This window comes from Budorcas taxicolor, chromosome 16 (genome assembly GCF_023091745.1).
Source record: "Budorcas taxicolor isolate Tak-1 chromosome 16, Takin1.1, whole genome shotgun sequence".
NCBI classification, from domain to species: Eukaryota; Metazoa; Chordata; class Mammalia; order Artiodactyla; family Bovidae; genus Budorcas; species Budorcas taxicolor.
This window is the reverse complement of record NC_068925.1, coordinates 30606083-30748739: the sequence shown is the minus strand read 5'-3', so window position 1 is coordinate 30748739 and position 142657 is coordinate 30606083. Positions and strand designations below refer to the sequence as shown.

Genomic DNA, 142657 nt, shown 5'->3' with positions numbered 1-142657 from the left:
GTGGCAGAACAACACTTTCTGGAAATTGTGATCTTCTAGAATAATCTTGGGCAAATAACTAACACAAAGGGTTGTGTACCAACCTTTTGGTACTAAAGGCAAATTTTATTTAAAAAAAAATATGCTGGAGGGTCTTCCCTGGTAGTCCAGGGGTTAAGAATCCACCTTGCAATGCAAGGGATGCAGGTTCGATCCCTGGTCAGGGAACTAATATCCTACAGGCTGTGGAACAATGAAGCCTATGAGCCACAACAAAAGACTCCGAATGACGCAACAAAGATCTCATGTGCTGCAGCTAAGACCTGGCACAGCCAAATACATAAATAAATAAATCTTAAAAAAAAAAATGCTAGAGTTTTAAATACATTGACTGAGTGACTGAAGAGAACTCTGTTTTCCCTTCCCCAAAAGAATAAAGAAAATTCCTCTTATGAAAGCAAACAAGGATGACAATTTAACATAAATACATTATTCTGGAGCAATTCACATACAACATTCCACTATCCTGTTTCTACTTTATTGACTATGTCAAAGCCTTTGACTGTGTGGATCACAACAAACTGTGGAAAATTCTTCAAGAGATGGGAATACCAGACCACCTCACCTGCCTCCTGAGATGTCTGCATGTTAGCCAAGAAGCAATAGTTAGAACTGGACATGGAACAACAGCCTGGTTCCAAATCAGGAAAGGAGTATGTGAAGGCTATATATTGTCACCCTGCTTATTTAACTTACGTGAAGAATACATCATGAGAAATGCTGGGCTGGATGAAGCACAAGCTGGAATCAAGATTGCTGGGAGAAATATCAATAACCTCAGATATGCAGATGACATCACCCTTATGGCAGAAATCGAAGGAGAACTAAAGAGCCTCTTGATCAAAGTGAAAGAGGAGAGCGAAAAAGTTGGCTTAAAACTCAACATTCAGAAACGAAGATCATGGCATTTGATCCCATCACTTCATGGCAAACAGATGGGGAAACAATGGAAACAGTGAGAGACTTTGTTATTTTGGGCTCCAAAATCACTGCAGATGGTGACTGCAGCCATGAAATTAAAAGATGATTGCTCCTTGGAAGAAAAACTATCACCAACCTAGACAGCATATTAAAAAGCAGAGAGATTACTTTTCTGACAAAGGTACGTCTAGTCAAAGCTATGGTTTTTCCAGTAGTCATGTATGGATATGAGAGTTGGACTATAAAGAAAACTGAGTACCAAAGAATTGATGCTTTTGAACTGTGATATTAGAGAAGACTCTTGAGAGTCCCTTGGACTGCAAGGACATCCAACCAGTTTATCCTGAAGGAAATCAGTCCTGACTATTCATTGAAGGGACTGATGCTGAAGCTGAAACTACAATACTTTGGCCACTTGATGGAAGAACTAACTCATTTGAAAAGACCCTGATGCTGGGAATGACTGAAGGTGGAAGGAGAAGGGGACAACAGAGGATGAGATGGTTGTATGCCATCACTGACTCTTTGGACATGAGTTTGAGTAAGCTGCAGGAGCTGGTGATGGACAGGGAAGCCTGGCGTGCTGCAGTCCATGAGGTCACAAAGAGTCGGACACAACTTAGAGACTGAACTGAACTGATCCTACTAGAACTTTGGTGCTTATAGAGTTGGATTGTGATTTTAAAAAAGAAAAAAGAAGAAGTGGCTGAAGAGCTACATCCTTGCTGTGTTTGGTTTGGATGTCTCCAAGGCAAAACTCAGGTTGCCTCTGTAATCCTTCCACAAGTGCTTTGTCCTGCCCCGGGTCTGGGCTTTCAACACTCTGAATATCACACAGGAGCACCAAAAATAAACGTGTCAAATCACATACACATGGCTTTGTCACTGGGATCTGGTGCTCAATGTGAGTACAGCGAGGTTAGTAACCCTAAACTCCCACTCTATGTACTAACACCATCAGGCCTTAGAAAAACGCTTTTCTACATCTCTTGCCCCATATTTTCAAAACAGAAAGTGACTACTTCTGAATGCAATGAGGTCCGTGGGTTGTATCACTGCCAATATTGGAGATAGACACTGTCTTTGGAGTGTGGAATGGTTGGAGCAGTGGAAGAATTTAGATAAAAGGCAAATTAATCTACGAGTTTAAGTCCTCAGCACTAACGCAATGGATTCTTGTGCAATGAATCACCATTTCTCAGTGGGGTCAAACCCATATTGTCTTACCTATCATTGGATTCTCACTTGTGGTCCTGGAGGCCTTTGATAGTGCCGTGCCTGTCACAGTAGATGGGCCATCCTTGGAATGCCTTGCAATATTAAACATCACTCTTAGCTTTGGATATATACAGTCAATTCTTATTTGAAGTAATGTTCTATAAAATTATCACAAACACTGATTTAATGAATACTGAACCACTGTTCCTATGAGAAATATAGGATCAGGCTCCTATGAATCTCTGGTCACAACGTTTTTGTCAATTGGTTTACACATAACCTTGCTTTATGTGTGTTTCTGTTTAAAGACACCTTACTTAAAAATACTGCTGATTCATTCACATTGAACTTATAATCACCAGTGCTATAACTCATGCCCAAATGAAACTTACATAACATACATCTCTCTTTCATAGGCCCAGCACAGTTTCTCGGATTTAGGACACCAGACAGCACCGCAGCAATATGCAGGGGGCCATTCTGAAAATCAAAGTCACCCTAGAGACCTCTAAAAATTCAAAAGGTGTGGCTCCAAATAGACTGCAAAAACGGACACTTATTTACAGTATGAAACAAGAAGACAGGGTGCAGCTTGTTCCACCTCGGCTGGAAACATGTGTCACATGGCTCAAATTTTTCAACGTAGTACTCAAATGATCTTAGAAGTCTTGGAAAGATTGATTTGAGGGTTATAAGTAAATTTTAGCAAGTAGGTGAATTCTTTAATACAGAATCCATGCATAAAGAGAGACAACTCTTATGTGATCTAGCTGTCCTCCACTAGCTGTCTGTGTTCACAAACATCAACCTAGGTCCATGGAAAAGTCCACTGTTTGTAAGTATATGTAAAGACAATGTCTTTGGCTGTGAAATAGGCCTTTAACAGAATATTTTAAGTAGCGTGAACATCACTGGAGTAACTGGAATCATACAACCTATATGAATTAAGATACTGATTTTTTGTATTATATTAGCTGGTTAGGCATAGAATGCCAAAATACAGGCACTGTTATTTTTATAAAAGGATATAAAAAGATTTAGTAAAACTGTCAATAAAGTAAATTTAAAATTTCATCTTTATTTAAATAATTTTGATCAAAATATTCATATTCATTCAGTATAATTTACAATTTGACTTTTACTTATAATAGATAAGCTAAAATATTTTTAAAGAAAACCTCTAAGAGAGCATGATTTTAATTTATTGCATTTTCTTTATATTTTTGTGAAAACATTTTGAAACATACTTTGAATATGATTGCTTTTATTAGTTAATTCTTTAGATGATTACTGTTAAAGGAAAGCAAATTATCCAAATATCTTTCTAACAGTAACATAATTAACAGTGTTTCTAAAACAAAGATAAGACAAAATAATGTAGGAGTAAATAATATGATAATATGTGAATTATGTGCGTCTTTTATTTTATTACTCATCAAGATACTACCAGTCTGTCAACTGGAGACCACACATATCCTATCAATAAATTTACAATTATATATAATAATCAGTTCAGTCACTAAGTCATGTCCGACTCTTTGCAGCCTCTTGGACTGCAGCATGCCAGACTTCCCTGTCCTTTACCATTTCCGGAAGTTTGCTCAAACTCATGTCCATCCAGTCAGTGATGACATACAACCATCTTATACTTTGTCGTCCCCTTCTCCTTCCACCTTCAGTCATTCCCAGCATCAGGGTCTTTTCAAATGAGTCAGTTTTTCACATCAGGTGGCCAAAGTATTGGAGTTTCAGCTTCAGCATCAGTCCTTCCAATGAACACCCAGGACTGATTTCCTTTAGGATTGACTGGTTGGATCTCCTTGCAGTCCAAGGGACTCTCAAGAGTCTTCTCCAGCACCACAGTTCAAAAGCACCAATTCTTCGGCGCTCAGCTTTCTTTATAGCCCAACTCTCACATCCATATATGACCACAGGAAAAACCATAGCTTTGACTAGATGGACTTTTGTTGGTAAAGTAATGTCACTGCTTTTTAATATCCTGTCTAGGTTGGTCATAGCTTTTCTTCAAAGGAGCAAGCATCTTTTGATTTCATGGCTGCAGTCACCATCTGCAGTGATTTTGGAGCCCAAAATAACAAAGTCTCTCACTGTTTCCATTATTTCCCCATCTATTTGTCATGAAATGATGGGCCTGGATGCCATGATCTTCATTTTCTGAATGTTGAGTTTTAAGCCAACTTTTTCACTCTCCTCTTTCACTTTCATCAAGAGGGTCTTTAGTTCTTCAATTTTTGCCATAAGGGTGGTACCATCTACATATCTGAAGTTATTGATATTTCTCCCAGCAATCTTGATTCCAGCTTGTGCTTCATCCAGCCCGGCATTTCACATGATGTACTCTGCATATAAGTTAAACAAGTAGGGTGACAATATACAGCCTTGACACACTCCTTACACGATTTGGAACCAGGCTGTTGTTCCATGTCCAGTTCTAACTGTTGCTTCTTGACTTACATACAGATTTCTCAGGAGGCAGGTGAGGTGGTCTGGTATTCCCATCTCTTGAAGAATTTTCCACAGTTTGTTGTGATCCACACAGTCAAAGGCTTTGGCATAGTCAATAAAGCAGAAGTAGATGTTTTTCTAGAACTCTTGTGCTTTTTCAATATCAGTTCAGTTCAGTCTCTCAGTCGTGTCCGACTCTTTGCAACCCCATGAATCGCAGCATGCCAGGCCTCCCTGTCCACCACCAACTCCCGGAGTTCACTCAGACTCACGTCCATCCAGTCAGTGATGCCATCCAGCCATCTCATCCTCTGTTGTCCCCTTCTCCTCCTGCCCCCAATCCCTCCCAGCATCAGAGTCTTTTCCAATGAGTCAACTCTTCCCATGAGGTGGCCAAAGTACTGGAGTTTCAGCTTTAGCATCATTCCTTCCAAAGAAATCCCAGGGCTGATCTCCTTCAGAATGGACTGGTTGGATCTCCTTGCAGTCCAAGGGACTCTCAAGAGTCTTCTCCAACACCACAGTTCAAAAGCATCAGTTCTTCAGTGCTCAGCTTTCTTCACAGTCCAATTCTCACATCCATACATGACCACAGGAAAAACCATAGCCTTGACTAGACGGACCTTAGTCGGCAAAGTAATGTCTCTGCTTTTGAATATGCTATCTAGTTTGGTCATAACTTTTCTTCCAAGGAGTAAACGTCTTTTAATTTCATGGCTGCAATCACCATCTGCAGTGATTTTGGAGCCCCCCAAAATAAAGTCTGACACTGTTTCCACTATTTCCCCATCTATTTCCCATGAAGTGATGGGACCAGATGCCATGATCTTTGTTTTCTGAATGTTGAGCTTTAAGTCAACTTTTTCGCTCTCCTCTTTCACTTTCATCAAGAGGCTTTTTAGTTCCTCTTCACTTTCTGCCATAAGGATGGTGTCATCTGCATATCTGAGGTTATTGATATTTCTCCCGGCAATCTTGATTCCAGCTTGTGTTTCTTCCAGTATAAACATATTTATATAATAAAATTTAGATTTCTTTGATATTTTGTTGACTTGCAATCATATAAAAGTCATAACTTTACACATATTTTTAAATTTTGTTGTTAGAAAAATAGGTTTATCAAGGTAGGTTGATGGAACATGTTTTAACAGTTTAGGGGTTTGCTTTATCGCTTCTTACTATGTAGACAGTGTATGTGGAGCTCCATACTCTTGCCCTGTAGCCTGCTCACACTAAGGTGGGCCTGTTTCAGTGGAGGTTGATGGGGTTAGGGGTGTTTAGGAATCTGCATTCAAGAGGAGCAGCAGCTCCACCTAGCAGATATTCTGATGTTCTGATCAGGCTTCACCTGGAATATCAGAACAAAAGACAGCAACAGCATCAAATCAAGCTAGAAACTCCCTAATAATAGCGCTAAACATTGTCCCAGGGTTGAAAAAGTCCACCCTGGAAGCCTCGAAGCTGGAAGTAGAGGGGGTCAGAAAATGCAGTCAAAATAGCCACAGCAGGACCCTCAGAGGGTGGTTAGTTCTGCTGAGTGGAACAAGCAATCAATGATGTCACTGTCTGGCCCTGGAGGACTTCTCCAATGGGACCAAGACCTGGTCCAGCCAGAGCATGGAAGGTTCCAGACAACAGAATTGTGTGCTGGGGTTCCCACCTCAGATTAGCCCCAAACCAAGACTCCTTCAGAGCACGTTTATAAGATTTTAAAGACAAAATGCCACCTGCCCAGGTTAAAGATATCACCTTTAAGTGTTACAGTTGGGGCTATAAATCGTCTGAGGGAAGGTTCAGCATATGCGAAACTTTAGGGGGGACACAGAAAGTGACCTGGGCTCTACTTCCAGTTTCTAGTTTCGATACTAAGTATCTGTGCGACCTTGGGCAATTTCTTTAACCTCGGCAGGACTGTTTCCTCATCTTGAAAACAAAAGCACAATCTTAGCTGACTTTTAAGGTTCCTCTTGCTTTGCCACGCCAGGATTTCTCTGCCAGAGGGAGTCCTTCTGTGTGTCTTGGATGACGTCCAGTATCAGGATTACTTATTCCAAAAGGCAGTTGTTCTTTTGTTTGCTGTCCTCAGGGGGAACCCAGATATTTTATGACGTTGTGGGGGAGCGGGGGTGGCAGTGAGTGGCTGGCGTGTTTCCCTCTGCCGCAGGGCCCCGGCCATTGGCTTAGGCCCAGCCTCTCTGGTGGAGGTCATCCCACCCTGTTATGCAGTCAGACTGGCTACCTTCAGGGAAGTACCCTGGCAGTAGATCCATTTGGCAGCTCCATGTCCTTTCAGTTGTGAGAGACAGCCCTTAAGCTCTCTAACGGGGTTTAATGTATAACTTCTTTAAACCATAACTTATCTTTATTATCTTATTCAATGAATATTTATTTGGGGAGTAATAATATCTACCTCATACTGTTACTGCAAAGAGTAAACAAATTCATATAGAATGTTGGACAGTGCTTAACACGTAACACACTTCAGTAAACATTAGCTATTGAGTAACTACTACGTGCCTGGCATGAGCTAGGTGTTGGAATGCCAAGAGGAATGACACCAGCTCCCGGAGGTGGGCATAGCGGAAATGGACATACGCAGAACAAGAGCACATGGTGAGAAGTAACGCAAGAGGAAGAAATAAAAGTTATGGGAGCATAGACAGGGAGGACTCATTCTTTCTGGGGCAGCAAAGAAGAAAGGGAGGATGGCTTCTGTATAACCGCATCACATCCCTCCCTTCCTCAGATAGGAGAAACCTATCTTACTCATGGGGAATGCATTCCATGTAGTCAGGTAGGACGACGAGGGCAGGTGACCCAAGATGGGCCAATCAGAATATCAGTCTCGCTGATGGCAGTCCTTGCTCAAGGATGAGCGTGTGGCACACACGGAGACAATCAACTACTGAGGACTTTCACCAAACCTATTAGAAAACATTCATTCTCTCTTTGTCTGGGATCCTATGCTTTAGGGATGATGTGTGCCTGCCTGGAGTTCTCAGTGACCATCTTTAACTTCAGATGGAGAGAAACTGAGGGGCTTCCCCAGGTGGCTCAGTGGTAGAGAATTCGCCTGCAATGCAGGAGAGGTGGGTTCCATCCCTCGGTGGGGAAGATCCCGTGGAAAAAGGCATGGCAACCCACTCCAGTATTCTTGCCTGGAGAATCCCATGGACAGAGGAGCCTGATGGGATACAGTCCATGGGGTCTCAAAGAGTTGGACACGACTGAAGCAATGTAGCTCGCACATGTGGAGAGAAACTGAACCTAAGTCAGAGGAAAAGCTCAGAGAGAGGGAGAGAGAGACAGGGTAAGAGAGCAATCATGGCATTTTGAACCTCGAGATCCAGTTGAGCCTGAAGCTACTCCATGAGCTAGTAAAGTGCCCTTTTCCCTAAGTGTATTGGATTTCTGATATTTAAAATCATCAGCCTGAGCTAATACAGAAAGATGTCTTTTCCTCCAGACAGAGAAAGTTTAAAGAAGAAGGGATGTATGAGCTGAATTTGAAGAACATGTAGGAGTTCATCAGGCAAAAAAAGTGATATGAGTTTTGGGGATTTGGTAACAAATCATAATTCCCAGGAATTCTTGAGATTTTTATCCCCCAAAAGATAAATTATTCTGTATTTTTATAATATTTTATGTAGTTCTTTTTAAATAATAATGGGTGACCACAGTAATAAACTGTGAATCATGTTTCTGCAGTAGGGTTATAATAAGCATTTCAGAGGTTTTGCATTTTTAAAAACGTATAATAATAAATGCATAATTTACTATTTTATGAGCAATATATAGTGCTTGTACATTGTATATTTCAGTAACACAAATAATCTCTACCTGATATAGACATTTGAGAGAGTAAAACATGAAAAATTATACCAAAATAAATAGCAAAGTCATTGAAGTTGAAATATATTATCACAAATACTGAAAGTTATTGTTCTTAAAATGAAATGTTTAAACACAAAGAGCATCAGTTGCCTTGAACAAAGGTCTTGATCTTTGTTTCATGATAAATATTCCAGATAGAAAAAGACCTTTCATTTTGTGTTGACACAGGTTGAATTGTTGAGAATGCATCCAAAACCATCTTCAAGTTAGGCTGGAGAGTCCATGCTGCTTCATGTAAACTCATTTCCTATGTAATGAGGAAAACATTTTGTCTCCCCATCCTGATTATGATTTTGTCTTTAGAATAAGCATCTCTTTTGCTAGTGCAGACTTTAGGCTGTGCCTGACTTCGTGTCGGAGGGGGGCTGCATAACCCCATCATCTTCTCATGGCGTTTCTTCTTTTCTAGCTGGGTACCCCCAGCTACTCAGCAGGGTTCGTCCATTCTGGCTCTGGGGAAGGCCAGCTGCTGGTGGTACTGCTTGGCTTCTGGGTCTCCAGGTAGCTTCAGCCCTTTGTCCAGTCCTTGGCCAAGGACCACCATACTCAGAGCCCTGGGTAGAAACTCCCTTCTCTCTGTTTAACCTCCCCACAAATTCCAGGGGCTTCAGCAAGACTACCTCTCTCTGCATCACCTTGCTGTTTTTCAGAGAATGCCCCCCAGAGCAGGAAGCTGGCATGGATGTGGGGCCATCCGTGTATATCTCAGCTCTGAAGGGTCACAGCCCTGAGTTACTCACAGTCCAGTTCCTGGAAACAGTTGCCTCATCTATTTTGCTCATTTTTATAATCATTTTAGCAGGTGAGTATATCCAGTATCAGTTACTCCAACGCGGTCAGAAATGAAAGCTCACCCCTGATTTTCAATAGAATATTGTGACTATGCTTATGATTATTATTATATCATCCAAGTTTATAGCATGTCTGTTCTGGTTTTGTGGCCATAATTCCACTCCTTTCTTTTCTTTTTAGCAATAATACTATATTTAAATAGATCCAATATTCTAATTCCCTAGTGTAAGTTTTATAATTATCTTTCAATTCTTGAGTGTTTTATTTGATTCATTCCCCTAAAGTTTTGATTTTAAAACAAAATAGGAAAAAAAAATAAAACAAAATAGGTGTTTTGTGGTTTTTTTACTCCAAAAAAGACTTACAGGTGCTACATTCCTGAGCTCTTTCAGGTTTGGGAATGTCTGCTTTTTGTCTTTATAATGAAACAGCATCTTATCTGGAGAAGGCGATGGCACCCCACTCCAGTACTCTTGCCTGGAAAATCCCATGGACAGAGGAGCCTGGTAGGCTGCAGTTGATGGGGTCGCTAAGAGTCAGACATGACTGAGTGACTTCACTTTCACTTTTCACTTTCATGCATTGGAGAAGGAAATGGCAACTCACTCCAGTGTTCTTGCCTGGAGAATCCCAGGGACGGGGGAGTCTGGTGGAGTCTATGGGATCTCACAGAGTCGGACACGACTGAAGCGACTTAGCAGCAGCAGCAGCATCTTATCTGGGCATCATTTTCCCAGCCATGCTTTCTCTATAGTGCTACATATTTGTCTTTATAGTGGTCTATTTTCTTCCTTAATTATTTTCCTAGTGACTAAAAAGGCCTTTAAAAACGTCAAACAACAATGAGATATCATCCCACAACTGTGAGAGTGGCTATCATCAAGAAGCCTACAGATAACAAATGTTGGTGAGGATGTGGAAAAAAGAGAGCCCTCGCACATTGTTGATGGGAAAGTAAATTGGTGTAGCTACTATGGAAATCAGTATGAAGCGCTCTCAGAAAAGCTAAAAATAGAGCTACCATATGATCCAGCAATCCTACTCCTGGGTATATAGCTGGAAAAAAATTGAAAACACTGATTCAAAAAAGGTACATGCAGCCCAGGGTTCAAAACAGCACTGTTTATTAATATAATAGCTAAAAGTGTGAAAGCAACCCATGTGCCCATCAACAAAAGAACGGATAAAGATGTTGTATTTCTATCTATCTATCTACCTATATGTATGTATGTGCAAAATAGAAACAGATTCACAGACATAGAAAATAAGCCAGTGGTTAACAAAGGGAAGACGGAAAGGGGGAGAGACAGATTAGGGGTAGAGAGTTAAGAGATCCAAACTGCTATGTACAAAATACATAAGCCAACAAGGATATATCAGACAGTAGAAGGAATTATCCATTATCTTGTTATAACCTTTAATGAAGTAGAATATAAATTAATTACATTAATTAATTTTTAATGTCTAGAATTTTGTTTCCTTTTTACTTATGAAATACTGATACCTATCGTGGTGGTGGTTTAGTCTGTAAGTCATGTCAGACTCTTGTGACCCAATGGACTGTAGCCCGCCAGGCTCCTCTGTCCATGAACTTCTCCAGGCAAGAATACTGGAGTGGGCTGCCGTTTTCTTCTCCAGGGGATTTTCCCGATCTAGGGATTGAACCCAGGTCCCCTGCACTGCAGGCAGATTCTTTACCGGCTGAGTTACCAGAGAAGCTCAATACCTACCGTTTATAAACTATATATATCAGAAACCATCATCATAAAATGAATATGTATGAATTCATCAGCTAACCTCCTAATGGGTACATTATTACTACTAGAAAAGCTTCCTTTTAGGCACCTCCCCACACTGAGCTCCTCCCACAACCCCTCAGTTCAGTTCAGTTGCTCAGTCTTGTCCGACTCTTTGTGACCCCATGGAGTGCAGTACGCCAGCCTTCCCTGCCCACCACCAACTCCCAGAGCTTACTCAAACTCATGTCCATAGAGTCGATGATGCCATCCAACCATCTCATCCTCTGTCGTCCCCTTCTCCTCCCACCTTCAGTTATTCCCAGCATCAGGGTCTTTTCAGATGAGTCAGTTCTTCACATCACGTGGCCAAAGTATTGGAGTTTCAGCTTCAGCATCAGTCCTTCCAATGAATAGTCAGGACTGATCTCCTTTAGGATGGACTAGTTGGATCTCCTTGCTGTCCAAGGAACTTTCAAGAGTCTTCTCCAACACCACAGTTCAAAAACATCAATTCTTCTGCACTCAGCTTTCTTTATAGTCCAACTCTCACATTCATATATGACTACTGTAAAAACCATAGCTTTGACTAGACGGACCTTTGTCAGAAATGTCTCTGCTTTTTAATATGCTGTCTAGGTTGGTCATAACTTTTTTTCCAAGGAGTAAGCGCCTTTTAATTTCATGGCTGCAGTCACCATCTGCAGTGATTTTGGAGCCCAAAATAATAAAGTCTCTCACTGTTTCTATTGTTTCCCCATCTATTTGCCTTGAAGTGATGGGACCAGATGTCATGATCTTCGTTTTCTGAATGTTGAGTTTTAAGCCAACTTTTTCACTCTCTTCTTTCACTTTCATCAAGAGGGTCTTTAGTTCTTCTTTGCTTTCTGCCATTAGGGTGGTGTCATCTGCATATCTGAGGTTATTGATATTTCTCCCGGCAACCTTGATTCCAGCTTGTGCTTCATCTAGCCCAGCGTTTCTCATGATGTACTCTGCATATAAGTTAAATAAGCAGGGTGACAATATACAGCCTTGACATACTCCTTTCCCGATTTGGAACCAGTCTGTTGTTCCATGTCCAGTTCTAACTGTTGCTTCTTGACTTACATACAGATTCTCAGGAGGCAGGTTAGGTGGTCTGGTATTCCCATCTCTTGAAGAATTTTCCACAGTTTATTGTGATCCACACAGTCAAAGGCTTTGGCATAGTCAAAAAATCAGAAGTAGATGTTTTTCTCAACTCTCTCGCTTTTTCGATGATCCAACAGATGTTGGCAATTTGATCTCTGGTTCCTCTGCCTTTTCTAAATCCAACTTGAACATCTGGTTGGACAACAACCCTTAGAGGAAGTCATGATACTAAATTTTCTATAAAACTTATCAGGAAAATTTCCTTAAGTAATATAGTTTTTTTTACGTGAAATATGCAGTCTTTTTCTTTTTTTATTGGGGCAGTAGTTCATGGGGTTGCAAAAGAGTTGGATGCAACTTAGTGACCAAACCACAGAGAAGTTGCTTTACAGTCTGTTAGTTTCTGCTCTACAACAAAGCCAGTCGCTAGTTGTATACATATGTCCCCTCTCTCTGGAGTTTCCCTCCTACCCCTACCCACAATCTCACCTCTCCAGACCATCACAGAGGGCTGAGCTGAGCTCCCTGTGCTATGCAACAGCTTCCCACTAGCAATCTGCTTACACATGGTAATGTTTATAAGTTAAAGCTACTCTCACAAATTCATCCCACCTTCCCTTTCTCTCCTCTGTGTCCATACGCTTGTGCTCTACATCTGTGTCTTTATTTCTGCTTTGGAATAGGTTCGTCTGTACCATTTTTCTAAATTCCACATATATGTTAATGTATTTCTTTTTCTCTTTCAAACTTATTTCACTCTGGACAACAGACTCTAGGTCCATCCACATCTCTGCAAGTGACCCATTCTCATTCCTTTTTATGACAGGAGATCAAACCAGTCAATCCTAAAGGAAATCAACCCTGAATAGTCATTGGAAGGACGGATGCTGAAGCCCTTCCAAACTCCAATACACCTGATGCAAAGAACTGACTCATTGGAAAAGACCCTGATGCTGGGAAAGATTGAAGGCAGGAGGAGAAGGGGATGACAAAGGATGAGATGGTTGGATGTCATCACTAACTTGATGGACATGAGCTTGAGCAAGCTCTGGGAGTTGGTAGTGGACAGGGAAGCCTGGTGTGCTTCAGTCCTTGGGGTTGCTAAGAGTCGGACACGACTGTGTGACTGAAGTGAACTGAATATTCTGTTGTATGTATACATCACATCTTCTTTATCCATTCGTTTGCGGATGGACACAGGTTATTTCCAAGTCTTGGCTGTTGTAAATAGTGTGCAGTATGTTTCTTAAGATTTGGTCACATTAACATGTGTAGCTTAAGTTTGTTTATTATCACTGTAGGAAAGTATTCAATTTTATGAATATGCTACAAGGAAACAGTGGAAACAGTGTCAGACTTTATTTTTTGGGGCTCCAAAATCACTGCAGATGGTGATTGCAGACTCTTACTCCTTGGAAGGAAAGCTATGACCAACCTAGACAGCATATTAAAAAGCAGAGACATTACTTTGCCAACAAAGGTCCGTCTAGTCAAACCTATGGTTTTTCCAGTGGTCATGTATGGATGTGAGAGTTGGACTGTGAAGAAAGCTGAGCACCAAAGAATTGATGCTTTTGAACTGTGGTGTTGGAGAAGACTCTTGAGAGTCCCTTGGACTACAAGGAGGTCCAACCAGTCCATCCTAAAGGAGATTAGTCCTCACTACTCATTGGAAGGACTGATGCTTAAGCTGAAACTCCAATACTTTGGCCACGTGATGTGAAGAACTGACTCATCTGAAAAGACCCTGATACTGGGAGAGATTGGGGAGGAGAAGGGGACGACAGAGGATGAGATGGCTGGATGGCATCACCAACTCGATGGACATGAGTTTGGGTAAACTCCAGGAGTTGGTGATGGACAGGGAGGCCTGGCGTGATGCAATTCATGGGGTTGCAAAGAGTCAGACACGACTGAGCTACTGAACTGACTGACTGACTGACAAGGTATCTATTCTCTTGTCAATTGACTGATTGCTTCTAGCTTTTTTTTTGCTATTATGAGCAATACTGTTATGAACATTCTTGTGCTTGTCTCCTAGAATATTTACAGTAATTTTTGTAGGATATATATTCAAGGGTGGAATGGGTGTGATTATAGATATGCCTTTTCAGCTTTACAATCTAATGCCAAATGGAACAGTTAAACAAATACCCATGCCCACTGTAAGGGGCTGGTCTTGTCTTTGCTTGGTGGTTTGTCTCTACTCTCTCCTGGCCTTGAATGTTGCTTGTGAAGAGGACTGAATCTTGCGGGTTTTTGCTCCTCTAGAATGATTTGCTTTTTCTGTCAAGATGCCTGAAGAATTTTTATCATCAAAGTTCACTAGTTTAATTAGACTATATGTTGGTATGTAACATTCCACATCATGTTTTCTTGGAACATAGTGTATTCTTCTTATTTATATGCTTCAGTCATGTTTGACTCTTTGTGACGCTATGGACTGTAGCCGGCCAAGCTCTTCTGTCCATGGGATTCTCCAGGCAAGAATACTGGAGTGGGTTGCCATGCCCTCCTCCAGGGAATCTTCTCCACCCAGGGACTGAACCTGTATCTCCTGCATCAGCAAGCGGATTCTTTATCACCGAGCCACTGGGGAAGATAGTTGGGCCCTCTACCTAAGGGCTTTGAGTAATCTTTATATTCAATCATTACTTTTCTCTATTTCTCAATCTCTCTCTTCCATACCTATTTCTTTCTCATTTACATTCACATGACTATCTCAAGTTTTTCTCCTGCATCATAATTCAAATTTCAACAGTATCTATTGAGTTTCTTCTTATTTTGTTCTTATTTCTAATCTATATTTTCATTCTATAATAATATTGCCCTCTGTTTCCTTAAATCTGAAATCTTCCTTTTCTTCTCATTTCTCTTGTTTTCCCATCTTGTCTTTGCGTTCTTTCACTAGATTCCTGCTCTAATTAAGCCATATAACATGAAATTGGGAGGAATGTCCTTCTGTTGCCTAAGATTTCTTCTTGTTCACAAGTTGCTTCTCCCTGACCCTCACTCTGCAGGATGGTTTTATAGTTCTCATGCTTATGCTTTCATTTTGCTCACGCATAGGGAGCTACGTCTATTCGGGTTATTTGCTCTGATAGAGCGTGGGGGACTTGTGGACCCTCCCTGCTGTCTCTGAGATCAGTTGATCTGAGATCACTGTTTCATTGTGAGGATGGAGACATCTGTGGGGTGGTGGCGCCAGCAAGGAAGCTCAGTGGGCAGAGTGTTGGTGGTTGGAATTCCTGAGCGCTGCTCTCTTTGCTGTGATTTTGCAACAGTACCAAGATTTAATCCTCAGGGTTGGCGTTGGATAGTACATACCATTTCTTGAGGGGGCAGAACCTCAGGATTTCACTGTTGCCGAAATTCAGTTTGCTGCCCTGAAGCCTTTACTGAGGTCAGAATCAATCCCATTTTTCACTCCCCCTATTTTACCCATCTCTCCCCAATGGCGGTTTCTACTACTTTTCAGTCAGTGGAGGAAATGGAAGCAGACACCTACATGCTTGACTTCTCTCGGCTTTGGGGATATTAGTGAGAATTCCCAGGACTTGGCAGATTCTCCACTGAAGCTCCCAGGGCCGCAGGGACCAGGTTAGGAGTCAAGCCCTGCTGGCCTTCTCTACTCTACCCCCGCATCTTGTTTTCTTAGTTAATGGTTTTTGAAGTTTATTGTGTTGGGCGTGCCTCTTTCCTTATTTGTTTTTGGTGAATTTCTTCTGCTTATTTTTGTATGGACCATTTTTAAAGTCTTTATTGAACTGCTAAAATATTACTTCTGTTTTATGGTGTTTTTTTCCTTTGGCCACAAAACGTATGGGATCTTAGCTCCCCACCAGGGATCAAACCCACACCCCCTTTATTGAAAGGTGAAGTCTTGATCACTGGACCACCAGGAAAGTCCCTATTCTGTTTCTATTTCTTTTATTCTTTTGGCTATTTTTGAGGTACTGGCAGAACAAAACTTTGAGAAAGTTTCAATCTGCCATCTTAGTCCAGAAGTCCTTTATTTGTTGTGTGTTATCCGGTGACCCCAGTGGAATGTAAATTCCATAAAGACAGGGATCTTGTTAGGTTTATCCTTGTGTTCCAAGGTCCAAAACAGTGCTTGGCTTATAGTAGGGGATCAGTAAAAATTTATGTGCAGAATGGACAGATTAATGGACGGATGGAGGGATGGAGAAACAAATCAACCAGAAGGTTATGACCTTAGTTTCATGCAGGGGTGATGCGTGCCTGAGCAGTGGAGGCAGACATGGAGTGGAAGCGGTGGATTTGGGTCACAAGTTGGAGTAGAATTGAGTTTGATAACTCAGGTGTGATGAGGGACAGTGAGTAAGAAGCCCTGTTACTCCCTTAAGGTAAACTGAAGACTCTAGAGTTTCTAGCTTGGATGGTGATATCATTAGGTCCTGAACTGAGAGAGGAAGAACCAAAGGAGCGGAAGATACCAGCTCACTGTGAGTTTGGTTCCATCTGGCTGCTTTAGATACGAGGCTGATTTGGGGAGAACACACGGCTGCGCAGTCAGAGGTGTAATCAGCAGAGGTGGAGTTAGAGAAGAGAAGGGCAGAGGAGGGAACAACTTATCTGTATTTAAGGTGGAGGAGGGATGAGTGGCAAAGAAATCCAATTCATTAAGCTCCAGATCCCAGACAATGTTTCTAGAAATAGAAAAAACGATTATGCAGATGCGTATCACATTTGTGCCCAATCTGACTTCCTCCAGGGTCTGCCTTCTCCCCCATTCTACCATCCTTCCGCCTCCATCAAGTGTTTCCAGGGTACAAAAAGAAGATGCAGATTTATATAATCTCAACAAGAGTGAAATCACTACGTTTGGAATAGGAATGGTTTGCTTCTTTTTGCATTCACTTAAGTGCACGGTATGATGCATTTGAGATTCTGAAAATTCAGCAGAAACTGGGTATTTTAATAGTTTAATCAGTGGGGTGAAGGGGAATGGGGGTAGACAAGCATCAGACAGGAGGTGTTGAAGGTCCGAGCAGGGAAGATCCCAAGAAGGTTTACCTTTGGTGATGCCTCTGGGTCTGGAAACAATGACATCAGCACAAATAGCCGTGCTTGATGGTGCCAGCTTGCCTCTGGCTTGGGTCGAGGACCCAGGGCTGGGGACACTTCCCATCATCTCCTAGCCTACCTCGTCTCCCCTGTCCTCACCCCCTTTATCCTATAGTGTATTGTGGGCTGGGGTGATGAGCCCAATCTCTGGGAGCTACGCCCAAGGCCATCCTGAGCAGTGTCATTCCTGACGCTCACAAAAATTGGACGCTGGGGATGTGGGTTGAAGTGGAGGCTCCCTGGCCTCCCAGGGCTTTAGTTACTGTATTGCCATTTGCGGATCTGAGCCAGAAGGCATTGCTCTGTCAGGTAGACAGGAGTTCCTGTTTTGCAAGTTTTCATCTTTTTTCCATCAAGTAGCTGAGACTTCAGAGTAGGGTCTAATGCCAACTGTTACAAAAATAAAATTATAATCATTAGTAATATAATTGGCTAGTTATTGCTAAATTAATATCATTTATTGTAGCTGATAATTATTCTCATTTATTATGGACTAAAAATGATAGACTAATTAACTTATACACATAAGCTCATCTACACTTTCTAACGACTCCTGAAATACACATTACCAATTCTGTTTTATTACCAAGGAAACACATTCACTCATTTATTCGTTCAGCCAATGGTTAGGGATGCAATGTGAGTGTAACAAATGCTGTTGATAGGTCTCCCATATCCCTTCACTGGGCAGGTGGGCCAGTCCCCAGTAGCTGTGTCCACTGGCTGCTAATGCCTCTCGGAATTGCCGTTGACCGAAAGGGAGACGCTTCACCTGGGAAGGTCTGCTCTCTCCTCTGCAGCCCATAGCCAATGACTCACCGGCACCAGAGGAACAAGAAGTCGGTTGCCTTCTTGGCTCAAGTTGGACAAATTACTCTGTGGTGTCATTCATTCCCTAGAGCTCCTGATGCAAGCAGGCTAAGAAACTACCTGTGTATGTCAGCCACTCAGTCGTGTCCAACTCTTGGTGACTCCAAGGACTGTAGCCTACCAGGCTCCTTTGTCCGTGGAATTCTCCAGGCAAGAATACTGGAGTGGGTTGCCGTTCCCTTCCCCAGGGGATCTTCCCGACCCAGGGATCAAACCCAGGTCTCCTGCATTGCAGGCAGATTCTTTACCATCTAAGCCACCAGGGGAAAAACTACCTAGCCTCAGCTAAGACTACATCCTTCCTTTTACATCCTTCCCCGTCCTGACCCCCCCTTCCTTCATGAGCACTTCAAAATAAAAGTGACAGAGCCTCGTTTCTCAGGCTCTGTCTGGTGACCCCACCAATAAATGAACACAGGCTTTTGTTTCAGACAAGCTGAGTTCAAATCCATCTGTGTGGCTGTGATCTTGGGCGAGTCAATTAACCTTTCTGAGTCCTACTGTCCTCATCAGTGTTTAAAAAGGGAAGTAATACTACGAATTTAATCTTCATTTCTTCCTCCTTTCAATAAAGTTTAACATTAAACTCTATGCTGGGAAAATAGAGACCCAAAAGGTGAGTTTTGACAGAGAGCAGGTTCTGCGGCTCGTCTATCCTTTCCTCTTGATTTTATTCCTTCCTCTTGCTCCCAGCCCCACCCTGTTCTGGAATTCTACCAGGCTTTCTCTGTGGTGGGAGCTTGCCTGAAGGGGCCTTTCACTGCACTCTTGATGATGAATAGTGGAGGAAGTTTGGGAGCCCTTTAGGAGCGTATGGGGACGTTGGGCCCTGGAGTTCAGAAAATCTGAAGGACTGAAGTGCTGTCCAGGAGAGAGGACCCCAAGGGACATAATTTATTGCGTTTACTCCAAGCCAAGCATGGATTCCATGGGCTCTACATACGCAACATCAAATATTTACAATAACACGAGAAGGTAGATATTATTATCACTACTGCACAGATGAGGAATTTGAAGCTTGGAGAAGTTTTTATTGCTTTGCCCAAATTACACTGTAATTGCTGAGCCAGTTTTTGAAACCAGACACACCTGATTCCAAAATGCATACTCTTTTACACCCTCCAACACTGAATATGTTGCAATATCTTAACTTACAATGAACAATTCAGCATATAATAGGAGCTCAATACATACTTTTCATATGAATGAACAGATGGACAGGTGGATGGGATGGTTTGGGGTGCCACAAGTTGCTGTCAATTGAACTCTAGCCCTTGGCTGACTTTCATCTGTGTAGGAAAATATTTGGCTCTGCATATTTGGCAATTTATTTACAATTTTTCTAAATAAAGACATATTATTCATCGAACTAATCATTATCAGTGACAATTTTTAAGCAATAACAAATACTTGAAATCAAGGTACTCTTTGAATGTTCATTGCAGACACTGAGAAAACATGAATTACTTTTTTAATGTTTATAATGCAAAGCAGGCAAATGGGACAATGTTTTCTTTGTTAGCAATGAATTCATGGACGTTCACAGCTAAGGATTTAGCCTTTATTCCTCCCAATACCCTCGTTTTACAGTATTTTTTTTACATTTTACAAGTACCTGAGCCGCAATGAGGAATGTATATGCTTACCTGTTCACTTAATAATTATTCCATGTTTCACTACAGGGAAAACTTCATTTCTCTATAACTGGTCCTTGTGTAAATTATTTAATCTTTCTGTTATTCAATTTCAGTGCTTTTAAAGAGGGAATAATTATCCTATTTACCTTATGCCATAGCTGTGAGAATGAGATGACTAATACATGTAAATGTCGTATGCAAGGGCCTTAGAACAGTGCCTGGAACACAGTAAACACTCAAACAATTTAAATATCATTGTGATTATTATCTCCTGGTGGCAAGGAATTGGATTGTTTAGTCATTAAATCATGTCCAACTCTTGGGACTGTAGATGGACTGTAGCCTGCCTGGCTCCTCTGGATTTCCCAGCCAAGAACTCTGGAATGTGTTGCTATCTCCTTCTCTAAGGGATCTTTCCAATCCAGGGATCAAAACTGTGTCTCCAGCATTGCAGGTGAATCCTTTACCACTGAGCCACCAGGGAAGTCCAAGGAATTGGGAGAATGTGCTAACTAATTCTTAGCTGTTGTTCCTTGAACGTTCATATGTGCTCCTGCGTCAAGCCCTTTGCTCAATCTGTCTTCTGCGTCGATGATCCTCCCCAACAGGGAGCCTCCTGATTCTCCCCTTCACTCCCTGCAGCTCTTTGTCACCTTAGCAGGGCAGATCTTCCCTGATCTGGAGTCAGAAATGGCAACCCACTCCAATATTCTTGCCTGGAAAATCCCATGGACAGATGAACCTGGTGGGTTACAGCCCATGGGGTCATAGAGTCAGACATGACTGAGTGACTGAGTACAAACACGTGCTTTTCTGATCAGTTCAGAAAGCAATACCTCTGACACTCTATGGCCCTCTTACCACTCTTGTTCTCCGAAGTACTCTGCAATACCACAAACACAGTCACACACTCAATACGTGCTTGCTACACTTGTTTCTGACCGAAGTGTCATCTTTCCAAGCTCAGGGATTGCATCTGTTCTAGCCTCACAGTCTAGCATCTGCCTGCTCAACAACATGGTTAGGAATAAATTTGTCTTCTCCCTTTTTTACAGGTAACTGCTTTTTAATTATTTAAAGACAGAAGGTTTTAAGAGACCTGAAATAAACCCCAGTGGACACGGACCATTTTTAGCTGCCCAGCCTCTGAACCCCACATTCCAGCCTCCCTGCAGAGGGCACAGATCTTGACCAGGCTCCGCTTATCAGACACACCCACCAGATTTGGATGCAGAGAAGCAGGGGCCTGGCAGGGCCACGATGGTGGTGATGGGGCAGCCGTGGTGGCTGCACCCAGGAGGAACCCACTGCACCACGAGCTGTGTTGACACGGCCGTGCCTGGTGCTGGACTAGTTCTTGGGCTCAGCACCACCCCCTTTCCTCCCCCACTTTCTAAGCCTGATTTTCTGGCATTCTTAGTGATTTTATGAGCTCCCCAATATCCTTTACTATAAATTTACCTTCTGCTTATAAAGATTAAACTCAAATTTCTGTTGCTTGCCATTAAGAACTCTGACTACTACGGGGCTCTGCCCCATGATACTCGATACAAAATAAGCACCTGTACCAACAGAGGGTGGGGACATTCAGTGACCCCTGAGACTGGAGGGACCACTGGAAAAGCAGTGGCCTTGTACAAGCTTTCCTAACCTCTCACAGTCTACCTTCCCAAAATGTAGGCAATTTAGTATTCTTTGCATCTCACAGTCCACCTCTATCCTTTTTCAGAGTGTCTGTGGTCTTTGGAACAGATGTCTATATTTGAGGTTCTTATGCATCTGGGCATTCTGGAGTCTTCATATGGATTTCCTGCATATGATATGCAGAGAAGGCAATGGCACTCCATTCCAGTACTCTTGCCTGCAAAATTCCACGGACAGAGGAGCCTGGTAGGCTGCAGTCCATGGGGTCGCTAAGAGTCGGACACAATTGAGCAACTTCACTTTCACTTTTCACTTTGATGCATTGGAGAAGGAAATGGCAACCCACTCCAGTGTTCTTGCCTGGAGAATCCCAGGGGTGGGGGAACCTGGTGGGCTGCTGTCTATGGGGTCGCACAGAGCCGGACACGACTAAAGTGTCTTAGCAGCAGCAGCAGCACATGATGTGAGCTATCCAACTTGGTGGCAATTGCACCACATGGAGACAGAATTTGGGTGGGAAGTTTTCAACCCAAACATTCATGCTCCAGGACTCCTCTGGGGGATATTCTTCTAGAGCCCCATTTCCAGGATATTTTCCCCTGAATATTCTGAAATAGCTTAAGGTCTATCTCCCTCCCTAGAGATAGACTCTAAAATGACCCCAAAGTATTGCTGCCTATCGGTGTTCATGCCCTTGTGTAATCCCCTCCCCCTGAGTGTGAGTGGGATCTGGAACTTGCTTCTAAGCAACAGAACATGGAGAAGATGATGAGCTGTGACTTCTGTGATTATTTTAAGATTACCACTTCTGTCTTGCTAGCAGACTCTCTCTATTGCCTTCTCAGATCATGTGTTTTGATGAAGCTGGTGGCCACACTGAGGGGGTCCACATGGCAAAGAACTGAGGGCTGCCTCTGACCAAAGCGAGAAAGCAGCTGAATCCCACCATCGGCAACGTAAGCTTGGAAGCAGGTCCTTCCTCAGTTGAGCCTCAGATGAAACCTCAGCCCTGACCAACACCTTAACCATGGTCTGAAGCAGAGGACCCAGGTAAGCCACATTGCATCTCACACACTCTGGGATAATAAATATGTGTTACAATAACTGTAAAGCAATTATCCTTCAATTAAAAATAAATAAATTTCAAAAAATTAAAATAAATAAAATGAAAAATATGTGTTGTTTTAAGGCGCTATGTTTCTGGTAATATTTTTTTAAATGTTTATTTAAAAACTGTGTCATGTCTTAACTGTGGCACACAGGATCTTCCTTGCATCATGAAGGATCTTTTGTTGTGGTACAAGGACTTTCTAGCTGTGGTAAGAGGCTTAGTTGATCCTTGGAATGTAGGATCTTCGTTCCCCAACTAGGGATCGAACCCATGTCCCCTGCATTGAAATGCTGATTCTTTACCACTGAACCACCAGGGAAGTCCCCATTTCTGGTAATATTTATGGTGACAGATAATCGGTATAGGCCCTCACTTGCAAGCTCCTGAAAGTCAGGGATGTCATTCTATTCATCTTTGAAGTCCTAGCACCCAGGATAGGTGCTCTAAGAACATGGCCCCACTGCACTGGCCTCCGCCTCCCCTCTAATATATCCCTCCACATTGCCTCAAGGAGATGGTTCTAAAATACTAATGTAATTGTGTCACTTTCTGCTTCAGACTCCTCAGAGCCCCTTCTTATTTTTAATAAAATTCCAAACTACTAGCATAGCAAACAGGGAACTTCACTGCATGTCCCCAAAGTGCTGTTCCAGGCTCTTCTCCCCCACTGTTGACCCTCTCCCACACTATGCTCCAGCCACACCCACTTACCACTCTTTCACCTGCTCCTCGACGGCCCAGAGCCCTTATATATGCTGGGCCTCTGCCTACAACACTCTTTCTTCTTTGGCCAGTGAGTTTCTGTGCTGTGCTTAGTCGCTCAGTCGTGTCTGACTCTTTGCTACCCCATGGACTATAGCCCACCAGGGTCTTCTGTCCATGGGATTCTCCAGGCAAGAGTACTGGAGTGTGTTGCCATGCCCTTCTCCAGGGAATCTTCACAACCCAGGGATCGAACCCAGGTCTCCCTCATTGCAGGAGGATTCTTTACTGTCTGAGCCACCAGGGAAGCCCAAGGATACTGAAGTGGGTAGCCTATCTCTTCTCCAGGGGACCTTCCTGACCCAGGAATCGAACCCCGGTCTCCTGCATTGCAGGTGGTTTCTTTACCAGCTGAGCTACCGGGGAAGCCCACCATACTTAGTCTTTATGATCCAGTTCAAACAGTGCCCTTTTCTAGAGCCTTCCCACGTCCTCCCCTAGCCCAAGGGCAGCCTGCCACTGTGCTCTCCAGGTACTTTGATTGCTGGGATTTTTGTTTTTGCTTTTGGCTGCACCATGCAACACATGAAATCTCACTTCCCTGACCATGGGATCGAACCTGAGCCTGCATTGAAAGAGCAGAGTCTTAACCGGCGGACACCCAGGGAAGTCCCTGAATGCTGTTATAACACATATGGCAAGGAGTCATCATTGTTTTCAAGCTCGAATCCCCTTCTAGTCTGTGAGTTCTCTGAGGAACTTCCTAGACTTCTAGTCTTCTTCAAGTACCTCCTCCTGTCCTTCTCTTCCCCTGCCCTGCCCCCCAACTCTGGCCTGGAAAACTCGAGAATGGTTTGATGAGTGAATGAATGGCTTTAACATGAATAATAATACCCAAGGCTGGAACAAGGTGCCCCTGAGTCAAACAAGAGCAAAACAGGCTGTGTTCATGGGTCTACAGGGGAAGCTCTAGACACCTGCAGTGTTGATGGATGGTGGTTTGCAAGCACTAGAGATATGATCTCATGTTGCTAATACTGTTCCTTTATTGTGAGGGACAGGAGAAATGGGAGGCCTAAGAAACTTCCTCTTTTTGCTGGAGATAGTTGTCTATTTTGTATTAGAACCTTATACAGTGACCTTTTCTGAAACTCTGTCCTTAAAGACTCTGCGTGTAAACTTTACACTTCCTTCCTCTTCGTAAAATATTAGTTAAGGGGACAGGTTTGACTCAAAGGCCCTCTCTGGCCCTCTTGGGTTTGCCCGTTGAGACCACTCAAGCCCAAGGTAGCCTATATCGTGACTTCAAAGAAAATGTCTTATAAATGTCATGTAACTTACATGTCCTCCATGCTCTTTCTCATCACTTCTTTTTGTCCTGGGGGTTCCACAGATACCACACAAATCCAGTTATCTAGAGAAGCTGTCATGTAGATGCTGAGGCTGCTCCTCATTCCTTCACTTTTTAAACTTTATATTAAGAGCAGCCTCTTCAGTGACAAACAGGCCCAGTGATGGCAGGGGATGCCTGGAGAGGGGGTGTTTGTGGTGCAAAACCATAGAGCCAGTATCTTAAACTGATAACAAATGACTTGGTTGAAATTTGAGTGAAGTCTTGGCACTACATTTCAACTTGAATATTTAAGTTGGCTAAGTTCAACATTCATTAAGTTGGCTAATTAGGTATGGAAAGCAGGAGCCCATCTTTTCAATCCATCTCTTATCAGGTCACGGTTGCTCGCAGACAATAAAGAAAATGCATTTGTATATATAAACCACTGGCCTAGATCATGGCAGATCCATGGCTTTGGCATGTCTGTGCCTGAATCAGATGTGCAACACAGCCAATGCAACTGTGCAGAAATCTGCTTTTCAGGCGGGCAAAAAGTCTATTTGAAATGAGATAAGTGTTCCCCATGTAAATAGGGTCTACCTATGGATGCTTTGCTGCAGGAATAGGTCCAACCAGCTTTGTTTTTCCCTTTCCAGTACCACCTCAAAACAGAAGGTCGAAAAATTCTTCTGTTTCTTGCCCATGCCTGGGGTGGAGATACTGCTGCTGCTGTGCTGCTGCTGCTGCTGCTGCTGCTAAGTCACTTCAGTCGTGTCCGACTCTGTGCGATCCCATAGACGGCTCCCCTGTCCCTGGGATTCTCCAACAAGAACACTGGAGTGGGTTGCCATTTCCTTCTCCAATGCATGAAAGTGAAAAGGGAAAGTGAAGTTGCTCAGTCATCTCCGACTCTTAGCGACCCGATGGACTGCAGCCCACCAGGCTCCTCCGCCCATGGGATTTTCCGGGCAAGGGTTCTGGAGTGGGGCGCCGCCGCCTTCTCTGGTGGAGATACTGATCATGCAGCAAACATTGATCAAGAAACTTTTCTCCATCAGGTCCCGCAGGTGTTGATGGAATGAAGCATTACAATTTCTTGCCTCAAAGAGGAGACAACGGGAGCCGATTACAACGGGGGTGTAGTGAGGGGGTGTTTAGTAAATGCTTGACGAATGACTGGAAGAAATGAAGAGTAAGCTCTCATAACACAAGGAAGAACTGATGCTGAGGTCTGGACCCAGGAAGACAAGGGACCTGGGGGGAGGGTGAAGAGGAAATTTTTCTTCTTTGTCTCAACCTAGAATCACAACATGCACAATTTGCATTTTTCTCCTCCAGATTCTATCACCTACTACTAGTAGCAGAGGGCAGCGAGACTGTGTGTGTGTTATTTTTTTAAATAGCTTTTGTCTTTTTAGGCTGAGGAATTAATCATGAATAAATATTTATGTGTAAGGTAAGGTATTAGGTGTCTGGGGGAGGGAGGGGTCATTCACAGAAATGCCACAGCTGTTCACAAATCGAAGGGCAGACAGAATGTGCCAGCCTCTTGCTGTGCTGCCAGCTGGTAAGCCAACTCCCTGCCTTTCTCTCTCCCTGTCTTTCATCAGATGCTGTGGTTTCTCTTGTCTCTGTACCTGTTCTGCACTCCCCACCCACCCAGGAACCCTTCCCTCATTCCTGGTTTCTTGCCTACAGCTCTTGTACGTGCTACACCAGCCCCAAGTTTACTGCATGGTCCTTCTGCTCGTTCCTGTAATAAGGATTCCAAAGTCCTGTGAGAGCAATCCGACTGGCTGCTGCATATTTTCATGCCAGGTCATTAAGCAGCCTGTGGATTAGCGATCTTTGGGAGCTTTGTCCACCTCAGTCTAATTAGCTGTGGGTCCAGTGTGGCCCAGCATTTCTAAGCAGGATCAGACAGCCAGATTCACTTAGGAGGGGATGTGGGCTGGGAACAGGCATCTCTCATGTAGTTTTATGTGCCTGAATGTGAGCATAGGCAGCTAGATGTCATTAGACCTCAGAATTTCACAAAAGAGAGCGAAGAGAAACTGCCCCAACCTCTCCACCCTTAGTGCTGTTGCCAGGAGTATGATTAGAGTAGTGGACCATAGGAAGGAAGGGTCTCTGGGTCCTGAAGAATCTTATACTGGAAACAACTATTTATTATCGAGTACCTGCCTTGTATAAGGCAGATTCTTAGACCCACTAAGTCTTGGATCTTTCTGGTGTGATGGGCTAAAGGATTGAGAGGTACTTTTTAAGAAGGCATATCTTTTGGAGTGTTTCTCTGTGCATTATCTAGTAGATCTTTATAAGAACACCATGGAGGAGGGTATTATAATGCTTTCTGTTTTACAGAGCTCAAAACTGAGGTTCAGAGAGTTTCAATTACTTGCCTAAGGACACATAGCCATGGTAAATGAAAGCGCCTATAAGAACCTCAAATCTAACTAAGTTGTGTCTCCCTCCTACCCTCCTTGGCAGCGGCTGAAAGAAGCGCAGAGCCTGTTCTGGATGCCTTGCTGGTCTCTCCCTAGACTCAGTGGCAGGGCTTATCTTCATCATCTTGTGTCTAGTAGCTGCTGCAGGCTTGATGCACAAGCTCCCACTCAGTTGTTCAATACCTGAAGGAAGGAGTGAGTTATCTACTGCCTTATCCAGATCAGGGAAGGTGAAGGAAACCAGTGAAGAAAGGGCCAGAGAGTCTGGGGTAGAGGTGAAAGGCAGTAGGAAGCTGCTTCTTTGTGGCCTTGCTCTGTGCTGCACAGGAGAGGAGCCTCAGCCATGCCTTGGGCTAATGGTGTTTTGGAAACTTTATAACCAAGATTTCAAGGAAGGAGTGTAGGAGGAGGGAAAAACTGATGGAGACCTCCATCATCACCCCCTCTATTGCCTGCTCATAGCAGCCAAGTATAGCAGTGGGAAGCACTTCCTTCTGTCTGGGAAATAAAAGCAGGCAGCTTTCCCGATGTGCCGATTCCTTGGCCCTTTTGCATAGTGATTTGATTGCTTAATTCCTCTATTTTTTTTTTTTGTTTGTTTTGTTTAAAAACATATAAAACTGGCACAACATTGCAAGTCAACTATACATCAATTAAAAAAAAAAGTTAAAAATAAATAAATAAAAACGTAAAGATCCATTCTGTGTAAGGCTAAAACCTAAGGCTAGGAAAATAAATAAATCAGGGTCTTTTCCTTGAAGAGGCTTCCCTGGTGGCTCAGCTGGTAAAGAACCCGCCTGCAAAGTGGGAAATGTTCGATCCCTGGGTTGGGAAGATCCCCTGGAGAAGGGAACAGCTACCCACTCCAGTATTCTGGTCGGAAGAAGTCCATGGACTGTATAGTCCATGAGGTCACAAAGAGTCGGACACGACTGAGTGACTTTCACCTCCTTGAAGAGCTCACTATCTGGTAGGGAACAAAGAAGGGAAGGCTGAAGATTTTTACAGTGTAGCCAATAACTTAACAGGTATATATGATGGGGGAAGGGGGCACAGAATTGTTCCATGAAGTTCCTGAGTGAATTACCTAATGAATAATTTCAGATTTTACCCAGAGATGATGTTATGTGTTAGGCATTGTGCCTGGTACTAGGATGGGAGCTCACAACAGCCTTGTCAAAAGCTATATCTATCCATAGCTATTTTTTAAAAAGTATTTATTAAGTTATAATTGATATACAGTCCACTAAAGTTCTAGTGGTCATGTATGGATGTGAGAGTTGGACTGTGAGGAAAGCTGAGCACCAAAGAATTGATGCTTTTGAACTGTGGTGTTGGAGAAGACTCTTGAGAGTCCCTTGGACTGCAAGGAGATCCAACCAGTCCATTCTAAAGGAGACCAGTCCTGGGTGTTCTTTGGAAGGAGTGATGCTAAAGCTGAAACTCCAGTACTTTGGCCACCTCATGAGAAGAGTTGACTCATTGGAAAAGACTCTGATGCTGGGAGGGATTGGGGGAAGGAGGAGAAGGGGACGACAGAGGATGAGATGGCTGGATGGCACCACCAACTCGATGGACGTGAGTTTGAGTGAACTCCGGGAGTAGGTGATGGACAGGGAGGCCTGGTGTGCTGCGATTCATGGGGTCACAAAGAGTCGGACACGACTGAGCGACTGAACTGAACTGAACTGAAAGTGCACATATGTAACATTTTATAATGTGATAAATTTTCATTGATGTAAACATTTCCTTACAATCAAGACAGTGAAAGTATACATTACCTTCAAAAATTACCTCATGACCCTTTGTCTTCTCTGTCTCCCATACCTCCCCACAGCTCCCCATTTTTAGGCAGCAACCAATCTGCTTTTTGGTATTATAGATGAAGTTGTGTTTCCTAGAATTTTATGGAAAAGGAATTGCACAGTAAATATTTTTTTTAGTCTGGTTTCTTTCACTCAGCACGATTATGCTGAGACTCCTCCATGTTGTATGTATATCAAGAGTTCATTTTTTTTGTTGATAAATAGTGTTCAATTGTATAGACATATCACAATTTGTTTATTCATTCATATGTTGATGAACATTTCGGTTGTTTGCTGTTTATGGCTAATTCAAATAACGCTGCTGTGAACACTAGTGTATGTATATCGTATAGACATATGCTTTCATTTCTCTAGGGTAAATACCTAGGAATGGACTGCTTGGGTCATACGATTTGTATGTTTAACTTTTTAAGAAACTGTCAAACTGTTTTCCAAAGTGGTTATATCATTTTACATTTCTACTAGCAGTGTATGAGAGCTTGGTTCCCCAACAATTTTATCAAGTAAGTTTTTATATTTGTAACCATTCTAATAGGTGTTTAATGGTATTTAATTTGGTTTAGTTTGCACTTCCCTACTGATGAATGATGTTGAACATCTTTTCATATGCATATTTGTCACTCATACCTCTTTCAATGCCATTTTTTATTAAGTTGTTCTCTTATTATTGAAATTTCAGAGCTCTTTATCTCTTCTAGATACAAGCCCTTAATAAAATTTACACTTTGCATGCATTTTCTTCTAGTCTGTAACTTGTCTTTTTATGCTTTTCAGAAGGGCAGAAGTTTTAAATTTTAATACAGGTTAATTTGTCAAAATGTTTGTGGATCATGCTTTCAGTATTGTGTTTAAGAAATAGAAACAATACTTTGCTACTTAACCAAAGGCCCCAAAGATTTTCTCTTCTGTTTTCGTATAAAAGTTTTACGATTTTAGCTTCTACAATTAGATCTATGAGCCAGAATGAGTTAGTTTTTTATATATGGTGTACGATATGGATTGAAATTCTTTTTTTTATATGGATATCCAATTGTTACAGGACTATTTGTCAAAAACATTCCTTTCTCCACTTTTCTGCACCTGTATCAAAAATCAAATATCCACATGTATATAATGGACCTATTCGTCTAACTTTATGCTAATACCACACATTCTTGATCATGATAGCTTTATGATAAAGATTTATCTTGAAATCAGATAGTGTCAGTCCTTTTGGTTCGTTCTTTTTCAAAGCTGTTTTAGCTTTTCTAGATCCTTTGTAGTTTCGAGCGAATTTAGAATCAGCTTGTCAACTTCTATAAAAAATGATAACTTGCTTCGACATTGATTTTGATTGCATTGGCTCTAAATCTGGGGAGAATTGACATCTTAACAACATTCAGTCCTCCAATTCATGAACATGGTATCTCTCTCCATTTATTTAGATCTTTAATTTTTCTTCTTCAATTTTTCTTGTTTTGTAGTTTTTATTCTATGATTGTATACATCTTTTGTCATGTTTATCCATATGTATTTCATAGTTTCTGATGCTATGAAAATGTTCAGTATGACTCAGGGAACTCAAACCAGGGCTCTGTAACCACCTAGCGGGGTGGGATGGGGAGGGTGGTGGGAGGGATGCTCAAGAAGGAGGGGGCATAGGTATACCTACAGCTGATTCACGTTGATGCCTGGCAGAAACAAACACAATACTGTAAAGCAATTATCTTTCAATTAAAAGTAAATAAAATTTTGAAATGTTATTTTTTCAGTTTTGATTTCTGACCATTCATTGCTAATATGTAGAAACTCAATTGATTATGGTATACTGGTATCCAGCAATCTTGTTGTTATGCCTTAATTATGTACCTCCAAATTTACATGTTGAAGTCTTAATTCCTAGTACCTCAGAATGACCATATTTTGAGATCGGGTCCTTAAAGAGATAATTTAGTTAAAACTAGGTGGGTCCTAATCCAATATGACTGACGTTTTTACAAGAGGAGGAAATTAGAACACAGACACACAGAGAGAAGACCACATGAAGGCATATGGGAAAATAGCCACCTAACAGCCAAGGAGAGAGGCCTTGTAAGAAACCAAGCCTACTAACACTTTGATCTCAGACTTCTTGCCTCTTGAACTAGGAGAAAATAAATTTCTATTGTCTAAGCCACTCAATCTATGGCACTCTGTTACAACAGTCCGAGCAACGAACACACTAAAAAGTTAAGCTCACTTATTAGTTCTAGTAGCTTCTTTGTTGCCTCCATAGGCTGGTCTGCATGCTGCTGCTGCTGCTGCTAAGTCGCTTCAGTCGTGTCCGACTCTGTGCGACCCCATAGACGGCATCCCGCCAGGCTGGAACCAGGCTGAGATTCACCAGGCAAGAGCACTGGAGTGGGTTGCCATTTCCTTCTCCAATGCATGAAAGTGAAAAGTGAAAGTGAAGAAGTCGCTAAGTCGTGTCCGACTCTTAGCGACCCCATGGACTGCAGCCTACCAGGCTCCCCCGTCCATGGGATTTTCCAGGCATGAGTACTGGAGTGGGGTGCCATTGCCTTCCCCATAGTCTACATAGGCAATCATATTGTCAGTCAATACAGTTTTACTCCTTTCTTTCAAATCTGGATGCCTTTTACTTCTTTTTCTCATATAATTGCACTGACTAGCGCCTCCAGTACAATATTGAAGAGATGTGGCAAATTGCTTACCACTTTGTGCTTCAATTTCTTCATACATAAAATGAGGGTAATAATAGTATGTATCTCATAGGATTTTTATAGGGATTGAAATGTATAAATATATATAATGTGCTTAAAACAGTGCCTGGATAATAGTAAGTACTAAGTGCTATATAACTTTTTTTTCTTTATTCATGCAAAATCAAGGGAGGCTACTAGATTCTCCTTCAAGATGCAAGCCAACCATGCTGGCTTCCAGATACGGGTTTTGCTCCATCTTTCCCCTAATCTCTGTCGTTCTTAGTAGCAGTTAGAATTTTAGACTGGTAGCACTATCATTTAGTTCTACTGCCAGTCCAAGGCAGGAATTTCTTCAGTGTGCCACACCTAACCAGTTGCTGGCTGCATTTTAAGCAAGAACTCTTCAGGCTCATTGAACACTCAGGAAGCTCGGATTTCTCAGTTCTAGGGAAGGTCAGTGATATCTGGTGTGTGAGGTGACAGTGAGAGTTCCCAGAGGCTGGAAAGCTAAGGTTCTGTGTTCACTGTATGCATTGTTAGGTCCTCCAGCTGTTTCCACCATAACATCTGACTGACAGGGGTGTTTGCATCTCCTATGATAGGAATAAACTCCATGGAGTGGGTCTTCTGAGAACTGGCAGCTCCTGTTTCTTGCCACTGGGGAAGTGAATTAGGGACAAGGGTAGGGCTGACTTCTATGCCTTAGCAACTGCCCAAGTCCTGAGTCAACACCTGAATAAACTCTAGGATCTTTTTATTTAGCCCCACAGGGGATGTGGGCACCCCTGGTGGCTCAGATGGTAAAGCATCTGCCTGCAAAGTGGGAGACCCGGGTTCAATCCCTGGGTTGGGAAGATCCCCTGGAGAAGGAAATGGCAACCCACTCCAGTACTCTTGCCTGGAAAATTCCATGGACTGAGGAGCCTGGTAGGTCACAGTCCATGGGGTCGCAAAGAGTTGGACATGACTGAGTGACTTTACTTCTTACTTCTATAGAGGATGGGACCTGGAGAAGGAAAAGGCTACCCACTCCAGTATTCTGGCCTGGAGAATTCCATGGACTGTATAGTTCCTGGGGTTGCAAAGAGTAAGACAGGACTGAGCGACTTTCGCTTCATTTCACTTCACATAGGGAATGAGAGAGGACTCAGGCTCAGTCTTCTCAACATGGCACATTAAAAAACAAGTGGACTCAGACATCCCTGGTGGTCTAGTGGTTAAGAATCTGCCTTCCAATGCAGGTGACACAAGTTCATTCCCTGGTCTGGGAAGATTTTACATGCCCCTGGACAACTAAGCCCCTTTGCCACAATTATTGAAGCTCACTCGCCCTAGAGACCATACTCTGCAACAAGAGAAGTCACTGCAATAAGAAGCCTGCACACTACAACTGGAGAAAGCCTGCTCATAGCCACTAAGACCCAGCACAGCACAAAATAAATAAATCAATAAATTTAATCAAAAACAAGCAGGACTCAACATTGTCTCATTCCTGGGAATTCTTAGCTAGAAGATCTCTTGGTTTCAGATTTAAGATGAGTCTTTTCCTGATGGAGCAGCAGGCTGCTTTTGTCACTTAAACAGTATTGTTACGTAAACAATCAAGAGACAGTTTTGCCACAAGTAAAGTTAAAATTTCTGTCTAAATTATAACTAATAGGAATATTAGGACTGATTCAGGCTTTAGTATTTTACATTTCCTGAACTTGGCAGCTGGGTTTTTCCTCTTTCCACTAAATGCTACAGTTTAGGATTTAGGGAATTATGCAAAACACACTTGCAGCACCAGAGCTTAAATGGGTAATATCCCTGCTGGGTAGTATTTACTGATGGTGGGGGAAAATGTCTCTGGAAAGTGATCCAGTTGCAAGAGACTGAGCAAGGGGTCCCAGGCCTTCTTAGTTCCAGGACTATCCTTCTTAAAATAAGTTTGAGAATGAAGTGCAAAAAATATGCCAATGTCACATTTGCTGACTGCATTTAATAACAGAAAAATGTGCACTGCATAGGCGTGTTTATACAACTAGCAATTGCACTGCAAAACCATTAACAGCTCACAGCCCAACCAGTCTTCCAAAATACAACTGTGATGCATTTAAAATCTGCAGTTCTGCAAGGAGGTGCCCACAAAGTACCTTCTTCGAATTTGCATATTTGTGTACAAGAACACAAACCGTTTACGTGAGGCTTTAGCCCGTTTAAAATGCTTAAAAAGGTCCCCATGATTTGCTCTGCTTAAAATGCACACTCAAACTTCATTAAACACATTTTTCAAAAAGAAAGTTTCATGAAGCTAGCCATCAGCGAGGCTCGATATAGGGAGTGGAAAATGGATCGTATATCTTTAACCCGCAGAAGTTAAAAGGTTTTTTTTTTTGTTGTTAGCTAACAATGGAAACTTTTTTTTTTTTAAGTGTTTCCCTCCCTCGGTCTTGCCAAGCAATAGAAAAAAAAAAAAAAAAAGAAGAAAAGAAAAACTTGTTCCGCTGAGTTCAACCCCAGACAGGCTCACAACTTCCTTCCTGCTTTCCTCCCCCAAGCCCCCGCCTTACTCCCTCCTCCCTCCTCCACCCCCAATCCCCCACTCCCCCGCCCCAACTTTTTTTTTAATCGCACATTGAACAAACACTGAAGTAGCCGGGAGCAGACACTGACAGGGTAGTATCTCCACGGCCCAGAAGGGCGTGCAGGGCCGGCCGGCGTCGCCACTGCCCGGATCTCCCGCCCCTGCCGACCGGTTTCTCTTCTTTCCCACTCCCCCTTTTTTTTGTCTTCCAAACGAAGTGAGGAAATCGTTTCTGAGCTTTTTGAAAAAAACTTTTAAAGTCATCTTTCACCTACGAGGTCTGCGTCCCTGGGTCATGTAGTCTGCACGGGACCCGGGAATCTGAGAAACTGCAGGTAAGCTTGGCGACTTTTTAATGGCTTTCGCCTCCAAACCCTCTTTCCCCTCACTGTCTGTTCTGGAGCGAATCTGAGGAATCTGGGATCCGAAAAAGCGCGGAGAGGTGGGCCGGGGAGACGGGCAAGGGGAGGGCGGCATGCCGAGGAGGCACAGGCGAGTTTTCGCCGTCTCTTCTGCTCTTCCGGACCGCTGGCTCTCCGCCGCCTACCCCGGCGCGCTGCAGGCATTCGCGGGCTCGGGCCGCCGGGCGGCCGGCTTGGCGCCGGGCGAGGGTGCCCTGGATGCGGAGAAGCCCTGCCCTCGGCCGCGCGGCCTCGGGGCTTAGAGCGGGACCCCGGGAGGTTTGCAGAGCCGGGGCTCCAGCGCTGCTGCAGCAACGCACATCCATCGGTGTGGGCGCGAGTCCCGAAGCCCGCAGAGGCAGCCGCGTCCTCGGACACGGGGGGTGTGGAGCGCGGACTCGTTGTCCCCACGCGTGCGCGCGCGCGTACACACACACAAAACACACATACACGCTCCTCCACTGGGGCGACGGCGGGGTGGGGGTGGGGGGCGGCAAGTATTGGTTCCGGTACAGGGGACGCGCAGCGCCTCGACACCGGGCGCGCGCAGACGCGCCCACACTCACAAAACACACTTGTTTGGGGGACTGGCGACAAAGCCAGTGCTTAAAATGCCTAGGCTGCCGCCCTGCCGCGCGCCCAGGCCGTCGTAGGCCGAGGGACACAGCATCAAGGCCAGGGTCAGGAAGGTAAACGGCAGGCAAGCAGGGGTCGCCCCAGACCCGGGCGCAGGCAGCGGCCGGGAAAAGCAGGTTCACATCAGCTTTCCTCCGAGTCGGTCCCTGATGGCCAAGAGAAGGTGGAGCGAGGACATCCTGAAGCCCAAGATTGGGTGGGGGGGAAAGGGAGGAGGCGAAAAGCTGTCCCGTTATACCCGGTATAGCCAGTGTTTGCAAAGCCGAGGCGACCCCGAGACGGTGGAGAGGGTGTCCTCACTCTCAGAAAGCTCAGAATCTGCCGCGCCCCGCACATAAGTAGTTGTATATCGTTCCCCGCCCGTCCCGCGTGGCTCTGGAGACAACTCTTAGCGTTTGAAATGGGAAGGGACCTTCAAGCGTATCACACACAGCTCATCACATCACCACCGCGCTGGCGACCGAGGGGGGGTGCCCAGGTTTGTGTCCTCGCCGTGCCGCACTGCTCCTGTAAATAAGATGTCCAGTGGCACCAGATCCCTGACAGATTGAGGTTCCGTGGCCGGGGGCCCGTCCTAATCCCCTAGCCGCCCCCCACACCCTCCCTCTGGGGTCCTGACTTGTTTCCTTGTTTCTTCACAGCGGCGCTGTTGTTTATGGACCTCTGGGCGGGGGCTGAGCCCTCTGTCTTGCCCCCTGCCCGCCGCCCAGGCCATGCTGCCCCATCCGCGCGCGTAGCCGCTGCCGCCGGGCCTCCGCGGCTGAGCCGGGAGCCGAGAGCCGCGGGAGGAGGAGACGCCGGCGGCAGAGCCGGAACGGGAGCGGCGGCGGCGGACAGCGCGCAGGACCCAGTACTATGGCCATGTACTGCTATGCCCTCAACAGCCTGGTGATCATGAATAGCGCCAACCAGGTGAAGAGCGGCGGCGGCCCTCGGTCCAGCAGCAACGAGACGCCCCCGCCGCCAGGGAGGGCCGTGTTGAGCCCCGGCAGCGTTTTCAGCCCCGGGAGTGGCTCCTCTTTCCTCTTCCCCCCAGCTGAGTCTTTGTCACCGGAGGACCCCGGGAGCCCCCTGGGCTGGCGGAGTGGCCGGCGCAGGCTGAATAGCAGCAGCGGCAGCGGCAGCAGCGTGGGTAGCCCGAGCTGGGCCGGTCGTCTGAGAGGGGAAGGGCAGCAGGTGGTGACCGCCGGTACCCTCTCCCCTCCTGGGCCGGAGGAGGCCAAGAGGAAGCTTCGAATCCTGCAGCGTGAGCTGCAGAACGTGCAGGTGAACCAGAAAGTGGGCATGTTCGAGGCGCACATCCAGGCGCAAAGCTCCGCCACGCAGTCTCCCCGCAGCCCGCGTCTGGGCAGGGCTCGTTCGCCTTCCCCGTGCCCCTTGCGCAGCGTCAGTCAGCCCCCAGGAAGGGTCCCGGTTCAGAGCGAGGAGCGGAGGACCAAGTCCTGGGGGGAACAATGTCCGGAGACTTCCGAGGTCGAATCAGGGAGAAGAGGAGGCTCGCCCAGCGTCCGCCTCTCCAAGGACAAGGAGGGAGTAGTGGCACCTTTTCTCCATCCTGCGGCCCCGTCAGGATCAGGGGCTCAGGGTCCCAGCGCTTCGGAGAGAATGGAGAAGGCGCTCCCTGCCAGACCCCACTGTGGCTCACCCACCGCTATGGAAGTTGACAAGAGGGGCTCTCCTCCGTTGGGAACTCAGAACTCCCCAGCTCCCTCGTTGGGACTGGTCAGAGTGAACTTAACCGTGGACACAGCAGTGGCAGCCCGAGCCACATCCACCGTTCCGCACCATCCACACGACCCTGCCTTCATTGAGCCGTCTGAGAGGGCCCATGAACTTGGGGGTATGCACCCCCTGCAGGCCCTGGCCAAGAGTCAGGGGCAGTCTCTTGGCAGTGAGACAAGCCCGGCCCCAGAGAGGGGCGGACCACGCAGCGGAGAGCCCCCTGAGAAGGTGGGGAGAGGAACTCTGTCGGGTGGCATGCCAGGCTCCCGGGCGCTTGGGGCTGACGGAAGGCCAGAGGAGAGGACTGGGAGCGCACAGAGTCCGGCGGAGCTCCCTGAGGCTCCGACCTGGTTCAGGCAGGGTTCCAGAGGCTCTGCGGGGGCACAGTGTGCGGCCCTAGGCGTCAGGGAGGCACCACTGGCCTGTGACAGAGTGGATGAAGGGTCCACGACGCTGGGCTTGCTTGGGGGCAGCAGCTCAGCGCAACCAGGGACCCCGGAGGTGGAGGCGGGAGTTCCCTCTGGCGGAATGCTGGAGCCTTTGCCCTGCTGGGAAGCAGCAAAAGAACTGAAAGAACCCCAGTACTTTCCTGGGGACAGGGTGGGCGTGCAGCCTGGGACCTCCAGGGTTTGGCTGGGCCCCATGGAAGAAGCCTGTCTGGCCTGGACGTGTGGCACAGCAGTGCAATCCAAGGGGACTTGGGGAGGCCAGCCACAGGGCAGAGACGCCCACCTCAGCCCAGACCGGCTATCCCCAGCACAGAAGGACAAACCTTCCCTGGGAGAGGCCTGTGGCCGAAACAGCATCCCCGCTGTCATCATCACAGACATGGGTACAGATGAGGATGCCCAGGAGGACAGGGCCTTGGAGGAGGCGCAGGGAAGCCCCCGGGGCAGCCTGCCACTGAGGAAACTGTCGTCTTCCTCTGCCTCCTCCACTGGCTTCTCCTCCTCCTATGAGGACTCGGAGGAGGACATCTCCAGTGACCCTGAGCGCTGTCTGGACCCCAACTCTGCCTTCCTGCATACCCTGGACCAGCAGAAGCCCAGAGTGGTATGTCTTGCCTTGAGATTTTTCTAGAACTTGTGCTGCTTTCATGCCCGTGTGTCCCTTTTTCTTACTTTCTACTGAGTCAGGAAGACCCTGGCCAGGGCCCTGGGGCAGTCACAACCTGTAATTCTCTCCAGAGAATTTCCTGGGGAGGCACCTAGGCCCTGGCCCTGTGCTTTGTAGCTTGGACAGCAAATTGGAGTCACTTCTGTTACTATTTCCATGTACATTTTAAAAGACATTTTTAAAAGTACCTCTGGTAGGTCACCACTCACTTCTGGGGAAGATCATATTCATGAGTGCTACCAAAGGCTTCCTGATTAATCTCCAGAGATAGAGAACACAGCTGTAGCTTTTGTCTGATCAGGTGAAACACTTTAATTCTGTGATTCATTTAGGCAGAGGGGAAACTGACAAGGATGTCAGCAAATTAACTCAGCCTGTACTAATAGGCCAGGAAAATGAGTGATGTGATTCTGTGACAGGTCCCTGAAACCTGTAGATAATGGCTGTGTCTGCTGGGTGAAGAACCACCTCACCTCAGTAAATTGTCAGGATGTTGCAATATTTGTAGGGCCAACAGAAGTAAGATACAGTTTGCTGTATGATTTAAAATGAAAACCATGCTTTGAGGTAAGGAGACAGTTTCTTTAATGACAGAATATTACAGTAGGTTGAATTGCCTGAGATAAGCACCTGGGTGATACCCTTAGGGTATATACCTCTTCATGGACATGCTTATTGTCTGGTACAGGTACATTTCAAGTACGTTTCCAAGTGCATCTGTTGTGATTCAGCACACTGACATGTTGTTCTGGCTATGGCAGTAGACAGGGGTTTATTTCTGTACACGGTTTATCTCAGTGCTAGGCTGTTTTAACTCTTAGGAGGATCAGAGCATCGGACGGAAGACATAAGAGTTGAAGCTAGCGCTTCTGAAAAGGTCTGGACTTTCTCTAAGCTTTTCCAGAGTCTGGGGAATTTCCTAGTTCAGTATGTGAGGGGGTTCTTGTGCTACCTTGGGGGAAAGTCTGCATTTTTATTGTAGTAGGTAGTCTTCCGATTTAATCTTGAATATCACGTACTATTCACTCAATGTGTTAAGCCACAGCAGCTGAGAACTTTGTATTTCTACGCTACATTCTTCACTAAGGTATTTTGGACTCCAAAGCATATTTCTATCACACTTCCACTTCAGAAATCACAGTCTGAATCTTAGAAGACCAAGCGTTTCTTTTCATGAGACTCTGCTTTCTGCTGATGGTGGGGAGGCAAATGTACATGCAAAATGTGGTCCCCATCACCCTGGCATTTTGTGCCCAGCACAAGGCATCTGACATGGACTCATCTGGTCCACCTGGAAGGGGATGGTGGTAAAGGGAAGGTGGAATATGCTTCTCACTGAAGGTATGGCCCAGATTTCTCTGCCCTCTTGTCCGCAATTAAAAGCCCATGAGTGGTCCTCTGTTCCTCTCCTCCCTTTGGCTTTTTAAACCCTGGAGCATAGCCGGCACAGCCAAGTTTTTTTTCACTTGTTCTCCAACTTTCCATTTGCCCTTTCTAGTGGTGGATTAGCAGCTCCTATTGGCTGGCTCTCAAAGTATTTTGTGTGTCCTGATGTTTGAAAAGGGCTCTTGTCTGGAAGTGAGTTAAAGGGGAGATAAATAATGACAGGTGATAATTCTTTTTTTCATTTGCCAGAGGGATGCCAGCTGAGAAACCAGAGGGTTGAGTGATATCAAGTTAGCAAACAGGTCCAGAGGTGGAAATGAGGCCTGACCGCTGTCCAGCTTACCTCCCTCCTTTAAATAAGATTTCAGACACCCACAGAATAGGGCCAGGGAAAAAAATCCCCCGCCAGCCTTGTTTTCTGAATCACATGAGGCCGAGGGCGAGTTGAAGGGGGGTGGAGGGAGGGAAGGGTGGGTAGCCAACTGGAAATTATGGGATCCTAGGGACTTTTGAGTTTTTGGTTGAGTGATAAACTCAGTTTTCTTTTTTTGTACAGATTGTTATGGTGGAGCCTTATCAGTGACACCGCAACATCTGTTCCTTGGGTCAAAAATCACTTGATTACCTGAGATGGATATTTTGTCTACAGAAGGCCAGACAACTGTATTGACTGGGCCTTTCGGCTGGGCTGTTCAGTGTTTGGCGGATAAAACCCGAGCTGGCGCTGTGCGAGGTTCAGTCAACACTCAGTCCCCTTCTCTGGGCTGTGCTGCTGCTGTCTACACTGCAGCCCTGCACTCAGGGGCACACACATGCCCACACACACTCCCAGCACCCCACTGGGACGCACAGGTTGGAAACCTGAGTGTTCAGCCTGGCAGTCACACAGCCAACCCCTGACCCTCAGACCCATTCAGAGAACAGTGTTTTTGTGTGCCACCCTGTCTTTCCACAGAGTTAAACCTTCTCGTGCTCTTGCGGAGGGGTGTCTGTGTGTGACGTTGTGTGTGAGGGGTGACCGTGTGTGAAATGTCTGCCGGTGGATGTGACGTCCCCGCAAAGCCTGAAGCCGGGCTGCCAGGTTAGCTCTCCTGCTATTTGGCTTCTCTGCCTGTGAGAAGCCCCAGCTTTCGGTGCAGGAGGATTCGAAGACGTCCTTGTACTTAAAAACAAAGTGAAAAGTCGTTTGGCAACACACTCTGAAACTTCTTTAGCCATTTAGATGATGCAAATGAGCAGAGGCCTTTTTACTGAACGGGTGTGTGGTGAGAACCTTCTCTGCTCATTTGCTTCCCTGGGTAGGAGCTGTAAAGACACCCTCAGAAACATGCAAAGTGCTTGAGGCCTTTCCTGGGCTTCAGGCTTCAGAGGAGTCTGACAGATATGCTTGTCTCGGAAATAGAATGTTCCAAATTTTTGCACCTGTGTGTCTGTTTATAAAGGATCAGACGCTTGAAATTTGCTCAGAAGTAGTTGTCGTATGTGCCTTGGGTTCAATGGCTTAAATTCAGGCATATTCGCATTTACTCTTTTCTGAGATCTGAACAGAAGTGAGTTGCCCTGAGGAAGAATGGTGTTCTCGCTTGTTCTTTAAGGCAACTAGAAATTAATCAACAGTTCTTGACTTCCTTCTGTTAATCCATTTAAAAGTAAGTGGGCCATAGAAATGCCAGGTTTAAAGCACTAAATTAAGAAAAGCATGCTTTTTACTTTAAAAAATAGGTTTTTATTGATTTATTCCCAAATTGTACTATCAATCATGTGTACAATAACGAAAACAAAATGTTGGTCTGAATATCTGGGGGGCATATAAAGAAGTATAATACAAAATCTTTGCCTTCTTGGTGCTTACTACTTTTTCAGGGCCTTTAAAATTTTGTTTCCTTTGCTTTTTTGGTGTTAATTAGTTTCGTTGTCTTTTTTTTTCAGTTTCAAAAAGCAAACTAATACACATGGTAAAAAATTTGAACATTTTAAAGTGGTTTTATGTGGTTTTTAAAAGTGTGAAATTTTTCCAATTAAAATTTAGAAGTCTTAGAGGGATCTTTGAAGGGAAAATGAATCTAGTGGTAAGTTCTTTTAAGTGGAAAATTCTGGAAGAGAATATTGAAGGCCCAGATTTATGGGGTAAAGAGTTCAGGTTGCATATGTTGTTTTCCTAAGGTGGGGCACCCTTCCACCTCAGGTGTGTGGCGAGGGTCTTTCTGGAAAGGGCTTAGGACCTTTCAGATCTGAGAGAACCCCAAGTCATTTATGTGAGGTTCTGAATGTTACCCTGATGTGTTTAGGGAGGAAACCAAGACTCAGAGAGGCAAAGGGACCTAAAGACTGCAGCTCTGGCTAAGATTCCTCCTTTTAAAATATGCACTCTGCTTGAGAATGATCTCACGGGGACCTATAGAGTTGTAACTCCGCGTGACTATGTAATTCTAGAGATTGGATTCAAAACCTGCTGTATATGAAATGGGTATCAGAGTGTCTGGAAAAGTGACAAGATTTCTGTGGTGTGGATCCCGGCAGTTGAGTCTGAAAGAGGGCACATTTAATGGTGTGCTTTTCTCTCAGACCCATTCATTGATCTGTTTCTCTTGCTTCTCTTACCTGAAAGAATGGTTCTTTATAATTCCACATCGAAAAAGCATCATCAAAATAAATCAGTACTATACCCAAGATTCTCGTTAATGATTAGACTGATATTAGAGGCTGTGCTTGGTAGGATGCCAGCATGCTAACCTGAAAAGTGAAAAATACATTCTGTTATCTGAGGGCTTTGACCTCCTCAGATATTTAAGTTTGGAAATTGAGGCTTTGCCTGTGCAGAGCCAAAACATCACTTCAAAGAATTCATTTTATCAAAGATGAAAGTATAATTCATCCAGCTTAAAATCCTTCAAGTAAAGGTGAGACAGAGAAAAACAGAGATGGGTATTTAGGCATCACAAAAACACATCTCAAGATTTACCAGGCTTTTAGGTTTAACAACAACAACAAAACCAACATTAAACTGGACAGTTTCTGCTTTTAGAGAAATGTATCAGGTGTTACATAAAGCATTTTCAGAACTTTTGTTTTTAGCGCTGAGTTGCTACCGAGTCTCTCTTCTGATTTTTGTTGGCATATACCAGGTAAATGTAGTTACAGATTAGATTAGTCCTCTGTAGTTTATTTATATTCCTAGGAGCATTGATAATACTGTTTAGGCTTGTTTTATTTTGTGAAGTTTCAATTTAGTTATCTAAAGGTAGAATTTAAAGTAGTTAATGGGAATAATTTTATGTCCTGGTTGAACAAACTTTGCAGACTTCAGGTAATCAGAGATTTGGGATTAACTCATAAACTCTTCTATATTGTGTTGTGGGCATGCCCTCCTTATGGAAGCGTCTATAGATTTTTTTTTTTAAATCTTTATTGAATTTGTTACAATATTGCTTCTGATTTATGTTTTGTTTTTTTGGCTGGAGGCCTTGTGGGATCTTAGCTCTTGGACTAGGGATCGAACCCGCATCCCCTGCACTGGAAGGCAAAGTCTTAACCACGGGACTGTCAGGGAACTCCCGTCTATGGGTTTTGTTAAGAGACAAAATACTGGCATTGTAGGTTATGTATGTCGTGCCCTCCAGTCCGTGACAAATGTGTCTTGCAATTATTTTTTTCCTGACTAGGTGGAATTGACATTGTGAATGATTTATTTTTCATGTATCGGGGAGCTCATTGTTTACAAAATCACAGGAAACCCAACTGTGAACTTGTTGGTAACATGCAAAGCCATTTAGAGTGCCAGTGGCCGTTGTCTCGTTGGAATATTTGGGGTTTTGTAAGTCCAGGTCTCCTGAGACTGTGCCATTCCGTGGTTGCATACTGTTAACTTAGTTAACTACGGATTGTGGCACTGTAGGTGACCTAACAACATAGAAACACTCAGCTTTATAGCATTCCCTCAGACCAGTGGGTCCAGTCTGCTTGACTGTGGAGGCCACCGGGGGGCCTGGAAGAATCTGCCAACCTGGCCCTGTGACCCTGTAGTCAAACTCAGCTTGCTGTAGCTGTGCCCTCAACTCTCTCATTGTGGTCCCACCAGATACCTGGGCCTTCATTTCTCCAGAGGTGAATTCTTATTTTAAAGACACTTCAGGTCTCCTGGGCTAAAAGACAATATAGATATAAATATGATCTTATTAGGAAGGTAGGCCTCTGTTCTTAGAATTTAAAAAAGCAAAATTTTTTCTATGACCTGCATAATTATCATAATATAAATCTGAGTCTGGGAGAGGCTTTAGAGCTCCTTTCCTCTAATATCCATGTTTTACAGACAAGGAAAGTCAGGCCAGAGCGTATTCAATATAGTCATGTTTTACATTTTTCTTTTCACTTATAAAACTTCATTAGTGGATAAACTCCTTACTCACCTGGGAAGATCCACCTTGGCTTTCAGCATAGGACGTGTTGTTGAAATGTTGGTTAACGGAGCGGATGAATGCATGAGTAACAGGCACTGGCTCTGCTGCATTGTCTTCCTGTAGAAGAACTGTGGAGTCATCTGTAAGAGGAGGGACAAAGAAAGGAGGGAAAGAACAATGAAGGCAAGCTCGTTGTTTATTCCCGAGACCTTGCTGCCACAGGAGTAGGGGTGCCTGACTGAGATTTCCGAGAACTGGGTGAAATCCAAGACCACACGTGCCTGCAAACCCTCTGAAAAATGAGGAGCGGAGGCATGACCTTGCAGAGTAGGGCATGAGAGTTCAGGGGTGCCGTGTTTTAAAAGTGCCTTAGATGGTTCCCGGAATGTAGTAGAAGCTCAGTTAATGTTAGTGGAGGTGAGTTAGGAGACATCTTGGGTAATAATGTCTGGAAAATCCACTGGGCCTCTTGGAAGAAGTGCTTGGTAGCAGCTTAAGATTTCGGAGAAGGCAACAGCACCCCACTCCAGTACTCTTGCCTGGAAAATCCCATGGACGGAGGAGCCTGGTAGGCTGCAGTCCATGGGGTCGCTAGGAGTCGGAGATGACTGAGCGACTTCACTTTTACTTTTCACTTTCATGCATTGGAGAAGGAAATGGCAACCCACTCCAGTGTTCTTGCCTGGAGAATCCCAGGGACGGGGGAGCCTGGTGGGCTGCCGTCTCTGGGGTCACACAGAGTCGGTCACGACTGAGGTGACTTAGCAGTAGCAGCAGCTTAAGATTTGGTTTAGGTACTACATTCACCCAGTACAATCCTAGAAAATGATTCTGCCTCACCCAGTAAGGCTAGAATGAAATTGATTTCTCAAAACCCAGCGTTTACAGTCTACTTGTAAATTCACCAGGCTTCCCTGGCGGCTCAGACTGCAAAGTGTCTGCCTGCAATACAGGAGACCTGGGTTCGATCCCTGGGTTGGGAAGATCCCCTGGAAAAGGAAATGGCAACCCACTCCAGTACTCTTGCCTGGACGATTCCATGGACGGAGGAGCCTGGTAGGCTCCAGTCCATGGGATGGCAGAGTCGACACGACTGGGCGACTTCACTCTCTCTGTGTGAATTCACATGCTACCGTAGGAGTACAGCAGCTTCTTGGAGTGCAGTTCATAGAACAGTGAGGAGGCTGCTCTCACCTTCTGTCTCTGTCTCCTAGGGTAGTTTCCTTTGATTCAGTGATGGGGTTGGGGATCAAAGACCAGCACAGGCCTCAGGGAACAAGATCTCCTGGAGTGTCTGAGCAGGGAAGACCACTCTGATGATTCTCACGGGAAGGCGGGGCCCTCCAGGCTTTCTCTGACATGTGATCATCATTTCACTGGTAAGCCAACACGCAGGCTTTTGACTGACTTGTCTGGAGTGTTTCTAAAACAGTTTCAGTAAGAATTCACTCTTAAGAGATCTGATCTTTCCCCTCTGTTAAGTTTTACTTGGGCATTTTACTGACTTGATATTACTTAATGGAAACCCATTCAACAAAAGATATCTCTTCAGGCCACTGGTCAGTACTACATGTTTAATTTGCTGATAATTTTACTTCTGTTTTGCTCCAAACCAGCTGTTGAGTTTTATAAGTAACCAAAAAGAAGGAGGTGCTGACAGTAAGCAAGCAGAATGAGCCTTTGCAGTTCATATTTATGTAGGATTTAAAGAGGCGGGGGTGGAACATGGAGGGGGAGGATACATGTTTATTTTCCCATCGTAGAATAAGTAGAAAAAAACTCCTCATTTGATCTGGTGGTGACAAATATTGGACTGAAGAGATCCCACCCTCTTGAAAGTCACTATTATTCTGTTAGTCTTGCTTTTTACCTTTGTGGTAAGATTCTGGGTGGAAAGGGAAAATAAAATGATACAGCATCTCAAACAAAGGCATTGAGATCATTTCCATTGACCTGGTGACTAAGATTAGGGTTTGCCTAACCCAGAGATGGGGCTTCCCTGGTGGCTCAGTGGTAAAGAATCTGCCTGCCAATGCAGGAGACACGGGTTCCACCCCTGGATCAGGAAGATTCCCCTGGAGAAGGAAATGGCAACTCACCCTAGTATTCTTGACTGGGAGATCCCATGGGCACAGGTGCCTGGTGGCTACAGTCCATGGTGTCACAAAAGAGGCAGACACGACTTAGCAACTAAACAACAACAACCCAGAGATGATATAAGTCTTATGATGCAGGGTAAGCCCTTTCCTTGGTCAAGCAGAACCTGGTCTATTTGCTCACGTTTATAAAACTGATCTTAATGCGTCCAGAGAGCAGGAACGAGGTACCTTTGCTTTGGGCTTTTGGAACTGTGACAGCAGTTTTCTTTCTTTACCCGTCTCAGTGGGTCTTCTGCTTCCTACTCCCCCCACCATCCATTTAATCAGGATGAATAAACTGATTGTCCTGTTTCCCAAGAAGAAGCTGTAATACATTTTATATTAACAGCGCTTAATATTTTCATTCACTATGGGGAGTCTTCAGAGTGCCTCAGAATGGAGGGATTTGGTTCCCCGGTGACCAGCCATCCACCAGCTCACCCCGCAATCTCTCTTGGTATGCTGTGAGTTTGTGGGACCCCGGCAGTTACTGGGGAGTTCCCTGCACCCCCAGGCGGTTCCCAGCGAGTGTTTTTCCAATTTCGCTGACATTCTTTCCAGGCTCAGCTCAATTTGTTTTCTTCTTCTCTATGGCAATTGATGACTGAGTCGTAAAATGTATAATTCAGCAGGATCTCGTGTTAAGTGCTTCTTCCACAGTTGTGTAGGAGCTGATGTTTGGCTAGTCCTCTGCTATGCATGGGTGTGTAAGGTTTTCTTTTTGCAAGTTAGCTATCTGAAGAGTAGGTTTAAGAAAATACACCTCATAACTATGGGGAAAGGATACCGGCTGGGGTACAGAGAGGAACTCAGGGAGTATCACTTCTGTAATCCTTATCTAACCTGAATCTATTAGCAGGAAACTGAAAAGGCCTGTGTATGACAATGAGATAAACAGTTTAATCTGTTAACAATGTCAAGTGGAAAATCCAACCGCAGCCAGTAGCTTAAGAAATGGCTCTTAAGAAATGGCTAGGAGGTTTTGTTGGGACAGCAGATCCTGAGACCCAGGTTGCTGAGCCAAGCATAGGAAAATGGGTCGCTGTGTGTTCAAGCTGGGAGGTTGGGACGACACTGGTTTGAGAAACTTCTGGAAAATCCTTACAGATAGAAAAATGTGCTGACGTACAGGACATTTTGAATGCGTTATAACTGGATATTTTAGTCTGCATGAGACCATCGAAACCTTTTCCTCCTCTTCACCATTGTCATCATCTTTGTCACAGCATTAAGTACTCATTAGTATTCAGCATTTAGCTAATTCCAGTAATTTAGGACACACAAGACGTTCTCTGAGAAGGTCTTGCTCCAGGAGTGCAGTGTGCTGGAAAGACTAGGACTCACAGATTCGACCCTTAGCTTCTTTGGGTTTTGGTGACGTCATTTGTAAAAGGGGTGTATCGATCATCTTCCGATCTCGTGTGGTCTTTGTGAGTCTCAAATGACATTGTGTTTGTAGAGTCATTTTGAGAGTATATGCTTTCCCGCCTAAGTGTTTTTTTATTATGAATTCTATGATGTTGCTTTTTTCCCCCAAGTTTTCTCTTTATTTCTCCAGTACTCATTTATTTCTGTCATGCATACTCTTACGTATACTTGTTTTTTCAATAAACAATCATCTATATTATTTTTTAAATTTGACATACAGTTACCTTACAGTATCATATTACTTTCAGGTATACAAATATGATGTTGTTTTTTAAATCTTTCCAAAAGTGGATAGATGAGGGCAAGCACCATACCAACGTAAGATACGCCCACGTCTGTATGGCCGGAGAAGAAATTGCTAAGCAGTATGTCAGAGACAACCTTTATGTCCATAGCAGAGCCAGTTCTGACGTGGGCATGACGGTGGGGCTGGGGAGCAGGGATGAGCAGACACTCGGAATTGCATCCTAGTTCCGCTCCAGCTGCTCAGTAGCGCCTCTTCCTGCCTGAGTGACCATCGCAGCCAGTGCACTTTATGCTTCTGTGGTTTGCTAACCCTGCGAATGCGACGGACACGAGGAACGGCTGGTGGGAGCGAGGAGCCGGCGCGGAGCAGGGGTCTGATGTACCTGGAGCAGGGCTGTCGGCTTCTGAATAATTGAGACCAGACCACAACTCCATCTGGAGTCCAGGGATGCTTAATGGGGGCATTGATTTTTCCAGTACCGTGTGGTGGTTTTCTCTTGTGTCCTAGGAAGTGAACGAGAAGAATTCAGCAAAATCTTGAGTCTTTAAAGCAGACATTTCATTTGGCAGTTAGATGCTGGGCTCTTCTGAAGTATGGCTGGGCCCTGGCTAGATCCCGAAACCTGTGCCCAGAGCTGGACCTCCTTTTTGATGACTGCCCACATTGAGAGGTGGAGGTGGCACCCCCGTGGCTGCCCAAACAACAGGCATTGGTCTACCATCTCTGTCTGCAGTTACCTCTGCTGAGGAGAATGGCTTAATTGATGCAATCCCTGTCCCTGGGGATGTGCCCTCTAGGGCAAAGTGGATGCCATCAGACATACTTGAGATTTGCAAAATGCAAGAACAAGTTGTCTAACCATTAAACAAGCACAGTCATTAAATATGAGTTAATAAATAATGAATTAGTGTTGGCATGGAAAATGCAGGAAGCCTCAGTGCGTGTTGTGGAATAAGGAATAGAGGAATTGAATCTGGGCAGCAGCCACGGAAGACAGTCAAGGCCTTGAAGGGTTTGCTATCTCTGTTAGAAGTGGTCAAGCAAAGACACTATTCTGGATCCAAAGGCTCTTGGAGGTTGGAGAGGATGGGGGCACCCACCTTAATTCAATGCTTAAATGACTGTGCTGTAAATATGCTCTTGTGAGGCTAAAATGGGGTCTTGGGGGACCCCTCCATCCTCACCCCAGTCGACCAGAGGCACATGGTCAGGAAAACTTGGGAGGGGCTTCTACTTAGTTATAACTAAGTTGTGCTTAGTTGCTCAGTCATGTCTGACTTTTTGCGATCCCATGCACTGTAGCCCACCAGGCTTCTCTGTCCATGGGGATTCTCCAGGCAAGAGTACTGGAGTGAGTTGCCATGCCCTTCTCCGGGGATCTTCCCAATCCAGGGATCTAACCCATATCTGCTGCATTACAGGCAGGTTCTTTACTGTTTGAGCTACCAGAGAAGCTTGAGGCTGAATCTTTGGAAGAGTTCTAGGGAGGCTGGCTGGGCTAGGGGCTGTGTAGACCCTTCCGGGGAGAGAGCCCTGGTGTGGAGTCAGGACAGTCCTGGGTTTGAGTCTAAGCTCTGCCACCTCCTGACTGTGTGACCCTAGAGAAATGTCTTACTTTTCCGTTCTTCCGTTTCAGCATCTGTGCGGTGGGGCTGATGATACCGGCCTTAAGATGGTGAGCCTTAAATGAGGCCGTGTGTGAAGTGCCTGGCACTGTGTCTGGATGTATGAAATGCTCAACAGACAGCAAGGTGGGAGGACTTAGAGGTAGCCCCGCTCTCGTTCCTGAGCATATTAAGCTGAACTTGCAGTGTCCACCATTCTCTTTGTTTAGGTGAAAGTGCTGAGGGTACCCAAGGGAATATTGCCTGCTGGTGCCCTTCTTCCCCTAGAAGAAAAAGTAGGGCCTGAGGTCTCTTGGATGCTGAGTTTCGTCGGAGGTGTAGGGAAGAAGTTAAGGGGGTCTGCTGGAGAAGAGGGCTCCAGCCAGCCACAGGTGAAGTCACACCCTCACTCTGTCCCAGAGTTCGGCAAGAACTTCACCTCTCTGAGCCTTTGTTTCCTCATCTGCCGAATGAGGATGACCACCCTTCCTCGTGGGCTCTGGTGCTGATGAGCTGAGATTGTGTGTCTCAAGGTCCTGACACAGAACAGGCAGGGATAGAGGCAGCCCGTCTCTGGCCCCTCGTCCCCAACCAGGGCCCTAATTTGCCTTCACGGAGTGGCCCCAGCCACCTCACCCCAAAGTGCCGTTAGTTGTGAAGGATGGTGACAAAATGGGTGGCAGGATTTATTTTTCCAAGAAGATTTCTCTGTTGTAGGAGAGGCCTCACTTTGTCACCAGGGCTCAGAGCTTCAAGTGTAGAAAACAATCCTTTAGATCCAGCTGCTGGGCAAGAGGTGTCGGGTTACTCACTTGGGATCTGCCTCTTGTCCTTCTGTTTGGGAGGTGGAAACTGACAGGTCACCTAAGCAGGGAGGCCCAGCCTTCTGGGGGTGAGGAACCCTACATCTCTTCTCTCCCCTCCCCTCACTCCTGTGCTTTCTCACTGCATTTTTTAGAGTCACCGTCATGCATAAGAGAGAGGATGGAGTGTGTGTGTGTAAGAAACACCACCACTTTGTCTAGCTGTGGCTCTTCCCACCAGGGAGGTCTTTGAACTTGTATGTGGTTTGATTGGCCTTCATTGCTTCCCTGTACCGTGTCTGCTGGTGGGCTGGGCACACGCTTATTAAGACAGGATCTTTCTTAGGGTTTCCCTGCCAGTCCAGTAGTGAAGACTTCACCTTTCAATGCAGGGGGTGAAGGTTCGACCCCTGGGGGAGCTAAGATGCCTCACAGCCAAAAAACCCAAACATAAAATAGAAACAGTATTGTAACACATTCAATAAAGACTTAAAAAAAAAGAAGACAGGATCTTTCTTAGGTGGCTCAGAGGGTAAAGAATCTGCAATGCAGGGGACCCAGGTTCCATCCTGGGGTTGGGAAGATCCCCTGGAGGAGGAAATGGCAACCTACTCCAGTATTCTTACCTGGAGAATCCCATGGACAGAGGCCACAGTCTGTGGTGTCACAAAGAGTTAGACACAACTGAGAGAATAACACTTGCACTTTTTCCACTTTTTCTTAGATTTAAGAGATGCTTTCTTCCACTGCAGACCCAACGGAGGCCTTGGGGCCCAGGCTGGGTCTCTGCAGCCTGCTTTGCACACCCCAAAGGACAGTGATCACAGGAGAGCTTGCCCAACATTTCCCAGCCCCACAGCTGCTTTTTGCCATTGTCCTGGCTCAGCAGACCCTGGGCCTCCTGAGCTGCTCTTGGGGCCGGGAGGGCGGAGGGTGGTGTGGTGGGAGAGCACAGTCAGGTGGCCGGGCTGAGCTGGACCACCCAAGGCACACCAGCACACTTCGGCGTTGCAGGAGGGCCTATAGGAGCCTGTGTAGACTTTCCCAGGAGCTGGGGCTGTGTGGCCACAGGTGGGTCCTCTCCCCCAACTCACCGAGCAGCACAGACTGTTCTGGGCCACACATCACCACCATCTTGGGCACCTGCCAAACACGGGCCTCTCCTCTGCTGTACTGCCAATGTGAAAATCCCCCTTTCCTTCTTGACTATAATGTGGGGCGACAGTCTATGGTATGATTCCTTGGGGTTCACATCTTTCCTGCCTGCCTCTGGTCCACACTCACCTTCCCACCCCCAAGTTGGCCACTCGATGTCTGGGCAGAGTTTCTAGGCCCTGAACTGTTGAGTCCTTCCCATGACGTTAGTGGATCACATACCCTTCCGAAGAGATGGGTCTCAGGGTGGGCCTACGATAACATGCCCCTGAGCCCCAGTCTCCTCCTGCTCTTCGCATGACGGAGGGGCTGACGTCTGGGAGGAATGAAACCACGAAAAGAACTTGTTAGCATGTGGCAGCCTTGACCTCAGAGGCGGTCTGGATGGTGAATGTGCTGGACAGTAGCTCCCTTATTGCTCCAACCTGGAAATATACACAGGATGGTAATTAGTTTCCATCCCAGGCTAAGGCCATATGGAGCAGTGTCTGGGACGCTGTTTACCTTGCGGTATCACACTGTACATTAAGCATCAGCCCGCTCCCTCCAGGGAACCGCCTCCCGCCTCACTGCTGGCTGCTGGTTCACGCCGAGAAACTGAACCAACTCTTGCAGGTCAGAGGTTCTCCCTGGCACTCTTTCTTTGGCATTCTGGACTGGCCTAGATTTTCTGGTCTGTCACCATTGGCCTCAAATACCACATCCCCAGAGGAAGGCAGTGAGTCTCACCAGGAGATGCAGAGGAAGGGAGCTGGCCCTAAAGGTCAGTGTGGGTTAGCCTGGCGGGAAGTGCCCTGAATGTCCCAGGTGGCACATTGCTGGGGATTATTAGTCTGGGGCTTCTGACTGTGGCTTGCAGACATATGACATGTGACCTTGGAAAGAAGATTTCAAGAACTTCAGAAAATAGTTCAGTATGACTCATGACCAGGTATTGTAAAAGGGAATGTAAGGTCTTTGGTAGCTCAGTGGTAAAGAAAATATGCCTGCCAGTGGAGGAGACACTGGTTCGATCCTGGTCCGAGAAGATCCCACATGCTGCAGCGCAGTTAAGCCTGTGCACCACAACTATTGAGTCTGTGCCTGTGAGCCTGGGAACCACAACAGCTGAAACCCCCATGCCCTAGAGCCAGTGCTCTGCAACAAGAGAAGCCACTGCAAGGAGAAACCCACGTACCGCAACTCGAGCGTAGCCCCTGCTCTCCAAACTACAGAAGAGCCCACACACCGATGAAGACCCAGCACAGTCAGAAATAATGAATGACTAAATAAAATTCTAAAAACCAAAGAATGTAGGTCCTGAACAGAAGTTTTACAAAATCAACTGCACGAAGGATAGGATGGCAGAGGCCTGGCTCAGAAATTTTTCTTTTGGTATTCACGGGGAGTTATAATGTTATATGGCACCTCTGTTACAAATGCAGTCTTAGGCTACAGAGTACTGATAAAGTAACAGCAGCTGTGATTTCTGAAGTATATGTTATGTACCAGGCATGTTCCATAAGTTACTTCATTTAATTTCTCCCAGGCGTCTGTTAGTTTCCTCCTTTTACAGTGAGCAGACTGGGGATCAGGCAGATGAGGTTGCCAGTTCCAAGGGCACAGCTGGTCAGTGGCAGGGCTGGGATTTGAACCTATCAGTGTCTCCCAGGTCCCTGCTCCTTCCGTTGTATGTTACCTGGAGAAGAGACGAAGTGGGTGGAGCTCCATGCAGCGGGGTGCTGAGCTTAGTTCCAGGCCTTGTGCTTTTGGAAGATGAGGACTAACTGTACTGAACGCAGAGGAAGATTGTTTTCCCCTATGGCTTAGTGGTAAAGAATCAGCCTGCAATACAGGAGATGCAAGTTCGATCCCTGGGTTGGGAAGATCCCCTGGAGAAGGAAATGGCTACCCACTCCAGTATTCTTGCCTGGGAAATCCCATGGACAGAGCAGCCTCGTGGGCTATTGTCATGGGGTTGCAAAGAGTTGGACCTAGTTACCAAACATCAAAGCAGAGCAGATGCTGGGTTGATGAGAGGTTTGAACCACAGGTTTGAACCACATGTGGAGGGAACTAGAGTTGCTTGCTGCTGCTGCTACTGCCGTTAAGTTGCTTCAGTCATGTCCGACTCTGTGGGATCCCATAGATGGAAGCCAACCAGGCTCCCCCATCCCTGGGATTCTCCAGGCAAGAGTACTGGAGTGGGTTGCCATTTCCTTCTCCAATGCAGGAAAGTGAAAAGTGAAAGTGAAGTCGCTCAGCCGTGTCCAACTCTTAGCGACCCCATGGACTGCAGCCTACCAGGCTCCTCCGCCCATGGGATTTTCCAGGCAAGAGTACTGGAGTGGGGTGCCATTGCCTTCTCCGAGAGTTGCTTGCTGCCTTGTACTTATTCCACCTGGGGGGCAAGAGAGTTGTCTTCACACAGGTGCCTTGGAGTAGCACTTTAGTCTGTTCGAGATAAGTTTTCTGTTCACAGAGGTGGAACTAAGAGAGTATTCTTTTCCTTCTAATGAATAGGCTTTTGTGCAGAAACAGATGGGTCGATGGAACTATAACAGAAGTGAGCTTCTGGAGCCATCTCTGCCCCTGGCCTGAGGGAGGGGTAAAGTGAAGAACTCCTAACCCAAAAGGACAATAAAAAGTGAAAAAGCTGCTCACTGCTCAGCTGGTGAACCTCTGACCATGGCAGGAGGGGAGGGCTTCAGGCCTTGGTTCTTGCAGCCTGGGATCTCTCCTGCCTCCTCCCGTAGGAGAGAGAGGGCACTGCTGCCGGAGGGCAGGGGTCCTGCAGGTACAGAGCTCTGATCTCCAGTGTCCCAGTTCCCCAGGCCACCCAGCGTTGGTGTCACGGGCCTCTCCATTTCACAGGTTCCTGGATTGATTACACTGCGCAGCCCCAGGCTTTCTGGCCCCATTCAAACAGCACAGGTAAAAGCCTGTCTGGGGTTTATATTTCAAACATAACATAAGCACCTAAACTGGAAGTGGGTAGCATCAGGTTGCATCACCTGCCTACAGACTTCAGTTAAATTAGGAGACACCGGATGAGCAGAGGGAGGAAGTTTATTCCAAAGGGGCAAGTGGCCAGGAGGCCCCAGCTTCCCACAGATGCTTGTCTCGGGGTTACTGACCTGCAGGAAGGGACCTCTTTGTTGGTAGCCTCAGTGGGCAGAGCCAAGACCACAGGGCGTGAGCTCGGAGCGCCTTCTTAAAGAGGAGCAGAGCATTGTCACCAGTGAAGGTGGCTTCTGATGAGCACTGTGTAGGGGCCACGTGGGGCGGTGAGCGGCCGCCACGGGGCAAAGGCATGGGGTGGAGTGAGTGCCACACTCTCAGGGGTCCCTTAGCTTGTCAGTTGGAATTCTCACCATCAGCGTGGCTTCTGAAGAAACTCTCACTTTTAGGAGGGGACATCTGGGTGGTTTCCATTATTTGGCAATTTAGACAGAGCTGACGTGAACCTTCATGTACAGGTTATTTTTGTGGCCATAAGCTTTCATTTCTCTGCATTGAATGTCCAGGAATGCAGTCGCTGGGGCATAGACTGTTGCCTATTTATTAAGTTCTTTAAGAAACTGCCGAACTGTTTCCAGCATGCCCTCACCCTTGTGTGTTCCTACCAGCAGTGGTCCAGTCTCTCTGCATCCTCACCAGCAAGTGGTGGTGTTGCTGTCTTATTTTTCTAGCCACTCTGATAGCCAGGCAGGGCTGTCTCATGGTGGTTTTGTTTTTACCTAATGGTGGGCTGCCCAGGTGGCGCAGTGGTAAAGAATTTAGCTGCCAGTGCAGGGGACAGGGGTTCGATTCTTGGGTCGGGAAGATCCCCTGGAGAAGGAAATAGCAACCCACTCCAGTATTGTTTGCCTGGGAAATCCAGTGGACCGAGGAACCTGGCGAGCTACAGTCCATGGGGTTGCAAAAGAGTCAGACACGACTTAGCGACCAAACGACAAATGGTGTTGAACATCTTTCCATGTGCTTAGTTGCCATCTGTATATCCTCTTCGCTGAAACGATCTGGCTTTGAAAGAAAATTCCACAGAGAGGCTGTCAAACGAGTCAAAAACCCTGGGCACTGGTCCCCCACCCTGGCATAAGCTTCCTCTCTCAGGACTTTGGTGGGGGTTGGGGGTGGGTGCTTGGTCATCTCTGAGGTCCCTTCCTGGCCCAACCATCTCTTGATTCCAGAAAAAGCCTGGTGACCCAGAGCGGCCGCCCCCACGGCGGGACAGCGGTGTGCAGGGGACCCAGGGCGCCCCCACCCACACGCTGCCACCCCCCAGCTCTGTCTACTCAGGATCCCACCCAAGCTGACTCAGCGGGTGCTGTATTTAGGGAAAGGTGTTGTTGGGCCTGGAAATACCAAGAACAACCAAGGAAGAACTACTGAGTGTCTCCATGCCGCCTCCCCGGCCTCCTGGAAGGCTGCGGCCTGGCAGGCCCCCCTTCCCGAGACGCTCCTTCCCTCTTCGTCTCTGCAGTGGCGCCTGTACTGTGCGGTTGAGTTCTGCACCACGGTCATCCTGAAGGTCCCAGATATGCTTCCCTTTTTACATTAATTAAACAAACAGAGAAAAGTGTGTGTATCATTTAAAACCGTTGAAGACAGTGGTGACCGCAGTCATTTTTCAGGGTGCCCTGAATGGCATCCTCTCACCCTTAGTTGCTTGGAAGTGTTGTTGATGTTTTGTTTTTTGCCTCCTAGGGGGGTGGGGGTGGTGGCAGGAAGTGGTCCTGGGTGTTGATGGGATTGCTGCCAGTTTGAGGACCCGCAGGGGTGTTTGGGCTCCCCTGGGAGGCAGGGTAGATGACTGAAGAATGCATTTATTTTTGTGTTTCTGCCTAATGATGTATACGGGACTTCACAGCACGTGAAATAAGCATCCTTAATCTTCACGTCAGTGAGTCATAAGAAATGAAAGGACATGGTTGTTTCTCCCTCGGTCTAATGAAGTATAATATTTGCAAAATCTCCTTTGGTGAATGTGCACAAACAATCCATCACAAAGAAGGAATTGTTTTCTACGTGGCCTTAGAGGAGTTTTGGAAAACGAACAGAGGATTTTTACACGTGTCCCTTGAGCCCAACCCAGGCAGTGAAGATAGTGGACGGTCACAGGCTTTCCACACAGTCACCTTGGCCCATTAGAATATTTCAGCACATTTCAGCGGGTCATTTGATTGGGCCTGAGATCAAAGATGGAGCTGAATCACATGGTGGTTTGGTCCAAAATGTTTTTCTGATATGGTACTTTTTGAAAACCTAGGTTTATGTCTGGTTTGAACTTGTTCAGTTGAGTTAAGAAAGGGAAAAACCCCTCTTCTTACATTCCTGGTTCAAAATTAAAATTTTATATTTGCCCTTGGTTTGAGTTTGAATAAATAAAAAGTATTATGGCTATTGGTGAGAAGTTCATTTTGATTCAAGTCACTTCTCCAGATAGCATCACTGTTACAAAACTCATTTCCCATGAACTTGCATTCTTCCAGGATGGTGTGTGTGTTGATCTCATTTCTTAAATATTCTGGTTAATGAGAGTTACTATACTTGCAATAGTACTCTGCAGTGAACTAGAAGTAATAAAATACTTGGCACAAAAACCAGCAGAGGTTTTGCTAAATGCACAGACTTTGTCTTCTTGGGACCAGGTGAAGGGTTTTATCTACTATTTGCGACTTGCTAACTTTCAGGGAAGGGTGAACTCTTAATAACTCTTTATTCATACAGCCACAATATTTCTTGTGTGCTGTCTGCATCCAGGTTGTCCTGGCAGATATGGATCTGTGTATTAGTGAATCTTAGTTCCTACCCTCTCGGAATTTTCAGTTCAATCAAGGATGCAAATGACAATACCCAATACCTATTATGCAATAATTTATTTCAGTCCTTTTTTTTTCCCCTCACACTCATGACTTGTGTGAGCTTAGTTCTCTGACCAGGATCAAACCCACAGTCCCTATAGTGGAGAAACAGAGTCTTAACCACTGGACCGCCAGGGAATTCTTAACTACGCTTTTATTATGTAGTCAGCATTGAATGAGGAGTTAATCTGCCTAAGATCACAGTAATAGAAGAGTCAGAATATGAATATGAATTCAGACATTCTTACTCTAGAATTGATTTTCTCAGCTTTGACACTATTGACATTTGGGGCCATAATATATATATATTTGTTTGGGGGGCTGTTCTGTGCACTGTAGGGGGCTTAACAACATCCCTGACCAGTTGCACCTTCTCCAGGTTATGACAACCAAAAATATGTTCAGGTGTTGCCAAATGTCCCCTGAGGGGCAGATCACCTCTGGTTGAGTCACCGCTCTAGAGCCTAGTAACCATGGCGCCATACTGCCTACCCTGGTAATAGTGTTCAGCCCAGTATCTGTGTGTTTAGAATGATAAGTCCATTTGGAGTCCTGCTGGAAGCAGAGGACAGATGCCACTCCATCTGGGATTGTTGGGAAGAGAAATCTCCAAGATGGTGCTGTTAGAGTTAAATTTTGGAGGCATTCACTTAGGCAGAAAAAGGGGAAGGATATTTGGAGTAGAAGGACCCCCTTGCACAAAAGCATGAAATGTGAGAAAGCAAACCTGGCTTAAGGGAGACAGATAATTCCCTCTGGACCCTTCACTTCCCTCTCTGTTGCTGTTTTCTTGTCTTAGCAGCAAGCTTGGTTCACAGCAGCCATATAATTTTTACTTTCAATCAAAGGTGTTGTATTAGTCAGGATGAGCTAGGTTTTATTGCATAACAAATAGACCCTAAACCAACAAAGGTGTGTTTCTTGCTCATGCTGCCCACCTGACCTGGGTCAGCTGTGGGCTCTGCTGCTTGTTACGCTCGCCCCGTGACCCAGGCTGGTGGTGCTGCCACTGTCTGGAGCTCCGCTGGGTACCAGGACAGAGCGAACGAGAATGTGGCAAATCCTGTCCTGGCTTGTAAAGCTTCAGCCCAGAAGGAGTACCTGCCACTTGCGTTTATACGCAATTGGTCAAGAAAGTCTCACACCCTCACCTAACTTTAAGGGGACAGAGGACTCAAGACCTACCACGTGCCCGGAAGAAGAACTGGAAATGTGCTGGAGATAGCATCCACGTCTCCCATAGATGTCAAAGGCCCACACCTGGGATATGTGAGCATGGACACCTCATCCTCTCCCCGAGGCCCTCCTGCTTGGCTTTCAACGATGGTCTATTGCCAAAGCCACTGTGGAATAGCCGAGCCAAAAGAGAAGATTAGACAATCAAGACTCCAAAAAATTTTAATTCTCTGAATAAGTCAGAGAGGTCTCTGTGGGTTAGGACCAAGTCACAGGCCCCCATTTTAGAGTTAGGACGTCGAGGGGTGAGAGTGGGAGAAAGGATTCCAGTAAATACGGCCTGGATGCGGTAGTTTGTTTTATGGAAGTGGGTGTAGGTGTTCAGGACACACACAGGTAGTCGTCTTTAACATTCAGGATGCTGGCTGTCCCTATTGTAAGTAAGTAGAAGAGCTTTCAAGCCTGAGCTAAGTAGAAAGATGGTCTCCTTCGTGGGCTGTTCTGAGATACAAGGAAACACTGAATGAGAGCAGGAGCCACCAGGAGCATTTGGGATGATTTTAGAAAGTCTCCACCGGTGCCTTATAAATAACCCAGGAGAAATTTTCCTTGTTGGAAACTCACTCAGACCGCGCCTCTGTCCTGGGCCCTGGGGCGAGGAGATAGACACACAGACGGGCTGCTGTGGATCTAAAATGGGAAAAGACCGGAAATCTGCGGGGAGGATGCAGTGCTTGTCACCCCTAGGCAGAGGGGGCACAGAGGTCTTAGAAAAATAGAAATAAATATAGCAGTTGTTGGCCACTTCCCTCCCCAGTGAAGCGCTCTTTCCAAACCTGGTTTCCCCTGTTTCCGAGCTATTTCTCACCATGGTGTGTGTAGGGAGCCAGGGCAAGAGAGGTGGAGAGAGATGAGGGGGGTGGGGGGGGGGGGCGGGGGGACTCACAGGCATCGACTCACGGTGAGACAGGATTAGTCACAGTCTGGGAACTCGGTGGAGGGGGCCTCCGGAGACCAGAGGAGTGGAGAATAGCCAGCTAGGTCCAGAGTCTCTTCATCTCTGGGGTCTTGGTGGAGCATCTCGCTGCATGGCTGTAGGCGTGCACGTGGGGGCCTGTGCCCGAGGGAGGGGTGCCACAGCAGGTGTGCAGTGGGGGAGCACTCCAGACCAGCCTGTGGTTTGCTGACAGCTGCCTAACCTGGGCTGTATTAACTTCCTCCCTCTGCTGTAGTCAGGTACCCCAGGGTGCTCCACGATGCACCAGGGCTCCCTAACATTTTTCACAGCCCCAGCCTCTTCCTCTCTCAGGGAGCATCAAGGTCTGTGGTGCCCTTAAGCAGATTATGCAGGACCAGACAGGAACAGACAGGTGGGCCTGCTGAGCGCAGGGCCAGGGCCCAGCCAGCCCTCTCTCCTCCCAGGCCATGCTCCCCCAACCAGGACCACTGTCCTTTCAACACCTTTTTCTCAGCTGTAAAGTGGGCACGTGGCAGACAGCTGAGCAGGAACTGTGTGCAAGTGCATGGGCTCTAGGGATCTGTTCAGGCAGAGGAGGCGGATAGCCCAGCTGCCCCTCGCCATCTTTCTCAGTTGCCCATGTAGTGTGGGGAGTCTTGCTCACCCATCACTCATCCTCAGACTGGCCCTGCGCCCACAGTGGCCAGGAGAGCAGGGGATCCAGGCTCTGTGCCCCTCCCAAGGGCCCGACCCTTCCCAGCAGGGCTCCGAGAAGGTAGGTCCCAGTGAGCCCTGCCCACCCCTGGGGAGGCGCGAGGTAGTTAAACCTGCCCTTCCTCGCTCTGAGGTCTCCGGAAGACACAGGTGCTATATATAAAACTGGGCGATTATCTCACGCTTGCTAAGTTTCCACCCTGGTGGCTCACAGCAGCCACCGCAAGGAGATTTCCTGAAGCCCTCCTCCCAGCCCTGGGCATCCGTGGGACCCTCCCCCATCCCTCCCCGGGCGGCCCTAGTAGGGCTTGCTTTGGAGGAGGAGGAGAGAGGAGGGCAATGAAGGGCAGTTAGAAAAATCACCAACCTCACACTCCAGCTCCTGCATGGTTCCAACCTACAGTGAAACTCCTCTTTCTTCTCTTTCTTGCCTTTTAAGGTAGGGCCTTGGGGCCAGGGATGGGCGCGGTGGGTGAGGGGTGCTCAGTATCGGCAGACACCCCAGCAGATTCAGCTCAGAACTCGAGGGGACAACGGGCAGGACTCCAGAGGGATTCTGTTGTTGCCTCCACGACAAAGGAGAGGAGGCGGCCCTGACGGGCCGGTTTCCACTGAAGCTTCGGTGACTTGAAATTCCCCTGTGTGGTTTTTCTAAGTGGGTGTCACTGCTGTGCTGGGGGGACCTGTCTCATGGTTTGGGACTGCCCAGCATGCTACCGGTCAACTAATACCTTCCGCCCCTTTGCCTATAGTGATCCCCTTGTCCACTGTGCACCCCCCTTCCAGACATCCACTGGGCCCAGCCAGGTACTGCTGCTGGTTAGGAACCACTGAAAGGAATTATTTACTTGGGCAGCATCTCAGGAGGATATCAAATGGAGCCAGAGAATTTTAGGGGCAGTGGGGGAGGAGACAGGGGTCGGGTGTTTGGCTGAGAAATGCCTTGTTACCTTGGGCCAGGTATGGGCCCGATTTTTTTTTGAAGTGATCAAGTTTAATTTTTCATCCTGTTTGTGAGCACCGGGCACCCTCTGTTAGCTGGAGGATCTTTTGTGTCTGTTTTCTTTTGTTTCATTGCATCCTCTCTTGATCTGCACTGTGACTTCAGGGCCAGCTTCCTGAGTTCACGTCCAGTGCACTCACACAGGGGCCCCTGCTCTCTCTCCCACCCTTGGGCTTAATGCTCTGCAGTCACCATCTTGAAATTCTTAATAATTCTGTCTTTGAGTTGTGTTTTGTAAATGAAGTGTGGGGAGACTGGGTCCCCTGGACTGGGGCTCCATCTGCCTCCTCTCCCCACCCCACACCGCAGCAACTGATGATGTCCCAGCGGGGGTCTGGGGGAGGGCCCAGGGAGGGCCAGGGTCTGTGCCACTGGTGGGGCATGGCAGCCATCCCACCCAAGGCTGGCAGCGCCACAAAGCGATGACTCAGTGGGGTTGAGTCTCCCACTCATTCCCCGTCCAGGTACCAAGTGTGTCCCACGGGGAGGTTCTGATCCTGTGGATGCTCCTATCCTGGGGCAGGCCTGTGGGGAGAGGAGACCTCCCTGACCTGGTGGCTGACGGGAGGGGACCCAGCAGCTCCCTTGAGTGGCCACAGTCACAGGGCGAGGCCGCTGGGTCCCCTGAGGGTCTGCCCGGGCCTAGAGATGTTTAGATAGCAGAGATCGACACTGTATCAGGTAGAGAAAGAGAGACTGTGGAAGAGAGGAAAAAAGTTTTCTATTTTAACTGCCATTCCTGGCCCGATTCCCCACTTTTTGAATACAAGGTGCACCTGTTTTCACTTTGCACTGGGTCTTGCAAATAATACAGCATTTTACCTGTCATTTCTGTTTAGTTCTCCTTCCTGTTTCTGGGAAGAAAAAAGGGGTCACTGTGAATGCAAGAGATTCCATTTGTTTCCTCCCTTCTGTCCTTCTGAAGTTTGTGGTCACCAGCTCCAAACTTTTCCGAAGATACCTTGTTGGCACAGCCCCTTCTATAAGAGGCAGCAGACTGGGACGAGGAGAGAGGGGCTGGGAAAGGGAAACCTGTCATGTCGCTAAAACATGGCTGGAGTTTTTGGTCAGATCTTCCTTAGTCTGTGAGATGTTTTTTCACAGGCACTTACTGTGCGCCAGTGCTGGCCTGGGCAGGACACTGGAGGGATACCAGACAGGAACCATAAAGCCAGGTTCCAGGAAATGAGGCTCTGCTCTCATGGGCCAGCTATATTAAGGGATCGCTTGTGAGCAGGTGTAGACAGTGTCACACCAAGCAAATTCCACACACCTTGTCCTTGGCCTGGGGATGGTGCCATAAGACATGATCTGCTGGACGAGATCATGCTGCCACCGTGACCACGATGAGGTGAGTCTAGAGACGGGGGACCAGAGTCAGGGGACTCACATTCAGACAGAGCAGGCTGGCGGAAACATCTCTTCTGCTTCATCAATGAAGTTCTTATGGGGGAAGTTGGAAGTCAGGAGCCACTGTGCGCCCCCAAGTCCTCCACCACCTGCTGCCTAGCTGCCCACCTCCCGAGACCAGAGTGATGCCTGCCCCACCCCTGCCTTTTAAGCATCAGCCACTTCTTGTCTGTTCCTCTAAACATGTGAACCAGACTTTCCTAGACTCATCGGAGACCTCATGAGGCCAGACGCCGGCCATCCTCCTGCCTCTGGGCCAGACACACTGAGGGATGCCCAGATGATGAGCAGGGGGCAGGGAGGTCATCTCTGTGTCCAGTGTGCAGGCAGAGGCCTGTGTCCTGAGTCTGGCACCTGGCAGAGATGGGAGAACTGGAGCAGAGCCATGCAAGCCTCACCTGTGGGATATACTTAGTAAAAAGTTACTGTTCTTCATCTGACTCAGACTTAACTGGATGTCCTGTGCATTTCCTGGCAGCCCTACTCCACAGGGCAGTTTTGTCACAGGCTTTGTGAAACATGTGAATCCAGAAATGAACACTGGAGTCCAGGAGGCCTCTGTCGGTCCCCTCTTAAGGGACCAGACGTCGGGAGCTCAGCCGGCCCACGCTGTCACCTGCTTGCTGCACCGTCTGGAGTTGTCCTTAGGCCAGGGTAGGATGTCCTTAGGCTGGGTAAAAGCCTAAGTTGTCCTTAGGTCTTCTGTAGGATGGAGATAGAAGAGCCACTGCCTTTTCTCTTTCCACCCTGAGCACGCTCCAGGATGGGCTCCAGCGAGGCCTCCTGCAGAATCCACAGGGCACAGGGCTTTGAGGGGTTGCCTGGCCTCCATCAGAAGGCTGTTCATGCTCCCTGCCCCATCAGTGAAGATGCTCTCGCTGCAAGTAACAGAAAACTGCAACTCTGCTGGCTTGACCATAAGGAAAATGTATTTTGTTGCTGTTGTGGTATACTCGCTAAGTCATGTCCGACTCTTTTGTGACCACGTGGTCTGTAGCCCACCAGGCTCCTCTGTCCATGGGATTTCCCAGGCAGGAATACTGGAGTGGGTTGCCATTTCCTTCTTCAGGGGATCTTCCCGACCCAGGGATTGAACCCAGGTCTCCTGCATGGCAGGCGGATTCTTTACCACTGATCCACCTGGGAAGCCCATAAGGAGAAGGTGCTATTTCACCTTAATTCACAGGCCCCAGCACAGGCAGCTGTGGCCTCGGGTAGTTCCTTAGAGCAGCAGGGTCACTCCTGTCCTTTGCATCAGTCTGCCGCATCCCCAGGGCGTGCTGACGCCCCTCTTCTCTGGGATGACGGGGCAGCTGCTGCAGATCCAGGCGTCCCGCATGGAGGGGAAGGGGGGTGCTTCTTCTCTGAGTCTGAGGCATTTTTCTCAGAAGCGCCAGCAGATATCCCCAGTGTCTCACTGACCAGAATGTGTCGCCCAAGTCCGCCTCCGGTGTGAGAGGAACTTAATTAGTACGCGGTTACTCCCGGGGAGCTCCACCCAGCACACTTGCTGCTGGGTTCCCTGGCGCAGTGCAGACACCCAAACAGTACCAGGTCCCTATTTCTGTTCCCTGCCTCATCCTGCCAAACGTTTGAGGCAGTGTTGATTATCTTCTTTATTCTTTTCGATTTTTAACATAAACATTAAATAGAGTCTAACAATAACAAGCAATTTAACTTTTTATTCTCAGTGGACTTTGATAAGCTGCATAACTTTGTTTTACTTATAATCCGATTGTAGTAGTTTTATCGTTTGACTTTATCATTTGAGTGTCATCCCATGTTTTCAGGAACGGACATGGGGTCATCTGCTTGTCATTTTAAGTGAATATTTAAAAGAAAAAAATTTTAATTTATTTATTTGACTGCACCAGGTCCTAGTTGCAACTTGTGGGATCTTTAGTTATGGCATGTGGGATCTAGTTCCCTGACCAGGGATTGAACCTAGGCCCCTTGCATTGGGAACATGGAGTCTTAGCCACTGGACCACCAAGGAAGTCCTCTTTGTAAGTTAATATATAATAATAATAGCACCTAACTTTTATCAAGCACTTACTGTAGAACAGGCACTGTTTTAAGTGTTTTCCATGGATTATTTTACTTACTTCTCATAGCAACCCATTTTCAGGTGAGGAAACGGAGGCACAGACTCTCTAGAAAGGGACGGCAGCCTGAGTCTTGAGCCTCAGCCTTGAACCACTACATAATTTACGTGCTCATGCCTTTACTGTTCAGTTCATTCAGTTCAGTCGCTCAGTCGTGTCTGACTCTTTGCGACCCCATGAACCGCAGCACGCAGGCCTCCCTGTCCATCACCAAGTCCTGGAGTCCACCCAAACCCATGTCTACTGAGTCGATGATGCCATCCAACCATCTCATCCTCTGTCGTCCCCTTCTCCTCCTGCCCTCAATCTTTCCCAGCATCAGGGTCTTTTGAAATGAGTCAGCTCTTCACATGGCCAAAGTATTGGAGTTTCAGGTTCAACATCAGTCCTTCCGATGAACACCCAGGACTGATCTCCTTTAGGATGGACTGGTTGGATGTAGCTGTTGCTATACGCGACAATGAGCATCTTTTTTAAAATTACCTTTTCTCTACTTCTGTTAGTTACTAACTTGGGAAATGGTCTTCTTAGTGGCATTGTTTGTCAGAGCCCAAGAAGAACTTATGACTGTGTCGTTGTCCCACCTTACCCTCTGGAAAAACTGAACCAATTCAGGGTCATCTGCAAGGTCTAAATGCTCTGGCTTCCCTACCACCACTGGGTTTTCTTTCTAGTCTGGTATTGTCTAATTGTCCTTTAATCTTTTTTTCCCTTAGGGTTTTAATTTATAATTCTTTAAGTGAGACTCTACACGTTTCCTTGTGATGATGGCCTTTAATTACTCATGTGCAAATGGACGGTCTATCCCCATTGAGCAACCGTGTAATTAGACTGCAGTGTTCACGGCCCGTGTTGATAGCACTTGAATCTATTAGTTCCGTTATTACAAATATATTTCTATTCCATGATTTTCTCTGAAAAAAGAGAAAGTGTTTCATTCCAATTTATTCTAATCAATCTCTATTTTCCCCCTTATGAAATTGTTAATTGTTAATTGTCTTAGCCTGGAAGTAGGGATCACCTGGTACTCGAGGGCAGTGGTTTTTACTGATTTTGCTTATGCAACCAACCTTTGTGATGGGTCCTTAGAGGACTGAACTGTGCCTCACCCTGTGAAAATGGGTGTTTTGAAGACCCCCTTTTGAGCTTCCAGGAAGCAGTGTGATGTAAGCTGGTGCTCGGGTGCCAGCTAGCTGGCAACTGGCCACATCCAGCCACCCCCAGGCCCCTGGCCATCTGTACACCTTGGCAACCAAGTGGTGACCGACACACCCAGACCCAGAAAGCCAGACAGAGTGGCGGCTGGAGACTTCATGGAATCCTTGTAATTAGAATGGGAAAGAGCCTGTTAGTGCATGTGGTGTCCTCCCCTCCCACGGGCCCAACCAGCTTTGGAAGGTGGCATGTAATTTGCTCTGTCACCTGGAGCACTCAGTTGAGTTTCTGAGCCTTATCTCTGAAGCCCGAGAGTTGGACTAGACTGATGGTTTTAACCCCATTTTGGACCTTGTGTTTTGGAAAGGGGTTGAAAGTAGTGCATCCTTTCCCTGGAAAAGTGCATAATTCACACATCATTGTGTATGCTCTTTCAGGACATTTATAGCTAGAAGCCCATCTCCACTTCAGTCCACAGTCTGCAGGTTTAGAACCCAAAGATCTGTTGATCTCTGAGGTCCCTTTTTAACTCAGAAAGCCAACGTTCTAGAAAGTTTCTGGTCAAGGAACCTGGGATTGGAAGTGGACAAAAGGGAGCCTCTTATACTTACTTGGAAAAAGCAACTATCCAGCCCAGGGTTTTACTATCTGGTTTTTTGGTTGGTTGGTTTTGTGTTGTTTTTTTCCAGGGTTGAGTTAAACTCTGTGATACCACGTTCTTTCCCTGTATCTTATTCTTTGAAAATTTTGTACTGCCTCCAAAACCATTGAAATCTTTCAAGTGTATGTGGTGTGGAGGGGAGCATCTGCCCAGATGTCCCTGGCAACTCCCAGCAGCCCTTAGCCTTGCCTGCTGACCCTTCGCCTTTAAAAGCCTGGGACATGAGAGAATGGGCTGGTTGCATTGTTTTTGTGAACAGATGGGTCCTTGGGAGTTGGAAGAGAGGGAGGAAATTTTCTTCTGGTTGATCAGAGTGCTTTCTCAGCACCTCTGGGCTTACTTGGTTAAGAAGCTTTGCTTCAGTTCCCAGGGACTTTTCTAATTCCTCATGTGATCTGCCTGAGAGGGGAGCTGAAAGGAATGACTTGGGCCTCAAAATGTGTCTTCAGGAGTCAGGAGAAAAGTCCCAGTATCATTTGGTATTAGCTGGAGGGAAGATGCCCATGGTCCCCCACTGAGCCTCCAGCCATCCAGGCCAGCTCAGCCTCCTGCAGTGGGGTGGAGACAGTCACAAATCTTTCTGGTGGGAGGTTAAAGGCATGTGTGCATATATGTGCGCACCGCTGCTTCTCAATACTTGGATTTGACCCAGGAAGTCAACAGGAGTTGGGGCAGAAGGGAGAGAATCAGAGTCTTCAACCCCGATTTTATGTTTCTAGGATCTCTTCTTTCCCTCTGGCCATTGGAACGTTTCTGTAAATTGGAGGGCAAGTGATAAAGGCATTAGCCCCTAAATATTTTACAGGATGAATATTTAGCCCCTAAATATTAGGATGATTTCACTGTGTAGGACAGTGGCCTGAGTGTGGGGAACCCATGGATCTGGTTCAACCACACTGTTGATGCTGTTCTTGTTTCCTGCCTCTTCTAGAACTCATCTCTGAACATTTAGCACCTCTAACCAAGCAGGAGCAATGCAGTAATTCTTCTAAAAAGCACACCAACAATTTTGCCAGTAGTTGTCCTTCCCAGTTATAAACTTTGAGAAGTTTTTTTCACAGTGTAAAGGAGCCTACAACTAAGAAAATTCAGTCCAGCTCAAGAATTCAAAAGTTGAAGTTGTGTGAAGTCACAGGTTTTCCTGTATCAGCTGCGGAGCCAAAAGCCTCTTATTCCTAGACTGGGCACTGCATTGTTGAACTTCTATTACTTACTGTTTAAGTAGCCAGTGATCCCTGAAAAAAGCCTGGCTGTAAACTTGCCAAAATGATGCACTGCTTTGTTTCAAGCCACTGTAAACTCTTTCCCCACAGTCATTTTTATCTCCAGTGCTTTTGTCTAGGTCTTTCTATTTGTTTCCCTAGAATGAGAAAATGTTGCATTCCTCAGAAAGACAGTTTTCAATGTTGTCTGATCATTCAGTTCTTCATAATGACCCTGGAAAGAAACTAGATGGGGCTTCCCCCCCCCCCCCCCCCCATCTCATACATTTTCATCAGCGCACACAAGGTTTATACAGGGAATTCTCTCAACTTTGATCAATTATATTTGTTTTTTGGGGGGGTGGCTAGCCTAAATTATATAGCAATTTTTAAAGATAAGTTGTTTTATTACTTTCTTAGTCATGTACAGTTACACTGGGGATCTAATTTAATAAGTTTATAATTTGTAACTAATATTTTATAGCATAAAATAGACTTAAGTGCTTGTACTGTTAGGTTTATTCTACTCTAAATTCTGATTTTAGCAGCCTCTGTTTTTCATACCCAAAGTATATTGAATTCAGCCTAAGACTGAATTATTCAAAGTTCTCTGGGCTGTGAACAAATAGTACTAAGGCCTGACCCTCCCAGTCTTTGAGGTCTTGGGAAGCTTAAGTCTGCTGGGTTTGGATGCAGAACTGGTCGGTATCTTTCACAAGGTGTTCGAGGAGTTGGGCACACTGTTTTTTGAAGAAATGAAGGTTTCTGTTGACTTGTGGCTTTTTTTTTTTAGTATCAGTCTTACACAAAGTTAACAAACAGTGAGACCAAAAGCTCCTGGGGGTAAGAGGGATGGGGGAAGATATAGTCAGTCATCCAGTCGTGTCCAACTCTTTGTGACCCCATGGACCGTAGCCGGCTGTAGTCAATGAAATTCTCCAGGGAAAAATACTAGAGTGGGTTGCCATTTCCTTCTCCAGGGCATCTTCCTGATCCAGGGATTGAACACAAGTCTCCTGCATTGCAAGCAGACTCTTCACCAACTGAGCCACCAGGGAAAACATGAGAGCTGATAATTTCGAGAATTCAGTCTAAGCTGAATTCAACATACTCGGCGATATGAAAAACGGAGGCTGCTCAACTGAGTGGTATTTAACAGTACAAATACTCCAGAATAAACCCGTTTAGCGTGCCATAAAATATCAATCACAAGTTATTGCTAACTCAGTAAAGTAGGTCAGCACACCTAGAGTATCCCTTTCGTTTTTCACAAAATCCCGAGAAAAGAGCTATTGTACCCATTTTTACAAATGCGTAAACTGAGACTTCTATAAGTTCTCGAAAAGACCGCGGAGCTGGCAAAGAGCGGCGTAGGGATTCCTTCCGAAACCGTGCAGTGGAGGTCCCCAGGTCTTTGCCACCGCCGAGGAAGGAAGCCAATAAGAACAGCGTCTCCGGCTCCATTCATCCCGCCGCGGCCGCCGCGTGCAGACGCGCGGGCCCGCCCCTACCATCACGTGACCACCACGGGCGCGCGCCCCGCCGCCGAGCATGCCGGGAGGCGGCGCCCCCTCCCCTGCCGCGGGCTTCCGCGCGTGGGCGGCAGGCGGGCCGCCCGGGAGGAGCCCGCGCTGGGGTTTGGGGCTGGGAGCCGGGAGGAACCGAGAGGCGGTGAGCCCCTCCGAGAGCCGGCCCTCCCCAGACCTCTCTGGCGGGGCGAACCCGAACGGAGGCCGGAAGGCCCGCCGCTCTGTCGGTTAATTGTAAACAGCTCGAGTGGGAAATGAAGTCAGGCCGGGTCTTCTGGGTCCCCGGTGCAGGCTTCGTTGGTTTCAGGGGAGGCTCAGCCCTAAACACCCAGGGGTACTGACTGACCCTCGCTTTTTCTCATGCTTAGGCGATGGGACTTTAGAGTGCATTCTTATTTTTCTAGCCATATCTGCACCCCTTTCCCCTTCACCTACTCAGACATTCCCATTTTTCTTCATAATCACTTTCTCCTACTTAAACATACACACTTAGCCCTTGGCAAGCGAAGTGGAATCTTGGGTCCTTGTCAGACCTCAATGTTTAAGCTGCTAAAACACAGGGCATATTTGGTTTAGATATTTTACTGTTGTGAAAATAAACCACCTCCTGCAGTTACACCAGCTCAGATTTTTTCCTCGATAGGGTCAATGTAGATGATCTACTGGAGGAAAAAAATGTTTAATTAGGAAGGAATGAAATTATTCTAACTCCTGGTTCCTTGATATTGCAGGGAGCTGGGGCAAGGAACAGTTCTATAGATCAGTAGAAAACACACCAGGGACTAAAGAAAGCCCTTTGAAATGTTGGTTCCTGGTGATGACCCTCCTTTAAATTCGCTTTCTTGCTCTTAGCACACGAACGGAGGTTCCCTGGTTCTGGGTTTCCCGGTTCTGACTCCACTCTAGACCTAAGACTTGAATTTTAGACGGATGAAGTAGGGAAGTGCACTGTTAATGAAACCACGTTAACACCTGCCCAGTAAAGAAACAAGTGAGAAGTTGTTCCATGGGTTTCTCAGGGCCAAATGATTTGACTTAAATCTACACTCTTACCCTGCAAGTGTAGTCGGCTCAGTTCATCTCTCTCTAGGCGTGGTGCCTGCTGTGTCCTGCCTTTTTAACAGAGATACAGTGAGGCCCTAGAAGAACATAGGCAGCCCAGCAGAAGGTTAGTAATTCCTTCTTGGTGGTTCATTGTGTTGAGATCAAGGGGAGTCTCAAGTTGATTTTTCTGTTGGGGAAACAGTTGCCCTGCTAGACAAATAGCTGGTGAATTTTTTTTTTTTTTGGTCTCTTTCTGTTCTCTGATATTTTCTCCGGTCTTAGGCAAGCATTTCCTGCCTTTTCTGATCCTCTCAGTGTGTGTGTGTGCACACGGGTGTTAGAGGAGGAAGGAGGAGGAAGCTTTCTGATAAGGGAGCAATTGGTGAGCAGGAAATGGCTATTTGGTACTGGTTGTTCTGCAGAAGTAGGGATGTTTATGGTGCTGATGCTGTGTGAGGTCAGTGAGAATCATTCAGTGCATAAGGAAGGAGGCGGCTTCCCGTCACAAGCAGCTGGGTTAGTGAGTGTCCCTAAAGTATGCTCATTTCAGGCCTGGTGAACAGTGGGAGGACTCACCAACTCTCTTACTCCCTGCCATGCTGACAGTTCACTGAGCAAGTCTTCATATATCTGCCGCACTTAAGAGATGAGGTCCTTAGAGAAAATGGGGAAGGTCAAGTTTTTGAAGTACGGTCATTGTCAGAAGATGTTAGAACCCTCAGAGCCTTACAGGAATTCTCCTTTGGGGATTGTACTCTCTGTTCTGTAGAAATGGTACTTCTTCCAAAAGCAGGAAGTTCCTGGCTAGTATAGCAGGGAGCCTTGCCTGCAGCTCCCACCGATCCTGTGTGGCTGGCTTCTGATCAGAATGCCAAGAGCATTTGAAATTCTTGGAAGTGTGTTCACACGAAGACTCAAAGGTGCCATGAGCAGTACCCTGTGCAGTTGGAATTCCAGAGTCAAAGGGAAAGCAGCAGATGATGACAAACTTAGGTCCAGAGAAGGACACAAGCTTTTATAAGATAGTGAATTTCTTCTGAAGTCTACAGCATCTCTTTTTGTATTCTTGTCCTCTCTTATTTGACTGCTGTTTAAAGGGCTTCTGGTGCCGTCTTGCTCTGTGCTGAGCAGGTGGTAGTCAGCAGTCAGGCAGCGTAGCCTGTGGCTCTGGAGTCAGAGGCTGAGTTTCAATCCTAGGTGGCCAATTACTGGTATCATTTTAGGCAAGATAGTTATCGTCTGTCAGAATACTTTCAGCATTGGGTTTATGTGGGGACTGAGTGATGTAAATCCCCAAGATGCATACATGGTAAATGGTACTAATTGTTTTTGTTTCACACTGATGAGGCCATGCTGGGTGCTGTGGAGAATATCTGAGTAAGGACTGCTCTCAGAAAGTTGTCAGTAAAGATGCTGGTAGTTAACTCTTGTGGGCTTAATACATGTCAGGCATTGTTCTCGGTGCTTTCAATATCCTGGCTTGTTTAATCCTCATAGTGGGCCTGTGAGATCAGGCTGTTAACATATCTATTTTGGAGATGATGAAACTGAGACACAGGTTAAGTAACTTCTCAAGTGTCAGGGAAAGTTCTAGTATGTGAACATAGGCAGCCTGGCTCTGGAGTCTGGGGTCAGAACTATTCTGCTCTCCCCCACCTCTCAGTGCAGACTGCAGACTAGGGAATCAGTGTTGTCAGAGCCAGTGGGTGCCTGGTGGTGCTGAGGCCCTCAGAGGTCATCCCCCAGGCATCCCGCCATTGCACCTTTGCTTTCTCTGTCACACAGCTGCTGTGACCAGAAGGCTGCTTATTCAGCCTTCCTATTGAGCACGGCCCAGTGAATACTCCGCTTTGGGCTGAGAACTTTCCCTCTCTGTTGGCCTGACAGGTCTTTATTATCAGTGTGTTAGAAAGTCAAGGCTGCTCTTTATGAGAGATGGTGGTGGGGTGGGGGGAATGGAGGCCATAGGGCCATGGAGAGTTCAAGGAACCTGAGGAAAACTGAAGGCATTGTTCCTTGCCCATCAGCTCCTCCCTGGGTCCTCCCCATCAGTATGTTTGAGTTTCCAGATGACCTTGGTTTGATACTAGTTTTCCAGCTCTTTCTTGAGCTGCCAGGCTCAGCCTTCTTCATTCTAAGCAAGTAAGTGCAGCAGTTTGGAGAGGGCCCCAGCCTGCGCCATGACCAGAGTAACAGAGCTGGTGCAGCCGAGTGCTCTTCCTGGAGCCCAGCGGCAGGCCTGCGAGTGCTGAGTCACCAGGACTGGAGGAGAGGCCAGGTGCAGAGCTGGGCTCCAGCTCCGTGGTCTGACGAGGAGAGGGTTGCCCCATTGGGGTGCAGCCTTCCAGAACCTTCTGCAGATGATGCCTCTCCTCTTCTGATGCCCTGATCTTGGCCAGGGGCTCCCTGGCTTTGGGATCAGCCACCTGCAGGAGGAGTGTGTCTTTTCCGTTTGTCTCCAGCTGCTGGAGTGACAGAATTATGACCCATTCAAACGTGAGTGAACCATACCTGTCCCCTGGCCTTTGTCTTTCCAAGTGTGGTTTAGGTGGGCCCTGCTCTGAGTCTGGGAAGAGGCAAAATGCAACGAGAAGGCACGCACTCTTCAGCTTTATGATTCTGAAAAGCTCACCTCCTCTCATTAGCTCAGAGCATCCGTGTCTCAGTTAAGAGAGGTTTCTCATCACCCATGGGCTCAGCATTCCTAGCCCTGCCCCTCTGCCCTGAGGTCAGCCCTGTTCAGTCCAGAAATGAGCTGTAACTGCCACATTAGAGGCCTTAGCAACTCAGTGACCTTTCTCGTCTTGCACATCAACAGAGATTTCCTGAACATCTACCCTGTTTTCCAGGTACCATGCTAGGTGCTGCAGAAACAGAAATTCAGCACAACTTCTGCCCTTAGGAAACGGTCCATTGTGGGTCCTCTTGGCCTTTGACAGTCATGCCCATGACATTTAGGGAACAGAAATGAGATTTGATCTGGTTGGGCAGACAAACCCCAAGATGCCTTTCAGCCTGTGGTGCCATCCTGCTATGGGGCAGTGCCCCTGTGTCCCATCTGTCTGGAGAGGGCAGCGTGACACGTGTCTGGGTCTGGTGGCTGTAACCGGCACTTCCCCAGGAGGCCATTCGTTCCTTTCTGGGGCCCTTTACATGCAGATGTAAAGGCACCTGTGTGGCTGGCTGTTCTTTCTCGTTCTGACAGGACCCTTCCCTGGAACGATCTCTGAGAAGATGGTTTAGCCTTCATGCACAAGGAAAGGCACTTCTCAGGGATAATGTGTAGCAGAGGACTGGACGCATCACCACAGTCTACTGTCCCTTTAGAGTTCAGTTTTGGTAATTATATTTTCCCCTTGAGGGCTTGGCTTGGGAAAGGCAGGCTTGGGAGCTTATCGCCCCTCAGGCCTGCACTCACTTTGGTGAGGTCTCCCAGGAGACACCACCAACCCTAGCTAAGGGCCCTGGCCTTGGGGTATGGCTGGGGCGCAGGGTGCCAGGAGAGGACAGAGAACCGTGGTCTTGCAGGGGCTGCCCTCACCTGGAGAGCTCAGGGTTCTGTGCAGAGATGCTGAGAGCTGTCTCTGTCTCTCACTGCCCGGAGCGAGGTGCCAGTGTCTTCCCCCGTAGTCACCCCCACTTTTAGCCCCCGTGGTCATGTCGAGAAGTGAGTGAGTGCGGGGAACCGCACACAGACCCTCCTCTCGAGAGAGACGCTGCATTTCAATGCTTCTTCCTCCGCATGGAAGTGGCGCGACGTCACTCGCAGACAACCAGAGTGAAGGGAACCCCCACCCAAGGGCCGCACAGTGAGGGTGCCCAGAAGAGGAACCAGCGCCCTCACTGGCCCGTGCCAGGGCTCCATCTGCCGTGCTCACTTGTCTCTAAGGCAGAGATTGTATTCCTTGTGTTTGCCGTACTGTGTGTTTGTGAACTTTCAGATTTGCCTATTTGTGAAGAAAGGGGAAAGAAACTTAACCTCTGTTGAATATTTGCTAAACACTTCACGGTGCCCTTAAATGCATCATGCCTTCATCATGCCCCATGATGATGATTTCTGCCATCTCTCAGCCAAGAAAACAGATGCAGGAAGGTTGACCACCTGGTCACGGGCACATCTCTTTAATCAGTGGACCTCTTCCTGGACCTCCAGCTGGTAGTTGATGCTTGCCCATGTGTTCTGGTTCAGTAAACTCTGTGGCGTTATTCTCAGATAGTGACACCTCCAGATTCAAGTGAACCAGTTTGGTTAGTGGTTTCTGATAGGACTTGTTCCCAAGAAGGCCAGGTGAATGAACGTCAGGATGTGTCCTCTTTTTAATCAAGGACACACTCTCTGTCCTTACGTAGGAAGTTGGTATCCCCAAGTGTGATCCGTGGTGGGTGTATTTCCTGGGAGTGGGGACTGGTTATGCTAGCCCCCTGCAGTCCCTATGAGGGTAGGGGGTACTCACGCCTGAGGGGGAGTCTGGGACCATGTCACTTCTGCAGTGTCTCATCTCTAAGATTCTGTGACTTTAGTAAGTGTGATGAAGCACTTAGAAACTATTCAGAGCCCTCACTGGATATCAAGGCATGGCGTGTTGTTTTTCTCATTGCTAATAGCAACAGTCACTTTTTTGGAGAAAATCAGTCACCTTAGTGGGCACTTTGTCTCTGAAGGGACCCTGAGAAGTAGGAGCAGCTAATGCTCCAACAAGAAGACAGTGTCCTCAGGAAACAGAGGAGAAAGTGCAGGGCCTGGCCCGCCCCTGTTTCATCTCTTAGCTGTGGCCTCATCAGAGGTGGGAGCTGGCCTTTGGGGCCATAGAATAAGATTACTCTTTACCTGCCAGGGGTATCCAGTACATCTCATTCTAGCTACAGGGAGCACTTTCTGTGTGCCAGCTTAGTTCTCATTTAATCCCAGAGCAAAGCTATTATCCCCATTTCACAGATATGGAAACTAAGAGAGAGGCTAGTACTTGGTAAAGCCAGGATTTTAACCAATTGTGTTGAATTCCAGAGACTCCCAGGTAGGGGCATTATGAGTGGGTAGTAGGTGAAGCTGGGTGTCCTGGGTGAGGGGCCAGGCAGAGGCTGGGGGATGAGGGAAGATGATAAAAGTGGGAATGATGGAGGGCTGAGGAGGAGGCCTGGGGGACACGCTCCACCTTATTCTCTTTTCTTCCTGGTCCTAGACTTAGGGGCTTGCCCTCAGCCCCTCCCTCTCCTTACCCCCACCCTCCTGCAATGCCCCCCGACTCTGCAGCTCACTGTGGTGGTACTGGCCTCACCATGGTTTCTCCGTGCCCTGCCTCCTCTTCTCCCAGCCCTTTTCCCCACCTTTCCCCTCTCTTCCTTCTTGCAAGCTGTCTGCTGGTTTCATTGCACACCAGACTCCTGGGAAGGGCAGGGTGCGGATGGGGAGGTGGCAAGTTCAGGGCGGTGTGCGCTCTGCAGTGTCTTGGGGTCTGCTGCAGTGGGTGGGGAGGGGAGAGAGGACCATAGGGCTGTGCTGGGGCCATGGAGGCGGGGAGGTGGGGAGACACCTGCACTGCTGTTCACACACTTGGTCCCCGGGTCCACCATATATAACAGCTCTGAAACCAGCACCCACCTCACTATAGAGGGAGTATCTTTAACACCAAAATGTAGAACCTCCATTTTCTTTTATTATTGGTTTTGGCCTAGCATTTTGCTCAAGATAATTCTGATTCCTGATTTCTGTGTTTTATCATACTCACTATCCATCCCAGCTTTTTGAGAGGGTAAGAAGAAGACTTACAGATATTTTTGTCTATCACAACTTGAAGGGAAGAAGTGCCACTGCTGTTGTGTGGGTAGAGGTCAGGGATGCTGCGCGACACCCTGCAGTACACAGCAAAGCCACAAATTACTCCATGTGAGCCGTGAATGTAGCAGAGGTGGAGAAACCCTGGTGGCTGAGTCTGAGCTTCTTAAACTGCAAAATTAACGTCATGGTCCCAGGCTCCCTCACTTGGGGGTGGGGGTGGCTCAAATGAGATAAAATATGTAAAAGTACTTGATAAACTGTCAAGTGCAACATAGGTGTCCAGTTCATTCATTTATTGATTATGATTGAGGCCGCTTCAGACCAGTTAGTCCTGCTGTATTTGCCAGTTAAAGAAGTCATTGATCTACAGCTTGCCTGGGACTTCCTGGTGGTCCAGTTGTTAAGAACCTGCTGCCACTGCAGGGGACACGGGTGTGGTACCTGGTCTGGGAGGATCCCACGTGTCACAGAGCAACTAAGCCTGTGTGCCGCAACTACTGAGTCCAAGCACCTGGAGCCAGTGCTCTGCAATGAATAGTAGCCCCGGCTTGCTGCAACTGGAGAAAGTCGGTGGGCAGCAGTGAACACCGACACAGCCAAAGATAAATAATAAGTAAATAAATAAAAATTAGAAAAGGTTGCCTAGAATTCGACTTAGGAAGGGGGCCCTCTGGGGCCTTAACAGAAGCATTCCTTGAGGTTAAATTTCTGCTGTCAGTAGCCCCCGGGATATAATTCAAACAGCTTCAGAACTAATTACCCACTGTCTAGTACACATTTTATTTCTCTGTTTTTTCATGCAACTTGATGAGCTATAAACTCATTCTCTGTAGCATTCGTCCTGATTTTGTAGCCTGCATCCAAAGAAGAGAGTGCTTTGCTGAGATTTTTTTCTTGCTGAACTCATGAGACTGGTAGTGATGTCTACTTTTCTCTGTAAATGCTTACAACTCACTGGTTCTATAAACCAGCCCTATGTTTGCCAGTTGGAAGCTTCCAGAATCCAGTTTGGCAGAACAGTAGGCAAATATTGACCTGTCTTTAGTCCTCTGACCCTTTTCCTATTCTCTGTGCTGTCTTAAAGGTTACAGCAACGGTTCTGTGAACACGTAGTTGAGTTCTTTGGGGCTGTCCCAGAAGACAAGGATAGTCAGCAATGTGTGCTGGGATATTCCCTGTGACTGGGGCCCTTGGATAACTTGAATTCTCTTAAAAGCACCACCGTGAGGCTTTGTGGGGAAATTGGAGTTATCCAGGAAAGAGGAATAAGGTACAGATGAGCCCCCTGATGTAGACCTTCCATCTGACCCATGGTGTCAGAATGTGAGGCCTGCCTCCTATGAACCACAGCGGTTTTAGAACTACAGAGCATGACCTCCGTGGGGGTTGGCATAGATGGTCGCAACCAACATGTTAATGAATAGAATCGAATAGAGACGTCAGAAAAGCATCACACAAAGCAACGGTAAGTATGTTTTGCGAAATGTCAGTTTTCAGGTGTGTGTGTGTTTTGTGAAACGTCTGTTTTCTAGTTTGTGTGTGTGTGTGTGTGTGTGTGTGTGTGTGTGTGTGTGTGTGTGAGGGATGTATTGGGGCATGCTGTAAATTTGATTGCCCCAAAAGGGTCACAATGAAAAGTTTGGCCAAGCAGCAGGCAGTGTTCTCTAGACCCACATAGGAAGTGGTGCTAAAGTCTAGAAATTAAATTCTAAAACCATAACTCTTAGACAAGGGTTTCCCTGATCTCTTTGTGTAAAGAGATTCTCAGCATTGCTTGATGGTTGTTTGGTTTAGACCAGTGAGGAAGAGGCAGGAGAGGAGGAAGGGTGACGGAGGGGCCTGACTCCCATCGAGAAGCCCAAAGCATTCCTAGCTCAGTGTCTTCTGTGCTCTTCTGCTCTTGGGCTCCTGGGCCTCCCCGTCCCCAATAGGAACTTGAGTTCAGCTTCTGGAAAAGTAAGGCTCTGCACTGTCTGCTCCTAGCAGTTGACTGGAGGATTTATTGGAACAGTTGCCTTGAAGGGCTCTTTGGTCTCCAGATTAAAGAAGCAGACTGGATCGAAATGCCTGCTTTGTACCGTGACCAGCGAGCTCTGTTCTACTTGGGTCTGAAGCAGTTCCAGGGTCAGGAGACTAAAGCCATGGACGTAGGGCCAGATATTGAGAGAATATTGTCTGCTGATTGTTGGTACGTGTGAGGAGAAGAAGAGAAGGAGAAATGAGAGACAGCGTTTGCATTGGCAAAAGTATTTCTACAGAGTAGTGTCACTTGGTATGCTGGTCTTTTTCTTTCTTTCTTTCCATTTTTTAAGAAGTTGGCACCTTCCTCAAACCTGAGTATTTATATTCTGGGCATTAACAGTTTTGCAGGTGAAGGCTATCTCTAGAATGCCACATGCCCACCAGCTCTTTTTTTTGGGAATAAGCTAGGTGCTGGTGTGACGTGACTTTTCCTTACAGTGGTGGCTCAGAATTAGCCACCATGGCCTAGACCCCCAGGCCCTCTGGAGGCCAAGTTCAGCCTCTGAGGGTGGGTAGGGTGAAGATCAGCCCTGGAATCCCAGGGAGGGAAGTGCTTTCTTTAGAAGCTTACCCCTTTAAAAATAATTTCCACTTTCCTATTTATTTAAAGAGGCTTTTGGACTTGTGTTTATAAAATCTCTTCCCGCCATTTCATGTGACTTGGGACACAGCAGCTGGGATGATGTTCTTTTTACCCAAATGGAAAGTTGGACTGGGTTGGGGCCTACAGAAAACTTGGGAAAGCAGAGCAGCCAGTCAAGTGAGATTTAAAAAGAATAAAATAAAAGTCATTCTGAAAGGCAGCTGAGCGTAATGGAAAGAGTGTAAACCCTGGAGTCAGATGACTTGGAATTGAGTTCTAGCTCTGCTCCTTGGGCAGACTGCAGAATTTCTTCCCTTTCATTAAACTGGACAATTACAGGGCTGTGATGGCTCATGAAAAATAAAGGCCTAGCCCCTTGCACATAGTAGGCTCTTGATAAATACTGATCCCCTCCCAGGACTTTTATCCTTGTTTTTCCAGAGTGGTTATGTTTTACTATTGGTCCGTCATAGGTCACTTATTTGGGCTCCAGCCGGTACCTGGGAGCCCAGGACAAAGAGTACCTTGCTCTGGACTTGGGTGGGTCCTGGTTAGGCCTCCTGGGACCCACTGAAACCTGCCTTCAGGATTAGAGCTGGTACAACCTAGTGCTGCTCCCAGAGCCCTTCTGTGTTTATTTTTCTTTTGGGGGTCATTTAAAATTGAACCCATCATGTACAAAGACTCGATGGGGAGAGATGGAAGCAACACAGGACCGTTTGGAAGCAGAGCGCACAGCTGCTGCGGTGACAAGGGCAGGCTGCTGGGCATTACGGCATTATTATTTATTAGGGAAAGTTGAACTTGGTCAGAGAACAAAGTTTTCCTTAACACATCAGTCTTAATACCAGAAGTCTCTTTTCATTGTTCCTGTGTTGAAATTATTTGCTGTGCTCTCTACTGGGCCAAATATACAAGCCAAAGTACTGCTTTGCAAGTTGGGAAGGGGTGTGTGTCTGCTAATTTTAGGTCCTCCCTTTTCTCCTGTTGATTCAGGCTTGGGCTAAGGCATTTATATATATTTGGGGGATTTTTCTGGGGCTGATTTTAGACTGTCTGATGACTGTAGAGTCACATTTGGCCACCACCAGTCTCCCGCTGCTGTTACTGGAAGCCTTATGGCCTGAGGTTGGGAAGAGAATAGAAGAAACTGATCTTATGAACAGTTTATAACTGTATAAACAGCTATATAGTTATACACTATATATAGACACATATATACACATTATATATTCTTTTTATTATGGGTTATTGTAAGAAATTGAATATAGTTCCCTGTACTATACAGTAGGTCCTTGTTGGTTTCTAGTCTATATATAATAGCTTGTATCTGTTAATCTCAGACTCCTAATGTATCCCTCCCCCACTGCCTTTCCCCTGTAGTAACCATAAATTTGTTTTCCATGTCTGTAAGTCTATTTCTGTCTTGTAAATAAGTCCACTTGTATCACGTTTTAGGTTCCATGTTTACGTGATATATTTGTCTTTCTCTGACTTCACTTATTATGATAATCTCTAGGTCCAGCCATGTTGCGGCAAATGGCATTATTTCATTCTTTTTGTGGCTGAGTAATAGTCCATTGTATATATGCACCACACCTTTATCCATTCATATGTCAGTAAACATTTAGGTTGCTTCCATGCCTTGGCTATTGTAAACAGTGCTGCTCTGAACATTGGTGTGCATGTATCTTTTTGATTTAGAGTTTTCCCTGGGTATAGGCCCAGGAGTGGGATTGCTAAATCATATGATAACTCTTTTTAGTTTTTTGAGGCACTTCCATACTGTTTTTCAGAGTGACTACATCAGTTTACATTCCCACCAAAAGTGTAGGAGGGTTCTCTTTTCTGCACGTCCTCTTCAGCATAAAATTTACCATCTTAACCGTTTTAAAGTATGCATTTCTGTAGCAGTAACTACATGAACATTGCTGTGTAACCAAGACCAGAACCACCCATATTCAGAACTTTTTCATCTTCCCAAACTCAAACTCTGTACCCGTTAAATACTAACTCCCCATCCTCCCTCCTGGCCCCTGGCAACCACCATTCTACTTTCTGTCTCTATGAATTGGACCGCTCTAGATTCCCCACATCAGTGGAGTCATTTAGTATTTGTCTTTTTGTGACCAGCTTATTTCACTTAGCATAATGTCTTCAAGGTCCTTCCATGTTTCAGAATTCTCTTCCTGTTTAGGGCTGAATAATATTCCCTTGTATGTGTAGAATACATTTCATCCATGCATTCATCCATCGATGGACACTTGGGTGGTTTCCACCTTTTGGCTATTATAAGATACCAGTTTTGATGTGTTGGGATGAAGGCCTGGTTTTCTTGCCTCCTTGTGAGGTTGACAGGTTACATGGACAGTACTCTGTGTGAGTGAGTGAAACACGTCTGGATGTGTTTGGAAGTCTGTCTGTCTGTGTTTATGTAAACAGGAAATAAACGTCCTGGCTCAGTGGTAAAGAATCTGCCTGCAATGCAGGAGATGTGGGCTCCATCCCTGAGTCAGGAAGATCCCTTGGAAAAGGAAATGGCATCCATCTCCAGTATTCTTGCCTGGGAAATCCCATGGACAGAGGAACCCGGTGGACTACAGTCCATGGGGTTGCAAAGAGTCAGACATGACTTGGCGACTAAACAACATGTCCTGTTTTATATCTGGAAAAACTCTTTCTGCCCACCTGGCTTGTCTAAAACCCTTTATGAAAGGGTAAACAGTAGACATGTGCAAGGCCAGCTCCTGATGCAAGAGGAGACTTACATGACAAGCTCCTCCCTCAGGTCCTGGGTGCCCAGATCAAGTTTCCCTGCTTTGAGCAGTCTCTCCCGACCTGCCCCATCCCACCTTGCCTCCTTTACTTTCTAGTGCACACATGCTCAGTCATGTCTGACTCTGTGCAACCCCATGGACTGTAGCCCACAAGGCTCCTCTGTCCGTGGAATTTTCCAGGCAAGGATACTGGAGCGTGTTGCCATTTCTTAGTCTAGGAGATCTTCCTGATCCAGGGATCGAACCTGCGTCTCTTTATGTCTACCTGCACTGGCAGGTTAGTTCTTTACCACTAGCACCACCTGGGAAGCCTCGTGTATTAGGATGGCCTGTATACTGCTGGGTGCTGCAGGGGTGGGAAATCCTAGCTGGGAGCCTGACAGCCTGGGGCCAGCACCAGTCCTACAGTTCCTGGGTTGTATGACATTGGCTAAATCATTGAACCTTGCTCAGTCTCAGTCTTTGCATTTAAGAAGACTTTTTTTTTTCCTGGTGTGCGTATTAAAGTCAAGTATCGGAAGCTGTTAGCACAGAACGTGGCTTATGGTACACAGTCTCCAAAAAAATCTTTGTTCCCTTTCTCCTCCCTTTTCTACCAAGTAGTGTGCACTTGGCTAGGACAGGCCTTGTTTTACTTACCTGTTTGGCCTTGGGGCCTAAGCAGTGCAGAGCTCACCACAGTGGTGGCTAGTTCAGTGCTTACTAATAATATGCTGGACTGTATGCAAAACAAAGGCTCTGCTACAACCAGGCTTTCCAAAAGTATTCTGAACAAACACAGCACCAGTGGAATGAGGGCAGGGCCTCCTAAGGAGAACACTTTGAAGAAATATTATTTGGATGGGTAGATTCTGGCTGGATTAAAACCCCAAAACCTGATATTGGTCTTGTTACTTTTTTGGTCGTCACCTCCTTGTCTGTGTGTAGAGCACTTCCCGAAGATTATTAGTTGGGATTTAAAAAATAGGCCAGTTGTCAGATGTCTTGGCAAGAAAACATATCCCAATAGCTTTAGGTATTTTCATAAAGCTAAACATCTCTCCTTGGAGAGAGCTGTTTTGATGAAAAGTCACTAAATACTCTGAGCAGGTCAGAAAACAAATTCAACCCCTCCTCAGCTAGTGGCGTGGAATCTAAAGGTCAGTCAAGCTGGGAGGGCTTGTGTGTTGGGGGTGGGCACGGATGGATTGGTGATGGGAACAGAAGGGGTTCTGATCATTCTTTCCAGACCACCACCCTCACCCCCACTCTCACTAAGGGTGTCTATCTTTGGTTTGACCAATGCATCATACCAGTCTCTGTGGACAGTTTGTGGCTTGGGCAGAGAGGAGGATCCAAGGGTTGTTGGTGGGGGGGGTTCCAGGAGCCAGGTAGAAGGCAGAGGAGAAAGTTCTAGCATAAAAGCTCTGTCCTGCACTGGACAGGCTGCTTCCACTCATGGGAATGTTGTACTAGCTCTGAGATCCGTCTGGTGGCTCTGAGCCGTCTGCTCATGGCGATGGTCCTTGTTAGCCATCAGGGTTGCTTTGGTGACAAGACTTCCCTTCCTCCTTTCTCCTCGTGGCCTTCATGTAATGCCAGATGTAGCAGGATGGGATGGCTCTTCTCTCTCTCTTACGGGAGACCCTAAACAGATGGGACCATCCTGCAGTGCCGCGGGTTTGCATGCTTGGTCTCCGGGAGCAGCTCTGCACAGCACAACACCTGTCCCCTATAGGACTGATTAAAGGAGAGCTCTTCTTTTCTCTCCCTGGTGGCTCAGACAGTAAAGAATTTGTGTGCAATGCAGGAGACTCAGGTTCCATACTTGGGTCGGGAAGATCTCCTGGAGAAGGAAATGGCAAACCCACTCCAGTATTCTTGCCTGGAGAATCCCATGGGCAGAGGTGCCTGGTGGACTGCAGTCCATGGAGGTCACAAAGAGTCAGACGTCAGACAAGACTGAATGACTAACGTACTAACACTTCTTTTCTGAGACCTCAGGGCTATAAGAATCTTCTTTACAGTGATGTCACTAGTCCGATTTGTCATTTCAGAGGGACTCAGAATTGGTGCTACCATTTAATGGGTTAAGTCCAGTTTGTTTGTTTTTTTCCTTGCTTTGGATTTGGGGCGGGTTAGTGTATAAGCCTCCACTTTTCCTTATCCTCAGGGAAATTTATGGACATTGGTGCTTTCCCTTGTTTCTTGTTTAGAAAAAAGGCTAGGGGGGGTGGTTGTTGCAGACTGGTCTGGTTGCAGACCCTTGACTGGTCCTTGTTGTTGGGAGCAGCTCTTCCCTCTTCCTAGATGCCCAGGGGAGCTGGTGAGCTCCTCAGAGAGGTGGGGGGATGGTGTCTTTTGAGCTCAGCCTCCCTTGCCTCACTGAGGGCCATGTGTAAGGGGACCTGGAAACCGAGGAACGATCCCAGAGCTGTGCAGGCCTCCACTGGCCCTGGCTCGCTGTGTCTACTCCAGGCCGAGCCGCGCAAGGCACCAGTCTCTGGGTGAGGGGAGCTGCCAGGGCAAGATTTCAGGGATCTCGTGGGTTTCACTGGCTTCACGTCGGCAAGTTCAGGAGCAGGCTTTGTGTCAGAGCTCGCTCACGTTCCTTTTCAGTCCAGGAAGAGGTTTCCTGGGCTGACCCCTGAGCTGGAGAACAAAAACCAGGGAGCTGCGAGGGACACAGGCCACGGCAGGTGGCAGCTGAGACCCTCACGTGACCCATTTTTCAGCCCACTTACGGCAGCTCGGTTTGGGCAGTGGATGAGGTTTTTGTTTCCATCCCAGCGTGGGAGCTGCAGACTCTTGACTGCAAAAGAGCTCTCTTCGCAGATAATTTATGGTCCTGTATCTCATGGTCTATTTGGCGGCATTCCTGTTTCGTGTTCCTCTGCGCTGTTTCTGCCTTCTCCTCTTAACCAGAGTTTACGTTGCTCCACCCTGAACTTATTTCAGTCCACGTGTAAATTACACTATAGGAAGATTCCTTATAGGAAGATTCCTTTTTAAGGTATTCCTTCTTGCTCACTGACTGTAGAACTAGAAATGCAAGGCAGCAGATGACTTGAGCCGCATCAGTGAGGCAGGAGTTGGTCCAGGGCCACAGTGCTCCCTGGGTGCATCCAGTCCATTGAGCCCTCCGGGGGCGTTTGTTGTTACACAGTTGGATCCTGCCCACCAGCACCTTCTCCCCACGTGTCCTTCTGCACCTCTGCTCTGCTTCAGCCCCTCCCACCACCATAAACCAGCCACAAGCGGCCCCCTGGGTACAGTGGCCAGTTCATACTTGCCATACAGAACAGCCCTTAGAAAGACTGGATGTACACCCAAACCCTTTGAGTGCCCTTTTCCCACATCGTACGTAGTTAATACTATATTTCAGAAAGAAATCATAGGTAGGCAGGAGGGATGTATAACACTGGGTTGGTGTGTATTGGGTGAAGGGCACTCACAGCTCAGGCTGGAGGAGACTGGGCTCTCTCAGAGGCTGGGGAAGGGCTGGGTGTAAGGAAACTTGAATGGGCTGATCTTTTAAAATTTCTCCCATTTTTCCCAAAGCCTGGGGCTTCTTTGGTGGCTCAGATGGTAAAGAATCTGCCTGGAATGCAGGGGACCAGGATGGATTCAATCTCTGGGTTGGGAAGATTGCCTGGAGAAGAAAATGGCTCCCCATTCCAGTATTCTTGCCATGGACTGAGGAGCCTGGTGAGCTACAGTCCATGGGGTCATGAAGAGTCGGGGAAGGCTGAGCAACTAACACTTTCACTCTTCACTTATCCCAGAACCCAAGGTGGATCCCCAGCTCTGGACTGCAAAATGCTGGCAAGGACCTGAGCCCAGTAATGCTATCCCTGTGAAGCTGAGGGACTTTTCCCATGTCCGTTAGTATCTAAACATGACCTCTTTTTCCATCAGTACCAAGCATGACCAGAGGTGAAATTAGATCCAGTGGGTGGCTAAAGAATTAGAGATATTCTCCAGGCACTGGAGCCTCATGGCTCGTCTAAGGGCAGATGCTTCTGTGACCTGCCCCCCCTGCTCACCTACCCCCACTGCCTCATTACAGCAGACAAAACCGGTTCAAAAGCCTGCTGCCCCACATGGCTTTCCCATGGGCTTTCCTGAAGTTACCTGTGGGCATGGGCCTTATCTACCATGCTGGAGGAGCTCTTTGCTTTCCAGTGGCAGCTGGTCCTGTTCATCAGGGGTGGATATCTTTATCCTCCCCCGACTCTTTGGCCAGCTTCCACAGAGCTGCCATCAGCTCTCATGTTGCTCTGCTCACGTTTACCTGCTCACGGAAAGTCTCTTCCTAAAGACTGCCTGTCAGGCCCCTGCCCTTCTGGCACCCAGAAGAAGCCACTTCACTTCCCCAGGTCTAGAGCTTTGTAATCAAGAAAGGGGATTCCCCCCTACTCTACCGTGTGTTTGGACTTTTCATTAGTTCATTTTATAAACACTGAACTAAACACCTGTTACATGCTAAACATTCCAGCTGAGTGAGGCCCTGGAGGAACTGGAGATGTAGCTGATCTCAGGTCCAATCAGATCAGGAGCCTGGGAGCGGCAGGGCAGGGCTGTGGGGCATGCTGGGAAACCTCCAGCCCAGAGCCATCCCCGAAGGCTCCCTGGACGTGGTGACTGTGGAGCCACGTCTTCACTGGTAAGCTGGACATCAGTGCCTGAACAAGCGAGGGAAGTCGGATTCCATGTCAAAAGATCCAACAGCCAAGAAAGTTGAGAGAATGTGGCGGGACCGGGAAATGGTGAGTGAGTGAGTATCCTAGGACTAAGGGGCAGGGCTGGGGAGCAGCTGGAGTATCTGTACTGCTGTACCAGGTGTACTGAATACTAAGCTGCTCACGAGTTGCACTTTAGCAGGCTGCACTCTTAGGAGAGTAAGATATCCTGTGGGTGATAAGAGAACACGTCAAGTTTGGGGAACATCATCAATATATCTGAGTATAGAGAGGCCACTCTGTGTTGTTCCTGTAGAAGATTGTTTCCTCGTGGTATGTGGGAACCTCACCTTGGCTTCGATGGACCAGGGTCAGTCTGATTCTGAGTTCTGTATTCTCTTGCCCTGGGAATGCTGACCCATGGGCATGAGCGGCAGAGGGCAGGAGGCAGGTGCCAGGATGGAGGGGCCAGCTCATGGCCTCTGAACCCACCTGTGTCCTTCTGGACAAGTTGTTTCGGCCCCTGTGCCTTGGTTTTCTTCTCTGAGGATGTGAGTGACTGCCTTCATTCTGGATTCTCCCTGAACAGCAGATGATAACCCCGAACGTGTTCATTTGCAGCCCTGTACTGGCCCTCCCAAGGGCTTACACCAGCTTCCTCCATTGTGGAAAGAACATTCGGCCCCAGGAGAAGGGCTCTTAGAGACTCCAGTTCTAGGCCAAGTATGATTTCGGGTTTGTGTGGACTGTACCTATGGGTCTCCATTTTTGGTTTAAGAAAAAAAAGATGCTACCTTTTTTCCACTCTTGCCCCCTCATTGACAGACTCTGTGAATACAAATGTAGACATTCCAGGCAGGGTTTCAAGAAAGACTGGCTCCCTGGCTGGTGCGCATCTCCTGGAAGCCTCGTGCCAGGAGGGCGGCTTGGAGAGGAGCTGGTAACAGAAGAGCAGAAATTTCTCCTGCCCTGAGTTCTTTGGGGGCGAGTCTGCTGTTTTCCCTCATTTCCTGCTGCTAACGCTTGTGCTGGTTCCATTTCTTCCCCCTTGGTTTTGTTCCTCATAGCCCAATGTCCATCCTTGATGCTAAGGGTGAGAGTCCCATTGATGAGACTTGGGTGCTGTACAGGAGCTATTTTTCTACTAATTTAAATTCATTGACTCTTTGTATTGGACATTTCCCTGAGACCCGGAAAGCCAGATGGTTTGTCAATACAGAGCACGCCTTGGGGAATTAGCCGGATATCTGTGCCTTCTGCAGCTGGAACTTAACATTTCCCACTTTGGGCCAGCAACTAATAAAATCTCTTTGCAGAATACCTTGCACTATCCTCATTTCCTTAGTTTTTTTTTGTTGTTCTTTTTTTTGACCATGCTGCATGGCATGTATGCTCTTAGTTTCCCAACCAGGGATTGAATCTGTGCCCCCTGCATTGGAAATGTAGAGTCTTAACCACTGGACAGCTCGGGAAGTCTCTCATTTCCTTAATTTTTTAAAATGAAGTTTGGTAAGATTAAAGCTCTGTTCTGGGGGCATAGACCTTGTAAGGGGCTTGGAGGTTGGTTTTTTAAGTCCTCCTTTAATCTTTGCATTGGTAGCCTTGCCATATCTCAGATGAGGATAGGAGAGAGGGAATGAGGTGTTGCTTAAACTTACAGTTTCGGAATTGAAAATCAAACCAGCTACCTCTCCTCACCCTCCTCTCCCCACCATTTCACAATTGATTTATACTGCACAGCAAGTGGGAGGGCTATTGAAACGGGTAGGGGCAAGGGGACATAGCATGGCAGAGAGAAATGGATTCTCAGTACACAGACATGGATTCAAGTCCTGGCTCTGCCCCTGATAAGTTCTGTGAACTTGAGCAAATCATGGGATCTGCTGAGCTTCTACTTTCTTATCAGTGAGTGGGGGTAATTTAGTCTCTGCATCTCTTGCCTCCCACAGCTGTTTTGAGCATCATAGGATATAATATATGCAAAAAGCCCCATCAACTCTGCAGATGAGGAGGAGGGAGAGGAGGGAGAGGAAAGGAGAAATAATTATGTTGGAAGCAGGATCTTTTATGCTGGGCTGCTCAGAGCATGAATTGGCAACTGTTGTTCCAGAGTTGGGATTCCCCCTTGTCTCTGCCTTGGGACACCTAACACAGATTGCCAAGCTCTGTCTCCTCCACCCAGGTGTGCACACATTTGTACAGAACAGAGGCCAGGTTGCAGTGGTTTGGCCGCGCCCTGGGACCTGGCTTTCCTCAGAGCATCATGGCAATATAGCCTAAAGTAGGAGGGAGGGGGGAGGTGTGGGTCCTTGGGCAGACACACCTGTCCTTAGAGCTGCCATGCGTTGGTGACATAACCGAGGGTGACATAATCCAGTCTGTTGGCCACCCACTTTGGGAGGTACAGCTGTAGCCAGATGCTTTTGGACTCTCTCCCTAAGTTGCCACCTCCCTTTAAAGCTGAACTTGGAAGTGAAAAGGGGACTGGACATGGGTAACCAGAGTGGGACATGTCCTGGAGGCTTGGAAGGTTGTCCTGCCTGTCTCCCACGCCACTTTCAGTTTCATGGGGCTCTTCCCCAAAGAAGTATGACTCTTACTCACTCAAGAGGGCCCCTCTGAAGGGTACTGTCTGCCCACCACATCCCTTCTCTTCATGCCAACCACGAGTTAATCCCAGGTAGTTTGTTAACAGTCACAGGTGTCACCTACCGAGGACCTCGTACGTGCCAGGCAATGTCCTAGTACAGCTAGTTCTTAACACAGTCCTGTGAGGGAGGTATTATTATCACTCCCATTTTACAGACCAGGAAACTAAGGCTCAGAACCATGAAGTGGCTTGGTCTAGGTCACACAGTGGGCCAAATGCTGGAGTTAGGGTTCAGATTTCTGCTTGCTTGGCTCCAAAAACCTACCCTCTACACACCTTCACTGCCGGTCAGCAGAAGTCCTCAAGAACCCTGAATGGCTTGCTGCATGAATGTTACTTCCATTTTCCCAGCTCTTTGGGGCCACTATGACCAAACACTAGCCCCAAAGTTCTTCCCCAGGCTGCACACTGGAAATGTGGGAGCATTAACCAATCCTGATGCCAAACCACAGTCCAAACCGAGTATGTCAGCATCTCTGGGAGGGGGACCCAGGCAACAATGGTTGTAAAGCTCCCAGGTGATATTGTGCAGCCAAGGATAAGGAATGTTGCACTTGTCCACAAGGCCTCGAGCAGGTGGTGCTCCTTTGAGTAACTGTGGTGAAAGGTGACTGGGATCCTTCAGGAGGCTGAGATATTCTTCAGCCCTTTAGGTGACCCACCTCCATGGCGGCTCCACTCTTTCTAGATAGCTCTGCCACTGCCTTTTTATTTAATGGTGTCAGTCAGCCTATAAACTTTCTAAGCAGCATCTGGAACTCCCAGCTTGGGCCTCTCAAGACAGATGCGGGAGTGCAGGTATTTGTTTTGCAAGGGGAGGTACAGTGTTGTCCAGGGGAGCGGTGTCCTGCAGGGCTGCCAGAAGACCTGCATTCAGTCCCGTTTTCAGGGCTCATGTTGAGCCATGTAAATGTCATTGCAGGTGGGAAAGGGTAAGCACAGATCCAAATCTGTACAATGCAAAGATATGCAAATTGGGTTTTAAAATAAAAGACTAATTTTTAAATCAAATCTTCTGCCTTGATGTAGGCAATTGAAGGAAGGCAAGCTGACATCTAGCAGACCTGGGTTAGACCTCGACTCTGGATTTATCAAAATTTCTGTACTTAACCCACCCTGTGCCCTTGCCACAGTGGCTGATAAGACTGAGGGAACAGACGCAGTCCCTCTTGCACAGTGCCAGGCACAGAGTGTACACCCAGCACATGAATTCTCTCTCTTTCCTTCTCTGCCCCACTGTAAAGATGAGGAGGTTCACTATTCTACAATAGTAAACCTGCTGGTCAACCTGATGGTAAGTGAAGTAAGACCCCTCAAGAGCGGAAGGGCTGGTCTAGACAGGATCCACAGGCTGGGAAGAAAGGTGCCAACAGCCCACCACCTGGTGTTCGATCTTCTCTCAAGACCACCAGGTCTAACTTAGTAAAAGGAAGCAGATGGTTAATTTCCTGACCAAGGTGCTCAGCTGAAAGGCCACCAGAAGGGGCACTAATAATTTTGCCATCCCTGGTGAATTTTGGTTTCAGAGCACAGTGCCTCTCAAAGGCACCCTCAGGCACAATGACGTCACCTCACAGGCTGTGACCATTTCCTATGTGGGGACTTTCTCTCAGCTTATGAAGAAACACTCACACAGACCTAGCTTATCTATTAGGTATGTGTGCGCGGTGGGGTAGGGTATGGTCTTGCATTTACCCAGCATGAGGTGGAACATTCTCCCCTGTTAATTGCAGGGACAGGCTAGCTGTCTTGTGTCCAGTGGGCTTCGAGGCAAGAGGGCAGCATAAATCCCTGTTCTGAGAGAAGACACTTTAATATGTATCCCGGACAACAGGGCACTCCTGGCTTAGTGCCCTTGCTCTGACTTTTCTTTAATTTGAGTTGCATCCCAACTCAGCTGAAAAGCCTGGGTCCCCCTTTTTGCTTCCTCTGCAAATTGTGAGACTTGGCTTTCCTTTTCAATAAAAATCGTGGATAACTTAGTACAGTTGATCACGGTGAAGTCACTGTCCAGGAACTCTCTTCCACCCGCTGTTCTTAGACAAGGACCCTGACACATTCAGCCTAATCTCCTTAGAGGACGAATTTCTGTTCCTCCTCTCGGTACTCAGCTGCCTTCGGGATTTCCTGCCTTCCGCCTCGCGGCCAAAAGGGACTGAGAACCTCGATGCTGCCTTTCAAACCTCAAAGGAATGAGAATTAAATTTGCAGCAGCCGGGGGCTCTTTCGGGGTCACGCAGTTTCGGGCAGCTAGTTGCACTCCGGCCCCGCCCTGCCCCGCTTCGCCCCGCCCTGCCCCGCCCTGCCCCGCCTCGCCTCGGCTCGCCTCGCCCTCTCGCGCCCTGCGGGGCCCTCCGGTGCCGCGGCTCCAAAAGGTAGGGGCGGAGCCGCGCTCAAGTGGGTCTTCCGAGGCCTAGAGGCCCCGCCCTCTGGCTTCTGGGTTAAATTCCAGCCCCTTTGCTGGATCTAGGGAGGCCGAGGAGTGGACCAGCACCTCTGAGATCTGTTTTAGGCTTGGAGGTGGTCTCTATAGGCAGGTTAGAAGCGCAGACGTGGGGCCAAGGTGTCCATAACAATAGGAAAACAGATTGGGGGAGACTTCGCATTTCCCTTTCTCCCACGTCTGGCATCAGTTTACTTCTCCGATTTCTGCCTTGTTGAGCCGAGTGACAGCAGCTTATGCTGGTGAAGAGGGGGATTTCTTAAGTCAGATTCTTTCTTAACCCTGTCTCCGGCACTTAGTAACGTAAAACGTTATACGTCTATTGTAGATAATTGGGTAAATCCAGAAAACTATAAAAATCACTTATACTCATCGTGCTAAACACTTTAAAGCGTTTTTTGAAAAATTGCTTTCATACTGTCAAAATACAGTTTAAAGTATATGCTTCGGGTTACTCTGGTAAGGTAGAAAATTTCCATTCTCTTATCTGCTTTCTCCTTTAAAAACCACTTTAAAAGGGAAGCAGAATATTAACGCAGATCAGTAACCACAATTCAGCCTTTTTTGAGAGTATCCCAAGACCACGGAATTTCAGAGCCAGCTGTTATTTTTGAGTTTGTGTGGTGAATTCGTCTGTTTTACGGACTGAGGCTCAGAAGTGACATGACTTGCTTGGGGTTGCGAAATTAGCTCCCCAGACTCTTAAGAGCACAGAATAGGGCAACTCATTTTCAGGTTGGAGATTTAAAAAAGAAAGCCTGAGAAGGGTAGAGGGGAGGTAGGCAGTCACATTAGAAAGGGACAGTTTTCTTTGGAATTTTGATACATTCTATTTTTTTTTTTCAACAAATGGAGCTAAAGTGACATATTCTAAAATTATCAATATTGATAAACATTATCCCTCCATGGAAGAAAATAAGGAGACAGATACATAGAGAGGCGGAGGGTGCTGTTTTAGAGAGGCATGCGTTTCTTTGGGATGCATGGACCAATCTATGAAGAAGTCAGTCCCAAACTCCCCTAGACTAAGACTTTAAAAAAAATTAATTTATTTTAGTTGGAGGATAATTACAATATCGCGGCGGTTTTTGCCGTATACCAGTATGAATCAACCGTAGGTATACATGTGTCTCCGCCCTCCTGAGCTCCCCTCCTACCTTCTTCCTCACCCCATCCCTCCAGGTTGTCTCGGAGCACTGGCTGTGGCTGCCCTGCTTCATGCATCAAACTGGCACCGATTATCTGTTTTACATACGGAAACGTGTATGTTTCAGTGCTGTTCTCTCAGATCATCCCACCCTCTCCTCCCAGAGTCTGTTCTGTAAGTCGCGACAATGCTTTCTGCTGGGTAGCCGCCATTCTTCCTTCCTCCATTATTAGTACCTCCTCCAGGCCTGCTCCTCAGCAACCCCTCTGGGGCCTGCCCCGTCTCTCCTGCTGGGAGTGTTAATTGTCGACTCCTCATCACTTCCTGGGAGGCCGCCTTCTTCACACAGGAACCTCTTTCCTGACAGCAGCCTAAAGTAAGCCTGTTGTGAGTAGGGTTGTCAAGACCATGTGAAAACCTGACCAAAGCCCAGCGTTGCTCTTTTCGGAATAGATAATTCACTCTTTTTCTCTCTGACTGGGACTGTGATGATAATACAAGTGAACGCCTAAGAGTCAGGAAGGAAGGGGGCAAGGCACAAGGATTAAAAAGAATGACAAAACCATTAAGAAGAACAGAATACCACAAAAACTGGTTAGAACCTCCCAGGCCCAAGATGGCGGAAGATTCGCTTTCCAGTGGACCTTGAGCCTCATTGCACTCTCACTATAATACATTAGCATAGACTAAATGACTCACTAGAATATTCCTCCCACTCGTGAGCTTGTGAAATTACCCAGCCCATAAAAACTGCCACCCCCACATGTCGGGGGCCTTTTAAGACAGACCAGACAGCAGCATTCCTTCTATGGAATGTGTTTCTCCCAGTGCCTTTGGAGAGGCCCGGACCCACTATCCTGGGGCTATAGCTCTTGCCTTCCGTGGTGGCCCATTCTCTCTCTACGGAGTGGGTATCCCACTCAATAAGACTGTTTTCCCTTTTCTGTGGCTCACTCTTAAATTTGTTCCTGCGCAAAGCTGAAGAGACTGCACTTGGTGTCCCGTGCTGAGGACTCACGTGAGACCTGGGACGTGACCGTCGTCTCGCGCCTTGCTTTTGCCTACAACACCTAGAGAGCGTTTAATGCTATCTCACCATGTCCCAAGCTCATTGCACAGATAAAGCGATGGGTGAGGCACAGACCAGCTTACCTGAAGTCATAGAGCTAGTGAATGGCAGAGCCGGAGTTCACACGGCTGGCTCCAGAGATGGTCTTTCTAACCACTAGACTAGGCGAATTGATTTCCTTTATGGGCTCAGCCCTTTCCCCAAGGGGCAGTATGCTAGAAGAGGCCTCCGCCAGCTGCACAGGGATTTTCTTTGCTTCTTTCCTGAGCCAGACTCTGGTGTCTTTCAAACACTAAGTTAGAAGCTTTTGTTCCGATGCCCTGTCCTCAGTTTACGTGGCAGCCAGTTTTCATTTTGTGTCATTTTGTTTTCTTTTCCATAGGTTGTTTTCTGTCAAGTGTAAGAACTAATTTGTCACTGAGTAACTTTTGTAAAACTTTTCATACCAGTAATGTTAGAAAAATAATCTTCATTAGCTTCCATGTCCTAGTTTGGGTTTGGACAAGTGCAAATGTGTGACCAGAGAGAGCGTATATGGGATTGGACAGATCTGTTTAAATACAAATCCTACCAGTGACCAGCAACATATCTTTTTTAAAAATTCCTTCATTTGATGTTTTTCAGACTGTTCCAGTAGTGCTTATACAAGCTTGATACAGCATGTGAAATAAGTGAAATACCCATACAGGCAGGATAATACAAGCTGTAGAGAAGTGAAGTTGGTCGTCTCCCCCTTCAGCTCTGTCCTTCTTAATCAGTGTTAGATACTTTCTTCTACTGGGCAGTTTACGTAGCCTCTCCAAGCTTGTTTTCTTGTCAGTAACACAAGGATGATGCCCCACTTTGTGAAGGACTGAGCATAATTTAAAGGGCTTCCCTGGTGGCTCAGACAGTAAAGCATCTGCCTGCAATGTGGGAGACCCGGGTTCGATCCCCGGGTCGGGAAGATCCTCTGGAGAAGGAAATGGCAACCCACTCCAGTATTCTTTCCTGGAAAATCTCATGGATGGAGCCTGGTAGGCTACAGTCCATGGGGTCGCAAAGAGTCGGACATGACTGAGCGAGAGCATAATTTATGTGGAAGGTTCTCTTTAAATGGTAGTTGTTTGTGGAACCTAAAAGAATGATACAAAGGAACTTATTTACAAAACAGAAATAGACTCACAGACATAGAAAACAAATTTATGATTACCCCAGGGGAAAACAGGCTTCCCTGGTGTCACAGACAGTGAAGAATGTGCCTGCAATGAAGGAGACCCGGGTTCGATCCCCGGGTCGGGAAGATCCCCTGGAGAAGGAAATGGAAACCCACTCCAGTACTCTTGCCTGGAGAATTCTATGGACAGAGGAGTCTAGTGGTCTGCAGTCCGCAGGGTCGTAAAGAGTCAGACACGACTGAACGACTGATACACATTGAAAAGTGGGGTGGAAGTAGGGGTGAGGGGGACACATTAGGAGATTGGGATTAGCAGATACACACTACTCTATGTAAAATAGGTAGCAAGGACCTATTGTGTAGCTCAGGGAATTATAATCAATATCTTGTAATAACCTATAATGGAAAAGAGTGTGAAAAGGAAATTATGTATATATGTGTGTGTGTGTTTGTGTGTGTGTGTATAACTGAATCACTTTGCTGTGTACCTGAAACATTGTTAAGTCAACTATATTTCAATGACATAAGCAAATAAAATGGTAGTTATTATGTGTTGGGAACATATGTCCATTTGGGCTGCAGTAAGTTTCATTTTTGCCGTGGAAAGAAGGGTTCATCAACTTTCCCGCTCGCTCAGTTTCTCCAGTCTCCTCTGTCTTGCAGCCTGTGGCACAACCCAGAGCTCAGGAGTGGGCAGCTGCTCCTGGGAACCCCTAGCCAGGCCCAGAAGGCAGGTGGAGCTCTCTTCCCCAACCACGAGCAGTAGTCAGAGTGAGTCTGGGTCTGAGTTCCAGGCCTTCTGATCCTGGGGCTGGGCTTGTGTGAGATTCAGATGAAGTTAGAGGACTGAAGAGGAAGGAGAGCCTGCCTTAACTCCCCGCTCCCTCCCCCTCAAACCTCAGACAGCTCCCTGTACTTCTCTCCTGCACATGCACCTCGTCCTGCCTTCTCCACCTGGATGCACAGGTCTCTCCCCAGCCAGGTGGCGTCTTGCCTGGGTGCTAATAATAGACAGGAGTAAATCTGCCAGGCAGTGCATTCAGGAGACTGTCCCAGCTCTGCTCTTTCACCGTGATCCTGGCAAACGGGCAGGGCTGACTTGGTAAATAGCCCTTGTGAGCAGAATAAGCCTTTGTGTGTCCTAGAAACTCCTGCCGTCCCTCCCTGAGGGCAGCACCCTCCTGGAAGGGTGATGGGGATGCCTTTGCCCTGGAAATCTTAGGGAAACCTGGTTTCCAAGAGCCCTAGACTTCCAGGCTGTCTGGGGGCTGGGGAGGGACACTGCAAGACGGCTACTCTTCATCAGTTCAGTTCAGTCGCTTAGTCGTGTTTGACTCTTTGTGACCCCATGAATCGCACCTACCTAAAAGGCAACACGATATGTTTATGTTAGTCCTTTTCGAGGCTCTAAAGCAGAAATCAGAGTGAAAGAAGAAAAACAAAAGATCTACAGTTTTCCTATTTAAAAAAAAATAAGAATCCCCAAAGCCTGCCTACCCAATGCAGTAGATAGTTCTTGTAACTTGCTTGTATAAACTTCTTTAGAAATTGTTTCAGCACCCCTCTGGGCAGCTACCTTAAATTCTTTTTAAATTTCAAGGTAGGATATCCGTCCATTAATGGATTAAATGAAACACTTCCAGACTTGGGGGTTATTCTCCAGGCGCTTTTGCTAGATACCTTGTACTTGGATGATGTTTTGTGGTTTGCAAAGCACTTTCACATCTGTTTTCTCACTTAGTTGTCACAATAACCTTGGGAACCAGGCAGGGCATGTCTTGTTATTATCCTTGCTTCACAGATGAGGAAGCCATGGTTTTGGAAGGTTGAGTGACCTGCTCAAGGTCACACGGGGGGTGGAGAGGGCCCTAGAGCTCAGACTTCTCTTAATTGGCCTGCTTCCCACTGAGATGAAATAGCAGGATGGTTCCTGGGACCCAAAATCTGGGGTGTGGGGGGATGGAGTTAGGGGGAATGTTCTTAGATTAAATTAATTCATAGTTCTTTATGAGTGTGTGGACTCGCTGGTTGTGGCTACTTTTTTGCTTCATTAGAATCTGCAGGTAAGCCAAGATGGCTGACTTCGTGTCAGGCCGTGCACAGTGGCATGAATTAGCATGGGCGTGTCCATGACTCTCCTTTCTGCATTGTTTTACACATCAGAATTGCCCAGCAGGTAATCATGAGTTAAAAGACGGTACACAAAAGGCATCAGGCAGCAGCCAGATGTTCATTTTAATAAATGGAAAATATGACTCAGAACTGGGGCCACTCTGACCCTCCAGGCAGGCAAATTAGCCCTCGAGGGTAAAGTCTTTGTCTTTGGATCGATTGTAGAGGATGTGGGAGCAAGGGGCCCAGGGTCAGGTAGTTTTGTTTATTTCTCCCCACTTCTTCTGTTTGGTCTTGCTTAGATTCCTCTGGGCAGACTTTACAGAATATTCTACCAAAATTCTGCAGAACAGTGGGCAGTAATAATAAACAAGGCTCAGAAGGATGAGTCGGGGAAGTACTCAAGTGGAAATGTAGCTGAGGGGATAAACTGGAGGAGCCAGAGTTCAGCGCTCAAGAAAGCTTTGTAAGGACTTGATTCTTGTTGATGGTAAAAGGCTGCCTTTGCGTAGTGCTTTGGAGTGTCCTGAGAACCTTCACCTTTATGCCTTATTCCATGTCACTCTGACAACCAAAGATGTGAGCAGAGCAGTTAATAATATCCCCGTTTTATAGGGGAAGTAGAAACCGAGAAGCAGGAAGGTTGAGTAATTTGCCCAAGGTTCCACAGCTAGTAAATGGCAGAGCTGGGCCCAGAGCCCTGGTTGTCCGACCCTTGCTCGGTTGAGTATTCTTTCCAATCTACCATCCAGCCTTCTTCCCCCTCTTCCTCCCCTCAGCTGCCCAGGGGCTCCTGACCATCTGTCTGCTTAGAGGTACGGGAAGCGATAGTGAGAAGGTTTCCAACGCTGAGATGTTTCTGGAAAAGAGTGGACCTGTATCTGGATCCTGGTCTGTGCTTTTTGGGGGTAATGGGGCTGAGCCTTAGACACTCTGCTCTGGAGAGTGCTGTGCAAGCGTTTCCAAGTGTGGCTGGGCTTCTTGCACACTGCTAGTGGAAAGTAGTAAGAGTTCCATTTTCCTGTTTCAAGCGAGCATTTCCCCCTTGGGGTTATAGTAACCACTTCCTCCTCAGCACCCAGTGGAACATGGTAAACACCAGTTACAGCAGAGTATTCCCTTCTGAGAGCAGGGTTCCTTTTTTTCCTCTTGTCTTAAAATACACACAGGGTCTGAAGGATAAGTCTCCTTCCCCTCTGATATAGGGCTTGGGGAGTACAGAAAACCCACATGCAGGTCAACTGCAGGTCTCCCAAGGTGCTTTGTCATCCTGCTTCATTTTGGAGGAAACTGGGTTGGCGTTCCACCTAGTAGGAATATGGAGCCGTTAATTATCAGGAGTTGGGGGAAGCACACTGCATCAGGTTGCTAGGAATGAAAAGGAACAGACCCTGCAGGGTTTTTTTGAAGGCTTTCAGGGGAGCAGAGCAGAACTTGGTGGTTAGGTAATGATGAAAAGGAAGCAAATAGGGATTCTAGAGAAATGAAAAGAGTGTGGGGGATATAAGGAAAGGATCAGTAAAGAATGAGTAAGATGTTTGAAGAGGGGCTGTTGATTTTAGATATTTTAAAACTAATACTTAAAAATATATATTTATAATTGCTGGTTTGCCATACACTTGGTACAAGAACTTCTGAATCCACCCCAGTCCTTCGTAGAACCTTGAAGACCATGGACTCCCACCCCCAGAAGATGCTTGTGATGTAGAGCTGATCACGCTGACCTTGGAGGGCGGCAGCTGAGGTGGAGTGGCATGTGGGTGAGCTTGAGGCATGTGTGAACCATAAAACCTCCTGACTCTGTCCTCCAGTTATGCAGTGACTGAGCCAAAGAAGGGGAAAAAGTAAAACCACTCTTTGTGAATTTGTGCTTAATCTTTAAATTATTAAACAGAACAATAAAAGAGCAGGTCTCTGAGCCTATCTGGAAGAGAGATCTCGGCAGAACAAGTGGGAGCTTCCTGCAACTCTGGCGGGTTTGCAGGACAGTCCAGATATAGAAACTTAAATTGCACACAGGCTTGTAACATTTCCCACTTTGTACAGATAGATAAAAAAGCCAAAAGGCCAAGAAATAGAAATATATGACATACATCTCATATATGATGTGTGTTATGTATCAATCTATGCTGTGCTATATTCTGTACTCTGTAGGTGCCAAAGAGCCATCAAAACTTCCATACATCTTGAGAAGTTAGAAGAATCCCTTGATAGGTAAGAGTTGAGACTCTGGCTACAGGTTGGGAGTTGGCTGGAGTCACAGTTCCTGTGACTGTTGAGACTGCCGAGGTCTCTGTGTTGGTCTTCTCCATGTCATCCCTACTCCTCAGCAAGACTGAAGGTGTTCTCACAATTGCTCCAGTGCTTCCCTTTTTAAAAACAGGAATATCTAGAAAAACATTCTTGCCATACACTTGGCACAATTTAAAGCACGTTCTCCGTGTTCTCCACTTGTCAGAAGCAGGCTTCTGGTTAGGAAGAACCAGTGTTCTGAGGGTAGTGGGTATTTCTGATCACTGGAATTGGGGGACTTAAACCAAGTGCAAGCTCTGTCCCCTAGACCGTCTTCCTGTTTGTCTGCCTGAGTTCACACCTCTTATTAGGAGCTGCAGTCTGGAGCGAGATATCTACAAAGTGAAAGTGAAGTCGCTCAGTTGTGTCCGACTCTGCCACCCCATGGACTGTAGCCTACCAGGCTCCTCTGTCCATGGGATTTTTCCAGGCAAGAATACTGGAGTGGGTTCCCATTTCCTTCTCCAGGAGATCTTTCTGACCTAGGGTTTGAACCCGGGTCTCCTACATTGTAGACAGACGCTTTACTGTCTGAGCCACCAGGAATATCTACACCCCTTCATCAAACCTGAAATTCCTTTCACCTCCCACAGAGGCACACCCAGGGCAGCACCCCTCACCAGCCCACAGACAGGTTCTTATCTCTAGTCCAGAATTCCTTCCTGTTTCCATGTTGTCAGGATCCCAAGGCCTTTGCAAGCACCTCCTGTGCACAGGGATCTCGCCTCCAGGCTGGAGTGGGCATGTGAAAGAGTCGTGCTCTCACACCCAGAGATAAAACAGTGATGGTCCAAAGCAGAGAGCTGTTGGGTGTTTTTTTTTTAAATCCATCTTCCTTTCTTACCTGGACAATCACACAATCTCAAAACTAATCTGTCTGCCTTGCTTTCTCTTCCCCAGGTCTGCTCTTCACACAGGCTGAATGAGATCTTTAAAACCTGAAAACTGATCACAACGCTCCTCTCCCAGAACCCCCATTGCCTTCCCATATCTCTCAAATAGAAGCTAAGATCCTCAAGGCAGGCTAAGGAGTGCTGCCCGAATGGACCTGGTTTCTTTTCCCATCCCCCTTTGCTCGTTCCATTCAGGTCGCTTGTATCTCTTGCTGACCTTTGATCCTGCCTAGCACACTGTGTCTCAGGCCCCTGAACTGGGCTGCTCTCTTGACCTTGGCCAGGACCAGGCCATGTGCAGGGCTCAGCTCCTCACTTCCTGCAGGAAGGCCTTCCCTGAGCGCCCGGCCCAGATAGCAAACCCTCCCCCTGCCCTGAGCCACACCCTTTCCTCTGCCTCCCTTTATCTTTCTTCAAAACACTCACTGCCATCCGATGTACCCGGTATTTATTTATATGATGTACCATTTATATATTTATGCCTTTTTCCACTGGGAAGGGAGGGGCTTTGCTGTGTTCACTGCTGTGGCCGCTGTGCCTCGGACCCAGCATGTGGCAGATACTCTATAAATATTTGTCCAAAGGCCAGCAGAGAAATGAACCCACCAGCAGCAGCATTTATTGAGCTCTTGATTGGGCACCGTGTTTGTAGCGAGGGGTACAAAGATGACTCTCACGGTCCTGCTCGCACCATCTTGCTCTCGTCTCTGTGGGAGGGAGTCACACATAACTCTGTCCATCACTGTGTTCCTACCTGCTCTCTCTGAGCATTGGAAAGGCCGCTCACCCTGTTATTCTAGCTGTTATCCTCCCCTAATGTCCCTGGGCTTCCAGAGTTCCATGGGGCCCCATTCGGGGAACAGTGTCCCGTCTGGATGTTGAGGAGCCTGCCCAGAGGGGAAGGAAGGCTGCTTCTCCCTCAGATCAAGGGGCATTTTGGAGGTGGCTGTGTTCTTGGATCAAATGCAAGGAAAAGCACTGGAGGTGCTGGAGGAGACAGAACAGCAGGATATGCATGTCACACGTGTGTGTGTGTGTGTGTGTGTGAGAGAGAGAGAGAGAGTGTGTGAGATCTGGGCTTCCCAAGTGCTGCTAGTGGTAAAGAACCTGCCTGCCAATGCAGGAGACGTGAGATGCCGGTTTGATCCCTGGATTGGGAAGATCCCCTGGAGAAGGGCATGGCAACCTACTCTGGTATTCTTGCCTGGAGAATCCTATGGACAGAGGTGACAAAGAGTCAGACATGACTTAGCTTGCTTGTGACCTCTACATTTTTAAAATTGTAAAAGCCAACTAACTGTATCACAGACATTTTAGAAATAAAGTAAAAGAACCTATAACCCAACTATCATCTTAACCAAGTCTATTGATTTGTTGATTATTAATTAACCAGTTAATTTATATTCCATCTTCTTTTTAAAAAATTTATCTATTTAGCTGCATCAGGTCTTAGTTGGGGCTTCCCTTGGGGGCAGCTTAGCATGTGGGCTTAGCTGCCCCAAGGTATATGGGATCTTAGTTCCCTGCCCAGACCCCAAGGTATATGGGATCTTAGTTTCTGTCCGGGGATCGAACCAGTGTTCCCTGCACGGCAAGGTGGATTCTTAACCACTGGATCAACAGGCAAGTCCCTGTATTTCATTTTAATTCGAAGAGGTTTGAGAATGCTTACAAGCTTATATGTAGTACAATAGAATATAATAAATAACTAAGAAATCAGAACAAAGACTTAAATAGGTTTATGGAAGTCAATATAAACTTAATATGCAGAAATGCATATTAATGTAACTACTTATATAAATTCATGTATTTCCTCCTGGCCTTTTAATTATGCACATTCTTCGTAGACTATTCTGCTTTCCCCCCGGCCACCACTTAACACTATACCAAATTTTCCAAGTTACCTTCTAACTGTTATTGTTCAACACCAAATGATGAATCCCAAGGATTATTTAATCATTCCTCTATTGTTAGATCTTGGGTTATTTTCAATGCTATTGTTAAATAAACAATGGCTTAATTAACATCTTTGTGCTTGTAACTTTTTCCATATTTTAGAGTATTTCCTTAAGTAGATTTCCAGAGCTAAAATAACTAATGAAAGCTTCAGACATTTATATGGCCTTTAAAACATATTTGTGAACTGATTTCCCTCAAGGCCCTATACACTTGGGGTGTTTCCAGCAGCCTTCCACTGTGCACTGCTCCTCACAAGCACTTGTATTGATTATGTCTCTGTTTTTTGCTAACTTAATGGGGAAATCTTATATTGTTTTTTTCATTATGTGTTGGTTGAATTTATGTTGCCAAGTTATCTATTGGCATCTTAGAGGTTTTTTTCACGTATTTCTGTGAGTTCTTTATGTATAGAATGTGTTAACCCTTCCATCATAATGTATTCTGTAAAATCTTATTTCCAGTTTGACTTGTACTTACATTTGGGGGTTGCTTTGCTCTTAATACTTGGAAGTCTTACATTTGGGATAGTCAAAGCTCTGTTAATTTCCTCTGTCGTTTCTACTCATTTCCCTAGAGACCATAGTCCAGGTTCATTAGCCCAGCAGTCCAGGTCTCAGTGATCTTGGCTTGGTTCCCTTCTCTCAAAGCCTCACCTTCTCTTCTTCTCTTGAAACCATCTTGTCAGAAAGCTGAACCAGTGGCTTATCTAGCATATTTGGCAGTGACATGGATTTTTTTTTTAAAACACTCTTCTGTATGACAGTTATTTTCAGTGATAATAAAGAAATAAATAATAAAAATGGCCAGGAAAGATTTGCAGACAATAAAACTTTTCTACTATTGAATTTTCTACATATTGTAATGCCAGTCAGTAAACACTCTGTGGTGGTGCTGGTGGTTGGGGGTCGGGGGCAGAGGCAGAGATGAGTAGTGGATTTAATACTTGCTGAAGACAGTGATGCATCCTTTGGGAAATGGGGAAAATTTGCACTTACATATTGGTCTGTAGCTATAATGACTAATAACATTATAGCTACTATTTCTTTGCTATTGTTGTTTAGTTGCTAAGTCGTGTCCGACTCTTTTGTGACCCCATGGACTGTAGCCCGCCAGGCTCCTCTGTCCATGGGATTTCCCAGGCAAGAATACTGGAGTGGGTTGCCATTTCCTTCTTCAGGGGATCTTCCCAATCCAGGGATTGAACCCTCATCTCCTGCACTGGCAGGTGGATTTTTTACTGCTGAGCCACCGGGGAAGTCTTCTATTTCTGAGGCTTGTATATATTTGTCAGACTTCATAAAAACTGACCCTCCTTTGCATATTCATGTTAGGTAGACAGAGCCAGATTTCTCCATCTGTCTTCACTTGTAGTTGGTTGTGGAGAATTTTTTATTCATCTTAATTTTGAAAGTTCTTTCAATTGAAACGTCAGGTATACAAGTAGAAAAAAATCTTAAACATAAAGGCATGTTTGGCAGAAATTCACCAATTTCCCATTTCACAGTAAATCTAGAAACTGTAACACTGTCCTTATCTGTCTTTCTTTGGGGTTGATTGTATGTCTCTGCTTTAGAAAAAAGTTACACATAAAAAAAAAAACAAAACTCCACAAGTGGTCTTAACAGAATGTCAGGGAAGCCAACTTCTGCGTAGAATACAATAAATTTATTAAAGGATAAGTAATGGGCTTCCCTGGTGGCTCAGACAGTAAAGAATCTGCCTGCAGTGTGGAAGACCCAGGTTCGATCCCCTGGGTCAGGACGATCCGCTCGAGAATGGAATGGCTACCCACTCCGGTACTCTTAGGGCTTGCTTGGGCTCAGATGGTAAAGGATAAGTAATAAATCTGTGAATTTGAAGCTTACGTATGTTATTTAAAATTAAACAGTCATATGCTCAATTGTTTAGAGTTAGATAAGAGGCTTGGAGGAATTAGACAGAATGTTAGGTTAGGAATATGTTCAATCAGAATTGCCAGCTTGTGGTGATAATAAAAAGCTGATCAGTTTTATTATTGTTGTAAACTCCCAGCAGACTGTTAACCCTCTTAATTGCTTGCCTCTGAGGCCAACTGCCCCCCTCTGCCACGGCTTGATGCTGAGCTAAGCTGCTTGCTGTTCTGTTTGTGCTTTTATTTCTCTGTTTTGCTTATGTTCTTCCCAGGGCCGAAGTCTTACCTGAAACACACACGTACCCTCTGCACCACCCTCATCTTCCAGGATGTAGCTTAAATGCTACCTTTCCTGTAGAGCTTCGTTAATATATTTCCCCTGATTCCCAACTAAGCTAACTTCATATAGCCCCTATCTGCATCTCTATCAAATTGCCAACATTTTCTATCCTCTAATGTAGTTTTGTATCCCCCATAAAGGACTCAGCACTGAACCTAAGACATAGTATTTGATGGTTGGTGTACTTTGCTGAATTGGAATGGGTACAAACTGTCCTGGATGGTAGAGGGCAAAACGAGGAGAAGTAGGCAGGAGGTATCACAGGATTTTGGATTTCACCAGCAGGGGAGGTGAGTGGAGGCTGTTGTTGTCGGGACAGGGCCAAGGAGAGAGCAGAGCTTGACTGTTTGCTCTCAGTCAGGACAGAAGCTTCTGGAGAGGACACCCAACAAAGGGAGGTGGCATACTCGTGGAACCGGCTTTGGCCTGGCTTTGTAGAAACCTGGATTCTTCTCTGTTGAGCTTGTGATCTGGGCAGGTCCCTTCCCTCTGGGCATTCTTTGCAGTGAGGGACCTGCACAGAGTGGCCTGAACTCTAGTTGCTTCTTGCTCCAGCGTTCACAAGGTGAACTTTAGGTGCTTTTAGGGGCTCCTAAAGGGTTTAGGGTTCACACAAGGTGCCTTTAGGGGCTCCACCTTCCTTTTGTGTCCCAAGTCCCTGGCCAGCCGTGCCTGGGTCTGTGGGAGGAAGCCAACCCCTCCTGGGAGTTGTGTGCAGCCTGGACCAGCCTCTGATGGGGATGGGAGAGGCCAGGGAGCCTGCTCAGGGTGACCTGTCTGGGTCCTGGGTGCTCCCTGAGAGGCTGGCCCTGGCGGCGGGACCTCATGAAGGCCTCAGAGGCTGCTGCCTCTGGTTCTTGACTTCTGAGTGTGTGTGAGGCTCCTCCTTCTGCTTCAGGAATCACAGCTTTCAGCCAGACTCCACAGTGAGGACTGGAGCTTCTGGAGGAGTCCCCCTCTTGCCTTCCCAAGCAGCCTCTGAGTCCAGGAGGGCACTAGCCCTTTAGTGTAATGGGCACTGATTGCTTCTTGACTCTGGGAAAGTCACGCGCTAGGGCCTAGGGTTTCAGCTGTTCGCTGACCTTACGGATTGCTCGCTGTAGTTTGAGTGAAACCCATGGTACAACCAGATAATTTGATTTTACTCTAAAGGGAGCCGCAAATGAACATGCAGGGTGTGGAGGAGCAGTTCTCCAGGGAAGGAAGCAATGAGCTTCTTCATGTGTTGGGCAAGGGGACGTGTGGTCTGGGGAACGGCAGAGAGGAGGTGACAAGTGAGCAGGGTTTGAGAGAATGGAGACCAGCTCTCTGGGCAAGTCAGGAGGGTAGCTCTCCAGCCAGAGAGGGAGCAGCATGACAGGCTCAGAAGCATGAAGCCACATGATGTGTCTCGGCGGAAAGGTCAGATTTTCTTCTTCAGCACAGGGGGTGAAGGGGCGTGGCCGGGCCAGGGCTCTCAAGAGCCCCTCTGAAGGAGTTTGGTCTCTGTTCTGGAGACTTTGAGGAAGCTGTTGAGGGTTTAAAGCAGGCAGGGGTCTGCTGAAATTGGCGAGATGAGCTTTACATTGTAAGAGATGCAGAGGGGAATTGGAGGAAGGAACACCTGGAGAGAGGGAAGGCCGTCTAATCCAGGAGAGATGGGAGGAGCACATGGTGGTGCAGACGAGGATCGGAGAGCTGTTGGGGAGGCAAAATCAGGGGCCTTGGACCGTCTGCGCTGGAGACTCCTTAGCTCCCCTGAGGGGGATCCCCAGGTCTCCCACATAGTTGTAATCCTCAGTTCCTGTCACCCTGCTGAATGGGTGTCAGGGCAGGTCTCTGCCCAAAGCCCCTTAAGCCCCCAGCCACCAGGAAACCAGTGAGGTATGTGGGCAAACAGTGGGACTCCTGTCTTCTTGATGCTCTCTGAAGGAGCTGGTTGTCTTGGGAGCAGTGAGCAATTGGGCTCTGGCCTCTGAGAGCCTCTGGCTTTGGAGGAGGCACCCTGATTGGGTGGTTTGGTCGCCTCGGCATCCTCAGCCCCCAGCCATTGGCGCTCTGGCCACAGGATCCCATCCGGTGGTCCCTGCTCTTCTCGTTTCATAGCCGGTCTCTCCCCAGCCTTCCCTGCAGATAGCCTGTGCTTCATGCGTCGCCTTTGGGAGGACTGCAGGGCGGACATGAGACCAAGGCATTTATCGCTCACACCTCCCCTTATCCAGGAGAAGCCTCTTGGTGGCTGGCCCTCTACCATCCAGTTTATCATTTTATTCTCATTTTCACCAGATTTAGGGGAAGAGAGGCTGGGCAGGAGCTTTGGCTCTGGTGTGGGCCTGTACCTAAAAAGTGCGGCTGGCACTGCCCTGGGAAATATGCAGAGGCCATGGGACCCTCTGGTTTCTCCTAGCATTCTTTTAAAAAAATTTTTATCAGAGTATCTATGTGTGTGTTAGTTGCTGAGTCGTGTCTGACTTTTTGTGACCCCATGGACTATAGCCCACCAGGGCTCCTCTGTCCATGGATTCTTCAGGCAAAAATACTGGAGTGGGTAGCCATTTCTTTCTCTAGGGGATCTTCCCAACCCAGAAATTAAACCCAGATCTCCTGCACTGCAGGTGAATTCTTTACCATCTGAGCCACCAGGGAAGCTCATACTTAATCGGAATATAGTTGCTTTCATTTCAGTTCAGTCCAGCTCTTTGTGACCCCACGGACTGCAGCACTCCAGGCTTCCCTGTCCATCACCAATTCTCGGAGCTGACTCAAACTCATGTCCATTGAGTTGGTGATGCCATCCAACCATCTCATCCTCTGTCATCCCCTTCTCCTCCCACCTTCAGTCTTTCCCAGCATCAGGGTCTTTTCCAATGAGTCAGTTCTTCGCATCAAGTGGCCAAAGTATTGAAGTTTCAGCTTTAGCATCAGCCCTTCCAATGAATATTCAGGACTGATTTCCTTTAGGATTGACTGGTTGGATCTCCTTGCAGTCCAAGGGACTCTCAAGAGTCCTCTCCAGCACCACAGTTCAAAAGCTTTACAAAGTTGTATTGGTTTCTCCTGTACGGCAAAGTGAATCAGCTATACATATATCCATCCCCACTTTTTTGGATTCCCCTAGCGTTTTGAGTGTTAGGTTTTGTGGCTAAGACATTAAGGTTCCTCCTGACCCACTGTGGTGATGCCATGGTGAGCGTCTCCTCCCCAAGGCTGGGCCACAACTGGCGGTCCCAAGTGCCAGGCACCCCGAGTTCTAAATTCTGCTCCGATTTGAAGCCCATCAGAGCCTGTTCTGTTCGGCCATGACCCAGTGATGTCCCACCTCTCTGGTTGAGGAGGCTGGGCCTGGTTGTGTGGCTCAGAAGTCCTGGGTTCTCCTTCAGCTTCCCTAAGTAACCACTGAGCCACCTCTTGCCTCCCTCTCCCTGGCTACTAATCTAATCAGAGAGGGCACCTTTCTTCGAGTGTTTTATTTTATCGTTTAGACCTAAATGGCCATGTCTCACCTTGCCTATGGGGTGGGTGGTGTTCAAAGCATTCCCCTTGTTCACCCACATCATCCTCCCTACAGTCCGAGAGGCAGGGTGGTGCTGTGCACTGTCTGCAGATGAGAAATAGAAACTCAGGGGGGTAAGTGACTTGCCCGTGTTGCATGGCAGTGAGTTGAGGTCCTAAGGCATCCTTGGAGCCTGATCCCCTTCGTCTGTCATCCAGAAACTCAACTTGAATGCTGTTGGAGGCCAGGCAGGTAATGCAGTGAATACCCGGTGACAGGTAACAGAAGGCCCATCTCAAGGTGTGGAGTTAGCTCCAGCCCACAGACGGTCATCACCCCAAATGGGGCAGGGGGTGGGGGTCGCAGTGTGAAGCACAGTATTTCAAAGAAAGCTGGAAATCTGGATGTTTGTGTGAAATGTCCTGATTTTTAAATGTTGGCAACTAGTTTCGAACAAAACAAATTGTTGGCAAAGAAAGCGAGTCTGCTGGCCACTGGCTGGAAGCGCGGCCCTGCGTCCTCCAGCCGCTCAGTGGCTTTCCTCTGGGTCTGGTTTGGGGCTGAGGGGGAACTCCACCGCCTGACTTCCCCAGCCAAGGGTTTGGGAAGTTGGGGAAGAGGAAACCGTCCCAGGAGCTGCCGGTCCATCCACGCCCTGCTGGCCAAGCACCCTGTAAATAGCTCATCTGCTTGCATTCCCAGGGCAAATACTTTCCATTTTCCTCTTGGGTCACCGTGAATTCTGGGGTTCTCTGGCAGTTTATTGCCTCGCTTCCTTTTCCAAAGATTGAAATGACGGCGGCTTGAAAATATTTTCTCCATTTGGGTTTTTCCTTGGTGACCTCACTCAGAGACAGATGTGCCCTAATAATAGCATCAAAAATTGAGGGGGATAGATGAGCCAGCTGGTTCTGTTCCCTAGAAGTTATGTTACAGTTCCCAAATGTGGGCTGTCCCCAGGGACCTGGGGTGGAGGCAGAGCCTGTGACAGGGCCGGGGTCACCGTGAGACTCCGGAGTGCCCCCCTCTCGGACAGAGTCCCTGCGGCTGTGTTGAGGCTCCCACGCCTAGTCCAGGCTCCCAGCTCAGCTGCTGGACTCCCAGCACTCGGCAGGTGGACAGTGCAAAGGAGGTTTGCGCTTGGCCTGGATTGGCAGACAAAGCGCTTTCTCAACTCCTGTCTTTTCCCTGTGCCCAGAGGCTTGGAACTTGGCGAGACCTAAGCCCAGTCTGTCTGGAGCAGCCAGTCTTCCAAGGGTCTCTCTGGTTGCTTTGGCTCAGGCCTGCTGGCTGGAAGGACCCTTGGTCATTAAGCCTGTTTCTCAGCTTCTGCCATCTGAGAATACGTTTTCCAGACAACCCACTTGCATCTCTCAATAACGTTTCACTTCCCCCGACTTAGTTGGAAGAGGCTGGAAATACGTCTAAGGGAATCAGAAGCATTCCGTTAAGCCGTGTCAGCAAGAAGGGGGACTTTTGTTGCTCAAGCTTTGAGGCAGAGGGTGGGGTGTCCCTTATATAGAAAACTTTTCACCATCCATATGCAGGTGCTGGTGCTGGGTTGTGGGTTAGCTCCTCTGTGCATCTGAGGGAGAAGCTGGGAGAGACTGGCAGAAGCTGGCTTTCAGTTCCGTTCAGTCGCTCAGTTGTGCCTGACTCTTTGGGACCCCATGGACTCCAGCACGCCAGGTTTCCCTGTCCGTTACCAGCTGCCCATGTCTTCACACAGGAGATCCCCAAGGCGGTGTTAGGATCCGTTCCCTGTGTAACTTAATTATCCCAAGAGCTGCTGTTAAATACTTCAGTGTGTTAATGCATTGTAGCCTAAAGCAGAAAAGTGAAGGAGACAGTTGTGGGGTTTGTGGGAGACGCCCCTGAAGTTGGGCATGTGAGGGATTCATGGGCTGCCAGGGATGGGAGTTGGGGTAGGAGCCCCAGGTCTGTCCCCTGATTGGGATCCGAGCCTGGCTGAACCCCTTGGCCCCTGGGGGCTTCTCAGGGAATGAGAGGTGCCCTGGGAGGCTCCTGCTATGCAGTAAAGTGCTAAGTAAGCACTCAGGGCTCCAGTTGACAGAGAGGCATGGGGATGGGCGATGAGTCAATCTGTTTATGAAAATCACACATACCGACAGACGTCAGGATGACCCGGGGGACAGCTGCACTCTGATAGCTGACAAGTCTTGCTCATACTTGGGGGTTCACTGGTGTGTCTTTCTGGCAACCCATTTCCTGTGCCTCCAGCAGTCTGCACGTGAACAGATGCATGACTGCCTCACTGAGACAGGCCTCTACCCAGAGCAGCCCTGGTCGGGAGAGGGAGGCTGGGTGACTCAGAGCTCTGCCTCAGCTCTGTTGGGCAGGGCCGCTGCAGTTGGGTTCCGAGCCTCTGCAAGCCCGCCTTCCTATTTGCTGAGCGCCGCTCAGCCACAGGCAAATCAGTGTCATCTGTCAGAAACATGAATTGCACCCGTGTGTCTTGCTTGGAAATATTTTCTAAATATAGCTAAATATTTGATACTGCACATGATTTGTTCTCATGTGGTATTCACGCTCTTCCTGAAAAGTTTCCTTGTTAGAAATGCCTTCAGTGGGAGTTCCCCCAAAATCTGACTTTGGAGTCAGTCCAGAGTATCCCCTTTTGACCAACACCTTTACAAGTGCTTTCTGGGGTCTCAGAAACTACTTAAACAGTAGTGTTTAATTTGTGAATGTTCTTCCCTAGAGAAGAAAACTTTTATCAAGCTGAGGAGTGAGGCGTTCTTGTCTCTTCTAGTAATACTATGCACACAGTAGGATCCTCAGGTTCTTAAGTTTATAACCAGAAGATTTCAGTCTCAGAGCATCTTTGAGAAAATACAGGGAGAAGCTAACGCAGGAGAAGCTTGTTTCCATAAGCAGCACTGTTGTGCTTGTGAGCACTGGAGGGAGAAAAGAGGACATTTTCCATTCTTCCACATTTTGCGGAAAACTTCCTTTCCAATTCCTGGCCTTCTAAATGTCATCTTCTAGAAAGGAGAAGGGGCTTCCCACGTGGCGCTAGTGGTAAAGAACCCTCTTGCCAGTGCAGAAGACAGACGTCAGAGACTCAGGTGCGATCCCTGAATTGGGAAGATCCCCTGGAGGAGAGCATGGCAATCCACTTCAGTGTTTTTGCCTGGATAAATCCCATGGACAGAGGAGCCTGATAGGCTACAGTCCACAGGGTCACACAGAGTCAGACATGACTGAAGTGACTTAGCATGCCAAAAAGAGAAGGGGCAACAGAGGATGAGATGGTTAGATGGCGTCATTGACTCAGTGGACATGAATCTGAGCAAACTCTGGGAGATAGTGAAGAACAGGGGAGCCTGGCATGCTTTAGCCCATGGGTTGCAAAGAGTCAAACACGACTTAGCAACTGAACAACAGCAAAGCGTGGGGGTGAAGAAGTCTGTTTCCACATGGGCCACCTGTCGGAGCTGCCTGGGGCCTGTTGCCTGGAAACAGGCAGACTGACTTCTTTCACACCTTGGGTCCCTGGGGGAAGACTGGGGTGGTGAGAGGGAGGGTCAGCAGTGAATAGAGGAACTGCTGGTGGTTGCTGGGCAAGGGTGCCTCTCATACCCGTCCTAGAAGGGCTCCTGGGAGTTCTGGACTTCCAGGAAGTCTCTGCGTAAGGAAACAATCGACCTGTTCCTGGGGACCCACTGCCTGATGTCTGTGGCCTTTACCCTCTGCACTTTCCTCTTGGAAAGGTGGGCTCCAAAGGCCGGGGCTGGGGTGGAGAAGGAGGTGATCAGACCCTGCTGAGCCAGTGCAGAACCCCCTTCTGTGTGCTTCATCCCATGGACGGGCTTCTGTCCTCAGGAGGCTTACAGACCAGACTGGACACACGAGAGGTTTGCAGTACTCCTCTCTACTGAGGGCTTCTTCTGTAGCAGGCACTGCGTAGAGAGACTTTAATGCAGAAAATAACCCTGCCGGGTAGGTGGTATTCCCACTTTAAAAATAAGGAGGAAACTGAAGCTCAGAGAGGTTTGGTAACTTGCTTAATACCACCAGCCAGGAATAACAGGATCTAAACCTGGGTTTATCTGGCTATAACGGTGCATGTTACAGATGACCAATGAGGCCGCCTAGCAGAAGGATGGACAGCTTGGACCCTGAAGCCAGACTGCCTGGGTTCATATCTTAGCTTTGTCATTTACCATTTGTAATTGGGCAAGTTGCATTCTTGGGCAAGTTGCTTAATTTCTGTTTCTCAGTTTTCCTATCTGTGAAATGGGCTAATGAAATGACCTAGGTGACAGGTTGAGATACTTGTATTATGTATACATAATACTTACAAAGCACTTAGCATTGTGTCTCGCTGTAGTAAACACTCGAGCATGCCTGCATGCATGCTCAGTCATATCTGACTCTTTGCAACCCTATGGACTGTAGCCCCCCAGCCTCCTCTGTCCATGGGATTTTCTAGAGAGGAGTAATGGAGTGGGTTGCCATTTCCTCCTCCAGGGGCTCTTCTCCATCCAGGGATCGAACTGGCATCTCCTGTGTCTCCCGCATTGGCAGGAGGATTCTTTTACCACTGAACCACCTGGGAAGCCTAAACACTAGAGACATAGCACGTGTTTATGTGTGCTCTTGGCTCCACCCCACTGCCTGCCCAACCTTACATCCCAGAAGCTGAGAAGGAGGGACTGGGCTGAAGGAGGGGTGTTGGAGTTGTGGTTGTCCTGACTGGTCCCTGTGAGGAAGTGGCTCCGGGAGGGGCACTGGGGGCGCTCAGCCTTCAGTGCCAATTGTCTGTTGACCAGTAAAGACCTCAGTAAATTTCCACCCTCTGCAACTTGGCCTTGTTTTTTGCATTTTAACCAAAGTAAAAATAAAATCTCTGGGGAGGGGCGGACAAGGCGACGGGAGGGACGGGAGGGAAGGGACCTGTGTGTTGCGGGGCAGCCCCCACCAGCTGGGCAGGGCCCCGGGTGCCCTTTCCCAGAGGAAAGGCTGAACCTTTCTGTCCTGTGAGCTTTGTCCATTAGGAAGTCAGCTGCTCAAAGCTGCTACCCCCACCCCCAGGGCTCTTCCCCGGCCCCCTGACCACTCCCTGCTTCCTACAATTGTTGGCTCTCCCCAGCCTCTGCTTCTGCGGCCCCAGCAGGCTCCTGGTGGGAGAGGTGGGCTAGGCCCCTGCGCACCAAAGCATTTCCTATGCTTTCAGCTGCTTCCCCCGTCTTGCCTCTTTCCTCTAGCGCTCCATTATTTTTAGTTCTTAAGAGGATGAAGTCCAGGAGGGAGGAGGAAAGAGGAGCCAAGCTTGTGACCTTCTCAATCAGAGATGGAGCATTTGCTGGGGCTGCCTGGTAGGGAGTGTTCAGAGCATTTCCATTTTGGGTGAAGGATACCTCCATTCCTGGGTAACAACAACAACAAAAGGGTGATTTGGCAAGATTGTGAGCCGGTTGATTGCCAGCTCCTGTAAAGTTAGGAAGAGGGGAGGAGGGTGTATCTGAAAGAATTATTGGTAGAAGTGCTTTCTTCACAAACCACAGTGAAAGAACATCCTCCAGACCTTCATGAGTGCATGTGAAAAGGCCCCTGGGGCCAGGTCCGCTGTGCTGGAGCCTGGTGGTGTGTAGTGAACCCCAGGCAGATTGGACAGGAAATCCCCACAAGTATGCCCCCTGGAGATGTCTCTAGAAAGATCCAAGCTCAAGCACGTGAGTGTAAAGAGGTAGAAGCTGGTTTAGGTCTGTTTCAGCCCCTGCGGGACTTCCCCAGTGGCTCAGTGGTAAAGAATCTGCCTCCAGTGCAGGAGACACAGGAGATGCAGGTTCGATCCCTGGGTCAGGAAGATCCCGTGGAGGAGGGCACTGCAACCCACTCTGGTATTCTTGCCTGGAGTATCCCATGGACAGAGGAGCCTGGCAGGCTACAGTCCATAGGGCTGCAAAGAATTGGGCACGACTGAAGCGACTTAGCATGCGTGCATGTAGTTCCTAGGAGGTGGGATGTAGCGAACCTCAGTCCTCGCCGTGTGGATGGGTCTGTGAACTTTTCTCATCAGTCACATGGCTGGTTGTATGGTACTCTGCTCTGTCCAGCCTGGGGGGCGTCTAGCAGTGTGAAGACGCACTCCTGGTTCTCCAGAAGCGTACCCTCTGATGGGAGACACAGTACAGCCCAAAAGAATCCCGAAGCTCTCAAAACCTATCCTGCTAGGGGGAGGCTTCCTGGAGTGATGTGTCGCTGGTCTAAGAAGCTTTATGGAGAAGATAGGGCTACCTCACAGATTCTAGCACTGTCGGCTGGAGCCACAGGTCAAATGTGGATCAAGGAAAGGAGGACAGAGAGCTTTGTGGGCAGAACACCTGCATGAGCGAGGACCTTGGGCTGGAGCAGTTGTGGGACGAGAAGATGGCCCTGGGGAATCAGAGAGGGCGGTGAGGAGCCTGTGTGGGCAAGGAGGGCGCACAGATGTCTGGGGTGGCCGCCTGTGCCTGTGGGGCCTTGACCGTGCCTGCAGGTGTTCAGAAAGTGCTCGGTGGGACCTGCCCTGGCCACCTGGGCCTGGGCAGCCTTGTCGGGTAGGGACTCTGGGTGATGGTCGAGGAGGGAGCGTGGCCATGAGGGCCGATTCCTGTGTGCCACACCAGGTGCTGCCCTGGTCCCCAAATCTGGGCTTCCGGTTGCAACAAGACAAAGGCCGTTGCTCAGGAGAGAACAGCTGGGCCACTGCTCAGGGTTTTCCTGGCTTTGGCCAGAATGTGCCACTAGGAGTTGACCGACTGAGGTCGACATCCCTCAGGGAGGGCCAGGCCGAGCTGCACACTCCTGTTGGGAGCGCTGGGTCCTGAGCAGGACCTGCCCTCCAGACCCGGAGCAGAGCAGCCCTTGAGTCGGACCAGGACTACCCCTGAGAACACGGAGCCAGAGCTCGCCTCTCGGGCGCGCAGGAGCCAGGGGGTCCGGGCTTGCCGAGGCTGGCGAGGACCGGCTGTTCTCGTTCTCCGGCCCTAGAGCAGCCGTTGGTTCTGGGGGAGGTGCTCCACCCACCCCACCCCTCAGCGTGATTCTCAGCCTCTGCTGTGGGTGTTTTGCAGGACAGGTGAGGAAATAGCGTGCCAGGCATAGACCCTGTGAAAGGTGTTCTGAACCGCCCAACTTGGGGGAACATCATGTAGGGGCAGGAGGAGGGTACAGATTATACTCAACACTACTCGGATCTTTCTCAAAAAGTGTTTTTGCATTTGGCATTTAGGGGAGTTTTCTATTTGTTAAAGGAGGAAGACGGTTAGTCTTCAAATCCAGATCCTTATTTTTAGCCGGAGCTACCTGCCCTGCCAAGTCCTTGGGCTTCATTTTTCCGATCCTTGGTGTCTAGGTTTTGAAAGGCCTTCCCTCCTCCCCTCCAGGCTCCCGGCTCCCTTTGGCAGGGGCAGGTTTCGTTTTTGGCCCCAGCCAGGTTTCTAAGCAGGGCTTCGGGACGGAGCTATTGAGCCAGGGGCCCCTACCTGCCTGGGCCTGCACCCAGCTGCCGTCACAGGCGGGCTCTGCCAGGGCGAATACAATGAACAAAGTTGGCTGGCCTCAGCTCTGCCGCCTGGGAGAAGCACAGGCTTTTCCCCAGTGGAGGAAAGAATGATCACTAGGGAAACCCAAGCTGCTTTTTTAGAAAGACCAAAAGAAGAAAAGAAAGAAGAAAAACGCATTTTTTCCAAACATGGACAACTCAATGCTTTTCGCTCAGACTTCTGCAAGAGCAGAACAAAGGCACTGACACAGAACGAACCTCCCGGGGCAGGGGCGTCTTCACCCACTTCCAGTGCTTTGTCACTGTGCCTTCCCGCAGTGTGTGTCAGGGAGGCTGTGCTGGGAACAGCTTGGAAAGGAGGGCAAGGCAGGTCTTTATTCAGACCTGCTCCATCTGAAAGGTCACTCTTCTGATAAAGCACTTGCTGTTTATCCGAGACTGTTTTTTAACTGGAGGAGAGACGATGGGGGCCCAGTTATCCTGTTGGCTGAAACAAAACAAGATCCTTGGAGCACACCAGGAAGCTGTGTGACCTTGGGCAAGTTACTTAACCTCTCTGAACATGTTTCACCATTTGCAGAATGGAGATAACTGGAGGCATGTAGTGAGTGAGGATTACATGAAATATTAGCATGGTACCTAGTGACATGTTAGGCATTTAATAGGTGATTTCTCTGCCTCTTTTCCCAGACAAGCCAGGTTATCATCACTACGCAACACGCATATGCACAGGCATACTTGCGTGCACATGTGTGCAACACGGCAAAGGATTATGGCTGTATTGCTTTGGAGAGTCATGGGGTACAGAGATAATTTCCCTTTTCTGATATTTTAGAGATTTTCCCTTATCTCTTTCACTCAGAAAAAAAAAAAAGATACTCTTTATAATTATCTGAAAATAAAAATTAGCCAGGTGATCTACTTAAATGAAAAGGGAAGTGCTGGAGGAGAGAGTAGAATATTGAGGGAACAACTCAGGTGAGAAAGGGGTTAAGAAGAGTGTGTAAACCCCAGTATAAAGTGAAATCCGTTCAGCAGTCTCACTGTTTATTATTTTCTTCACTGGAGCCTAGCAGAGTTACACATGTGTGAAATGGAGTTCTTTGGGAAGCTCTTCTTTCTCTTTTTAGCAATGTTACTGACTTTCTGAACCAGAAACTGGTGTCCAGACACCTGGGCACTGGCCGCCTCTGCTCTCCCTGAGTCATGGAGCTCGGAGGCCTTGGGAGCCGCCCTGCGGGTTCCCAGCTACCTCGAACATCCAAAGGGAAGCGTTGTAAGCAGTTAATCACACAGTTAGCTCATCTGCTTGCCACTGGCAATGATTTGACCCTCTAGAAGTGCCCAGTGGATTTTTTGCCAGTCTTATGCCTCGGAGGAGAAAACCATTCAATTTTCTAAAAGAAAGAAAGAAAGATAAAAGCTTGTACACAGAAGTACAAACAAAGTGAACATCTAAGGTTCACCTGTTCCATGACAGTATACAGAGCACCCATGTGTATGTGTTACAGCTTCTTCAGTTCTCTCTCTAACTTGGTGGGGTGGCCAGTGGGAGGTTATCATGCCCAGTTTACAGATGAGAACACTGAGGCAGGAGAGGTTCGAAGACTTGCTCACAGCTGCAGCTGGGAAGCAGCAGAGCAAGGGATCATTCTAACTCCAAAACCTAGGTCGTGTGCCTTCTGGAAACAAAATCCAATTCTGTGGCCTGCCTCAGAGGTAGAGGACTTTGGACAGACTCGAGGTGGAGGGGAAGAGTACAGAGAATCTGCAGGGCGGAAACAGCGGCAGGCCTGGCAGAGCCAGTGGGAAGGGAAGCTGCAGGGAGGCCGGCTGCCGTGGATGAAGTGGGGTTGTGAGGAGCTGTCTTCAAGAGGCCTGCTTGTCTGAGACAGTCCAGACTCCGCTGGGGCTGTTAGGAGGGGAGCAGAGCCCGCAGAGGCCTGCAACTTCATCTTGCTTCGAGCGATTTTGACCAGGTTCCTCATGGGTGACGTTGGATGTGGTCGCCCTCCTGCTGAGCCATGGGGGACCTCTCACAGCTGCAGGCCTAGCTAATGGTGGTGGCCTCTCCCGGGGACCCTCTCTGCAAGCGCTGGCTGAGTATCTGGTGGGGCCAGGTGCAGGGACTCCTGGGTCTCTGGAGGGTTACACTCACCCAGAGGAGAAGTGGGGAGCAGGTGTGCCCAGGGCACCTTGGGAGCACCCTGCTCAAACAGAGGAAGGGCTTCTAGGGAAAGGGGTCTCTGAGCTGCCTAGGGGTTAGTGGAGTCCTTTGCCTCTGTACCCATGCTTGTGAAAAGTCCCTGGTGGCTGAAAGTGTTGAGGGCGGGTGGGGAGGGGTTTATGGAGCCAGGAGTTGCCGGCGGAATCTCGCAGTCCTGAGAGAAGGTGTGTTTGTGTGTGTGTATGCTTACAGGCTCAGTTGTGTCTGACTCTCTGACCCTATGACTGTAGCCCTCCAGGCTCCTCGGTCCATGGGATTCTTTAGGTAACTGGAGTGGGTTGCCATTCCCTTCTCCAGGGGATCTTCCCAACCCAGGGATCGAATCCAGGTCTCCTGCATTGCAGGCAGATTATTTACCGTCTGAGCCACCAGCAAAGCCCAAAGGTGTGTTTAGTGACCTGCAGATACCTCCGTGGTGGGGGAGGGGCACCAGGCCTGGAAACCTCCTACTACGTATGAGGCAGTCCTCTAGCAAAGGGGCATCTGCTCCCCCAGGTCACTACCCCTTTTTTCTCCACCCATCCCAACTTCTGTGGAGAGACACAGCATTGGTTTGGAGGAGCAGGCAGTGGCTCAAAAGAAGACAGGAAGCAGGCCCCGGAGGGCAGTGTGGGCTGAGCCGAGGAGAAGATGGTGTTGACCCTGGGCAGCCCGCCCTCCTGTTGTGGGGGCTGAATTGGTACTCGGCTCTGACGCCACTGCCGGGCCCATTCCCTACTCAGTGGATGAGAAAGAGGTCACGAGCAAGCAGAGAGCAAGGCCAGGCCCTGAGGAATGTGCAGAGGGTGAATGAGAGGGGAGCTGAGGACATCAGTCCCCTTCTGTGATTTTTGGGGTGTACTGCTGGGAGCCCCCCAAGGAGAACCTTAAGCACCTTCAATCTCCAGCCCTCCCCTCCCAGCAGTCTGTGGCCATCGGCAGAGAGGGAGCAGGTCAGGAGCCAGAAGGCTTTGCAAGCCCCAAGTCACCTGCTGCTGCTTAACAGCAGGGCTGTTTCCACCCCAGGAGGCAGGGCCGGCCTCCCGGGGGAGTGAGAGCATGCAGTCCCCACGGGCCCTCAAAGGGGCCCCACGCTTGGTGCATGCCGTGCCTCCCCATCCTGATATTCTTAACAAGTTCTGGACCCAGGGCCTGAATTTTGCTTTGCACTGGGCCCTGTGTATCATGCAGCCGATCCTGACGGCAGCTGAAGCATCCTGTGGGTAGGGTGGCCGGAGGCCCCCTCATCCCCTAGCCTTGGCTCTGGGTCCCTGCTTTCCCACCTTCATCTTTCTCTTCTTCATCTCCACGAGTCCTTTTTGCCTGTTTGATGGCCCGGCTTTGAGGTCATCCTATTTAGCCCTTTTATTTGTCTTAAGGCAATGTTCCATGCAGCACGAGGCAGATAACTGGCTGGGGGAACCATCCGGAAGGCGGCGTTTGCCCAGGAGCCATTAGCATCATTGGGAAGCTTGGAGTCTGGTTAAGATAAACACAGAATCAGAGACGCTGCCCAGGCTTCCTCCCTGGGGCCCCGGCAGCCCCACCGGCCAGTGGATCGTTTCCGCGTTGGGCTCTCAAGGGCTCCGGGTGATTGGAGTCTAGGCCAGAGTGGGGGTGAGGAGCAGCTTTCCTGGCCAGGGCTGCCCCGGGCATTCTGAGGCTCATTTGCTGGGTGGAGGGGTCGCCTATAGGGAGTAAACTCACATCTGCCCTGAGGCCTGGAATCTTCGGGCAAAGATGCGGAGGGAAAAGTGAGACAGGATGTGTTAGGCCCCGAGCCTTCCAAAGGCACCTAGAGGCTGGAGAGGGCTCGGCGCATGTTTGCCAGGTTCTGAAACTCCCTTTCCAGGTGACTGCTGTCACCTCAAGCTTGAAGAGGGTTGGGGTTTTGTTGTTGTTGGGTTTTTTTTTCTCCCACTGCAAATCCCTCTCCACATTCTCTGAATATTTGAGCTCCCTTCAAGTCAGGTATGAAGGGAGGGAACCGGCCAGAGCAGTGTCAGAGCACCACTCATCTCTCGAGTCTTAAAGGACCAGCTTCTGCCCGCTGGGGCTGGCTGTTTTCTGATCCTCCTGAACTTCTCTGGGTGCATTAGGGTTCTGCGCCTTTTCCTGTGGAACCAGAGTAAGAGAACAAGACCCTACCTCTCACAGAGCAAGGTCAGGGCTGTAGCAAACGTCAGCAGAAGGCCCTCCAGCCCTGCTTGCAGGTAAGAAAACAGAGCAAAATCCAGACCAGTGCTTATTTAGCCCAGGCGTCCAGGCAGTCATCTAGGGATTTGTGGAGCCAGGTTGTCCAAGCCCACGAAAAACCTTACTTCCAGTCTGCAGTTGACTTACATCCAGCACAGAATCAAAGTGAGAGATGGGCGCCTCCGCCCCCCGCCCCCCTGCCGTCTTGCTTGACAGGCCATCAGCTTTGTGGGGCTCGCTTTCCCCTTGGAATGCCGCCCAAGAACATCCCAAGTGCAGGATCCCAGCCACAGTCTAGGAACGATTGTCTGGTCTGATCTGACTCATGGGCGAGCCCAGTGTCACCTGGTGGCTAAGCTGGAAGTGGTCCCTGCCCAGCTCCAGAGTGAGACCTGTCTGGGGTTTTAGTGGTCAGTCGTGGAGCATCTCCCCAAGACTCTGGGCCCCTCTGCTGAAGAAGCAGCCTGAACATCCCCTCCCCCTGAGCAGCCTTGTGCCCTGGCTGCCCAGGAGAACCGCCTTGAAGAAATCTCGTCCTTCCCGCCCGATTTTCTGTCCCCGTCACCTCATCCAGCATGCTCTGGGCTGGGAGGGGCCCTGCTTGTGGATAGACACTGCTGTTGGTAGCTTGGTGTGGGGTTCCCAGGATGAACTGGCACCTGGGGCTGGGAGGAGAGTGGAATGACTGGGAAACAATTCAACTAGTAAGATTCTTCATCTTCCAGAGGTGGACTCCTGTCCACCATGGGGCTGTTTGAAGATGAGAAATGAGGCCGTAAAGTGCCCGGCCCAGCTCCTGTCACATAGTGAGAGCCTATAAGCGATGAGTCAGTGCTGGGGTAGGCTGGCGCCCATCCTGTTGCACGTCTAGGGAAATGAGCCCTCCTGGTGAGACGACAGACGATGCCAGCTTGCAGGCACTTTCTGAGAGCCGTCCCCTTTGCTCTGTCATGCTCAGCAGACTGGAGGGAAACACCCCAGCTTATCCATTTAGTTAAGCCGGTTCCAGATCTGCGTGTGAGTAAGGAGTGCATTAGAGCTGAGCTTGCCTGACTCAGCTAGCTGACTCCTCAGATTGACATGTAAGGACCCTGCCGCCCAGAGAGGTCAGGGGGCGTGTCAGGCAGGTGGAGCTTCGGGGGCATTCCAGGGAGGGTCAGCGGAGGGTGTCCAGAGAGCCCTGGTGACTGGGAGGTGGTGGAGGACCGGAGCCAGCGAGATCAGCAGGCAGCCAGCGCTGCCCTGGAGGGAGGGCCAGGCACCCTTGGCCACACCCCTTTCAAGGCCTGTGAGGGCTGCCTGTGTGTCTGACATAGCTAGGCTCAAGAAGCTCAAGACCTGGGGCTGTGGTCTGATTCCAGTGACGGACGCTCTTGAGGCTCTCCCCGGAGGGAAAAGATGATCAACTCCTTGAGATGGAATTCTTCCAGATTGTCGGGCTCTTCTCCTGTCTTGCTGGCCTCCTGTCTTGGGTGGGGGGAGAGGCCTGGCCTCCACTTCTGAGAACTGTGGCTTCCTCCAGCGAGGGGCTCGGAGGGAGACGGCTAGCCCCCGCCTGCCTTCTGGAACCGGCTGCCTGGGACATGGCTTCTCCCTGGAGCAGGTGGTCCCTGGATGGGTGCTGGGGTCTCCGGCAGCATCGTAGGGGAACTGATTCTCTGCGACCTCCCACCTTTCTGTTTCTCTCTGCTCCTATGGGCTGGGGATGGGGGGACCATGATCACTTTGCAGCCTCCTTTCCTGGGCCTGGACCGGGATCTGCTTTTCTGTTTAATGTTTGGCAGCGACCTTAGGCACGGCCTGGGTGCTGCTATTTAAAACCACAGGAAAATCCCCTGCATGCTGCTGCCAGCGCAGTTGAGAAATCCCCTGGTGTGCACACCCGGCCCAGTGGAATATTCCACCTTGGAAGGGGCGGGCTCTCTGGCCTTGGCCACGTGGGGCCCATTTTCACGTTGAAGAATTGCTTCCTTGTGGAGGAGTTGTGGGAAAAGGGAAGCTACCCAGAAAAAGGTCCCGTTTACTTAGAGCTCAGCCATGCTGGGAGGCTCTTGGGTCCCATAAGCCATCAGAGGACCCCTGCCCTGGAGCACCCTTCTCCTTTTTAGACCCCTGGACCTAGAGGTTTCACAGCTCAGATGCCCCTGCTGGGCCGGAGCCTGGCTTTTCTCAGCCAGCATCGGTTCCCTCCTGCCTCCTGCGTCCCAGGCCCATTGCCCAGTGGGTCCTGGTGGGTCCCCAAAGAGCTGCATCCCAACTGGGTGGGTCTGGCCCAGCCCCAGCTCCATGGCCTTTATTCTTTAGTAAACTTATATCCAGACTGACTATTCTTGGGGTGACTTCAAGGACACTCTTCCTTGAACTCAGACCACTAAGACTCTTCCACAAACACCTCTGTGCCTGTGAGCTCCTAATGGCTTTACCTCCTGGGACCAAAGGAAGCTATGTGTTATTCCCATTTTACAGGTAAGATAATAGGGCCTCAGGAAGGGTCCGGAACATGTCCCAGGTTGGTGAGGAGTGGATGGAGCCAGGTCTCTCCCACACCACAGTCCCCTGAGTCCAACCATCTCAGCCCGGCATCCAGAGCCGGTCTTGCCTACTCGCCCTTATCAACCACTGCTTCCAGCTCGCGTTCCCAGCACACATGGCCCAGTTCCTCTAAACCCTGGTCCTGGGCCCCTGTTCTCACAGGCCCCGCTCCCTTCAGGAGTCTTCTGCCCCCTCAAGTCTGCCCTTAGACCGCCTCTGGGGGTCAGCCTTCCTTCCCAGCAGGCCTCAGCCTTTGCATCGGCCCACCCCCAGCCCCACCCCGGCAGCTGACACTCCTCCCTGGGTTCTCTGCTGTTACTACATCTGCAGATCAGGGTCTCTCATCTTTCTCTGAGGGGCCCTTTATCTTGGGATGTGAGAAGGGTCGTTTTTCAGAGTTCTGGAGTGTCCACATGGAGAAGGCGATGGCCTGGAAGATCCCATGGACGGAGGAGCCTGGTGGGCTGCAGTCCATGGGGTCGCGAAGAGTCAGACATGACTGAGCAACTTCCCTTTCACTTTTCACTTTCATGCATTGGAGAAGGAAATGGCAGCCCACTCTAGTGTTCTTGCCTGGAGAATCCCAGGGACGGGGGAGCCTGGTGGGCTGCCGTCTATGGGGTCGCACAGAGTCGGACACGACTGAAGCGACTTAGCAGCAGCAGCAGCGGCAGCAGAGTGTCCACAGGACCAAAGAGCATGGGGGACCAGTTGTCCATCTCTCCCTAGACAGATAGGAAAACTGAGGCCCCAAGAAGGTTTGTGAAAAAGGGCAATGTGGGGGGACATCCCTGGTGGTCCAGTGGTTAAGAACCCAACTTTCAGTGTGAGAGATGCAGGTTCGATTCCTGGTCAGGGAACTAAGATCCCACGTGCCATGGAGCAGCTAAGCCTGCAAGGCCAAAAAAAAAAAAAAGGTCAGTGTGGGTTTAGTTGACCTCTTATGGGGGAATGGTATAGGATGGGGTCAGCTTAGCCCTGGTTGGAGAACACTGTACCTTCCCCCACCTCCAACACGGCTCTGAACCTGTCGGCCCCTCGGCCCCTCTGAGCTCTGTTGCAGGAGTGTGATCAGAAGGTGGTGACCACTATGCACTTTTCTTTTGGACCCACCTAAACGTCTTCCCCCTGGGTCGAACAGACCATCACTTGATTCGTTGTCTCATGTAACTAGATTTTCCCATTGCTGCCCTCATGCATTGTCTGCCCTGAGTATTTGTGCAGCCTTCTGGGTGCTTAGATAAGAAACACTGGCTTTCCTTAGCCTTCTTTGGTGATCTCCATCAGAAGGACCTAGGAAAAACACCCTTGTCAATGAGGCCAGCCCTTTGTCATGTGGCCGGACAGCGCTGCCCTCACTTAAGGATAGAATAGGTCTTGATGGTAGAGCGAGGGTTTCTGGGATGGGGCAAACATTGGCAGGTTCACGTAGGGAAGAATTTTTCTCCTTAAACAGATTTTAACTTGAAAACTTGATGACAGAAGTAGCTGAGTCTCACCATGGAGAAAAAAACAAAGGAGACCAATTTAACCTTGATTTACTCTTGGGGAGTCCATTCAGCATCCTCTGGGTGGCTGCTGGCAGATGGTGCAGGACAGGAAAGGAAGAGCTGCCTCTCCAGGGTGCCCTGTCCAAGCAGGACCCCCTCTTCTGCAGAATTCCCAGCTTCCCCTTCCCAGCAAAGAGTCTTGGGGGTTTACTGTCTGTGGTTTTGCTGCTTCAGGGATCCACTTCTCAGGAACTTGAAATGCTTCTCAGTTCATTTCTCATCACCCTCTTCAGGGGCTCAAAACACTTGATCTTCATGTCTACAACCCATTCTTATCCCCGGGGAATTCCCTTTAAAGTCTCCTCACACCTCTCATAGGCGAGAGCTGCCTCTGCTGCCGCCGCCTGTGCCAGTGCAGAGTGAGATGGCACGCTGCTGCGGGGCGACCATAACCTCTCTGGTCTTCCCCTTATGAGCCCTTGCTGTTGGGATGAGAGAGGTCATTTTCCAGAGTCCTAGAGTGTCCACCGATCCAAAGAGCATGGGGACCAACTGAACCCTCCCTAGACAGATGAAGAAACTGAAGCCTCAAGAGGGGCACGAAGAAGTTCAGTGTGGGTTTAGCTGTCCCCTGACAGGGGCGTGGCATGGGATGGGGTCAGCCCTGGATAGAGAATCTCTGCCCCACCTGCCCTTTGTTCTCAGAGCGTGTCGGAGCCTGTCCCCTTGACTCGGGGTGTTTTGCTCAGCCCGTTTGTACAAACGAGCAAAGCCCCCTAGATATATGCCACATAGATGTTGGAGGCGAGGTCCTCAGAGCCGCCTGCTTTGTGGGCGTGGCACTCACCTCTCGTCCTGTGGCCAGAGCTTACCTGGCTTTGAATTCATCCTAACCAGAAAGTAGTAGTTCTGCTTCTAACGTTGAGTTTTTCGTTTGCTTGTTTCTAGAGCAAATCATGGAGGAAAATAAAAAACATGGTGCACTGGTCTCCGTTTGTCATGTCCTTCAAGAAGAAGTACCCCTGGATCCAGCTGGCAGGACACGCAGGTAGCTGCAGCTCTCCCGGGACGCCTGGCTCTCTGGGGAGGCAACCAGCACGTGTCGGGGGCGGCCCTGGATATTCCGGGAGTTCAAGGTTCCGAATAGAGATGCTCTCCAAGAGAAGGGCCCTAACACTGCCTTGAAAATGCACGTGACTGTCGCCCTGTCCATAGTCTGCATCACCCCTTCGCATATCACACACCTGCCCCTTCAGTCGCTGTCTCTTTCAATCTTTCCTTTTAACTCAAACAAAATCATCCATCTTTTTAGCTCGCCTGCCATTTGTCACCCTGGACAAAGAGACAAAGCTAACTGCTTCCCCAAGTGCCTGTTGTATGCTCACCTCACCGTGCTCCTCGGGTAACTGCATGAATGCAGATACAGTGTCTGTCCCAGAGGAGACTTGTAGCTGGTGGGAGAGACGGACAGGTCACTCCACGAATGTTAGACGGTGTGGAGTGCTGGCTGCAGTGGCCAGGCCCTGGGCTGGCCGTGAGGTCTCCAGGTGGCCCTCAGTGACAGGAGAGGACGTCTAGAGCTGTCTAGCCCACTAGCCATGGCCCTTTGTCACGCATCATCCTTTGTAATGATCCATCCATCATCAGGGGGTTTCAGCGGCTGCCTGTGGACTTCAGGGCAGCACAAGGTCTGACATATTTTTATATCCTCAACCACGTTGGCTTAGCTCAAGGCAGGCCGACGGACACCCTTCCTCAATACTTGCCTGAGGGTGTGGCTCAGAAGTGTGGGATCCCCACTTCTCTGCCAGTCTCCCTGTCCCGGCACTAAGTCCCATCCTATCAGCGCTTCTCCACTGAGAAGGAGACACCTTCGTGGCTGGGAAGGGTCAATGGTGGGGTGGGTGGTAGAAATCACATAAGAGGGGGTACGTAGGTCCTGCCCAGACCTCTATTAGCTTTGCTCACCCTCCAGCTGTGAGCATTGCTCTGCTTCCAACTTCAGAGGAGGAGCCTAGGGTCTGGGAAGTCAGGGAACCAGCCCAGAGTTGCCGTCTGGGTGTGGGGGAGACTGGGACTTGCCCCCACTCCCCCTAAAGGGCTTGTTCCACCAGCGGGGACCTGGGCACGCCCTGAGCCCTGTGCTTAGCCAACCCCGCAGCATCCCGTGATGGAGGGCGTGTATGCAGGGTTGGAGGTCAGGGCAGGGACGGCCCGGGCCAGAGACCCAGGGTCTCCTCCCACCTTGCTCCGCAGGGAGCTTCAAGGCGGCTGCCAACGGCAGGATCCTGAAGAAGCACTGTGAGTCGGAGCAGCGCTGCCTGGACAGGCTGATGGCCGACGTGCTGAAGCCCTTCGTGCCTGCCTACCATGGGGACGTGGTCAAGGACGGGGAGCGCTACAACCAGATGGACGACCTGCTGGCTGACTTCGACTCGCCGTGCGTGATGGACTGCAAGATGGGCGTCAGGTGAGCCGGGCTTCTGGGGCGGGGCCGCCCACTCCTCGGCACCCAGCTGGCCGGGCAGCAGATACTGGGCAGGGCGGCGCTCAGGGATCCCAGGAGGCGGGGGCTTTCTGGGCTGTCTCTGAGGCCTCGTGTGTGTGAGGACGGGCCAGGGGTCTGGGTGGACCCCACCCTGATCATCTCGCATATGTGCGGAGGGGACCGGGAGACTGGCTCTGCCCAGGACGACCCCTTTCCTTCGTCAGCGAGCCAGGGACCCAGGGGACCTGGAGGAGTGCGGAGCCTCCCCACGGAGAGGGCTGCCCATTTGGTCAGGCGGGATTGCTGGGGCGAGCAGCGGGGGCGGCTTCCTGTTACATGGGTCACCAGGGGGGCAACTGGAGGAGAGGCTCTTCTTATCCCATTCTACTCCTGTCCGCATGCCGGTGAGTGGGAAGAAGGGACTGGTCAGTAGATCGTGTTGATTTGCCAAAAGACTCGAGCCTGCCATAACGGAGCAATGGAGAAAGAAGTCCAGGGGCACAAGAGGCCCTGACAACAGGCACCAGCTTGCTGCCTCCTGGACTGGGGCTGGTGGTGGCCTCAGCCTGGCAGCTGTGTGTTCCCGGGTCAGGGGCAGGACACACGGCCAGATGGGTACGTGGGCGGCCTGTATGTGGAGTTGGGTCCCCCCACCCCACCCCAGACCCTGCCCAGACAGGACCCAGGAGGGAAGGAGACAGGAGGAGTGGGCTGGAGGAGACGGGGTGGCCCTGAGACCTGGCCGCCAGCCCTTCTTTGCTGGTCGGGTTTCCTCATCTCTCAGACTCTGACCATCTCAACTTAGCAGTCACAGAGTAGCTCCTTCTCCCCAGCAGGGCAGCGGGTGGGGAAGTCCCCGCAGGCCTCAGAGAGCTGCCCAGCTGCAGGTGCCGAGAGGAGGCGGCCAGACGCCGGCTCCTCCATCCCACCCGCTGCTCGCTGGGGAGACCAGGTTCCCAGCCGCAGAGCTCACAGCTGGAGCCTGTGTTTGCTTTGGATGGTTTAAGCAGTTTTACTTCTTAAAAGAGGAGATTGAGAAAGAGGAATGTGTGTGAGAGTGTGTGTGCGTGCGTGCGTGCGTGCGTGCAGGAGAGAAGCAGGCAAGCCGGTCAGTTTTCTTTCCCTCTTCATTCCTCCTGGGAGTTGTCATAAAATCAGACCCTGCAGGCTGGCCTGCCATGTCCCCTTGGTGCCCTGAGGGCGGGGACGAAGGGGTGGGTAAGTATAGGTCCCAGTCTTTGCTCTGGCACTGTCCCCAGCCTCCCAGCCTTCTTCGTCCCATCTCCAGCCCACCAGGGAGGAGACAGAACATCCCTCCAGCTACCTCTTGGCCACTGCTCTTCTCCAGTGTCTTAATTTCTGTGCCTGGAAGGCACTCGTGTGATGCACTAGGAAGCACCCTCTCAAGGGGAGACACATAAAAACTCTGATGGCTGTACAGCCAGACCACGGCCAAAAAAAGTACACCCCGTGGGAAGAACGTGTGGCCAGTCAGTCCCGAAAGGCTGCCAGTGTGTCCGTCTGTTCCCTGGCAGGCTGTGGGGGACAGGAGCCACCCCCTCTCACCAGGGCTGCCCACTCTCTCTGCCACCTGTCCTGTTGCACCCAGGGCTCTCGGGAGCCACCAGCAGGGCTGGGACACAGTTAGCTCAGTCCTGGGCAGAGCTTGGAGACGGAGAGTGTGGGCAAGTGAGGGCCCGAGTGGAGGGAAAGGGAAAGGCCTCCCCCAAACCAGTCCCCCTCCAGCCCCACCTTCCCTGTCTCCTGGGTCCTGAGTGTGGAGGGCCCTTCTGTGCTCCAAGTGTAGAAGACCTCTTACAGCCATCCTGGCAGATGGGCCTCAGGTCGGTCTGGGTCAGGAGGCTTTTGTCACCAGAGGCTAAGGGACTCGTCAGGGCCACGCAGCCAGATAGACACACCGCCCACCTCTGCAGCAGGCCTCTGACTGCCAGTCTAGCCTGGGCTGCAGCTTGGCCCTGCCCAGGGGCTCTGTGGTTGTCAGAGGGAGGAGGCTGGAGCCGGGGCCACCACAGACCCTGCGTCCCCAGCAGGAGGGGCTCAGACTCATCACAGACTTGTCACGTGGTGGAAGGACCGATCAGCAGTCTGAGCCTCAGCTGTGGTGGAGCCTGAGGAAAAGGTGATGGAGGCAACTGTGGCGTCCTAACGAGGGACGTTCTTGGGACCCCGGTTCCACAAGGACATCAGCCTGCTTTGCTCTAGGAGTTTTCTTCGATTTAACCTATAACTCTGTGTCTGGAGAATCAGGAGTGTCTTCCTGATGTTCGGGCCGGGGACTGGCAGGCAGAGAACGAGCTGCCTGTAGCACCTCTGCCCTTGTGGAAGCAGGTTGGAGAGGGTGGTGGGAATGGGTGGCTTTGGTGTGTCACCTGTTGGCTCCCCATGGGCCGGCTGCCTTCCTGAGAGGAGCCCTCCCTCTGCTTCATCTTGTGGCTTCTCCCCTTGGCCTCTGCTCCTCAACGTGACATGGAGGCATGACCTTCCTGCGGGGGTGGGCGAGGTGGGCTGGGCCGGTGTCAGGACACCCTCAGTGGACCCCTGACCCCACCACCCGGCTCATGACCCTTGTGGGCATTTGCCCAGCTCTTTCCTCCCTGGAAGGTGAGCAGCTCTGCCCAGATTGAGCTGCGCGGGTCCCTTTTTGAAGAAAGCCCTGTGTGGAAAGGGATTTGACATTGAGGCTTGCTTCCTGTTTAAGGAGCTGCTGAGAAATCTTTGCAGAAGTGCACCCATCCACCCGCCCTGCAGGCCCCTGCAGTGCACTCGGGAGCATTGGGATGGCAGCCCCTTCCACACCGCACACACAAATAAACACACAGGCCAGCACGACACAAGTCCACACAGAGGCCTCCTGCCCACAGCCTCTGCCCTGGAGCTCTCATCATCGCTGACCTGGCTTTGTACACAGTAGTGTTTGTGTGCATGGGCGTACATACAGTGGTGTGTGTATGCATGTGTGTGTAGAGGGCACAACCAAGGCAGACCACCTCCTTTTGGTCTTCATCATTCCCTGTGCTGTGCCGTGCTTAGTTGCTCAGTCATGTCCCACCCTTTGCGACCCCACGGACCGTAGCCTGCCAGGCTCCTCTGTCCATGGGATTCTCCAGGCAAGAATTCTGGAGTGGGTTGCCATGCTCTCCTCCAGGGGATCGTCCCAACCCAGGGATCAAACCCAGGTTTCCCGCATTGCAGGCAGATTCTTTACCGTCTGAGCCACCAGGGAAGCCCAAGAATACTGGAGTGGGCAGCCTATCTCTTCTCCAGAGGAACTTCCTGACCCAAGGACCAAACCGGGCTCTCCTGCAGTGCAGGCAGATTCTTTACCAGCTGAGCTACCCAGGAAGCCCTCATCACTCTCTGGAAGGCCCTAAATGACCAGGCCCAAGTTCACACCCAAAGATTTGCTTCTTTCTTGTTAAGAGTTGGTCCAGTGGTTCTGGAAACTTTTTAATAGATTTAGATTTGACTAGTGTGTTCTGGGTCCCACACTGGCAGGTTAGAGGTGGGTGGCCATGGAGCAAAGCCCCCCGGGACAGATGGTGAGCGGAGGCCAGGCTGGTTGTCACAGGCCACCACATGGGCAGTGTCTACCCACACTGGCCCGGGGAGAAAACTTCCCTCTACTCAACTGACGCTGCAGATTTCTGTCTCAGGAAGGGTCACAGACAGCAGCTGAGCTCGTTGTGGGGGTGACGGGGAGTTTGAAATAGGAGCAGGGAGGAAGGTGGGCGTCTGATGTGCAGCAGGGGGGTGACTCACCCCGTTGGCCCTGGGGTGTGCAGCAGGGGAGTTGACTCACTCCATTGGCCCTGGGGGTCAGGGAGGCGGCCTGGGGCCAGGAATTCAGTGCCAGGCTGCCCAGAGTCTGTACCGTCCCCACTTCTGTTATGTCCGCTGGTTTCTAGGGGACCCCTGCCAGTTGGGCCTGCAGGCTTCCCCCCCGCCCCGCCCCCGACACCTGTGCAGAGGGCGCGGTGGTGAAACAGTTTGCTTAACTGTGTCTTCTCAAGACCTGGTGTCTGAGAGGCAGAAAGAGCCCAGCACGTCTTTTCTGTAGCAGAGGGAGCCCCGAGGCTCCCCTCTCCTCCCCGCCGTCTGCTTCTCCCTGCAGCACTGTGGCTCCTTCGGAGACTGCCTTCTGGCCTGGCCTTTTCACTCAAGAAGGTGTTCCCTCTTCAGAGAGTGCCCTCAGGAGCACCAGGGAGATTGGCGGGGTAGGGGCACAGAACATGCTCCCAGACCCACACAGGTGCTAGCTTCCGAAGCCCTCACTTCTTGGGAGGGTCCCAGGCAGACGCTGGGGGCAGGGAAGCTGGGCCCTGAATGGACCTGCCTTCAGCCCCCTCCCCATCCTCACCCCAGCTGGACAAGCTCCTAAGCTGCCCTGCCTCCTCCTCCCCTGCTGGTCCTGTGAGCTTCCCCGAGAAGGAAGAGCTCCTTGGGCTTTGTCAGGCCTTCCCAGTGGTCCCGGAATGAAGTTGCCCCTGTTAGGCAAGGCTGCCCCAGTCTCTGTCAAGAGCCAGGCCCAGCCCAACCCAACGTGTGCTCGCCCTGCGTGAGCCTGGCTTGGCCGAGCTGACTGCAGCCCTTGGGCAAAGTGCCAGTGGGCCTCGGTCCAGCCAGCAGCCCTCATGTGGCCTCCTTTCCCTCGCAGGACCTACCTGGAAGAGGAGCTCACGAAGGCCCGGAAGAAGCCCAGCCTCCGGAAGGACATGTACCAGAAGATGATTGAGGTGGACCCAGAGGCCCCAACCGAGGAGGAGAAAGCCCAGCGGGCCGTGACCAAGCCACGGTACATGCAGTGGAGGGAAACCATCAGTTCCACGGCCACCCTTGGGTTCAGGATTGAGGGCATCAAGGTGAGGATGGCCAGGTGGGGCCTGAAGCTGCCCAAGCCGCCCAGCTCCTGGATGGAAAAGGACTGGGTCCTTGGATTCCACCAACATTCGCCCCAGGGGTCCTTCAGAGGCTGTAAGATTCCTCCCAGTACAGAGCCAGGGCATGGGCAGCCAGCCTCAGGGACAGACGTTTGGGGAAATTGGCCTTCTCCTTGGTCTGAGGTGGGATGGCCATGGAGGGGGCTGGGGCCTTGAAGCAGGGGTGCCTTCTAGCCCTGCCCAGCAGTAAGCGCTCTGCCAATGACCCTGCCTTCAGTCCAGACCATGCCTGGCATTGAGTACCCACCCAGCAGGGCCCTGCCTGGATGCCAGGGCTGGGAGTTGGCTCATTCTGCCCAGGGTCCCAAAATGAGGACTTGCAGTGAGATGCAGGCAAGGGAGGGAGCCTGCTAGCTCCTTTGACATCCTAGTCGTCTGCCCAGGCGGGCAGGACTAGGCACTGCTCCGTCCAGGTCACCAAACACCTCTGGGGAGCCTGCTCCGAGGCCTCCCCCCAACTTCCGAGTCACCTCATTCTCCTTTCTTTCCCCTTCACTCATTTGAGTAGGGCCTGAGAGTTCTCTTCCCAGAGCCAGGCTCCCAGACACTGCCCTTGCTGTTGGATCTGGGCGTCTGCTCAGACGTGCGTTTCGCCCCAAGCAGCATGGTGTGAGGTGCTGGCCCCCTGGTCTCAGGCAGCCATCCCTGTCAGAGGAGGACAGTCCCTGAACGTTCTTGGATTTCTCTTCTCTGCCCATTCTTGGCTCGTGTTGGCTGGCGCTTGCCCAGAGTAGGGCATGACTCCCGAGCAAGTGAAGCCGGGGCGGCCTCCCTGCAGATGGCATTGGGTGGAAGTTTCTGCTGGGCAGTGGCCCCTGGGACGGCTGCTTTACGAGCTGAGAAAGCCGCTTGCCCCTCCCTTGTCTTCTGAAGTCAGCTTTTGCTGTTTTTTGCATCCAGTGTTGTTATATGCACATCCTCTTCCTCTCAGCGCTCCTTTTCCTTTCTGGATCTGTCTGAAGCAGTCTGCTTTCCCCCTTACCTCTCTCTCCATCTCAAGCTGGATCTTCTGGTCTGTCTGATGTCCAGCTGTGTGGGAGCAGCCCCCAGCCTGTCTTCTCGGGCTCTGAGAGAAGCCAGCTGCCTTTACCAGCTCTCCATCAGCCTCTCCCCTCCATTAGTCCCCCCTACAGAGACCCTCTGTGGGGTGGGAAAGGCCCAGCCCACCGCTCTCTCCCTCTGCCCAGGGTCCTGCCCATTCTTGCAGAGGCAGCCACAGTGCCTTAAGCTCAGCTCCTGGGGTGCACAGATCCATGTCTGGGCGCTCCTAGGAGAGACATTCTTTCTCACTCTTTGATCTTAAAGAACAGATTTCCTCACAGAGGTGCTAATTAACCCTCACGTGTTGCCTGGTCTGCCTGGAACAGACATAGCACCCGGCTCAGGAGATGGACCCATTTTGTGTGCTGGGCGGGGCTGCGAGCTGGGTGGGCTGTTAAACCTCGGCTTTTAGGGAACCTAAGTCAGAGACCTATAATTACAAAGGGAATCTGAATGTGGGGCAAGGGGCTTCTCTCTCCTGTGGGGAGCAAGGGTGTCCCTGGGCAGCAGGGACCTTCTGGCACCCAGGTTCCATGGTGCTGGCGCTCCGGGCCTCTAGGGGCAGCGGAGGCCCATACGGCTCCCTCAGAGCCCCGCTGCTCACACTCGGGACCCTCAGGACAGGCAGCTCTCATGGCCCTGCTCCCGCATCTTGGCCCAGGCGCCCCTCAGGCCTCCAGGCCTCCCTGATGCTCTTCCTCTGGCTGAGACGCTGGTGCCAACCGCTCCCTCTCCTCAGCCAGGGCCCAGGTCGGGCGCCCCTCTGCTGTGCTGTCCCACTAACCGCCCCATGCCTGGTCAGTCCGGCGCCTGCCTCCTGGTGCTGCGCACGGGCACCTCACTGCCTGGGGGTCAGTTTGGGGCTCCTGGCTCTGAGGCATGGGGTGGGGGAATGTGTGCAGTGCCCACCTGTGGGCTGTCTGCTGAACTGCCTCCCGGGTGGGTGTCATTCTTTTCAGAAAGAAGACGGCTCTGTGAACCGGGACTTCAAGAAGACCAAAACGAGGGAGCAGGTGATTGAGGCCTTCAGAGAATTCACTAAAGGGAACCCGAACATCCTGGTGAGTCGGGCGCCCCCCCGCAAAGGGGGCGGGGCCCTCTCTGGGCGTTACTGCCCAGCCCAAGACTGAGCCGTGGTACCCATGCAGAAAACGCTGGCCCCAAACCTCTGCTTGGAAGGTGGAGAGGGAGATGGTGTGGTTGTCAGCCTGTCGGCGGGTGAACATGCGCTTGCTTTTTCCCTTCCCCAGAAACTCAGCTCCCCAGAACGCCTCCATCCCCTTCAGACCAGTCCTTTCCAAGGCTGTATTCCTCTAGCTCCCCCCCAACCACCGCACCCCGCCCACTGCCTGCCAGGTATTACACCAAGTGCTCACCAAACCCTCAGAGCAGCCGCCTGCCGCGGCTCGGCATCCTTGTCCCCATTTTACAGATGAGGAAACTGAGTGGTCAAGGGTACACAGCGAGGAAAGCAGGGGAGCTGGGGCTCACACCCAGGGGGCCTGCAGCCTGCTGGTCCCTGCACTTCCAGGCCTGGCCAGCGCTCCACCAGGCTGAGACTGAGGGAGGGAAGTGTGCGGGGGACGGGGGTGAGATGTCTCATCACCCTCCCCAGCGGGAACTCACGGGCTCTCTGAGCCTGGAGGTGTGGGTGGCAGAGGTTCGTGACAGATGACTTCATTTGCAGTTAGCAGGCTGGACAGATGCTCTGAGCACTGGGATCATGTGAGGTAGGGCGTGTTGAGCCCCCACACCCCAAGGACAGGGCACACTGTGATGATCAGGGGCTTGACTACACCAGGGAGGTGGGCCCTGGAGCCCTCCTGAGAGGCACCTTCTCCTGCACGGGCTCGCCAGGACTGCTGAGCAGGAGGGGTGGACCCAGACAGCCCTTCTCTAAGGAGACTCAGCACTGGCTGGTACTGGGCAGTCTCCCTCCCGCCTTTTCCAGCCGAGAGACTTTGGCCTGTGGTAATAGCTGAGGCTTCAGTCATGGGACAGGTGCCCCAGCTCAGCAGAGCTGCTACAGAGTGCACGATGCCCGTGCCTGGACAAGAGGGGTTTATTCCTGGCACTGAGCCCCAGGCTGGCGCTGCTGCACATGGGCGTTGAGGGGACCCTATGTGCCTGTGTGCGACGGGCTTCTCTCCTCGCAGCCCCCCGGGAGGGTGGACACCCCAGGGCGAGCATAGCTCTGCGGAGAAGCCACTGGCAGAGAGATCTGTGGCTTTGGCTCTTTCATGCTGTTCTTTTCAAAAGTTCAGGGCACTGAAGTTTGCGTCAGGAAGTTCGCACCATGGCAACCGGGCTCCCTGGGTGCTGCCTCCACACTGCTGGCATTCCAGAATAGACTTAACCCCTGTGCAAGGGGCTCCTGGAACTGACTCCCCTCCACCCCAGCACCTCCTGTCACGAAGCAGTGTGGAGTAAAGGAAGCGTGGGACCAGGGCCCCAGCTGCCCTGCCTTTATGGGGCCTCAGTTTTTTCCTTTTTAGATGAGGAGCTTGAAATAATCAGTGTGAGGACCCTCTCACGCTGACAGTCAGTAACTCTTAACAGGCTAAATGACACCTAACCCCACCACACCCCCCCCCCCCAATATATTTAAAAATCTGGGCATCTTTCTGTTCTCAGATTGCCTACCGGGACAGGCTGAAGGACATCCGGGCCACCCTGGAAATCTCTCCCTTCTTCAAGTGCCACGAGGTAGGTGTCAGGCGTTTGTCCTCAGGGGCGGAGACCTGTGCTGTGTGGTGGGCCATGACCTCGGGGCGCGCCTGCCTGAGTTGTGGGCCTGCCCCCCACGCTAACAGACCTGCTCCCGAAGCCCGAGGGTCGTCCTTAGGCTGACTGCAGCCAGGTCAGGCCCCTCACTCCACGCGGGAACCACACTGCAGCCATCTGCCAGGTACCCTGGGATGGCCACGGGGGCTGCGAGCTGTGGTCCCATCGCCCTCTCCTCCCTCTCCCTCCCGACCACGGGGGCTCCTCCATTCTGAGTGGCTGTGGCAGGACTTGTGTCTCCCACACCCGAGGATCTCTGAGCTGCTGGAGTAGCCAAGTAGCCCTCCATCACCACCCCGAGATCTTCAGGAAGGGCGGGCAGGTCTTGGGGTACCACTCTGGAGCAGGGCTCCTGCCTTCCTCTGCAGGCAGAGGGCAGCACGCAGGGAGCCTGAGAGAGAGAGGATTTGGGGATTGACAGCAGTACCCGGAGGGGTTCACAAGACCCTGACTTGCTGGGGAGCCCAGGCCCACGTGTGAGCGTCCATACACACACACACGGTCTGCCATCCTGGATATTTTTCCCTGGCTCTGTTCACACCATGGGTGGTCTTGTTCTGGATCCCATGTACTCTGCCCTCGGCATGGCCACCCTCCTGGGCTCAGCTGCCCAGGAGAGAATGGGGGAATGGAGCTGAGGGCTCTGGGCCTCACCTGAGTGCAGCTCTGCCCACTTCACACTGAGGTCTCTGGCTTTCCCGAGCCTGTTCTGCAGCAGGGTGAGGTCAGGGGAGGGCCTGGCCCTTCCCGGCCTCATCTCCTTGCTCCCCTCCAGGTCATCGGCAGCTCCCTTCTCTTCATCCACGACAAGAAGGAACAGGCCAAGGTGTGGATGATCGACTTTGGGAAAACCACGCCCCTGCCCGAGGGCCAGACCCTGAAGCACGATGTCCCGTGGCAGGAAGGGAACCGGGAGGACGGTTACCTCTCGGGCCTGAACAACCTCATTGACATCCTGACGGAAATGTGCCCCAGTGCCCCGCTCGCCTGAGGCCACCCTCCGCCCCGCCTCACCACCGCCCTGGCCTCTTCTCGCCCTTGCTTTCCTTCTCCTTCTGAATTTTTCCTTCACGTCCCCACTGGGTGCAAGCCCCAGAACTGACCCTCCTGATCGATCGGCACTACAAGACACTTTGTAGAAGAGATGAGATTTTCTAGTTAATTCCTAATTGAGGGGCTTGGAGCTGGGGATTCCACTTTCTTTGTCAGTAGGATCTCCTACTAGCAGAGAAATGCGCAAACCCAGGCTTGGCCACCTGCTGGGAGGCCAGTAGGGTTTAGAGCTGGGGGAGGCTCAGGCAGCCATGGAGTTCCTGGCTCCAGAGGGGACCCTAACAGAAGAGCACCCCAGCCTCTGGGCAGGTTACCTATGGGGGCCTGCTGCCCCCTGGTGGCGGGTGCGGATGATGGCACTGTTTGGTGTGGCCTGGTTCTGCCTTACCCTTTGGGGATGGGCTGACTGTTGCTCTGGATGTGGTGGCCTGCTGCCAGGCTTTCTGGTGTTTGGGGCACAAAACCACTGGGAACAGAATGTCGGCCATGAATGAAAGACTCTCTGCTTATCAGCCGAGGGACTCCCAGAGATGCCCTGGTGGCCTTTGTAAGTCTGCCAAAGCAGGGACCCCTCCCATTGGGTATTGAAACACCCCAGCACTGGGATAGACCCGGGATCCAAAAGTCCCAGGTCCAACTTGACTGTGCCCTTGACATTGAGCTTCCTGGGAGGGCACAGGCCGGAGCTTTGTTCTTCCTTCTGTGGTCTTGGCATGAATTCAGGGGGACACGCGGCAAACCTGAGCTTTCAGAGATGTCCCCTGACCCCCCAGGGCCTTCCACATGTGCCTCCCACCTGTGCCTCCCACTCCCCTCCTTACTTTGAGAGGTCCTGAGGGCTGGATGGCAGCGGGCCAGGGCCCAGGCAGCCCCAAGGGAAGGCAGAACCTGCAGAGGACACTCCACTCCTGTCCTCTCACCTCCCCGCTTCCTAGTGCCAGCTGGTCCCCCTGATGCACACTCGGGGCTCTCATAAAACCCAGAGTGTCCAGCAGTTATGGGGGCAGAGCCTCAGGCCAGTACTGAGCAAGGAGGAAGCAGGACATTGGCTCACTGGCATCATTTTCCCCCTGAAATAGCAACCTGGAGGGCTTAGACCCATTTCCCAGATGTGGTGTGGGCAGCTTCCAGAATATGTGGAAGGTGCCAGGCATCTCTTCCTGGGGTTACTAGGTTGTTTGAAGATTCATAGGGAACCACTTGTAATCCATATTTTAGTTGTAAAGCAAGTAGGTGTGTATTATTGAGAAGGATGTAAATCTCACATGACTTTTAAAGAACAAAACTCCAGCTCTGTGGCCAGTTGGTGCTGTGGCCCAGTTGCTCACCAGTGCTGCAGGAGGCTGGACCCATTGCTCTGCAGGGAGATGCTCCAGGGACACATGGAGTGGATGTGTCCCCAGGTGTGTGTGCCTGGAGGACCAGTCCACAGGGGGGGCTTCCTGGGCTGCCCCCTGTCACCTCAGGGTCTCTGAGGGAACTGTCAACTTGCCCATGTGACTTACGTTTCCCTTTTCATCCTGGGTGAGTGACAGTTGGTGGGGGCAGAGGGTGGGACACACGAGGATGTGTAAGTTCAGATTTTAAAAAAGGAAATCACTTTTCAACTTCCTGGCTCTTGTTCAAAACAGCAGTGAGCTCCAGTGTGGGCTGACTTGCTAAAGGTCACACCCCCGCCTGGCTGAGCACTAGAGAGCTCGTGACACCACGTGACCCTAGAAGGCAAAAGTGCCCAAGTCAGCTCGGGGTCTGGGAGCTGTGGTCAGCTGGGTCAGAAGGGACCCCGGGGGTCTGTGCTGCAACTGTCTGGGACATCATGAGTTCAGATGTAAAGCCCCACTAGCGGCTGGCCGAGTTACCCTCATTCTATCTATGAAAAAATGTTTGTTAAGCAAAATAATGCTATGAACAAAAATTACAGGGGACCAGCTTAACCAACTGAAGAGAACAAACTTTCCAAGCACTTTAAGCAGACGCCAGTTGTTTGCAAACAGTGTGCTAATATACAAGTGATTTGTTCATTAAAGGTGCCCCAGAGGGCCTCCTCTTGGCAGTTCTTTGCTTTGGGTGACAAGTATATATGTGAATGGTAGAAAGTGGTATCTCTGTGGGGTTATTCTATTACTTAGGGATTTGAGGGGTTTGTATTTCCCATGCTACTTCTGCACACCTCTCTCACACCCCATTCTCCCCGCTGTCCCCCACTCTTCTGTTGTCCAAGCGGGATGGATGGATCCTGGAATGGGATTCAGGCAGTCTGGAAACCTCCCCCAGCCAGCCCGGTCCAGGTGGGGACCCCCTGGGTCCTGGCCCTGCAGGTGTCAGGAGGGAGGGACGAGGTGTGCACACCTGCACACGAGTGGGTGGCCCCGTGGGGCCCTGGGGCTCCTGGGGTTCAGCACTGCTCAGCAGTGGAGGGGGGGTTCTCAACTGCTTGTCCCAAATGTGCTTTCAGTATCATGTAAGGTTTTTAAGTTATATTTATTTTGTGGGTTTTTCAATTGCACAAAACACTAAGTCTGAGAGGCTGGATGTTGTTTCTCCTTTAAAGCTCTGCCTTCTTTCTGAACGTCTTTTCCCATCCAATGGAAAGAGCCCAGATGTAGCCTTGGCTACTGTCCCCCTCCCCTCCCTACTCCCCATGGACTCTCCACTGTTAGCTGTATTTAGCTTTGAGTTTCTCTGCGTCTGGTCAACCCCCGTGTGTATATAACCCAGGCCCCTGCTTAGGAAGAAGCAAGGTGCTCTCCCCTGCCAGTGCCTTTTTCTGGAGAGGAAGACGCCCCCGGGTGTTCTCCTTTCCTCTGCACCCCTCTCCTTGCCACACCTTGGAGAAAACTGAGCTGTTACAGACCCTCGCAGCGTGCCTGTCAAACAGACTTTACATGCCCTGTACCTTCCTGAATAAAGGCCCTGGAGACCATGGTGCTGGGCACCATCTGTGTGCTGTCCTTCCCACCCCACGACCTTGAGGGGTGTCTGGGGGCGGGGGCAAGGGTATCTTTGTAAGTTGGAGGATCCAGTGGGGCTATGACAACTCCCAGGTGTGGGGGTCAGATTGGGTTATATTTTAATCGGCGAAGGATTTTAAACACTTTTCACAACTCTTTTCTACTGTTCCCATGAAAACTTCACATAGTAGCTCAGGGACGAAGCCACAGTATGCTCCCCGCCGGAGCTGGCAGAGCTGCCAGAGCTGCCAGCAGCCTTTGTTTATGCAGCCTGGCTCTGGGTGCTCACGTCTCTAGTCCCCTTGGATCCCAGTATCAGCTCTATGAGTAAAGCTGTGTAGTCTACCGGTGGGGAAACAGGCTTAGAACAAACGCCTTGTCCTGGGTAATAAGTGGGAAGCAGGGATTCAGATCCAGAATTTGCCTGTTTTCAACACCAATTCTGTCTTCTCCCTCCCTGGGAGGATGTCTGGAGGGCAGAGAGCTTGTCTTGTCTTTGCCATGCATCTCAGGCACTGAGCACCAAGCCTGGCACATAACAGCCGCCCAGCGAGGGTCTGGTGGGCTAATGCACGGCCGTGGGGCTGGGCTGGCCGAGGAAGACCACGGAGAGCAGGAGCCCTGGCAGTACTTGAAGGACTCGCCGTGCCCTTCCCTTCAGGCCTCTCCCAGCTCTGGATTGCTGGCGGCTTCATTTGCAGAACCCAGCGTTCTGTATCCAGGGGGCTGGTTCATCCTTATCATTTCGAAAAATTACAGGACAAAAGCACAAAGCAGCCACAAGTGCCTTTGCACCTCTGTCCCTCCTGGCTGGACTGCTCTCCCCAGGTTATCCCGTGGTAACTGCTCATTCTCACGCCTGTATCTTATCTCTGTCCATGCCCCACACTAGCTCTATGGACTCCAACCAGGTTCATCCCAACTGCTTCCTGCCTTTCCTTTCTTCTCAGCCCAGAGCCCTGGGATGTGCCCAGGCCTGTGCCTGTGTATCCCTGAAGTCTGGGGAATTTGTTCCCGCTCCCCGTGGTATAAATCTTTCCCCAGTGGGAGACAAGAACAGGTCACTAGGTCCCTGTGCCTTCACCACACACCCACCTGCCTGATGGATGCAGCTCTCCAAAGGTCCTATCAGATCAGACCAGCAGCTGGTCTTCATTCTGACGCAGAAGCTTCACTGGAGAAATCTGAGCTGTTACAGACCCCCGCAGCGTGCCTGCCACAGACTTTACACGCCCCGCACCTTCCTGAATGAAGGCCCTGGAGACCATGATGCTGGGCGCCATCTGCGTGCTGCCCTTCCTACCCCACGTCCTTGGGGGGCTCTGGGGGCGGGGGCAAGGGTATCTTTGTAAGTTGGAGGATCCAGTGGGGCTTCATTCTGACAAGCAGGAAGCAAGCCTCCTCCTCAGGCTTTGCTCCCTGGGGAACCTCAGCAGAGAGAACCACCCTTTAGCTCTTGGCTCCCATGTTAACTCCTTGGAAAAGTCTCTGAACCCCTGGCTAAAGTAAGCGCACCCCAGCCACACTGATCTCCCACATGTTGCTCAGGGTTCCAAACCATCTACAGGACTTGGGGTCTGTCTCCTCCATTCCGAGAGCAGAGACTCGACCTTTTGACTATAGTTTTCCACATTTTGCAGTGCCAGACACAGAGTAGGCGCTCAGGCAGTGTTGATGGGGTCCCTGAGCACCCCCAGTGACCATGGCTTTCGGGCACACAGATGCCCCTTCTTAGGCAGGAGCAGAGCTGCTCCCAACTGGCATGGATTAGCTGGCCTCCATCCTCTGCCGCCTTCGTGTTCTGAGTGTCTTTCTCTAGATCTTGCCATTGCCAGTAATTGCCCAGTAGAGGCACTCATGGAGAATACTCCAGTATTCTTGCCTGGGAAGTCCCGTGGACAGAGGAGCCTGGCTGGCTCTAGTCCGTGGGGTCGCAAAGAGTCGGACATGACTGACAAACTAAACAACGAAGGCTCACGACAAGCGCTTTCTGGGGTGAATGAGTGTCACCCCCTCTCCTCACCGTCATCACCCCTACCCCCGCCAGGCTTTGTGATCACTCCCAACCCATGTGCAGCTCCTGTGGCCGTGACACCCTGGCCTCATGTCCGCCTGGTTTTCCTGCTCAGCCTCCCATGTCTCCGGCACAGGCTGATGGAGACATTGCTACAACCCACCAGAGGTGCCATCTCTACACTCTGCCTGGGAGCTGGGCCACCCACTCGACCGGGGCTCCTCTCCAGCTGTGCAGTCTGGGGACCAGGAGCATCCAGGCCTTCTCAGCTTTCGCACTCCTCATCCTGCTAACCTGGAGTGGACCCTGCATGTCCCCTAGAGGCTCGGGCCACAGAGAAAGGACCAGACCCCAGGCTGTGGGGACACTCTTAGAGGAGCATGGGTGCCACCAGGGCACACGTGCCCGTGAACGGGGAATAGCCATCCTCTGGCTTAGTTCATGGGGTCTTCAAACTGCAGTGGCCAAGGTGGCCCGTCAAACCCTGCCTGCCCTGGGGAGGGAGAGTCAGCACGCAAACCAGTGGAGCTCAGGGACCCTGCTGCTACAGCCCACACACTTCGTAGGTGGAGACCGGATAGGGTGGTGGGGGCGGGGTTGGGGGGGGCGGTGGTGGAATCACTCCAGTGCGGCGCCACTGCCTCAGAAGGGTTTGACCTTGGCGCAGCGGGTAAGTGCAGACCCTTCCAGAACTAAGTCAGCTCACGTACCTCGGCCAATCACAAGGGCCTGCCCCTGCTCACCTACCCACAGTCCACTCCACCGGAACAAAGCGGGAGAGCCCTGGGCACAGACATGGCCTGGTGGGCAAGCTGATATCACCACCCCACCCTGAGGTTCTGCTTCCTAAGGGTGACCAGCTGTTGGGGACCTGTGTGGTGGGGAACTGGAAGGTCAGTCACCCTGCCACTTCCCGGAACCACTTGTACCAGCTGCCTTGGCAGGCTTCCCTGAAACATGGACGCCAAGGTAAAGGCTGATGCGCTAACACTTCATTGGCAAGAGCAGTCCCTGGGGGCAAAGGTGAGGGTTGGGGTAATCAAGGCAGGGATGAGGGCAACGTGAACAGGAGGGAAGCTTACAGAGGCTTTCACACTAGGGTCAGGGGTTGGTCCTACAGGCCAGGGAGGAATGGACATTCCCACTGGTTATCTGCGTGCATCTCTGGGGTGACACTCCGGCTCTTCAACAACCTGGGCACAGGTGCCCGTGCTGGGTCAGTGCTGGGTGGGGGTGGGGAGTAGGGGGACGATGTGGCTCCTGGACTGTGGGGGGCAACACAGGGCTTTGCTGGGTTGCTCTGGTATCTGGGGTGGTGTGGGAACTAAATCTGGTGAGGAGCTTCTTTTCCATAAATTATACCAACAGGGCAGCTCCCATCTGACATTCCTCTCTTCTGCCTCTTGCATTTCCCTGACTGAAGGACTTACCCCCACACCCAACTGGGCAGGACGCTGGACACATCAAACCGGCCTGCAGGTGTGCCAGGTCTGGGGAGGTGAGAGAGGCTGAGAAGAAGAGAGCACTCTGAGAGTCTACAGCGGGCCAGCTGGAGAGTTTTCGGCTGTCTGGACAGCATGGAGGCTGTTTCTGCCCCAGGGATCAGCAGGAAACCTCCTTGAAATAGTATGAGGCCCCGCGGTTAGGGGAAGTTCTTGGGGGGTGTGGGCGGAAGGTCCAGGGAGCCCCCTACCTGCCCTCTAAGCAGATGTGGCCTGCTTAGCCAAGGGACCTCTCTTCCCACATCTGACATGGCCCTGAGGTCTCCCCAAGAATGTCACTGAAATCAGGGGAATCATGTGGCTTAACACAGTGGTTTTTCACCTTTTGAGGGTCACGGATGCCTGAGATAATCTAGAGCAGCAGTCCCTAACCTTTTTGGCACCAGGGACCAGTTTTCATGGAAGACAATTTTTCCAGGGACTTGGGGTGGGATTGGACTGGGGCGGGGGGTATGTTTCAGGATGATTCAAGTGCGTTGCATTTATTGTGCACTTTAATCCAATGTCGCCACTGATCTGACAGGAGGTGAGGGTCTATGGCCCAGAGGTTGGGGACCACTGATCTAGAGGGAGCTATGAACCCTCGTCTCAGAAAAACGTCCATGAGCATATGCACAGACAAATTTATATATGAATGCAGAGACTTCTAGACACTCCACAAAGCCCCTTGAAAAATTCCCAGATAGTATATGGGCCCTGGCTTAGGAACTCTTGGATTGTAATTGCCCTTCCCAACAATACA

At 49.2% G+C, this 142657-nt stretch overlaps 1 protein-coding gene across 1 annotated transcript; it reads left to right on the top strand.

Annotated features, from left to right (window-relative positions):
- The first annotated feature begins 34196 nt into the window (after positions 1–34196).
- ITPKB (inositol-trisphosphate 3-kinase B) lies at positions 34197–138367 on the top strand. The gene is made up of 8 exons (XM_052653796.1): positions 34197–34443; positions 35787–37920; positions 124073–124172; positions 125381–125594; positions 130288–130492; positions 132571–132672; positions 134246–134317; positions 135171–138367. The coding sequence occupies exons 2-8, from the start codon at positions 36001–36003 to the stop codon at positions 135384–135386; spliced, it is 2829 nt and encodes a 942-aa protein (XP_052509756.1). The 5' UTR covers positions 34197–34443; positions 35787–36000; the 3' UTR covers positions 135387–138367.
- The last annotated feature ends 4290 nt before the right edge of the window (positions 138368–142657 follow it).

Coding starts and splice junctions, on each gene's coding strand:
- ITPKB (XM_052653796.1), top strand. CDS start 36,001: ATGGCCATGTACTGCTATGCCCTCAACAGCCTGGTGATCATGAATAGC. Junction 37,921..124,072: donor ACCAGCAGAAGCCCAGAGTG/GTATGTCTTGCC, acceptor GCTTGTTTCTAG/AGCAAATCATGGAGGAAAAT. Junction 130,493..132,570: donor TCAGGATTGAGGGCATCAAG/GTGAGGATGGCC, acceptor CATTCTTTTCAG/AAAGAAGACGGCTCTGTGAA.